This window comes from Haemaphysalis longicornis, unplaced genomic scaffold (assembly GCF_048455015.1).
Source record: "Haemaphysalis longicornis isolate Haplotype H1 unplaced genomic scaffold, Haemaphysalis longicornis Haplotype H1 scaffold_1, whole genome shotgun sequence".
Classification (NCBI taxonomy): domain Eukaryota; kingdom Metazoa; phylum Arthropoda; class Arachnida; order Ixodida; family Ixodidae; genus Haemaphysalis; species Haemaphysalis longicornis.
The window spans coordinates 838,280-944,061 of NW_027526203.1; the positions used below are offsets into that span (position 1 = coordinate 838,280).

A 105,782-nucleotide genomic window follows, 5' to 3' on the forward strand; every position below is an offset into this window, starting at 1 on the left:
AAACTGTAACTTGCTTAACGCACATGTGTAGAATAGATTGCCATATCTTTGAGGCTATCGCTCAACGTAATAACGTGTTAATCCTAAAAATATGACTAGTGCTTCCACCCAACAGGCATTAATTCGAAGGCCAGATAAGAGCGCAGCCACTTGTCGTGCGTATGGCGCGATCGCGCCCCGCGCTCTACTGAACTGCATTGACCATGCAGATTATATAAAGTACACTCTATGATAAAGTACGTAAGCCTGGATAAGAAATACCTTAAAAATAATCACCTTTTAGCGAGCCGAACGTTATTTAAGCACCAGAAATTTTCCATTGGTAGTAGGGAATATTGACCGTGTGTCGAAGGCGTCATGCGGCACATGTTAAAGAAGTCGCATAGCTGCAATAGTAGGTAAAATAAATTCATTATTATCGGGTTCTATGAGTCGCTTTGCATCCATAACATCAGCTATGCTTTTTTTTTATTGCGATACGAAGCGCGACAGTTGACGAAACGCCATTTCGAGAAGCGTTGCAGCATACCCGGCTTTCGTTTCTACCATCGTCTCCGCGCGCCGCGGTGCGGCGGAAAACGGCGAAACGGCCTCTTCGGAATTACGCTGTCTCCGGGCGAGTGGGACGGCCGGAGCAACGGCGCGCCGCCGGCAGCCGATCGCGGAGGCCATGAGCTGCCGGACCAATCACAATCCCGCGGAAGTCGTAGTAGGTTTTTTGCGCGGGCGAACAGACGAACGTTAGTTGGTTTGGGGATAGCAACATAGTGATTCTGGAGATATCGCGTTCTAGCTACTGTGGCGGCACTGTGTTCTCGCGTGTGCCTGTGTAAGCTTGTTCGCACGGCCTATCATAGTACTTGTCAGAAGTTTTTTTGCTGTGGCCTCATCAGAGTTTGTTGTAGGTAAGTTCCAGTTTTCTTCGCTTGCTTTCCCGACCATACTTTCCCGCTCGTGCGATAGACCGCCATGCTCTTTTGTTTGCACACGCTGTCCGGCATCAATGCTCGCAACTAAACAACCTCATCTCGCCGTTAGTGAAACTGTGTAATCTAGCTACTCCACTTATCCAAAGCATTAAGTTTGCTTTGTCTGAAGGCGCGAAAGCAGTTAACTATTCGGCGCGGCTGACGTTGGGAATAGACTGCTGCGGGCACGTCACTAACGCCAAATAGTGCGTTAAATTTAAACTCCGCTACTTGGCAGTTGGCATGGCGGCGTCCGTAAGAAAGTGCTAGCTCGGGTCAATGCGACTTTATGCGCTACGAATTCAGTAACCACCTCAGCTAGTTCGAGTAGCGCACTGCAAAGGTTCTTGTGTCAGAGAAATTAAAGCGACGGTTTTCCCTGTTTGGGCGGCGTCCGTAAGAAAGTGCTAGCTCGGGTCAATGCGACTTTATGCGCTACGAATTCAGTAACCACCTCAGCTAGTTCGAGTAGCGCACTGCAAAGGTTCTTTTGTCAGAGAAATTAAAGCGACGGTTTTCCCTGTTTTACCAAACTCTTCGCGCTTTCTTTGTGTTTTGCGACGTGCTCCAGGATCGGAAAGAGCCATAATACACGATTCACTTGTGAACCGTGGAACGTTATTGCGACGGTGGAGTTCGGGCATGAAGGTGCCGCACTTGGTGGTGAAGGACGTTGAGCAACACCAAAGTAACTAACGTTCACGAGTCGGTGCTATTGCATCGCACGGCGATTTGTAGACAGAGGTACCCATGGCTCCTCTGACACTGAGGGGAAGAGTGGGGAATGAAAAACAACGTGGCGAATGAGTCGCTCGAGGACAGGGCCATTACGAGTTGGGGCCAATACCTGACAGCATGGGAGGCTCCGGCGGTTGAGCGGGCAGCATGGTGGACAAGGTCGCTCGGCGAGCAGTTTCCGCTTGACGGATGTTCGTGGCTAAATGGCGTGCCGCGAGAGGGTTCGGATCTCTTTCGGCTGTTCTCGTCCCTCGAGCCGTAATCCTCCGGCCAAGGAACAGTGTTGCTTGGTGAACTGTCGCGACTCGCGAGCAAGAACATGAGCCATTTGAAGCGCATTGTGCTCTATACCTGTTGGCCGTGGACCGAGTCTAGGACATTGCGCCGGGGGTTTAGCGCGCAGGTAGTTACTACTACATAGAGTTGCAACTACATGTAGTTTCAAGCAGTCCCTGAATGTGCATTGGTAGGGCATTGGCAATGTCGCGGGGCGCAACCCCTGGCTGCCCGTCCGCACTGCAGTTGTGTTCGTCTTGTGAGAAGCGAAAATCACGTGGTTGGGAGTTCTGAAAAAGCAAAGGAGGCCAGTCGTATATAGTGCCGCGGGTGCTGCCGGAGCGAAGATTAGGCACGTTAGGTCGGCATTCGAATCCCACCGCTGGTGCTACGTCACTCTGAAACCACCAGTAACACTGAAAAAAAAAGTATTCCTCTGGCATTATCAGGAAATTCCTAGTTTGCGCCGAAACTTTATTCACACGCGTAGCAGCGTTACTAAGGTGTGGTGAATGTATCGTGAGGTTGTGTGCAATTAACCTTGTATTTTGTACCTGTTCGATACAGCTGCTTCCGCTTCCATCCCGAAAGTCGTCGCCACTATGGCCGAAAACCTGGCGTCTTTCTTCGATCACGTCATGGGGCTATTGGGCGCTCAGTTGCCACCAGCCGCTTACTACCGCAGCGACTGGAGCGACGTCATCGCCATCAAGGCCGCCCGGGAAGTCTTGAGGGGCGTCGAGTTCCCGCGCGACCGGGTCCGCAGATCGCTGTACGCACAGTGGCTGAGGGTGTTCGCCTCGAACCAGTGGGATGAATGCTTCGACAGGCTCATGCTGGAGTGCGTAGTGGCCACGCCGTCCCCCACTGTGCCAGGAACTTCGCTCTTCGCCAACATCTTCGAAGCGCACGACCCCTTCGACACGCTGCCGCCCACGTCATCCGTGTTGAATCCCCGGGACATTCCCACACTCTTCGCGCGCAAGCCGGAGAAGATCGAGCCGCTGCCGTGTTCGGCCGGGTTCGTCAATTTCATGTCTAACCTGATTCTGAAGAGCCGCACCTCTCGAGCGGCTCTCGACGAGGCTGGCCTGGTCGTCAGCTTTCTGAGCCTCGCGTTGGCCGTAGTCGCCGCCAAGCCGTGTGTCGACGTGCTAGACTTCTTTCGCATCCGGATGAAGACGGCGCTGGCCGCCGCATCAGTGCCGCTGTCGTTTGACGGGGACATCCCGTGGCCAAGCCCGATAGCCCTGGCCGAGCTCTTCCGGAAGGTATACGTTCGCAAGGAGTGCGTAATCAAGCCTTACCTCGTTGTGCTCGTCCTCGGCCAGTACGCCTACCACTTGAATGCCGACCACGTGTTCTGCAGGTAGGGAGAACTTTCGCATTTATCATGATAATTTTAATCAGAACCGTTATTCACGACTTCACAATTTCACGCTGGTTCTAACCGTTTCCCTTAAAGGGGCCATGCAGACAAAACGCAAGTTTGGTTCATTCGAAAGATTGCCTCGTTAGGATCATACTGACACCACATTTAACGTAAAGTTCACTCAAATAAGCAATATAATTCGGAAAAAAAAGAATGTCCATGCGACCCAATAGCTCATTTCCCGCAACAGAACCTATGGTGTCATATGCCCAGCTGTGCGATTGGCTGAGGCCGGTAAAAGCAAACGCAAATTAGGCAGGGCTTATACGCCTCGAGCGCGGCCTGTAGGGGCGCTGCGCCACTGAAATCCCCCTAACGGCACGTTTCGAAAGCAGCCGCGGGAGTCTCCGGCCCGCTCCCCAGTGTCACCGCTGCTTTCGGGGCCCGTTCACGACTGAGATTTGCCGTTTGAAGGCGCTGGAAATACATATTTATGTCGAGCAGACACTCTGTTCGCAAATGGGGCCCCATTTGCGCAACACACTCTCGTTAACACACGTGTGTGTGCGAGAGTGTAAATGCTTCTGACGCGATCTTAGTGTGGTATATTCGGTCTGTATAAGCGCCAGGTGTGTGTCACAGGCCAGCGTCGCGGAACCAGCGTATGATGGAGCCGATTGTAGTTACACTGCCCTAAATTGACTAGCAGCGTCTCCGTAACCACCGGTTCCTCAGATGTTCATGCAACGGCTATACACTACGATGTAAATCAGTTTTGTGCTCCTACATAATCAGCGGAGCACGTATACCTGACAGCACGCCAGTTACGTTTGCCAATATTATACCTCAGATATTGATCACCACCATTTACAAGCCAGTCTGTGTTAATTTCTAGAATATTCACCAAAAGTACGATGGACAATGCATAATTATACTCGGGGATCAGCACACGACAGAGTCGTCTTGTCGTGAGGTGAGCGCCCGCAAACATTTATCTGCTACATATATCCTCTGCGAGCAGCGCGGAGACGGGCTTAGAATATAATCCGCGTCCGCGACTAAATGCTTCTTCGAAATATCGTCATATGACACAGGGAGCCTGCAGAATAAAGCAGAAACGGAAATCAGAGGGCCTATCACATGCCACACTATTCTAACGACACCTTTCATCGCTTGTTGAACTGGCTACCCTGTATACTTCCAAAAAATGCGTCCGCCGTACGATCAGCTGTTCGTTGAAGTCGAAAAACAAAAGGAAAGTGAACGCGATATTTGTGTGTGTGATTACTGAAACGTTCATTGCTTCATTGCTTGATGACGCTCCGCATTTCTACACAGCCTCCTCCTCCTCATCCTCCTCCTCCTCCTCCTCCTCCTCTCTCTCTCTCTCTCTCTCTCTCTCTCTCTCCCCCCCCCCCCCCGATGTCTCGCGAAATAGCAAAGCATTTCGCGTATAGTTGGTCTTTAGCATGGCAGAAGCTGCACTTTTTTTTTTCATTTCCGTTAGAGCTATTATGTTTCTTCCGCACTTGCACAGCATTTATTTTTCCGTGGATTCATTAACTTGCCTTGGTTCTTGCTATAAGGTGTGTGTGGGCACATATTTAACGACGCACAGGCTTGAAATATATTTAACATTTTCGCATGGCTTATATTATTTAAAGGCACAAGTTATTGTCCGGGAATGGGTAATCACATCCCCGAAACGTATTTTTCTGCGACGTATATATTCGAAACGAAGCCGCATTCGTTCTCCAGGCTGCAAAATGAAGCCAACCTCTCACTGTGCCAGTATCAGGCGTAAACGAGGTGACAGTAGAATTCATTTGTGCCTGACGTATTTGGAGGTGACAGAGGTGATATGCTGCTGCCGTCGCCGACGCCCGGAAGAGCGGCGACGATGCGCGCAGAACCGCGTCCCCGGGTAGCTCTTGCAGGCGATCGCGTACTCTACGAAGACGCAGCTTCTCTTTAAGTGACCTAAACGTACTCTTTGCTATAGTCGTCACCATAATATGTCTTTTTTTGGGGCGCGGAAAAGCCGAACAGAAGCAAAACAGAACCAGAACACTGCACGAGCCCCTATCAGCCACGCAGCGCAAATCCCGTCAACGGCAGGCGGAGCAGCGATCGCGAAGCTCGAGGCGTATAAGCTTGTTGAACGAGCTATATGCGCTTAAATTTAGGGCACATTCTTTTTATAGCAGTAAGAATGGTGGGGTAAACAGTGGAAGTTACGAAAGTACACATAAACATAGAAGTACCGATGCGTGCTGCTGTTGATACTGCGCACAATAAATTGTTTTAGCTGCGCAGCAGTGCGGCGCTTTGGGGTTGTCTCATACGACACTGACCGATTGGCGTAAGAGGCGGTGTCTTACGTGACAGTATTTGTCGAACGAAGCCCATGTTTCACGAAACGACTATTTTCTACCTTAAATAAGCACTGAGAAAAATTTTGCATCTTGCTTTTTGTTGCGATAAGTGACTAATGACCTATTTATCACGCGTGGAAACCTCACTTGCTTCAGCGCGCTACGGTTGTTTAATTAGATACTTTTTTAATGCGGCCAGCAGTTTCAGTTTCAGCGGGTGCCGCCAAAGGCTGGATTTGGTGTAAGCAAAGCTGCCCACGTGACTGTCGGACGGATATCGCAGAGCAGAGCCTCCGTAGCACCGTCAATTCCGTGTCGGCGGCAGTTTCTGCAATGCCCCTGCGTACTGGTCTCGTCAGCCGCTTAATTAAACATAGAAATTAAATCCGTTCCACTCAACGCGAACGCTGACGGAAGTGCAGAGCAGTGATCCGCCGTAATAGGCTGCAAAGCCGTTATCCGCTCACCGCTACCACCCGAAGCAATTCAAATTTCAAGCCTTCGCCGTGCTCGCGCGTCCCCTGCCTGAAACAGCGCCAAGGGGAGTTCTGCTCTTGTTGTGCTTGCTTTTCCTTAATTCTACTTTTCCTACTATACTTAACTACTACTCTTCCTTAACTCTACTTTTCCTCCCGCACGTGCCGGTGTTGCACTGCCACTTTTTTTCGCTTACCCAGGGAGCGTTCCGAACTAAATGAACGCAGGCGGTGCGGGTTATTTACACAGATTTTGCCTCAAATGTACTTACCTGCCGTTTTCTTTGCGCTAAACAACGGGGAGATGTATGACAAGCGCCAGCGGTTCACGAGTTTCGAACGGTTATGACTATTTAAACCGCTTGGTTTTCGAAGCCTCTGGAAGTCGCCCTACGACAGTACGCCGGGCTCTACTTGGGCCCGTTATCTTAATGTGCCGCCTGATTCCGGCAGTCGCTTGATATCGAGCGTTACGGCGAGCTACGGCGAGAAGGCGGGCACCTAAAGCTCTGCATTTAAAAGCGACCGTGGACGTGATACAGGTGCCGTGAGTGCGAATTGCTGCCGCGGCTAGAGACGACGCGCTACGCTCGAGACAGTGGGTGTCGTTACCTCTGATCGGACCGGCGAGCCGCCGAGAAACGCCGGCAGTGCGGAAACGGCCAACAAAAACTCGAGACGTGTTTGGATGTTTACTCCGCATCCAGGGAATGTCGATTGCACGAGGTCCTCCGCTGGCTGGGCGGTTACGTTTCGCGCACTTTAAAATTGATTTTAAATACGTTCGAGGCTGTACTTGCTGCTGATATTAAATGCACAGCATTTCAGTAACTCACGATGTCACCCGCGTTGACGTCCGTAGTCGTAGTCCGCACCCCTCCCCCTACACTATATAAAAAAATACTATCCGGCGCCTGGTTTCGATCCCTCGACCCTGCGGGCGGAACGCAATGTGCATGGTGCTCTACCCACTGCGCCACAAAGCCGACACAGAATGGGAGGCTACGAACGCGCCTTATATCCTTGACTCATTCAAACTACGTCAAGAAGCTGCTGATACAACGCATTCACTACCACCAACTCCCCAAACACTAAACGTTAACGCAATACACCCACCCCCTATGCGACGCATTTACTCGAGTCCCCCTCGCGGGAGATGGGCCCAATTACGATGGCAGTGCAACGCCGGCACGTGCGAGGAGAAAAGAACAAAGAGAACAGAACTCCCGCTGGCCCAATTTCAGGCAGGGGGCGCGCGAGCACAGCGAAGGCGGGAAATTTGAAGTGCATGGTGTGGTAGCAGTAAGCGGATAACGGCGGAACAGGCCACTATGGCGAATCACTGCTCTGCATTTCCGACAGCTTTCACATTGAGTGGAACGGCTTCTAATTTTTTTGCAGATGTATGTGTGTTCACACCAATATATATCCGAAGTTATCTTGCGTTCAAAATTTTGTGTCAATACCCCTTTAACAAAAACAAGCCAGGTGTAAATACGGTCAAAAGCAAAGCAAAGGCAGAAAACGGCCCGGCGCAGTATGGTAGCGCCATCTAGGAGGACTGGCGGTTAACAAGGCTCCGCAGTCGGCTGCAGAGCAGCGAATTTGAGGGTGGTGTAGTGTTATGTAAAGTGAATGGGCGAATATTGTAAGACATTGAAGTAGTGTTGGACTTTTAGGAGTATTTTTCGTGAAGAGACCGGTGTTATGGTTCAGAGAAATCTTGGTAGATGATGTTGATAGAAGGTAGATGAAAAATGTAGGAGTTCGGAACTCTTTGTTAGTGAAAGGTCGAACTTTACTTTTGTTTTGAATTGTTGAGTAGATTTGTATGTCTATGTGGGCTATAAGCCATAGTGTATTCGGGTGAGACGTGATGTGAGAGTTATAGTGTAGTGCATTTCTAATTATCTCTATTTTAGTTGTGGCTTGTGTGCATCTTGTGTTTCGGGTTAAGAAGGTGGCCCTCTATGATGTGGAAGTGTGGTCGTGCTATTGGTGACGGAGGGTGCAGTGCATGTTTGCGAACGAACCGTTCACATCAAGCACCGCTAACACCAAAGGAACGGCTCACCGGAAGTATTTCCCCCACAAAAACACTTATTTCGATAACGGGAATTGTGAGGAGGCGCTTGGCAAGGCGACGACTATCGGCGCATAGAAGTGAAAAAGACGAAGCGTTTGTGCCGAAGCCCTGTTTTTGTGACTTCATTGCAGACGTCACGAAAACACGATTTGTCAGGGGATTCGAAATTTTATCTTAAATTGATTAATTTTTCGGTGAATAAAGCATCGTTTGCTTCCGGACAAGCGCTGGGGGCACTATTAAGCACGATATCTTTCGAATAAAACAAACTTGAGTTTTGTCTGTGCGTGGCCCCTTTAAAGGGGCCATGCAGACAAAACACAGGTTTGGTTTATTCGAAGGATTGCCTCTTTAGAATCGTACTAACACCACTTTTAATATAAACTTCGCTCAAATAAGCTACATAATTAAGAAAAAGAGAATGGCCTTGCAACCCACTAGCTCATTTCCCACAACATAACCTATGATGTCATATGTGACAGCTCTGCGATTGGCTGAGGCCGGCAAAAGCAAACGCAATTTAGGCAGCGCTTATAAGCTTGCCGTGCGAGCTATTTGCGCTTAAATTTAGGGCACATTCTTTTTATAGCAGTAAGAATGGTGGGGAAAACAGTGAAAGTTACGAAAGTACACGTAAACATAGAAGTACCGATGCGTACAGCTGTTGGTACTGCGCGCACTATGCTGTTTTAGATGCACTCCACTGCGGCGCTTTAGGATTGTCTCATACGACACTGGCCGATTGGCGTAAGCGACGGTGGCTTGCAAAATCACGAAAACGGTTCAAAAATTGGCCTAGCTATAGTTCATCTCACAAGCTAGCTGCAGCACTGTGGAGGCTACATTGTTGTCCCCCTCAGGTCGCCTAACTCATCGCGAAGGAAGCGACAAAAGGCGCCGGGACCGTGCGGTGCCACTTGCCGAGAGGGGAGAAGGGAGTGTCCTTTCAGGACCCCCTTCACGGCGGATTAGGCGCCCTCAGTGGGCGCACTATTGATAACAATGTAGCCTCCACAGTGCTGCAGCTAGCTTGTGAGATGAACTATAGTAATGGTGCCAAGCCGGAGAACCAGCAGAGCTGGCGGCTCCTCGCCCTTCGTCGGAGACCCGGCTGTTGCACCTCACATGGATTTACGAACTGGCCGCTGAACGTTCTCCATGACTGGCAGCCCCGGATCGTTTTGTCCGCAGCCTTTCACATCTCTCCCTAAGGGGACCGTGTTAGCACGCGCTATAACCCGCGGCAACCGGCTTCGCAAACTCGGCGTCTGCAGCGCCAACTCGGCGTCTACATGTGCTTCCCACTTCAGGCGCGAACACACGTGAACTGGGGAGTAGAAGAGCGCACGAGAGATCCCGCCATGAACGCTTGGCAGAGTGTACTCGAAAGTCGAGCTGACCGACGCCGGGCGCTCCTCACGAGGCCCATGCTCACGTGCGCTTGGTCCTTTTCCTTTGTATTTTTTTCTGGTAACGCTATACGGCGGAACTAAAAGCTTAAACAGCTCTGCTCTTAAAAAGTAATATGGCTACATGACAAGCGCTATCCCTTTAGCTTTCGCAGTACGCCTTATTGAGCTCTTAAACGATCTTGCAGGGAACAGCCCCCAATGCTAACTCATTTCCTTTGACCACCAGCACCAGGGTTGCTAGCTCGGACCGGCGGTTCCTGGAGGAAGCGTTCCTGACGCCCTCGAAGTACGGCCACCTGGAGGTCGTCCAGCTCCTGTACAACGCTCAAGAGAAACTGAGCGTCGGCATGTCGACGCTTAACCGCCACCTCCGGGATTCGGGCGACGAGGCCGTGTCGCAGTCGAGCGAGCGCGTCGAAACCTTCCTGGAGGGAATGGAGGGCCCGCTCCAGCAGACAAGGCCGTGGTGTCGCGTTTCCAACCTCTGCTTCTTCAACAACCTGGACCTCGCCGAGAACGTGGACTATGCCCTTAGACTTACGGCTCTCGTGGCGCCGGATCCAAACGACTTTCTCTGGCATAGGGACGAGTTCGCTAACATTCCAGGACCACGCAGGAGGGCGGCTCGGATCTGGGCCAGGGACTTCAGGAGTGCTCTGGTCAAAGAGAAGCATGGTGGTTCTCCGAGTAAGAAGCCGTAGAGGCGCTGGTTCTCATTGGCGTACCAGGTACACCATCGAGAAGGTCCGCCTGACGAAGAAACTTGAGCTGCTTCGCGCTCTTTTTTGGGTGCCCGGAAGCCACGTCATCTGTAACCAACGAAATCGTCTGGCTATTCACTACAGAAACATGACATACTGTCTTTAGTCCTTAAACTTCGCAGAAAAGACCTGCACCTGGTTCAGAAGTGGTTACAGAATTGTTGGTTTGTAACGGTGGGTGTGATACGACGTGGTTATAAGGCGCCATAATCAAGTTTAAGTTTCAAGGCACCTAATCAGTATATGCGGCCGTGTGGTGTATAATGATAATCAATTGTTCATTTAAACTGTTCGCGTGCTATGCCTCAAAAACCGAGTAATTTTTGGTGCAGCCGCAAAGTAGCCAGGCAAACTGATGTACGCAAAAATTCTCGAAAACCAATTTATGGTGAGGAAGGATGCTTACTCCTTATAGAGTGATCGTTACGTGAATATTCGGTAAATTAGAGTGCGGGTGACTGTGCTCAAGAACCAAACATGTTTCCATAATTTCTTTTTCACTTGTCGGGCCTGAGCGTCGTGTGATTCTAGAACATGTGCACAACCCCCTGGGTACATTGCAGAAGTTTTCAGGTCCGCCATAAGGCGCCACTAATAAATGTTTTTGAGGCCAGGCCGGTTTTCTAAAATTCATAATTGCTTTTGAAGCTGTGAAATACGACAAAGCTTTTGAAGGCGATCACTGTGTGTGTTGAGTTAATCAGCATTTAAGGGACCATGAGTAATAGGTCCAACTATTTTTATTCGAAATTTTTGCAGCTGATACCGTGAATAAATGTTGTTCAAATGGAAACGCTGCTGTCATCACTCACGAATTTGTTTAAAGGCGTCCGTTTCAAGTTACACGCGCACGGTGCCATTGTAAGACAGTACAAGAGCCCTGTGACATACGTGGATGAGCAGACGAAAACGGGAAGTCAGTAAAACCAGGACTCTGGTAAAACTGACTCGGCGCCGTCGTGAAGAAACCCGAGGTTTCAAACCGCTGAATTAGCCTAGCAGAGTATAGTAGGGCGTTCCAGCGTGAAATAACCCCATGCCGCGTAATGACGCCGCTATGGACTCTGTTTTTGTTTAGGGCGGTGGAAGTGACTAGAACTTGACGTCTTGAGCTCCCCTGTATTATCAGGGCCGCGTAAGGAAACATGTGAAAGAAAACATGATTCAGTGTACGACTCAAGGGCCACTTTCTCGCCACGAGCACTTGTATACGTGCGATTGGTGGCCGCCAACCAAAGCAAACGCGAGAGAAGGTGACTGCCACTGTAGTGGCGCCTCCGGTTACGGTATCTGGGTCCACTCGAGTCTGAAGTGCACTGAACGCGTTACTGCTGACGCTGTGTAGCGCAAAATGCGAAAGCTATTGAACATTTCATTCATTTTGCTTTCTGCTAAAAACGTCTTTTGTTGCTGAGATGTAGTTGAGTGAGTTACCGAAGGTTAGTTCTGGGAAATTGAACAAAGCTGTTTTGTGTTCATGACCACTTTAAACTAAGGACGACGCAATAGACTGGAACTTCCGATAATAAGGTGAACCTGTGGAAACCCTATAGAAATCCTGCACCAATCCTCCATCGACAAAAAATTAGCGACCTTCCACTCTGAATAAGGATTACCTGCAAAGCTGGACGCAGTCCACGGACTGCACGAAACAAAACACGTTTATCGTATTTTGCGATGGAGCATACTTCCCAGCCAATTACCTGAATTAATTTCTGAAGGATCCAAGCTTGGTTCTTGAAGATAACCATGGAACTGCCTGTGTCCCTCCCGCGTCGCATCTTACTGTTTGTGTAAGGCTGGGTTTAGGCTGTTATCGTAACTGTCTATCTTTAAATGGCGTCATTTGGCGTCTCATCCAACCGAACTGCGTGAAACGCTGTGCTGTTTTTAGCGTCCATAGCGCACAATATGGCTGTTACGTCGGTAGTCTAAACATAGCCTAAGGCTGGGTTCAGACTGTTGCCGCAACTGTCGTAATAACTTTAAGTAATGACGTCATTTTACGTCTCAGCCAACCGAACGGCGTGACATAGCATCTTTTACGTCCATAGATCACGATACGGCTTTTGCGTCGGGAGTCTGAATATAGCCTAACACACAAACCCATAACCTAACACGCAAACCCAATCCGCTTTACCACTAAGGATTCCGGACAGGTCCCATCGGGCCGTTTAATGTCCGAGTTTAAACCTCACACCAGCACAACCAGGCGCGTAGACAGGATTTTTGTTCGGGGGGGGGGGGGGGGGGGGGGGCTAAGGTTGTTCGCCGCCCCCCCCCCCCCTCCCCGAAGAAGAAAAAAAAATCGCAGTAGTTTGCAAGCGCCCTTAAAGGCTATGAAGATAAAATACATCTTTGGTTCATTAAAAAATCTCCATTGTCCCGATAAAAATGATACCAGTCTTATCGCAAACTTCAAAGGAATATTCGATATATTAAAGGGGCACTGACACAAAAATTTTGCATCTTGTTTTTTTTTTTTTTTTTTTGCGACAAGTAGCTAGTGACCTACTTATAACCTGTAGAAACCTCATTTGCTTCAGCGTGCGACGGTTGTTTAATTAGAGGCATTTTCAATGGGCAAGTCGCAGTTTCGGTTTCAGCGAGTGCCGCGAAACGATGGATTTTGATGATTTTGTGTGAACAAAGCTTACCACGTGACCGTCGGAGGGATATCACAGAGCAGAGCAGCCGTAGCACTGTCGAATCCGCATCGACGGCAGTTTCTGCGAATGCCCCCGTGCACGTACTGATCTCGTGAGGCGCTTAATTAAATAGCGACCGTGGATGTGACGCAGGCGCTGCGAGTGCAAATGCTACCGCGGCTAAAGAACGACGCGCGAAGCTCGAGACGGTGGGTGGCAAGACGCACGCGCGCTGGGAGCAGCCGGCCGGTCTGCCTACAGGTCCGCCTACAGATGTGTTCGGCTTAGCACTGCGGCGGATATTCGAGTGCCGCTCTCGTAAGCGGTGCAGATTACAATTTTTAATGCAACCCGCCATCGCATCATTAACTCCTTTCTCATCTAAGCCACCATGGTAGGGACTTGGGGACAATTTCGTGCAGCGGTAACAAGCTATCACCTGTGCTATCACTCGAGCTACCTGCGCCGGCCTGGGCCACTTCGCGGCCGTGGCCGCCGCCTGCACAGCGACCGTGCGGCTAGCTCAGTGGGCTTTTCGTGCCTCCGGCGCGTTTTCGCATCCAATGGTAATAAACAGTAATAGAAACAGAGTGCCTGGAATCGATGTAGAACTTTGGTCGCGGCCAGCTGCCCGATGAGCTGACGAAATCACGGCGCCTCCGCCGCCAACGATCGGGTCGTTCGTTCTCGAGAGCAGAAGCTCCGCCCTCCGGCCCTCCGATTGGAGCGGCGAGCCGGCGAAAAACGCCGGCAGTACGGAAGCGGCAAACACAAACTCGTGACGTGTTTGGATGTGGTTTATTTACACAATATCCTCGGGATGTCGATTGCGCCTGGTCCTCTGCTGGCTGCTCGGTTGCGTTTCGCACACTTTAAAATTGATTTTAAATATGCTCTAGGCTGTATTCGCCGCTGATGTTTTGCAGATGATGTATATGTGTTCCCACCAATCTATCTCCGAAGTTATCTCGCCTTCAAAATTTTGTGTCAGTGCCCATTTAAATAAAGATTGAAGCAATGGCGAATCCCCACCCACTTTCCGGCGGCGATTTCACTATGACAGTTCAGGATCTTGTTTGTACGATTGGCGCTCAACGAAAGTCACCGCCAAGGAACATGATTGCGCGATTGTTTATCTTATCGTTTCAATTCTAACGTGCAGGTAACACACTCAACTACGTTTTAGTGCTAGCCTATATATATACCACTCCTGCCGATATCACTTCACTGCAGCGCTAAATTTGAAAATTTTTGACATTTGTTGCGTTGCTTCGGTTGAAAAAACGCCTGTGATTGGAATGGAGCTGTGCGAGTTACCAAAGGTTAGTTGCTATTCAAATGAACAAGGTTGTAATTTGTTTTTAAAGACCCTTTAAGGTTCTCTCATGATATTGGGGTTGATTATGATTGTATTTGTGCCAGCTGAAGTTGTAAACTGGGCTGAAATCCGCAGACCGCGTGGTACAAATCTCTGCCCGTGATACGGGACGTACATTGCACGCACGGGAACCTTGTGCAGGCATTGCATTAAACGGCCATAGTTTTATGCAATTACTCGCTTTATTTCAACGTGTGTATGATGAGTGTAGCATTCGCAATAAAATGACGTAGGCCGTAAGAATTAGATTTTTTTTATTTAGTTGTCCTTGTCCAAAATGCAAAATAAAATGTTTTGCATTCAACGCCCGTACATTAGCTGCCAGTGTAAAGCCAATGGAGCTCATTCTGTGCAGTATACATCGATTCTCTGCACTTGCGTTATGTGTAGCGCAGGTGTTATCTCCAAAAAACGAGAGGCCATGAATTATGCATGCAAGAAGAGTTATATCACTAGCAATAATTTCAACAAATATCAACCCTAAACACACAGACATCACGCGCAATAACAGCGCTGTTAAGGGCGAAAATTACACGAACATGGCAGAATTAGTCCACATGCAAAGCAGAATAATTCATCCATCGGTATTTGTTAAGTCATGCCAGTTTAAATTTGCGCTTCTGTTTTGAGTCTCAACGCAGTCCATTTCGTAGCTTCTATCAGGTCTCCGGGCGGACATGAGAAGCTTGTGCTTTGTAACATAATGGATCTGGTATACATTTCGGGCGCAGCCCGAATGTAGGGTCTGCTATAATGAGCTTGGTGTTCAAATAGTTGCATTATTTCAATCAAGTTTTCAATGCTTCGTGCATAAATGCCCTATAGTCTGCCTGAAGGCGTGTACTTTCCAGTAACTTTTCTGGAGGAGCCACCCCATTTAGTTACCACTCCCAGATGAGGTAGAGCAAGTCACTGCAAAGTTCACTATTCGATGCTGTATCGAACTTTATATTTAGCAAGAAAAAATAGTAACGCGCGCAAAGACGACGATGTATGACCATACTCTTGCGGTTAGGCATGTTCTGTGCAATCTGAGCAAGATATTGCTGTTTTGAATTTTGTCGTGAGATCTGAGGAAAGAGTTATAATGCGGTCCTATCATTTTGGTTTCACACCTTCATGAAAGGACATACTTTTTTTTAGCTGACGCGTGCACTGCCATTTTCAGCCGAGTACACACTGCCGGTTTTAAAGCTAAACGATAAAAAAACTATCAGTGCATGAGCATGGGCGGCTCTGGAATGTATAGGGCGCACAGGAGTTTTGTAGTTTTTGTTAGAGACGCGGGAAATGGAAATTATGTTGGGAAGCTCCTTGGTCCACCAGAAAATGGAGGATTGGGCAGCTGTGCAGAGCCAGCATGACTTTCGGGCATGGTGCGATGCCCGAAACAAGTCAGCATTTCGTTTTCCGAAGTGCGCCAAGAAAACATGCGTATTGGCATTGCCCGCATACAAAAAGACCAAACACTACCATGCTTCAGCATGAAGCGGACAGTAATGACACAGTTAAACTATTCCTTGGTTGACAGCGACCGTGATGTTGAAACAAGCATGGTTTCAGGCTACGACAGGATAGATTGGCTAAAAATTGCAAAGTTGTTTACCGTGATAATTCCTCGGTCATTTCCGTTACTTAAAGGGGGCCTGAGATGGATATCGAAGTGTTTTTGTTTGTGTCAGAAAACTACTTTATAGTTCTTGTAGAAACAAGTCCAAAAATAGTAAGCATATTCGCTCACGCTAACAAAAGTTATTACCCCGACGAGACAGAACTATTTGTTGGCTCGGCGGCTTGCGATGACGACATAGTCCGACCTCGTCCGAGGCGAAGCACTCATTTCATGGTTGGCCGCCGGAATGTCCGCGATTTTTGACGGCGGCGGTTTGGTTTAGAGCGTCGTCGTTACTATGGTTACTTCAGCGAGTGGGTCGCACATGAGACGATGAAGTCCTTTTTTTTTTAAGCTACCTTTTCAGTCCTTACGGACTTTGAGCAGGAGATACTGGTGATTGCGGAAGTCGACCTTGCATGCGCGAGAGTTTCCGTGAACGGTAACTTATTTTTACCGATACATAGCGATACAGAGGCTATAGAATTTCTACCGACTGTATAGTAGCGAGCCCCCTGCGCCGGCGAAATGTACGCTCGCGTTTTGATTAGATTACCGGAAAGTTCCGAGTGAACGCCCTCCCCCGAAACATCGCCCACCCCCTTTTACGGGTGAAATATTCAATTTACTGAAAGACGCGCGCCCACCCCGTAAAATCCATGGCTTTAGCGCCGCGCGATGAGTGAACAAAACAAACCCGAAAAATCTCTTCATGTGTAGATGCGGTCACTTATTCGTCCTTTCCGCGCTTGACCCGAAATTTCGCCCATCTCGTATTTTTCACTTGATATCGCTGTACTTAAATTTGGGTGGGCGTTCTTCCGGAACTTTACGGCACAGCAAATGCGCTGTGCTCGGCGCTTCATGCAAGCAATCTTAGTTGATGTAGTTTACTACATTCTTGCTAAATGATGATCAGGAGCACGATAAATGACAATTTTTTTTAGAATGAGCGAGCAAAATTTCCGCCCTTACTCCAGCTTCCCACGCTTCCAATGGTTCAGAGGTTCAGATGCCTTTATGAACCAGCAGAGCTCTTTTATGCTTTCAAAATCGTCTTGGGCAAGGTAATATAGGTAACTGCGGAATCATTACAATATATCTTACTCATTTTATATCGAAATATCTAGCGTTGGCGTGAATTCTGGTTAATGCTATACTTGGTCCTAATTGTTCCCACTAGATGGCGGCGTCAACGTCATGTTATCGATTTTTTAAGCTCTACAGTAGAAGTATACGGCTCTTTAAAAAAAAATATTGGATTGTGAGAGTTCAATCTAAGACGTCCAAGATTCAAGCCATTTCAAGCGTAAGCGAACAGTTCTGGGCAACAAACGTTTGTGTCATTTGCTTTGAGACAAATACGCCAGATGTCGCTACTCGGCAGAGCCGGTAAACCGGAATGCAGAAACCGCAGAGTGCAATCCTTTCGTTTTCAGCGGCAAAAGGCTACTCTTGCTTCATTTAACACGGTAAACGGTAAAGAGCGCTAAGGACACTAGGCAACAGGTTCATTCAGAAGGCCGGTGCAGCAAACCACACTTTCCTGCGATCATGACTTGATGGGAAGCAATGAAATGAAACTCTTTGGCAGTTGTTGTTACGGGATGAGCATGCTGTTGCCCTTGTCGCGACCGCCGCAGAGAGAGAGAGAGAGAGAAAAGACTTTATAGAAAACATCCGGCGTGCGGGAGGTCCCCGGCCACGCAGGGCGCGGATACTCCCTATCTATAGACTATGGTAATGCTCCATTAGTCTTAGGCCTAGATCTCGAAGATTCGTGCCCCGGCTAGGCTGCTGATACTCGGATCCCTCCGCTCCCATCACTGCCTCTGGCATCTCTGCCGTTGGCGGTCGGGGCGACCGCCGCAGAGAATCAGCTGCGACAGCGTTTGGGCTTGAACTGATTTATTCAGCCCGCGTGAGCGCACTTGAGCGTGCGCCTCGTGATCACGAGCAGTGCCCGGCGTCGTCGTTTCAGGCGCTTCAGGCGCTTCGTTTTGTCACGGCCGTACTCGACTCCCTTTCCGCAGCGTGGAGAAAGAGCCGAGTCCGGCCGTGGTTTTGTGTAAACACCCTTGGGTAGGGCAGACATTGAGTCGTGAATGCTTATATTAGAGGCACTTTCGAAGGATATGCAGCTTTGTTCACAGGCGACGTACCAGGCATACAGGCAGCCCGGCGACGGCCGGAAAAATTTCGGGGGGTAGGGGGCTGAAGCCCGGTCAGCCCCCCCCCCCCCCCCCCCCCTGGCTACGCCACTGAGCACAACGGACATGCCATCCATCAGTACGGGCGTGAAACCTGTAGTTGCGCGCGCACCCCTCCCCCCCACACACGTCCCTGCCACTATTCTCCACTAATACTGAAAGGCGGGCTAGTTGGTGACAATTCTTCACTACAAACCTGTACACGCATTAACCGGCAACCGGTCATGTGCGCGTTGTAAAGTTACAGAATTCCCGTCTGCTGCAAATGCATGGGCATCTACGGGAGGAGTTTGCTTACAGAAAATGGCTGTAAGTCTTCTTTTATCGAACCTTTCATAACAAATATTATACGGCAATCGGACACCGAGGTAACTCTATCCTCACGCCTAGCTTCATTTACTTATAGTTCATAGTATAGTTGTAAACGGTACAGAATTCCCGTGTTCTGTCGATGCACGTGCTTCCAGGGCAAAGAAACGGACAGCCCCGTCAGCAATTATGAAATTCTGGCCCTTCCAACTTTCATTAGGTAATGAGAACGCTATAGTAACTGCCATTACCAAGTGAAGAAAAAAGAGTAGACACGTCTACATTCTGCAGCCATGTGTATGATGTGTATTTTATACAGCTTGTGTTGACTGGTCATTCGCCTTCACAAAGCGAAGTGGTCCCTGATTTTTTTTCCCCTCTACCGGCAAGTGATATGCGTACTGGGGTGAGGCGTGCCCTGAAAATTGAGAGAGAGAGAGAGAGAGAGAGAGAGAGAGAGAGAGAGAGAGAGAGAGAGAGAGAGAGAGAGGGCAAAGGTTTATTGCAGCAAACAATGGCGGTTGAGACTCCACTCGGTTGGGTGGGATGGCCTCAGTTCAGGCACTTTTGGACCTTGGCTGCACCCCTGGCACGGTTAACCAGCAGGCGCTCCCACCGCTCCGGAGAAGGGTTGGGAGTGGGGGCGAGATATGGGCTGGGGGAGTTGGCGATCATTCACCATTCGATAGCTGACGTCGTTTGGAGAGGGCCAGAAGTGACACTTGACGGGTTGTCAGGAAGGGGAGATAGAAGATGGCTGCATTGCAGCAGGTGTCCAACCCCAAGGAGTAGCGAAGGGGTGGTCCGAGTAGGGGTGACGTCGGGATCCACGAGTGGCTACGTCCGGGCGCAGTGTACACACTGTGTCTGTTGCAGGCATTCAACAGTCTTCCTTCCTCCCTTCCGTAAGCGACGTAAGATGAACGCTTGCTGCTTTGTCAGAGGAAGATGGGGTTTAGGCAAGGTAAGACGAATGTTGCAATGGTGGGAATGGATTTCGGCATAACGTGATAGAACGGCTGGAGGTAGGAGACTGAGCCGTGGGTTCTGACCCGGAAGGGAATTATTGGTGTGGGAGAGCAGTCCCAGTTAAATTTCGCCTCTCCATCTTCTTGGCGAACTGATGGAGACGAAATAGTGATGTTCTTTTGATGCGCGAGCCGAGAGGACGATCTCGACTCGCTCCGATGACCGACGACCGATGCTTGGAACGGGTGAGGGATGAGGACTGCCTTCCTTACTGGATATTAGGTTTATTTACAATATTTACATTACTCCAAGTTTACATCAGGTCAGAGTGACGGTTACATTGTCACTCTGACAGCAGCAGCCTGTTCGGCCGAGATCTATACTCAACTAGATCCCCTCTCGACCGACCCCCGACAAAACCCAACACTCCGGTTTTGATAGCAAAAACCCCGCCTCCAAAAAGGGGGCGTTCAAGAAAGAGAGAAAAACCTTTCAAAACAATTATTACAAACCATTGATTGGCCACAGGAACCAGCCAATCACACACATGTCCCCACCTGCGGTCACGTGACCTAACACTCTCTCTTACACACTCACAGTGCGTTTCCCACGAACGCCATAGCACCCGACAAGCAAATACAGGACATCTGTGGCCTAAGTGGCCACGCATTACGTTCAGCGGGCGGCATCTGCACAAAAGCCAAGCCGAGGGCCCGGAGCGGTCCTCGCGCGGCTGACCTCCCTCCGCGCGGCGCCTCCTGCGACGCCATGCGTCTGCGTGCGCGGCGGGACAATAGAGAGTTTTAGTATTGGCGGTGAGATCTTTGAGTGGCGCCCCCTGGCTCTGACGTCGGCTTAGGGATTCGCGCCGCTGTCGTCTGCTACACTCCGCTTGCGAGGGGCAACAGTGCCTGGGCTAGAAATCGCCTGCTTCGTTGCTGTAGTGCGTTAAAAAGCGTATTTCTAGCGACTCAGTTATTTTTCCAGCTTCTGACGCACCTGAATGATTTGAAGCTGTATCCCCCGCAAGTTTGCAACACACGAAGAGATAGAGAACAACTTCCTTCAGAGTATCGGTCAGAAGATCGTGTGTAACTCGTCCTTTCTTGCTTATTCGCGAGGATCAGCGATCAGAGCTTCTCGATAAGTATTCAAAATGCGTAGGCTTCCCTGCAGTATTTTTGAGATGCTCCTATGAAGACTCAACAGTCTAATACTACGTAACAAGCAGCGGCCTCTACACGCTCATCGCACAGCAGGAAATAAAGCGGCTTTCTTCTGTTTCTTTCGTTGTTGTCTTGTATCGGGTTAATGTTTCTTGCTTTTTTTTTTCTGCCCAACGCATTAATTTTTTTGCGCCGTCACCAACTTCTTATTAGGAGGTTTCGGGATGTTTGGGAGCCTCACAAAGGTCGTGTGGATATTTCCTTCGTTTTGTATGGCATACATTCCCTTCTTCACAAATTGGCTTTCATTACGGCTGCGTGCAAGAAGGTGCATATCCGCAGCGTGCTTTGTTTATTCACATGCAAATGCAATGAGAAGGTTTGTGCTACGCCACCGCGATCGCGCCCTAAACAACGTGGTCCACAGTACTCGAAGGCGGCTTTTGTGCTCCGAATTTCTATCGTAATTAAATCGTTATCATAACGAACTGACTCTCAACTCGTACAATGATGACATGATTGCGGTGTTGAAGGCATGATATACTCGCTAAAAAACGTAATAAATAGCATACCTGCATATATTACAAGACTCGAAACCGAAGAAGAATTCCAAGTAGCTCTTTATTGCTTTTCAACCCTTCCAGGCACGAAGAACAAATCCTATTCCACTCGGGATGGCGTTCTATGATTTGAAGAAAATTACTTTTACTCTCTTGTCCTGGACTGAGGACCCGGCCCACTAACCAGATCGATTTAATTGTCATACAAAGTTTTCCCCTCCTCCCCTTACTCCTCCTCCTCCTCTTGAGTGCAGTTTTCCTATAACGCATATCCGAATATCGGGAAGATATGGCTGTGCAAAATGTTCCAAAATATCCCTCCAGGTCTTAACAAACATATATGTGTTACCATAAATTTAACGAAGACGTGACTCGTTTTGCTCAATAAACCTCCATACTAGTTAGATGCCTGGTATAGAATCAGCACGCGCGTATATACACACTGGGTTATTTGGAACTCATCCTACAGTTTTTGCAGTCTATAGTGCATGTCGGCAAACTTTCATGCCTTGACAACGTAAAGTGATGTGACAAAACGCGTTCGAGCGCTCGGCAAGGAAAACTGTTTTACCTTACATATGATTACCGGGAATCGTGATGCCTTCTGCCAAAGCCGACAGCCCTGAAGGCCTAGAATTTGTTTTGGTCTTCTATATTCGCTGTTGTCGGTTGTTAGCAGCTCACTGTTCCTTTTGTTCGAATGATTACATGAGAAGCTGACGCCTAGCTCCGACTCTTCGCGCTCCGCACAGGACCGGCTTCGCAAGGAATGGGGTGGCGCCAGCAATGTTTCTCCCGTAGCGGTATTCAAAACTATACTTTAATTGACACCATGAGCTAGTGTATGAGATTTTAAGCCTATTATTATGATAAAAAGTTACCCACACGCCAATTCTGGTGCGGACAAGCATCAGACATTGACCGAGCGCAAAGAAACAGCAGGGAGAGCGATCCTGAGTGAAGCAGACGACAAATGCGAGAATCCCTAAGCTGACGTCACGGAGGCGCGCTTCGCAGCGCCGCCTGTGTTCGCGCTCACCGCCAATAGCGGGAGCTAGCGTTTAGCGCGCGCTATTTCTTGCGCGCGCCCTAGTGCGCATGCGCAGTCCGCAAAAGGAGGGTTTGCGCTTTGCGGACGCACGCTATTTCCCAGAGTTTGCGGGCGGTACTTTGCGGCGTTGCGGGCCGCGCGCGGCTGGTGCTGGTCTCGGGAAACCTGTTTGCTCGAGACGGCCTGCCCCCGCTGGCCGCTGCCGGCCGGAATGGTTCTGTGCTCGCGCGCCTCGCCTTCAGCGATCTCGCGTTGCTGACAGTGACAGGTGCCTGCGGTCGCAAACAATACTAGACTGTACTTCACTGTGTCACAAGCCGTACCGAACACCGTCGGTGTGGACGATAACGCCGTTTACCTTGGGTCGCGTTTGTATGGGCTGGTTGGCTTGCGAAATTATAGTTATTCGTTCATATCCTAGATGGCGCTAGCGACGACACTGAGCCTTCTCGCTGGTGGGGATGGTGCAGTGACTTTGGGCATTCAGCCGTTTTTTTTTTCCTTTGTTATATGTACTTTGTAAACTTTTTCAGCTGGCTCGGACATTTCGGTGTCCACCCAATACAAAGGGTTTCTGGTCACAACGATCATCATCAGCAGCAGAACCACGCTATTAGCGGAGCGTTGCTCGCGCAGTACTAAAAGCGGGGTTTGTAGAAAACGTTTGCGGAGCGCAAACGCAATATTTTGCGCGCGCTAAACGCTAGCTCCCGCTATACTAAAACTCTCTAATGAGGGTTGCTAATTCCCTCCCAGACGAAGCGCGCCGCCGCCTGCCGCCAGTCCCACCGGAAGAATTCAGGCCCACTCGGTGGTCTCCGAGGCGATTGACCCGTCCACGACCAACGCCGCCGCCGGAGTCGAAGATTTTCCAAACTTACACCGCGCGCCCGTTCGACACTAAGATACGCACCATCATTCAGGTTCCCGTCAGCTTGCCATGCCGAATGACCTTGCCACCTTCGACGCGACAGAGGTACTCAGGCTAATCGCCCCCGTCCTTTGACACACAAAAGGACGGGCACAAAACACGCTCTCGCGGCTCCGAACTTGGCGTCCGTGCGGCTACATGAAAGGGACACAGGATCGTAGCTACCAGCGGAGGCGACGCCAATACATGGGCCACCGGCGGCCTTCATTAATTGCATGCGGAGCCCGAACTTAACAGTCCCCCCAGGGCCCATGTTACTCGAGGGACGAGGGCCGGGAGTCTCGACGGTATGGAGGTGGAGGACGGGGTTGATTGATGTGAATATCCGTAACGTTGGCAATGAGATGCGTCACCCTATAGAACAGATTTGCGGCAGGCTTGCTTGGAGTCCGTAATGCTATGATGAAGATGTTGGATGCGTAATGATGATCGTAAAGTATTCACTGCCGGGGGTAGCAGCGAGGGATTTTTCTTCAGTTGTCGAAGTAGGCGTAGATAACGTGATGATGGAGGTGAGGTCTTGCGAATTTAGAACCGCCAGTGCCCGAGCTTGGAGTAACCGGGGGCATGGGGCGGCATCCCTGTAGCGAGTGCCGGGCCAGGAGTGGTTTACGCGAAGATGTTTAACCCGGGAGAGTCTTCTGCCTTGGCTGAATGTTTGGTGCATATTATTGGGAACTGGTGATATGGTGATGCCGACCCGGATTGAAGACGGAATGAGGATGACAGGACGGAATGGGGCCGAATAGAGGCCGCGCCGAGTTAGCTGTTGTGAAAGCTTTTTTGCGGACCTTAGCAAGGTGTCCGCTTAGGTAACGCTTGCGCATTTAAATAAAAACGCTGGCTTGTCGAGATTTAGGGGCACGCGTGTAGGGTCCCCAGGTAATCAGAAGTCGATAATGTGGCATTATTACCCCTGGGGTAGCTGCAGTGCCCATAACCCTAATTGGAATTGGGATCCGTCATTTGCTACAACCGTGCGTGCAGGCTTTTCGAGGACTAAAATTAATTGAAAGTAGCGCCTATTTGGGGTCCCATAAACTTATTCGTTATGTGCCTTTCATTGCGTAAAACCTTTCAATTTTAACGAAGTAAGGAATGTGTTAGCTGAGGCCTTATTAAACTGTACCGTATCGTCACCACCAAAAGCGTCAGATATTTATGTTTTTTTCCCACTTAATACAGTTAAAACCCGATATAACGAATTCACCGAGAACCGCGAATTATTTCATTAAAACGAGAACTTCGTGAAATCGGGACTCATTTTACAAGCAGTTGATTCCATAAATTCGATGTCTAAAGGAAGGCGCATCCCGCGGTGCTCGCCTGCCGATAATTTAGCAATGCGCTAAAAGTTTGAAGTGAAAAAAATAAGCCAGCCGGGACTTGCCCTGAAGTAGTCGCACGCCATCAGATGACCGAAACGGCGCTTTTTGTTGCACCACTTCCCCGCTAGGCGGAACAATTTTGGCTTCATATCGGGGTAGTCCTGAGGGTATTTTTCTTCGACGCAATTCCAGTCGAAGTGGCATGGATGATGGCGTCCTTTCCCTTCAAGATTGTGGAAACCCTGCTGGCAGGTATACGCCGTGGTCTGCGGCCACGAGACGGCTGAGTTTATCTCGTAGAGCTCCGTAAAAACGAAACTAGATGCCTCGTTTCTTTTTTTTTTTTGTACGTGTGCATGACGTGGCGCAATAGTCTTCGTGGCGTTCTGACGAAACACATTCGAAATTGCTCTTTTTTAACTGCGTCTGTTTCTCGAAATACTTCTAAATCGGGAATGCCACTGTATCCGTTTCGTCACTTCGAGTTCACAGAAGCATTGAGTCGTATGGGCACTTCGGGGGAATCCGAATTTGTTCGTTAGATGGGGAAATTCGTAGCACACCCTACAAAAGGAAGCAAAAGAACGACGACACGCGGAAGAATAAATGAGTCTACATCGTAACTCCTTGCACGGTGCTCCCGCGGGTGCGTTTGCGTGTATTCATGGTGCCGCCGCACATATTTGACATTGAACAAAAAATTTATTCACCGGTACATATCAACGTGAGCTGGGATTATTGCCTGCTATTCCTGCCCATATTGGCATTTTGAAAAGGACTAAACAATAGCGGCCACTTCAAGTGCTGGCTCCAGTCGAAGGTGAGGCTTTAACGCCAAAATTAGGACTATAGTTTCGATCACGTCAGAGGAACTTGTCTCCCCACGGCACCCAGGCATTTTCATGAAGTCCCGGGTCTGACACGGGATCGTGGGGAACGTTGGCGGGCGGCGCGGAGGCTTCACTGTAAAGTCTGACCTTCTCAGTGAGTTTTTCCACCACCTGTTATGAAGGAAGCAAGCAGAGAAAGAAAAGAAAGCAGAGGTTAGCGGTTTGCGTGTCTCAGTAGTGGCCTATCAAGTCTATCATTTTAATGCATATCATCCGAGCACCAAGTCGTGTCTCATGCACAGCCATTCGTTTAAAGGGACCCTGCAACGCCTTCGATAAACGCTTTCGCTCTTTCCTTCGAGTCTGGAACCACTTCGAAAGCTACAGTTATCGCCAGCGCGGAGCGGCGCTGCGTGATTTGCTTGTCGCAGCAGATACGCCTTCCGTTTCTGCTTTGTTTTCGTGGCTTTATTTTTTAACTTGCTATCGAACGCGTTCATTGCTGCAACCACATAAAAACTGCCTAACAGCCGCTACACGGCCTTAATGACGTAATTCGAGCGGTGAAAGAACGCCAAGACCGAAAAAGAGAGAAAAACCTTTTGAGCGAGTTTCCAAGTTATCTGATGGGCATCGAGCAGTAATTTTGGGCTGAGGTACTTTGCGACCCGCTAATCTAAGTACTGGGTGTGTTGGGTGACCACGTTCTGCAAGCATTTAGGATTCAAAAAAGTTGAAAAAAGTGTTGCAGGGCCCCTTTAAAGGCATTTACTTTCAATCGCGCTTGCAGAAGCTCCTTGAAAGCTAACAGATATGGGCAATAGAAGACATGGCAAACAGAAAGCGCCACTCCGTGACTGCTTCCTGGCAACAGGTAAATACGTATGTACGTAGCGTCCTTGCTTTATAGCGTGCAGGGTTTTTGTTTACACTGTAGCCTGCTAGCAAACCTTTATTGCCGTGCCTTGAACGCAGTCGAGCTTCGAAATGGCACATTTGTGACGACAAAACGACGTTACGAACTCGACCCAGGAAAGGGAGAGCGATATTTAGATAATGTCTCAGCACCGCTTAATCGGAGAGCTGTTCTATACTGAATTCAAATATCTCTCTGCGTTTCATGTGACCCCGCCACTACAAATGAAATTAACCGCTCATACGGAAAAGTGTATCGCTAGTGCAGGTGTGATTGCCCCGCGTGGGGAACTGCGACAGATCGGCGGCAGTGGTGTAGCCATGGGGGGGCTGACCGGGCTTCAGACCCCCCCCCCACCGAATTTTTTCCGGCCGGCGCCGTGCTGCCTGTATGCGTGCTACGTCGCCTGTGAACAAAGCTGCATATCCTTCGAAAGTGCCACTAATAGGCGCCGTGCAGTGAACAGAGGGCGACACTGAGCCGCGACACCCAGCGCCGCCATCGGGGAATAAGAAAAACACTGGGTCGGCCACCGCTCGCCAGCGTGCTCGGGTTTCGCTTGCGCTCCTGCTTGGCGGCACGGGATCAAATGTAGTATGCGCAATTTTTAAGTTTTATATTAATTAAAACATACTACAGTAATTCCACCGCACCGGGCTAGGAATAGACTGAAGGACTGAACTGTTGACTACGCGTACGGAGGAGGGCAAGCGACATTGACTTTGCCATGCATAGCCAGAACGCAGGTGAAGCCTTTTGTGCGCACGTTTTCACGTTTCCTCATAGTTTTTTCAGTGAATTTGTGTTTTCACTTGAAAGAACAAATTAATTAGCTGTTCACAGCATTGGGAAGAAGCCGTTTTGTTCGCATACTTGAAATCGGACAGCCGTGGTTTCGCGAGTACGGTGCCCGTCTCACAGGATCGATTGTTTGGGTGTAGTGCGGTGTGTACGCTGCGCTACGTGCTAGTAGCATTCAGTTCAAAGCAAGTATAATTACCTTAAATACGCGGGCTCCAGTGTGGATCATGCGGGTGGGAATCATAGAGAACTGAGCACCAAATGGCGGAGATTTTCGATTGATTGTGCGGTCAACTCGCCGACACCAGACAGGCGATGAGGCGCGCCGTAGTAGAGGGATCAGGATTAATTTTGACCACCTGGGCATCTTTCACGTGGCCAGAATCTCGAACACGCGGGAGTTTTCGCTTTTCGCCTCTATCGGAAAAGCGGCCGCTGCGGCCGGGAAATGAACCTGACGACGATTTTCAATTTCACGGCTTGAATTATTGCCAAACATTCCCAGAATGCGTCTTGCTCCTCGCCCCTGACAGTTCGTTTCAACTGGTGCCAGTTCGTCCCACCCAGAGAACACGGAGCGAGCACGTATCCTTGCTCCGTGCACGAAGTCAATTATCGCCTCAGGAGCGAAACCCTACAACCTCTGTGCCTTCCGTCTCCTTTTCCGTGAATACATTCACAATGTACAGGGGTTTCGCTGCAAGACTACCTCTTCCTTTTGGCTGGGTAAGCAGGGCGTCCAAATATTAGAATCATCATATATTCCGTTTATTTTTTATTGCTCTCTGAAGTTGCTGTTGTGAGCCTCGTTAAAACGAAACAAAGCTGCATATCCTTCGAAAGTGCCTCTAATATAAGCATTCACGACTCAATGTCTCCCCTACGGGCCCTACCCAAGGGTGTTTACACAAAACCACGGCCGGACTCGACTCTTCCGCGCTGCGGAAAGGGAGTCGAGTCCGGCCGTGACAAAACGATGCGCCTGAGGGGTGCAAACCGCTGAGGGATGATCGCGGAGGGGGCAGCCCCGAAAGCCACGGCGCCTTCCGGTAAGCTCAGCGCACGGGACGCCAAAGACATGCGTTGTGTCCCTTTGTGCGAGACATGTGGCAACACAGAGAATAATTGGCCGGCTGAGTCGTTCTCAGCAGAGGAGATTGACGCCGGCCATTGATGGTTGCAGAGGGTCTAGGTCTTTTCGGTACAGGGCGGTTCGGTACAGGGCATTTCGGTACGGTCTTTTCGGTACACGGACGTTTCGGGACACGGGCGTTTCGGGACACGGGCGTTTCGGTACAGGGCGGTTCGGTACAGGTCGTTTCGATACGAAAACGAATTCGAGAGGCGTTTGAGGCGGCCAAATTCGCGTGCGTTGTTAACATGGGAGTTGCAAGCACGAAATTGAACCTGTTTGTTACAACTGTTGTTGCTTGTATTTCTGCGTTATTTTAGGCCAGTAGAAATTTATGCGGCCTTGCCAAAAAAATGCCTATTTGCGTAACCGTAGCCATAAAATGTACAGCTTGTTCATTTTCGTTTGTTTAGCGACAATATCATCATGTATTTTCTACCCGCCGCGGTGGCTCAGTGGCTAAGGCGTTGCGCTGCTGAGCATGAGGTCGCGGGTTCGATTCGCGGCCACGGCGGCCGCTTTTCTGATGGAGGCGAAAAGCAAAAACGCCCGTGTGTAGAGATTTCGGCGCACGTTAAAGATCCCCAGGTGGTCAATATTAATCCAGAGCCCTCCATGGACTACGGCGCGCCTCATCGCCTGCGTTGCGTCGGCGCGTTAAACACTGCAATAAAAAAAAAACTGAATATTCGTCCTCTGGCGGAACTGAATTTTTTATTTGCGCCCTCGCGTTTCCCACCCCGTCCTCGCCCACGTGATCGCTTGCGCTTCGGCGCATTCTGCGAAAAAAACCATGCCTTGGTACCCCGAATGGTTAGCGGCGCGCAGCGGGAGCCCGATCTTAGGGCGAGCGTTTTAGGCAAGCTCCGCCGCAAGCCATGCACGCTCCTCCACCACTCCCCGTGCGTCCAGAGAAATTCTGAGAAGACAGGTGACTGACCCCACGGGGAACCTCCATTGGGATTCCGCAGCCCCTTCAGTCCAAAATTTTGGTCCAGAATAAAAAAATTACGGGTTTAAGGAGTTTTCGCTGCATGAACATATCAGTTAGTTCTTTATTTTGTTTTTGTTTTGATTTGATTTTGCACAGGATCTCTAGGATCTATTTTTTTTAAGACGGCTTCTGAGCTCATACTGTGATTACTTAACGTGTACTTACGAATCCGCATACTTTTCCAGCGATTTCTCCTGTAAATATTTGAGGATAGTTCGTCGATCCTGTTTCATTTGTTTACTTTTCGCATAAATATTCTTTGAATCGATTATTCAATTACTTAGACATTTTTAAAAATTTTGTTCTGAGTAGCGAAGTTCTTTGTCACAAAAGTACCGTATTTAAACTTCAGAGGTATCAATGAGCCGCGATCCAACGTGGCTCCTATTCGGGGACGCTGCTTTGACGTGCATGTTTGCTGCGGGAAATATTTCTTACGCACTTCGCACTAAGCGCTCTTCCGCGCTGTTAAACTAAGTAAGCACCTATCTTATAAATAAGAATGATATGGTTTAACAGTACAGTTAGAAACATTATCCGTTGGAATAGTAGCGCTAAAGTGTTACACTAGGTTTTTCACTTACATCATCCCACGCGATTTGAGTTGCAGCGGCTCATTTTAACCTGCAGCATGCCTGTTGCAGTCGGCACTTGTTTTTTTTTATATATATGAGATGTATAATGTCGTGCCGACACCTGCTTCTGCGAAGATAATTTTAACAGTGTGCGGCTCAAAAAAGTACTGATTATGGGGGGCAGCAGGTGACATTGGTCTCAGGTCACGACCATATTAGCAAAACGCCAAGAATTACAGATTAGCAGTCCTTGCGAAGATGAATAACTGTATGTATGCTGCATAAAACATTACAGAGTGCTTTCAACGTCATTACACAGCATTTCCAAATTTCATTCACAAACGCAATAAACCCGCCGCAGTTCCTGCTAACTACGAATAAGTCGGGACGGAAGCGTGCGGCAAGGTACAATAGGTGGCTTCCGTAATGCATTGCTAATAACACCTCAAGTACTTGCGTTATCAGAAGAAAGCAACGCACACAAATGCAGAAACACAAGAAATTGCAACTTCTTCGTCATTACGTTATAAAGGGACAGGTTCCTTCCCCGTGCGGTGGGACTCATTCCCGCAGCCGTTGTCGAAGGGTCTCCGCAAAGTACAAAAAGAAAATATTTACCTCACTGATTTCCGAAAAAATAAACAGGGGATAATAAGTCGTCAAAAAAAAAACGAGTGAAAAAAGACGATGATACTGTCACTGATTTGTTATATAGCATTGTGGTGATAATAGGTCGCTAAGAAATAAAATAATGAACACTTATAGGTTGTCTGAATGCTACAAATATCGCAGCTAATATTTAACAAATCAGCAGAGGTATTTTTTTTTTTTAGAAGGCCGCATAACCAACTGCTGGCCTAAAATAACGCAGAATTTCGAACAAGAACATCTGTAATAAATAGGTACAAATTCCGTGCAATTGTAACCACCCCGTAAACAACGCCCGCAGCCTAAAGCGCTCGCTGAAATGAAACGACCTGTACCAAACCGCCCTGTACCGAAATGTCCTGTACCGAAATGTCCTGTACCGAAACGCCCGTGTCCCGAAACGCCCGTGTCCCGAAACGCCCGTGTACCGAAACGTCCGTGCACCGAAAAGACCGTACCGAAACGCCCTGTACCGAAACGTCCTGTACCGAAAAGACCGGAGCCGGGTTGCAGACTGGTAGGATGCAGGCCCGAAAGGGAACAGTCGATCTTTGTATGTTAAGCAGAACAACGTGCAAGCGGCGGTGGCTGACCACGGCTGCTCCATTTCCTAGAAAGGGGGAGATCAAGCAGCAGTGGGCACACATTCAAGACTCGTGCAAGGTAACTGAAGAATGCTATTCAGCTAAGTAATGGATGAAACACGCAGTTCAGCTGGATGAATGTCGTGCGCGGGCAGAGGGCCTTTGCGAATGAGACACAAAGCAAGGTATGCCCCTCTTCCTCGCGTCAGCCCTTCATTCTTCCTTTTTCACGTTTCTGTGGAGCCAGGGAGGGTATTGTTGGAGTGGGCTCAGATAGCGGGCACTGAGTGTCCCCTTCCCGCGGCGATGTTGCGACAATCAATTTCACCCCTGCGGTTAGGCAGCTTTGTTCGGCGGTATTCTCCCCTAAAACTGGAGAACAGCGGGTCAACAAAAAAGGCGCGCTGCGGCTCCCCGAGCTAGTCCCAGACTTCATCCTAAATCATATGCGAAGGCAGACGGTCACCAGCCCTGCCACAGGCAGACGGCGTCGCGACAGTAACAACAATCAGATGGCCATATTCTACCTGATCACACCTAAAGCCCCTCCATTGCGTCCACGGCCGCTTTTTCCCTGAACGACGGCTGCCCAGCGCAGTGTATATTCAGGGGCCTGAAACACAACGGCAATATACCGCGAGGATAGAAGCGCCCCTGGTTTTGAGAAGCTCATGTTCCAAGTGCAAACACCCGAAAGAGGCCTCGAATTGTAAGTCATTTTCTTCCAGTGATTAATCAGTGCATGATCACTGATGTCTTTTGGCGATGGAGGTTGCATATGTACGTTAAGTTGTGCAGTTGCAGATCAGTTACGCATTCTTTGATATTTAAATAATCATTTCCTTATGTTTACACGATGCCGCACCACCTTGCGTCTGGGGGCTAGAAATGTGTATCTCGTTTTATTTTGAATGCAGTATTTGCGTTTGAATCGGTCGTTGAAAGCGCCCACGGTGGAGCGGATAGGTGATTTTTAATGAGGGAAAACGTAAATTCACCTCCTGTAAACATCTAAATATTTTATTATGCACGAAGTTGGAGAGGGTTACTGAGAGTGTATCGGGACAGCGTTAGTATGAGTACATGAAGAGTGAAAAATATATTTGTTTTGGCTGCAGTTTTAATAGTTTGCTTTTACTAGGACGAAACTCCATGTGAGGTAGCCGCTGTCGCATTGTGTGCGCGTTATCGGGACTTTTGTTACCGCGTTTCATATCTACGCGTGCATCCACTGCTACAACCAATTTTAAACCCATAGCAGCGTGCACAGCGCAAGTAAAGGACCTTCGTACTGGTGGCGAAGAAACGAACGTGCCTTTCTGGTAGAATTTTCCTTTAACTCTTCCTGGCCTTCTTTGAAGTTCTGTGGACGCAGGAGTATCGTTCTTTCAACGCTCAATCGGTCGTGCAAGACAACAGAATTTCCTAATTAAATAAACGGGCTACAGACCGCAGGCCCTCTCAAAAGCAGTAGCACACCTCCGCCCTCCTCCTCCCCTCCACCCCCCCCCCACATACGGGTGCGCGCTGTTGTCTTTCTCCCTGAATCCACAACTGCTACTTATATATTCTAAAATGTTGCATGAAGGACATTTTGAGCAATCGTCAGCATTTCTTAAGTAACCGAAATGACAGAGGAATTATCACGGTAAACAACTTTGCAATTTTTAGCCAATCTATCCTGTCGTAGCCTGAAACCATGCTTGTTTCAACATCACGGTCGCTGTCAACCAAGGAATAGTTTAACTGTGTCATTACTGTCCGCTTCATGCTGAAGCATGGTAGCCTTTGGGCTTTCTGTATTCGGGGCCATGCCAATACGCATGTTTTCTTGGTGCACTCCGGAAAACAAAATGCTGACTTTTTTCGGGCACCGCACCATGCCTGAATGTCACGCTGGCTACAGCTGCCCAATCCTCCATTTTCTGGTGGACCAAGGAGCTTCCCAACATAATTTCCATTTCCCGCGTCTCTAACGAAAACTACAAAACTCCTGTGCGCCCTATACATTCCAGAGCCGCCCATGCTCATGCACTGATAGTTTTTTATCGTTTAGCTTTATAACCGGCAGTGTGTACTCGGCTGAAAATGGCAGTGCACGCGTCAGCTACAAAAGTATGTTCTTTCATTAAAGTTTGAAACCAAAATGGTAGGACCGCATTATAACTCTTTCCTCAGATCTCACGACAAAATTCAAAACAGCAATATTTTGCTCAGATTGCACAGAACATACCTAACCGCAAAGTATGGTCATACATCGTCGTCTTTGCGCGCGTTACTATTTTTTCTTGCTAAATATAAAGTTCGATACAGCATCGAATAGTGAACTTTGCAGTGACTTGCTCTACCTCATCTGGGAGTGGTAACTAAATGGGGTGGCTGCTCCAGAAAAGTTACTGGATAGTACGCGCCTTCAGACAGACTATAGGGCATTTAAACACGCAGCATTGAAAACTTGACAGGTAATAATGCAACTATTTGAGAACACCAAACTCATTACAGCTGACTCTACATTTGGGCTGTGCCGAACTGTAAACCAGAGCCATTATGTTACAAAGCACAAGCTTCTCATGTCCGCCCGGAGACCCGATAGAAGCTACGAAATGGACTGCGTTGAGACTCAAAACAGAAGCGCAAATTTAAACTGGCATGACTTAACAAAAAGCGATGGCTAATTATTCTGCTTTGCGTGTGGACTAATCCTGTCATGTTAGTGTAATGTTCGCCCTTAACAGCGCTGTTATATCGCGTGATGTCTGTGTGTTTAAGGTTGATAATTGTTGAAATTATTGCTAGATATATAACGCTTCTTGTATGCATAATTCATAGCCTCTCGTTTTTTTAAAGATGACACCTGCGCTACACATAACGCAAGCGCATATATTCGATGTATACTGCACAGAATGAGCTCCATTGGCCTTACACTGGCCGCTACTGTACGGGCGTTGAATGCAAAACATTTTATTTTGCATTGTGAACAAAAACAAATAAATAAAAAATCTAATTCTTACGGCCTACGTCATTTTATTGCGAATGTTACACTCATTATACTCTACTCATTGAAATAAAGCGAGTAATTGCATAAAACTATGGCCGTTTAATGCAATGCCTGCACAAGGTTCCCGTGCGTGCAATGTACGTCCCGTATCACGGGCAGAGATTTGTACCACGCGGTCTGCGGATTTCCGCCCAGTTTACAACTTCAGCTGGCACAAATACAATCATAATCAACCCCAATACCATGAGAGAACCTTAAAGGACATTTTAAAAACAAAATACAACCTTGTTCAATTGAATAGCAACTAGCCTTTGGTAACTCGCACAGCTCCATTCCAATCACAGGCGTTTTTTCAACCGAAGCAATGCAACAAATGTCAAAAATCTTCAAATTTAGCGCTGCAGTGAAGTGATATCGGCAGGAGTGGTATATAAATAGGCTGGCACTAAAACGTAGTTATGAGTGTGTTAACTGCACGTAAGAATTCAAATGATAAGATCAATGGAGGCCCGTATACAATCGCGCAATCATGTTCCTTGGCGGTGGCTTAAGTCGTTGGGCGCCAATTGTTGTATTATTGTAAGGAGCTGCAGACAACGCGGGGGACGAGACCGAGGAGGCGTCGGCGCCACACGCAGACGAAGATCACACAGGCTTGCCTGCCTCCAGCGGGTCACGTAAAGCGCCTGGGCCCCGTCACTCGACACCTCGTGCGATCGCCGCAGACGCTCTTCGGGGCGGCCACCGGAATTCGGGGAGACCCCTTCGAGGGACGTCTGTTTCCCCGAGGACGCCGGCGCACGAGAGTTATGTCTGGGAATAGAGTTTCTTAGTAAGTAAGAAAATCTATGATGTCTGGGCTGCGACCTGCTAGGTTGGTTTGTGTGTGTGTGTGTTGTGCGCGCAGTGAGTGAGCGCTGTGAAATGAAGACGACTCTCCCATGCCGCCCGCTCCGAAAAGAACTCTTGCGTGGCGGCGGATGCCTGCAGCCACCCTCCCCATTCTTTTCTATATGTAAACTTCTTTTCCTTCTCTCTCGATTCTGCCAATAAAGTCAGTCTGGAAACGGAACCCAACGAGGAAGCATCTTCTGTTTTTAGGCTCCTGCACGCGTGGCTTCGCCACCCCGAAACGATACGTGCAGAAGAGCGGTAACTTGTTTTCGTATAGATTATGCTGCTAAGCAAGTTATCTGCAAGCTCGTAAAAGAGAAGAAGAACTGCAACCATATTTTCTGGTGCCGAAACCCGGGAGGAGGGACTTCAAAAAAGATGGACGTCAGCCGCCTCAAACGCAAGCGGACCGTGGTACGAGGGTCGACTACAAAGCTAATCAACGACATCGCCGACAAGAAGGACTCCGCATCAATCGGTGAGCTGGAATCCAATTTGGACCTTCTCTCTCTTAAAGAAAGATCTCTTAAAGGGGCCCTAAATAGGCTGCCAAATGTTACGATTTTGCGTGCGCAGTCACTGGAGTACTATCCAAGGAACGTCATCCCGCAAAAATTGTTTAAATGCGTTAAGTATTAGCCGAGTTATCGCTCATTAAAAGGGGCCACCCATAAGGCCTGGGGCTCTCCTCCTCTAGTAGCTCCTCCGAAGCACTGTGGAAGCCGCGACGTCATCGACCCGGCGCAAGACCACCGAGAGAAACAGGGCAATCCATCACCCTCCTTGATGTACGTGCAGTCATTGGCTGCGCCAAGCCCTGCGCGCGCTTTTTTTTTTTAGCACTCGACGCGCATGCTCCGCCCACCAGATTCCGGTTGCACGGTGAGCGCTGTCGCTGTGGTTCGCGTTCGCGGCGCCGCACTGGGCAGTGTCTCGTGCGTCATAGAGGCGCGTCAGAGCCGGAAAGAACTGCGTCAGAGCGCGCAAGTGTGGCGGCAAGGTATGGTTGGTGAGCCAGGGGAGGAAGTGAAATCTTTTTTTCGTGTTTGTGCGGCCCCTGCTTTACGCAGAGGTGTAATATTTGGTACACGTTGTCGTGAAGGGGTACTCTAGCGATTGCGTGATTGAAATGGCGACATTCGGAAGCCTATTTAGGGCCCCTTTAAAGAACTGGATGAAGAAATCCATACAGGCATTGAAGTGGAAGAGCTAGAAGACGATGTAAGCAGCTCTGAATCCTACGCTGAGAAAATCATCGTAGCCAAAATCGAAGTCAGAAGCTGGATAAAAGATCTGAAGTTCGCCAATGAAAAGGCAGCAGCTACTGCAGCAACGCGGCAGACAGATCCCACGCAGCAGGCAGAAGCGAGCATGACTCCGGTTCCCCCCGTTCAAGTCGTGAGGCTTCCAAAGTTGGAAATTTCTAAATTTGGAGGAGAACTGAGAAAGTGGCAAGGATTTTGGAGCCAATTCAACTCTACTATCCACAGCAACCCCACTTTGTCAAAGATTGACAAGTTTAAATATCTGAACAGCTACATGACAGCAAAGGCAGCGGCGGCCATCGCAGGGCTTGACCTATCAGAGACAAATTATGACGTAGCCCTTACCATCCTTCAGGAAAGATTCGGCCCATGATTCGGCCTGTAGCGTAGCGTGGTGCCATCTATGTTAGTATAACGAAAATGTATTGAAGTGTGGTGCCACCAATGTTCCGACATAGAAAATAAAGGAGAGCAGTCGCACTAGGGTCCGGCAGAGAGCGCAGCATATCGTTCGAGGGTTCCAGGAAAAGCTACCGTTACCCCGCACCTCCACCACTTTGTCGCGTATAGAAAAAGCAGACTGAGATGCTTCGATCTTCGAACGCAGTACGCGACTAGGTGCGGCAGAGGACGAGCGTCCGAGCTAACGAGGACAGCGGGGGAGCTGCCTCAGGCGCTAGCATTCGGCGACGGCGGTTAACTGCGAGCCTCCGTGCATAACGAGGGCAGCGGGGAGCTGCCACAAGCGTCAGCCTTTTGGCGGCGCGAAGCGTGGGCGGAAGCGAAGAAAGGACAGGGTCCAGCCAAGTCTCGGTTCTCGCTCCTGCTCACGACCGACCGCTGTGGATCACCGCGCCCTTTTTAAATGCAGAGCATTTTAGTAACTCACGATGTCACCCGCGTTGGCGTCCGTAGTCCGCGTCCGCATCGCTCCCCCTACACTATATAAATACTTGCCGGCGCCAGGTTACGATCCTACGACTCTGCGGGCGGAACGCAAGGTGCACGGTACTCTACCAACTGAGCCACAAAGCCGACACAGAACGGAAGGTTATGAACGTGCCTTAACTCATTCAACCGTCGGCCAGAGGTGCGCCCTCTCCCCCCGCGTCCTCCTCGCCTTCTCTCCGCTCGCAACGCCCTCTCTCGCCGCGTTCGGTTCGGGCGCACAACAGGTGGGGACGTGCGCAACACCCTCTCTCGCCGCGTTAGGTTCGCGCGCAAGAACAGGTGGGGCGCTCGCATCGCGCTCTCTCGCCACGGTCGGTTCGCGCTTAAACCACGTATGTCGTTCGCGCGCGCTGCGGTCGCTAACATCTGTGGCGTGATCGTGACGTCAGCATCACGCGTTCGCGTGGTGGCGATTTCGGCGCTATAACACTCTCTCGCGAGGGGCATTGGATTGGATTCGATTGGATTGGCTTGGATTTGGATTGGATTGGATTAAAGTGGATTGTGTTGGATTGTGTTGCGTCATAGCCGCGCCACGTTGCGTCATAGCCGCTCCACGTTGCGTCATAGCCGCGGCAGGGGGTTCACGGCACGTTTCACCATCGACTTCATCGACAATGTCTACGCTGGAAGACAACAATTACAACAACAACCAATACGTAATCCATACGACTTGCAGGCGCGCCCCCCCGCAGAAATGATCTGCATTTGATCGTGCCCCTCGCGAGGGGGATGTTTTTTATACCCTCCCGTGAGTGCCCGAATGGGGAACGCACGGGGGAACGGTAGCTTTTCCTGGAACCCTCGAACGATATGCTGCGCTCTCTGCCCGACCCTAGTGCGACTGCTCTCCTTTATTTTCTATGTCAGAACATAGGTGGCACCACACTTCAATACATTTTCCTTATACTAACATCATAGTATGAAACTCTATGACTAACATAGATGGCGATTGTAGCGTAGCGTGGTGCCATCTATGTTAGTATAACGAAAATGTATTGAAGTGTGGTGCCACCTATGTTCTGACATAGAAAATAAAGGAGAGCAGTCGCACTAGGGTCCGGCAGAGAGCGCAGCATATCGTTCGAGGGTAAGGTCCCTAAAATTACTTATTCGAGGGTTCCAGGAAAAGCTACCGTTCCCCCGTGCGTTCCCCATTCGGGCACTCACGGGAGGGTATAAAAAAGGGCGCGGTGATCCACAGCGGTCGGTCGTGAGCAGGAGCGAGAACCGAGACTTGGCTGGACCCTGTCCTTTCTTCGCTTCCGCCCACGCTTCGCGCCGCCAAAAGGCTGACGCTTGTGGCAGCTCCCCGCTGCCCTCGTTATGCACGGAGGCTCGCAGTTAACCGCCGTCGCCGAATGCTAGCGCCTGAGGCAGCTCCCCCGCTGTCCTCGTTAGCTCGGACGCTCGTCCTCTGCCGCACCTAGTCGCGTACTGCGTTCGAAGATCGAAGCATCTCAGTCTGCTTTTTCTATACGCGACAGGCCGAAAGGAAATGATAATCGAGGAGCACATGTCGCGCTTGCTTCATGTGAAGCCGGTTCAGGATGTACGAAACCTCGACAAACTGCGTGGCCTCGTCGACGAAGTGCAGACGGAAGTCCGGAGTTTAGCCGCATTGGGAGTGAATGCTAGCACATACGGCGTGCTGTTGCTGACCGTACCAAGAAGGCTGTGCCAGCTGATCTCTGCCTCGAACAGGGGCGGATCCAGGTTTTTAAGTGCGAATGCACTTTATAAGCGACCCCGAACCTTCCGCCGTCCGCATAGCAACAGCTGCGGGTGCGCGCGCTTTTCGTCTTCCTTAGCAACGGGGGGAGATGGGTGCGCGCTGCCTGGCCGCTGACATGGCACATACCCACGTGGGAGATTGGCCAGGAATAAGTGCGCTGCCTGGCCGCTGACATGGCACATACCCACGTGGGAGATTGGCCAGGAATAAGTGCGAATGCACTTCTTAAGCGAGCCTGAATCGTCCGCCGCCGTAGTCCGCCTAGCAACAGCTGCGGGTGCGCGCGCTCCTCGTCTTCCTTAGCAACGGGGGGAGATTTCCGACGCGTGAGGGCGCTCCCATAGCGCCTCCTCTCCCCCCTCGCCTACTCTCCTAAAGCCCCTTTACTATTCGCCCCGAGCGCGAACACAGTCGGCCCCTGGCGGCGGCGGGACGAACCGCTCCTAGTGTGGATGGCGCGCTCGCGTCGTCTGCTTTTTCACGTTGCGTGCGGCGCAAGACGCGTGCTGCACACGACAAAACAACCAATATGTGTGCTCGTTTGGCAGTAAGCAATGACATGGTTATCTCTGCTTGCGCATTTCCTCTAGAAACGCAATAATCAGCGGCCGTTGAGGGTTAATGCGCTGGTTTAATTCCGCGAAACATCTTCGCCCTGGTCACCGCTTGAGTGTTTGCTTCAACACATTGCACTTTTTTTTTTTGTTGAGTGCAGTCGTCTGCCGTTGCGGGAACGTCGAAGGGTGCTTTTTGAAGGTGGCGTGGTGATTATTTAAAGGATAAAAGTTTATTACGCGAAACGGGTAAGAAGCGACAAGACCTGTGCATATGCGTGCTTATAGAAAGAAGAAACAAACAATAACATTTACACTGAACACGACCCGTGCGCTATCGCCCATACATTACCGGACACGTATTTTACACCCGCAAGCGCCTGTGTGATCGTGTCTTTCCGCAGCTTTTCTAAAATAAACACCATTTTTGGACAGTCGTTGTTTATACTGAGGAGGAGGAATAAACATTTATTCAACTGTATCGAGTTGCTAATTTGACGTATTATTTAAAATACGTTTCTGTAGATGCGCAAGAGTATTTAGGGGGGATTTTTCGGTAAAATTCAGCAGTTGTGAGTTTGCGTCTGTCATGTGGCATTTCGTGTGTCATTTTCGTATATATCATTTTCAAATCTGACATCAATTACCTTGTCGAGAAACGTGTCTCACTCAGCATAACCAAATGCCTAATATTTTTACGTCTTAACCTCTTGAGGAGGAACTAAGTTTAAAGAAAAAGGAGAAAACACGTAATATAATGCACGTTGTTGTCCACATGTGTGAGAAGTGGGTGCCATGACTCGCTGATTTTTTTTTAATTTTTTCCCACAATGCTTGCTTTCAATACAATTTTGAAAAAGGCGAGCCACAATTCCTGGACAATCCGGGACCAAAGGGGGGTTAATCAGTTTTGAAAATACGTACTGCTTTTTCACCACTACAGAACACGGCGCCTAGTGTAGTTTTGATTGTAATACTTATAACCATAGTTTGGCTTTTCGCGTTACATGCGTTCTCTTCTCGCTGCTCTTGCAAGACCCCCCCTTCCCGAAAAAAAAAACTACATGCACAGAATTTCATTTTTAAACCAATCCTCAAGAATTAAATGCCAAGACAAAGGCGATATACAGTTTATAAAACAAAGTAGTTACCGGGAACCCGTTGCGCTGATTCGCAACGAGAAATAAAAAGGAAATGTTTTACTACATCTGCAACAGCGCAACTTCATTTATTACCATCTTTTCAATTCAATTCAATTCGCAATTCGATTCAATTCAATTCGTAAGTTCACTTGCGACGAAAGCCGTAAATAATTGATCCGACACCGTTATTCATCAAACCTTCCTTCAGAGTCGTTAAAATTTCATTTAAAAGTCCCGTAAGAGCGGTTACATTTATATCTCTGCGCTGATCAAAATTTAGTAATTTTATGTTGCCTTTTGAACACACAAAAATATCGTAAGCTCTTAGAATTTCGGGGCAGTTAAGTAGTGATAATATTTTAGGGCATCCCACAAACGCAAGAATGCGTCATGCTACCAGTGAAAGCGATTGAGATTGCCGTTTAAACTGAATTTCAGAGATCGAGGCTTCCTGATTTGTTTCTATTTATGCTTTTATTGAAGGCTCAAAGCCATAGTCTGGAAAGATCGAGCTTGCTACGAGCCACAGCGTACAAGTTCATCGTCACAATTACGGCCATTCTGAGATTCCCGATGAGTCGTTGCTTTTTTTGGCGTAGTAATGAAAACTGACTGCCGCTTCCATGCTATACAGTAAACGTTGAGGAACCGAACTACAGCATACCACTCTTGTTTGCACCTTTCGTGCGCACATACGGCGGGAAAAAGGCGCGAAGAGCGCCCACAGTGTGCATTCTTACGGGCCGCTCAGCGGAGCGTCCACACTAGCAGCGCGACGCTGTCGCCACCTACATGTCGAGCTCGCGGCGAATATACTGGCTAGTGTGCTGAGGGCGGGCGCGGACATAGAGTTTCTCACAAACTCTATGGGCGCGGAGGTGGCCCCGACAGAGGCCTCCGCGATTTGCTGCCGGCGGGACGGCGCGCCGCCGGTAGCCGATCGCGGAGGCCACGCCCCGACCGTGATGACTGGCGGCGGCGCCCGCTTGGGGCGCTGCTGTGCGAGAGGGTGCATCTGCGCGCCGTCCGCGCAGCGTTCCGTGCGCTCCCCAAGAGCTGCGAAGCTTGTTACCAGATAGCTCAGTGTGATGTTAACATGGAGGAAGAAAAGTTAGGAGACGGCGCCGCCGGAGAAACGTGAAGCCTATACATAAAAAGTAAAATCGAAGTCGGCCCAGGCGTCACTGCACCACGTGACCCCACCGCACCGCCTCTGTATGGGCCGCCGCGCTCTTCAATTTCGTCTGCTCGAAACTGCTCTGCGGCCCGTTGTCGCGAAGCCTGCTATATGTTGGTTTTTTTTTCCCACGGCTTTTGTCTTCCGCACGTACGCGGCACTCCTGCCCGTACACGGGCATGAGATCGCCGAGCAGACAAATGCAGGAAGGACGGGGAACAGCTACCGCCAACGAAACACGAGAGATGCCCCGGAGTCGGAGACCGCCGCCGCCGCCGGCCCACCCGACCTTGGAGGGCCGACTGCGGCGGCTTGAGAAAGGGAAACGGCGGAGGGAGCGGCTTCAACGGACCTGGGCTTGCGAAGGCTAGCTGCGTGACGTCATGCCGTCTCCTAACTTTTTTTTCCTCCATGGATGTTAAGAACCGACCTTCGGGCGGCCTCTTTAAAGCGCGGCCAAACTATTCCCCTCTTAAAAATACTGTTCCGCCTTTGTCAACACGGCGCGTGCATTATAAAAGGAGCTGTCAGTACCTCGTCACATATCCGTCGCCTTGGCGACACTCAAGGCCCATAACGACTGTGAACTTCACTGCGTGTTCTCTAACTTCTCCGAACGCGGCGGCGCCCCTTTCATTCATCTTTGGGCCAACGAATGACGTCGCAGCGACCGTAAACACCGCTGACCAGGACGCACCCGCGATGTGCTTATACCCGCGCTTTGCAAGCTCTAATGCGGTAATTACCCCCGGAAACTAGAAAGACTACCGCCGAAGCCACGGCACCTTCGCCGTCACTTCGACCTAAGTTAACAAAGGTGCGGCGAGCCGCAACGTGACATTGACAACCTTTGTCTGCATGTCTAGGATTATCTCTATCGGCTAGACGGGAGTCCCCGGCCAACACGATGAAAAGCGGATTATCCATGGTGGGGGTTCAAATGAAACGGGCCTTTCGTGCTTAGGGAGCCCGGTTGGCAGACAGTGTTTCAAAAAAAATTTAGGCCTCCTGCTGATTTTCCTATTAAAACAGAGATTATCTATTACAAAATGAATGCTTCGAAAGTGCTGTTTGTTGCACAGTGTACTATAAGTCAGGTCACAGTTCATCAGTCTGAGAGAAAAACGTTGCAATAGCCCAGAACCATGCATCGTGTAACGCGAAGAAGCTAGTTTAGCTGATGGACACCGATTTGAGCAGCTGCGGTTCAACAATTTCGGAACGCGCATAGCGCACAGAGAGCAGTTTCTGTTTGAAACCTGTTTCAATACGCTGAAAAAAAAAAAAAAAAAAAAAAAAACCTTGAAATAAGGTAACGCAGAGGTTTCTATGCTATATTATGTTTTCATGATAGCGTAAACAACGCCCAATTAAATACTCATACGGTATGGAATTCTCTGATTATGGAAGGACTCCGAAGTGGTGGTGGTTTGATTTTTCGTTCGGATTCAGAGTGTGGGTCGGGATGTCCTGCACCCCCCCCCCCCCCCCCTCTTAATTTTTGGATTTATTTTCCCAAGTAGACGACCCCTGAGGTCGTAGAAAAAGTGTATTTGATTTTTTTCTATTGTGGCCGGTGTATTTTGGTTTCTTGAAATTTTGTCTGTACAAAAATTATTGACTCCAATATAACAATTAAATGTGTTGATTCTACCAATTATGCATTTTTGTGGAAATGCAAGGCATAACTTTTGGGTCATTCTCGCTATTTTTAATGCGTATTCGCATCGTCCTTTTTCGAGCTTTTCTAGTTCAGGCCAGAGTTCAGATGCATATTTCTCATCTGTAAATTTTTGTAAAATTTTAATTTTTTAATTTTTTGGTTTCTCAGTATTTTGTCTGTGCAATTATCTCTGTTCATGCTAAATAGCGATTTAGTGTGTTAGTGCCGCCAATTACGTATTTTTGTGCAAATGCAGGGCGTTACACGGTCCCCTGTAGGGGTGGGGAGAGGGGGGTACTCGTCAGTGCTGTGTTGTGCAGTGAGTGAGTGCCTTGTTTCACGGCCAATCGGGCGGGAAGCTTTTCGAGGACTTCTCAAGTCTTCTGGCGGCGTTCTTATTGATGTAACGCATCCAGGCCCGCCTTCACTTGCTAGTTGCGTGTACACGTCTTATGTGTGTGTGTGTGTATACATTACTTCAATCATTGTAGCAATTTCGTTCAATGGTCGTACACCGAAGTATCCTCGCAGTTTGCTGTTATTAAAGATTGGAACTGCTTTTCACCAGTTCCGAGGAGCCTGCAGGCACTGGACATTGCGAAAAGTATCCGTCCGAGTCTGGCTGGCACATATTTTCCGATAAGCTTGGGCAATTTATTTCATATGCGAGCAACGAAGGCTGCTCTTCTGTGACAGACATGGCGAAACTTCTAATCCGTGAAAAATTTGAAGGTTCATTCCCAGATGTTTATGTTGCTGCTACATTTTTTTTTTTGTGCTTGTCGGTAACGAATTTCACTGGCGAAGGTCATTCAGCCAGCTGAAATCGATCAAAAACCGCTTTGATCAGTGGTGACTGACAGCTGCCTCAGCGATTTGTCACTGCTCAGCGCGGGGACGGAGATCGATCCTTAAAAGCGTCAATGATGAGGATATCATCAAAAAACCAGCGAGTGAAACGGAAACGCTTGTAGAAACATGCAGAACTTTTTATCTATTCTTAAAACACGAATAAAAACAGAAAGCATGAATACGTACACATGCCAAGGTTGGATTTCAGCGAAACGCGCGTAACGTATAGAAAATTTTGTTTATTTATTTAGTAATTTAAGAGCAAAAGAGCCGCATGCAATAGGAATGTGTTTTTTCTGTTATAAATATGTATATTGCCTGCAAAAATGTAAATCTGTTACCTGTTTACCAGTGAACTATGTTTTATTATTAAAATATTTTTGCGATGTTCGGTATCCATCTCATTTGCTGTAAGCGCCACTTTTTCTAAAAAATTTAGCTCCCCGCAGGTTCAGAATATTTGATTAATAAACCATTCAAATTTAAATTCCGCGCTCAGTCGGCATATACAATATACTGCCTTAGGAGAGCTTAAATTTGGGTTTCTGGATGAAATCGCAAGATAGCCAGGCGATTGTTAGCTTATTTACTGTAAGGATGGGCGAACAGTTTCTGAAAAAGGACTACCTGTTTACTTCGGCAGTGCTCACACGCCGCCGACCAAAGCGTGGGATGCCGAATACGCCGCCGCGACAGAGGAGCTTGGCGGCTTTCATGCACCCTCTCGCCGAGCAGCGCCCCTTGCGGCCTCTGCGCGCAGTCATCGCCGGCGGGGCCACCCTCTCCCGTAGAGAATGCGCGCGCTCCGCACACTAGCCAGTATTAAGGTGGTTAGAATGGGCCGCATTCTAGCCACCTTACCAGTATATTCTAGGGCCGCACCGGATAGTGGGCGCCTATGGGAAGCTGTGAAACTAGAGTGAAACTGCACCTCATGTAGTGTATCACTCCGCCAGAGCGCCGGACACGTGACGTCAGTGCGCGCGCGTTTTGAAAGGGGTTTGCTATCAATGCATGATATCGTCTGCCTTGTCTCACGCAGTTTATTTGTCGTCACTGGAGTCGTTTATAAGTATTTTAAGTCCAAAAAATTACGGGAACGGCTCACGTCATATTCAAAATATTCCCAGTAACGCCCTACTTGCGCCGCGCGGAGAAACATTCGGCTACGGTGATAAGGCACAGAGGCAACTTCCGGTGCCGTGCTTAAGTTGTCAGCAAGCAAGTAGTAATTTTTCTCGGGTGGTCTGGTAAGTTTTCGCGAACTTTCGGTTCGTAATATTGCGTATGTATTTCTCGCTGGCTCAGGGGAGGGATTTTAACCCTACCAGGTCCTTGTAAGCAAGAATGTATCGCTCCCCGTTAGGGAGTTTTTGCGCACTTTGAGCACCAGGCCAGACGCAATGTGCTGCTCCGCAAGAGTTCAGGCAGCGCGAGCCTGTTTCCACATGCAGCTTCAATTTTCGACTTTTCCCCCCCTGCAAAAATAATGTGTTTTCAACTCTAGCTGGCTCTCACTCTTGTTTTGTCGTAGCATCTTGTCATTTATTGTGTGTTTCATGTCCCTGCGATGCTCTGTAGAGAAAGTCGCACACAAACGTTGTTGCGTTGTTCACTTAAGGCTGTATTGCGTCATTCCTAAATATTCTCTTCAGTTTAAGCTTTCAAGACTTGCCCTGAGAGAAGCGTGTCCAGTTACTGTTGCAGTGGTTTCTGACGTTGTTGCGAAATTTGAAAAGACTGTCTGTGCTCCTTTGTTAAAACCGTAACGTGCGGCAGAGCTTGTTCGATATTTCTCAGTACGGCGCCATACAAAGGGATGTCTCCCGAAAATTCTTTACAGGCTGTCCAAAGGGTATTTAGAAGCTTGACAGGGAGAAGTCGCAGGTACGCGAGTAAATAAGGGAACGCAGTGTCTAGAGTGCCGTCCGACGGCTCTCTTGGGGGGCCTTGCAGTGCTGTCCGACGGCGCTGCAAGCGTATGCTCCCGTGCCGTCCGGCCGGCCGGCCAGTCCGGCGCTTGAGCGGCGGAGCTTTGAACACGCGGTCAGCACCGCGCCTTCGAAAGAAGTTCCTTATGACGCACTAGCCAGCTCAAGATCGGACACTCGCGGATATGGTATGGTTATATAAGACGTGTTAATGTATCCCTGTGAGCAAGCAAGCCGAAACCAAGGTGCAATGTGTGCTCACCCAGTGACTCGGGCACGTCGGGAGCGCGACGCGTGTCGCGTGATGAGGCGGTGTGCACTTGCGACGAGAGATGATGTGACTTCATTTATACAGTGTGATTTAGCGGAGCTGTTACCAGACCTGTACGACTTCCTTGGTGCTTCAACCATTTGCAGTCGAAGACATGGACGCGCGACAGACATTGTGGGTTGCGGGAAGAGTCGAAAATAACAAACTCAAGCAGACACTTTTTAACATCTTATATTGCAGGAACAAATATACACGTTTGCTTTCACGCCACAGCACCTCTATCCCAGACCGTAACCAGAAGTTCTGGCACCTTCGAACTCCATGTTGAAACTCTATGGGTGTTTACCATGTTTACTACTCGCTGATAGAGGTACAAGGCTGCAAGTCAGCCTACCGTCCCACTATGCATCCAGCTATTACTTGCTTTGACAAGTCAAAGTAGTTTCTGCGCACTGATGAGGCCCACGCTGTTCGTCGATTGGTACATGTGTACCCTGAAGCCACTGACGAAAGAGCTGGTGAGCACAGGACGCTGCTTGCCGGCCCAGCGAGCCCGCCTTGGCGGGCCGGGCCAACTTTGACCGGGAGGCGGCTTGCCACCGTTTGGCATTGCAGATGTAAACAAACATTTCGTAACCAGCTACGTCAGGTGACTCTGCGGCCGTGATTAACTATCCGGTTTTGCGATGTGGTCGCGCGACGAGAGACGAGCAATCGGCGCCGCCATGGCAAAGCGACAAAAAGCGAAGGCCGCCTCATTGCTTTGCGACGTGGTGCGGTGTGCTAAGTCGCCAACATTGCACCTTGGTTTCGGCTCACTTGCTCACAGGGATACATTAACGCAACGGCTAAGCACTCGCGAGCGTCCGATGTTGAGCTGGCTGATGCGTCATAAGGAACTTCTTTTCTTTCGTGCTGGCCGTGTGCTGAAAGCTCCGTACAGGAGCTGCTGAAGCGCCGGACGGCACGGGAGCATACGCTTGCAGCGCCGTCGGATGGCACTGCAAGGCCCAGGTAAAGAGCCGTTGGACGGCACTCTAGACACTGCGATTAGGGAATGGTAGAGTCGCTTTAAATTTGCGCACAACATTGTCTTGTCCTCTGAGTCTGAAAATGCCACCAAAGAACGCTTCAGGAACTGTGCTCAAAAATCTCCGTCGTAGGGTTAGAGGTAATAGAAGTAATATTGCACAAATGCAGAGCCCAACAGGAAAATTTAACTGGTCCCAGCTGGTTATGGTTAAATTCCCAGCTAGGCCAGCTGAAACCAGTTAGTTCCAGCTTGGAATTTAACCATAAACCTACTGGGACCAGCTGCCATTTTTTGTTGAGAAGTCCAATCTAGGTAATGAAATACTTGAATAGGTGGGTAAACGTATGTTGTACTACAAGTTCCTAGAGCTGATCCAAACCACAAGAAATAAATCAGGCGTGGGATTACTGTGGGCTTTGGTGCATTCAGCAAGCACTCTCAAGTAATGAGTGGCAATCTCGATGATTCATCATCACCAACCTATCTACGCCCACTGCTGGGCAAAGGCCTCTCCCATTAACCTCCAATTACCCCGGTCCTGTGCTAACTGCGACCACTGCATCCCCGCAAACTTCTTGATTTCATCTGCCCATCTAACTTTCTGTCGCCCTCTGCCCCGCTTGCCTTCTCTAGGGATCCACCCTGTTACCCTTAATGACCAACGGTTATCCCGCCTTCGCATTACATGCCCTGCCCATGTCCATTTCTTCTTAATTTCTACTAATATGTCCTTAACACGCATTCGTTCCCTGACCCACTCTGCTCTCTTCTTGTCCCTTAATGTTTCACCTATCATCTTCCATTCCATTGCTCACTGAGTCGTCCTCAATTTAAGTTGAACCCTCTTAGTGAGCCTCCAAGTTTCTGCCCCATAGGTGAGTACCGATAGATGCAGCTGTCATGCACTTTGTCATACTCGTACACTCATAAATACAGTGTCATTCATTCGATGATTCAAGGTGGTCTAAATCAGTGCATACTGCCCGTGATGGCTTCCGGGGGCAGAAACTGGGGGCTTACTAAAAACCTGGAGAGAAAACTGGTCTACCCAATAAGCCTTGGAAATATGGAGGGATAGAACAGAAGCATCGAAAGTTAGGGAACAAACTCAAGTAAAAGACATCCCTATATAAGCTCTAAGAGAGAGAGAAGTTTTCTTGGGCTGGGTGTGCAATGTGGAAAACTGTTAACGGGAGCCGTTGGGGTAATGGAGAGGCTTCTAAGACATGGGACTAAAAGTAGGGGAAGGCATGTCGATGGTTGGATAAAATCAGATTTTGAGGCAAGAAGTGGGTTCGGTCATTGCTGGATAGTAGATAGTAGTGGTTGTGCACCTATAGGAGAGGCTTTCATCCTGCAATGGGCATAAATATGGTGGTGATGAGAGCAGTATTCCAGAAAGGAGTGCAAGAAATTGAAGGTTAGCTGAATGTCGTGATCATGTATTTACAAGCCTTTCATAAGTTTTCTCTTCTGATTGCAGGGTGCAGACTTTCAAGAGCAATTTTTCCTAGAAAACTAAGTGTGAGGCATTTGGTGCCAACATGTTCTGGCCTGTTCGCATATTCTTTGCCTTACACTGAGACTTTTGGCACAAAATCTGATTTCTGTGTGGTATTTTGCCAAAAGTTAGAAGTAACATTCTTTCCCCGTAATAAAAATGTTTGTATAATGCATCAGCAATCTCAGACAGCATGCTGTTTGATGGGTACATTTAACTGCGCAGGCTGGTGTTTGATCAAGGAGGGGTGCGTGGCTGCTCCTATAATTTGGTTTGGGGTAAATGAGTCCCATTTCATTTGACAGGAAAGCGAAACAGCATATACGGAATCTTGTTTATTTCTTGCTTTAAAATTTATTTTGCTTTGCGCAAATATGGTGTTTCAATAAAACATGCTGTTGGGCTAGTTGGTATATACTGAATTGGAGGCTTAGCACAAAGAAGACTAGGACGGTGGCAGACAAGACAGGCGCTCGTCTCGTCTGCCATTGTCCTTGTCTTTGCATTAAGCCTCCCATTCAAATATGGTGTGGCTGTGGCTTCTTCCAGTTGTAGGTGCAGACATGTATTTGAAAGTTTCCTCAACTTCAAGTTAAAATTAAAGTTTATTGTACTAGAAAGAAATATGTGTGCATGGAAGTATACAGGCGGGACCCCAGAACTCGGGAATGGGTTGTAAAAGGGGTCCTTACGGTATATGAGGTATTAATATTTATGAGCATTTTTAAACATGCATAACAACACAACAAAGGACAGTCGCTTTGAAAGAAAAAAAAAAATTCATTAGCTCTTTGTCTAGTACCATGGAGGGCTGCTTACTTAGTAATGCACGAGTGCACTTATCCTGTTACACCTAAACAATGCTACTGTGTGGCCCCCTGCCATGCTTACCCTGGTGCAATCTCAAAACAACCATTGCTTTTCTCAAAGTGCTCGGCCTGGTGTAAAGTGGACACTGTGCAGTGCTCCACATAGCGTTTCCTTTTCCAAGTGCAAGCTGTGCCTAGGCTTTCATCATGTGTGGGTGTTTTCCTCTAGTATTGAGGGAAAGGAGGTTAGTCTTGGAGCATGCGTTGCCTCTTCCTTTGCCTGTTTCAGAGGAACATCAGGGAGCCAGCATGCTGGTTGTGTGGAAATGCTGCCTCTCACCGGCAGCAGCCCGAGCGTCAGTGAAGGCCTTTGCGGCAGGCCCGGCCCCTCTGCGATGGCAGGCATTGACACAGAAGACGGTGGGCATGTCGACACGGGCACGGTCCTCTCGCTTCCAGGCAGCCGCGGCCAAGCGCCGCACCCTTCGCGAAATCATCATGGCCCCCGCTGGTGACTCAGGTGAGCAACACTATTTGCCCAAGGCGGCTCTGCCTGCTAGCCTTGGCTGAGTATGAAGGACGAGCTGAAGCAGAGGATTGGGTCGACTAGGCATGGTGCCTCGGGCTACTTGGGTCATTTAGTTCGTTGATTGACCCAGCGCGGTGGCCCAGTGGCTAACGTGTTGTGGGGCTGAGCATGAAGTCGCGGGTTCGATTTTTGGCCGCGGCGGCTACTTTTCTGATGGAGGCGAAAAGCAGAGACGCCCGTGTGTATGAGATTTCGGCGCAATTTAAAGATCCTCAGGGGGTCAAAATGAATCCGGAGCCCTCCACTACGGCGCGCCTCATCGCCTGCATTGCATCGGCGCGTTAAACCCTACAATCAATCATTAGTTGCTTGGACGTAAAACAGGCCACCATAGTTGTAGCCATTAATGGTGATAGCATTTCTTTTCACTAGCATCGCCATGAAAAAATTCATATCATCTTGCAAAATCCACACAGGTTGCAAGTGAAACTACACCTTTACTGTGCCATTTTCTGCATGATCTGGCTTCACAACCTGTAGCAAGGGGGGTCAGAAAACTCAAGCTCTTTTTCTGCTGCTGTGCCAGCATTGTGAGAAGTAAAGACAAAAAAAAAAACTGCAGTAAGTAAAGTTGTGTACAAATCCAACTTGAACAGGAAAATGTGCACAGGAACACACAAACGGAGCTATATCTTTCAGGTTAAGCTTAAATTCTCATGCTTCTGTTGCATTAATGAAGTCCAGTGAGGGCACTTCTAAAAATACTCTTAAGTGCATCATCTGCCTCCAAGTGTAGCATTTTATTTTGCGTGTCCTGATTTATGTTTTACTGTTTGCACTTCATTTGTTCATGGCTGTATACACAACACATCTTGCAGTGCATCTGGAGTCTTGATTAGCTAATGAGAGTTGTACAGCGTATTGCAAGGGGGCAAGAAAGACGGCAATAACTAATGTGGAAACACATTTCTAACTTTCGTTATTTGCACTCCTTCTGGGGTTTGAATACCACCTTCAGTGATTCCATTTGTGTTTGTCTGTAGTTTCAGAGTACAGTAATCCCTCGTTATAATGAAACTGCTTTACTCGAAATATCGCTTTATTTGAAATTTCTCCTGGTCACAACTCAAACGCGTGCATTTTAGGCCACGTTTGAAGTGCACGGAGAGCTTGACCCGCTTAGAGCAAAGTGGCGAGCGAAGGCGTCGCTGACTGGCGGCGACCCAGCGGCGAGTCAGGCTGCCAACATGGCGGGTTAGTGCAAGCTGGTGTTTCCCCGGTGATTTTCTTGAGCCGGTCAAGCTCGATTTGTGCCACCCGACTTTAGACAAACGGTTCAAATGCGTGCTAGGGTCATTGAATTTTGTTCCTAGACATTGGTCAATGGCGTGGACGCACAATACCGACACTCGACTCGTGGAATCAAATGTGGCGTCGGCAACTGGGCGCCGAAAATCTTTCGCTTTGAAAACTTTACGGCTGATTGTGTGTTATTCGGAGTGCTTCGTTAGCCGTGACTCTGAAGCAGAAAGTTGTGCTGATGAAAGAAGTGGAAAAAGGCGCCCGGAAGAAAACTGACATCGCGAAGGAATTCTGCATGCTGCGGTCTACCTTGTCACCTCACTGCCTTTTTTGCCCCAGAATGAAATTTTACTTCCCTGAATGCATTTTGTTTTGATTCCTTGCAGTTGCATCGCAATTAAAGCTGAACTGCTTTAGCTTTTCTCGAGTGGTCGCTTATATCGAAATACCGCTTATAAGGAAATTTTTCTCAGTCCCGCTGACTTTGTTATAACGAGCGATTACTGTATTTAGATACGATTGATACGAGTGCGCCAGATGAATACACAGCAGTATACTACACCTAACAGAGCACGAGAGGCTTGTCAGCGGGAGTTATATTAGTTTGAAGCTGCTAACGCACAGCACCTCTAGTGGCTGAGAACTTAGCTTAGAACTGGCCTGACTGCTCATTTTTCTTTATTTAAGGGGGCAGTTGGGTCTTTGGGGCCAAAAAAGTAAAAAAAAGTGTTTTCTGAAAAATACCATTTTGGGCCTTCACGGCCATTTTTCTATCAGTCTGTAAATTTCCTCATGAAAAGGAACCATATTTTGTTGTTATTACATTATAATAGCATTTTAAAGTGTACTCCACAGCTCAGTTGGTGCAGAATTCGATGGTGAAACGGCACTTTTCTTGCTAGCATTTCATCCTCAGATATCTTGGCACCCAGAGCAGGCGCAACTGCACTTCTTTTTACTTCTGATATCGAAATGTGTGGGGAGAATACAATGTTGGAAACAAATTTTTCAAATGGAGGCTTTGGAAAATTATTATTGTGTTTAATTGGCACCACCTGTGAGCCATTTCTGGCAGAGTGCGGGAGAAGCAAAGTTCACTGTGTTGTAAAACGACCAAAAATAGCTGAATCAAAAAAGTTCTTCCTACGTTGTATTCTTCAGTCATTTGGCTGCCTAGCCACATGGTAATTTCTATTCTGTGTGGAGTGGTTATTTTGTAACTGTGACCCAAAATAATGGCAATTAATCATTCATTAACTCAAAATATAAACAACTCACAAAAAATCTAATGGCAGATTTGAAATCAGCACAAAAAGCTCTATAATGCAGTGCAGTTTCATTAAAATTGGTTGGTAAATAAAAAAAATAGCTCTAAGACCAGCCTGCCCCCTTAAGCTGGATTGTTCTCCTGGGTTAGCTTATAGTTTGCTTGTTAGCTTGTCGTATCAGGTTGGCTTGTTAGCTTCTTGTAGCAGACAATCGTATCTATTGTTCTAATGCAAATGAGTGAACAAGTCATGTGTTTGGCCGCTATCATGAATCTATAAATATGCGCAGTTTTATCAAACTGGGTATATTTGTAAGTGGCTGTAACCATTTCTGGCAAGGTATTTTTTTGTAGTCTGAGCTGTTCCAGTTAGCCTTATTGTGTTCTATGAAGACATGATCAAGAGAAGGGTTTGCTATGTGAATGTTTCCAAACTTGTTTTACACTATCTGGAATGTAAAGGGCCACTCTTAATTCCTGCCTGTGCAAATCTTGCTGCAGAAGAAAACTTTTTCTCTCTTTTGTTTTCTGATCACTGCACACGACACATCATTATTTGCTGCCATGGCTCTCTCAGTTTTTCAAGGGGAGTCTGATGAAATGGTCTGCAAACTTCCTTTTCTTTCTACCATACCTTGATCGGGCAGTGCAGTTTGCTTTGGTGCAGTGCGTAGTCACTCTTCTGATTTCTTTCCATAGTGCTTAGCTAACAAAGTGCCCCTCTTGCTCAACACCAAAGCACTGCAAGGGGGACCCCACACACGTAAAATATGTTAATCAAACTGGTGTACCAAAAACTTCAAGCAAAAGAGCTAATTTCTTTGACACTGTGTTGTATGCTGGCAGCCGGCATCTCCTTTCCTCATCTGGGGAAGGGCATGTCTAGAAAGGCTCCATGAAAGTTTTATGTGTGGCCCTTGATGTTAAAGGTAGTGTAAAACAGGCCCGGAAGAATTGCAGTTTCAGTGGGGTTCAATATCACATACCCAAAAGGCTATGATTTATTCCACAGTAAGGAGCTGTCATTCAGCGAAAGAAAACATTATTTATGAAGCTGTTCATAGAATTCACTGTAGGTGGCAAAACAATTGAAGCAAAGGAAATTATCTGAATGTCTTGTTGGGCAATGATTATCCACTGATCAGTTCAGCTAATATGGACAAATGACCAGAACGGTTACGGTTTCGTTGCAGTTTGAAAATGGTGTTAATTTCTTGTTTTTTATTGCTTTCTGGCATGTGGTGTTGTACGGTGGCAGAAAAGGGGTGCGACTCATTCTAATTCACCCATTTTAATATGCATCAAATTGCATTTGGCTATTAATGGCAAATGTGCAAAAGTCCTCTAGGCTGGGTGTATAGAAATGCTTCTAACTGCAGTTTTGAAGTAAGGTTTGTATTGTGTTGGACAATTGGGGGGATGTGACCGGTGCCATTCTATAGACATGCCCGCACAGAACGGTGGTATGTGAGGGGGCTAGGGAAATTTGCTAGGGACACTGTAGGGAAGCTTGTTTAAAACGAGGGGTGAATACCTTGACAGGCCACAGGAGAGTGAGGCAATCCATCCTCATCGGAATTCTTTGTTCCAATTGTTGTGGCCTTTTCTCTCCTTCTCCACACCCCATGCAGCATTCAATGTGGGCAAGGGTGTGCTGGCAGGGGCCTCGGCCTTTGGCGTGGGAGCCCTGTGCTACTATGGACTCGGCATGTCCAGTGAGGCAGGAGCCTTTGAGAGGTCGATGTGAGTACTCACTGGAGCAGCTGGTATGACCACCCATCCTGCAAGAGCTTGGGAACCGTCGTGTGTTTAGCTTTCATAACTTGATAAAATCCACTACAGTTGAACCTCATTATAACGAACACTGGTTTAGCGAATTATCTGCTATAGTGAGATCTTTGGTTGGTCATGCTTTATTTCAATGACACTTATTCTTTTACAACGAAACGGAAACCGTGTGAGCCACGCGCGATATCGGATATAACAAAGAAATATTGGACCAGGAGGCTGAGAAGCTACTTGGAAAACCCCCTCGTAGTCTGAAGCTGCAGACGTATAAAGGTCCTTTCGTTTGTGGGCACTGTGGAAAACTTCATGCTGCTCAGTGCTGTGAGTAGCCACGAGACGAAGATCACACCCTTCATAAAATAGATAACGACGCAGTCCTGTTTTGTTAAGTGAACTTGGTTCTGTTGTAATTTCGTGTACTCATGTTCCGGTTAATAGAACTCGAAATGCAACAAGGAGAAAGATAAGTTTTACCTTGTGTGTAGTGGGTTCAAAGCCTCAAAAAATGCATTTTTGTATCAAGTATATTTGTGCGAGCCAGATTGACAATTTGTTATAGCCGATTTTTACCTCTGCTGTTATAATGAATATTGGTTATAACAAACTAATTTGTTTTTCTGATAATACTTCGTTATAACGAGGTTCGACTGTATTTCAGAACTAGACCTTCCGTATTTTCGGACACAGAAATTTGCGAATTTTGTGTTGAAAAATTGCGACGATTCATTGAGGCAAGGGGCAGGCAGAGCGACAAGTGAGGCTTGGAAAAACTGAACCAGCAATTGCACGAAGTTAGCGGGAGAAACAAGACGGTTGGATTGTGTTGAGCATTAATTCTGTTCTCCAGCTGTGTTAGGTTTTGCCTCACCCTAACTGTACTGCATTTTCCATGGCCATGACACAGTGCTCTGCTAATCCTTTAGTCGTTCTTGCAGATGCTCTGACAGTTTGTGAGCATCTTCGTCTCTTGGTTGCTGTAGCAATTATATGACTCGTTATTCAGAGAAGCTTCAATGAAGTAGAAAGCCTTTAGCAGTATTACTATTTCCAGGAAAGTTTGCTGTCAACTTTTTCATTTAATTGGTTTTTTTACATAGAGGTGAACTGCAATCAGCCTTCTGAGGATTATTTACTTATCGAATTCTTGTGCATGTTCCGCTTGTGTCCAATTTTTCTGTTTTCATCTTGTTGTATCTGATGTCATACAGTAACTAATAAATGTGGAATAACTTATTATTTTTGAATGGAGGAAATTATTGTTCAGTAAACTCCCATTAAAACGAACTCGGTTAAGCCGTGTCGCGTAAGATGGACATAGTGGGAAGGTTTGTTTGGCTTTTCTTAACTTTATGTGGAAACAATCTGCATAACCCTTTAACTCTTTCGGGACCGCCGGAAAGAGTGATGAAAAAGGGAGGTCTCGGTACAAATTTTTTATAACATAAAGCAAAGGCACCATCCTGCCTTAGCATATACCAAAATGCAGCTAATTATATGTTCTTTGACATACAACACCAAGTTTTACTTCAACACTGACGATAGAACCATGAAAAAATCTTAAAGTAAGAACTTCGTAAAAAAAAACTAAAGAAAAAGATAAAAAAAAGCGTAAATATAAAAATATTAAAAAAGAACAAAATTATTTCAGGATATACAAAATCTAACACAATGCTTTCTTTCTTCATTGCGAACGTTTGATGCGGCTTGGTGTAACTGGTTTTTTGTTTTGTGTGTGATCTCTTTGGCACTAGGGCCATGGCTACGTCGCTGCCCAGGTACATGCCGGGCTCTCGTCTCGGCAAAAACTTGATCCGTTTCTGCGCTGGTGGCAGTAGATCACCACCATAGGTAGTTAATATCCTAGCGAACAAATATAAACCAGCCAGAACATATTTCGAGTGCACATACCTACTCCAGAGCCAATTGAAACCGAAACCAACACCCACCTTCAAGTGTGATTTGATGTTCCAGGCTGATCGACACCCGAATCCTCACTCGAGCTGAAATCCGATCTCTAAACTTTAGAGCTGAAATCCGATCTCTAAACGGATTTCAGCTCGAGTGAGGATGCGGCTTTAGTAAAGCCGCATTCCGACTCTTCACTGCCACTCTCATCGTTAAAATCCACAGTAGAAAGCGAAGATATGCGAGACGAGACAAGGCGGATTTCTTATCACGCTCACGCGAGTATGACGCCATGTTTGTTTACATTCGAAACCACTGCCCGTCAGAATAAAATATCTCATGCGTTGCCGCCTGGCGATAAAAAACGAAACTTCACAAAAGAGAAAACTCCAGTTTTCAAACTATCTCCTAGATGTCGCTAGGTGTTCCATCGAGCGAAAATTTGTATTCTGCAGGCTCGCGAAACCATCGATCATATGTGATCGATGGCCTATGGAGCGGTCCCGAAAGAGTTAAGCCCTGGATTTTTTTATTTTGAACAAACAAAAAAGAAACCTTAACGGCAGGGCTGTTTAGGCCAAGCTTTGTCCCTTCCATTGCACTGAAGACTTGGAAGCCTTAAGGAAAAAATGTGGTTCCTTTGCACCATGAAACCGGCAACCTAACCACTGTCCCACCCCAAAGACCTGAGGGGTACGGGGTTAGCAGTGGCAGGGAACAATAACATGTGGAGCCTGTTGGACAGGAAAAAACGCTTCCCGTAGTCGAAATCGAACCTGGGTCCCTCGCGTTATGAAACTGGCGTCTATTTGATTGAGCTATCATTGCATTCCGGGCGCTGAGCATGTCCTTTGGTTTTGAAGCGCGGGCGTTGGCTTTGGACTTGACCGCAGGTTCCAGCGCGTGCTAACACAGTCCCATTAAAGAGAGATGTGAAAGTCTGCTGACAAAACGATGCAAGCCTGCCGTTCATAGAGAACTTTCAGGGGCAATTGTTTACCGGTCCCCCTTTGATATGTGAAGTTAAGGTAAATACATGGAAAACTAAACAAATGTTCTCATGGTTTGGTAGATGCGACAATTCAGCCAGCGTTTGTCTAATGGGGGTTTAGTGTACAACTCATTGTTCCATTTTCTAGCTGGTTTTCCCTCCATGGTGTGTACAATTAAGAATAAATTACAACACAATTTTGCAGTCAAACTTAATTTGAGCAAATGAGAAGTGTGTGTAAACTTTGCTTGGCCAACTTTCACATCAGCAGTTATTCAATGGATGGTTTTATTCTGTGCTCACCTTCTTCCCTTGGGAGCATTTGCAGCATTCCAGTGGAAAGAAGGTGGTCACCCTAAGAGCAATCGTGGCAATTTTCTCCCTCTTGCTTTTTTTCCCGTAGCTTGTTTTGCTGTACGTGTGCATGTGCTCGCTTTGAAAACTACTGCCACCACCCAGCATCACTGAGGCGTTGCTTAAAATTCAGTCCCCTACACATTGCACCAAAAAAAGGCATTGTGCAAGTAGGCTTCCAAAACTTGTCCCCCTCCCCCCTTCCCTTTTTTGTCATTCCCCGCAGGGGGCACCTTGTGTACTCAAGGTGTTTTGGTGAGTAGCGCCACCACGGTCCCGAGCTCCGCAGGGGTGCCTACTGTCGTAGGCATTTGGTGTCTCGCAACACCACAGACCCGAGCACATGTGGGTTGGACCCACCCACGTCCCGGCTGTGCGTGGCTTTGCCGTGTCCGGGGAAAAGGGCATCCTGGTGGTTGAGCCAAAGCCAGGGTTGTTTCGGACCCTCATGGCCCCCTGGCAGAGGCAACACACCACTTCGGCCCCCGCTTCCCGTAGATGGTGCCCCCAGTCTGACCCGACCTGGGGGGAATCAGCCAGTCGCCTTCTCCTGTCCTCTTCTTCATTCTTTTGCTTTCCTATCGTCTTTCCTAACCCTGTCCTGTCATCTTCTCTCTTCCTTATTTCTCCGTTTTTTTCTCCAGGCGGCGAGGGTTAACCCTGTGCAAAGGCTTCACACCCTAGACCCCGAGCATAGGGTTATAGTGGCGAGGTACAGTTAACGTGCGCTTCAAAGCCACGTTCCCTTGTTGGGCTCGGTGGTGGGCGACTGGCCTTGCCACCGAATTGATTCCATTTTCTATGGCTATTTTCTCAGCTCCCTCAAAACACCCTGATCGACCTCCTAAAAGGGGTCGCACCGAAGCACTCCGCACTCAACCACCTCAGGCAGCTTTCAGCAAATACCTTGTTGTACACTCGACCGACGAAAAACCTATCACCGACCTGTCAGTCTTCTTGATTGCCAAGTGTATTGAAAACATTGTTGGAAAAGACTACAATGCCAAAAAGATGCCCTCTGGAGACCTTCTTGTTGAAGTTATGCGAAAAAACCAAAGTGAGAACCTCCTGAAGCAAGAAAAAATTGCCAACTTGACTGTCACAGTTACGCCACACCGCACGCTAAACACTGTCCAAGGTGTTATCTCTGACAAAGAATTCCTCCATGAGACAGATGATGATCTCCTTGAGGGACTGCATGACCAAGGTGTTGTTGGTGTCCGTAGAATTATTATGAGAAGAGATGGAGCAGAGATCAAGACCCGACACATCATCCTAACATTTGCTAGCTCTACCCTGCCAGAGACAGTGAAGGCAGCTTTCCTTAGCTGTCGTGTACGCGTCTACATTCCAAACCCGAGGCGATGCTTTCAATGTCACCACTACGGTCATGGAACTCTAGCTTGCCGTGGCAAGCTCACCTGTGCGAAATGTGGCGAGAATGATCACTCTTCTGATGACTGCAAAAACCTAATCATGAAATGTCCGAACTGCAGTGGTTCACACGCTGCATACTCACAATCTTGCCCATCTTTCAAGAAAGAAAAAGAGATCATTCAGATCAAAGTAACCGAAAATATCAGTTTCCCTGAAGCACGACAAAAGCACAAGATGTTTTCGGCTGCATCCTATGCAGACGCCGCCCGCCGGGGGTTGGGGCGACGTTTGGTTAGTACTGCGACACAATGCAGCTTAGCTGATGTGTCGCTGTCGTTAACCCCCTCCGAGCAACCACCAGCTCCTGCCTCTACAGCAGAGGCCCTGATGGTTCCTCCTCCTGCTGGGCTGCCGTCCACAGCCGAGCACCCCGCCACTACGTCTGCAGAGCCCATGGAGAATGTGGTGACGGGCGCTGTTGGGACTGGTCTGGCCTCTTCCAGTCCAGCTCCATTGGCCCGCACGACACCCGAGGGCATTGAGAGCATGAAATCAGGTGGCCCCACACGTACTCCTTCCCTTCCCGCACCGCAGGTTCCAACCAAGAAGCCTGCGGCCACCTCAGTAACCAATCCGCGAGGTGGATGTCGGATGGACACCATGTCGGTGCCGCCTGATTTGTCAGACGAGGACATGGACACCTCGGCATCTCAACCTGCCCAGCAGGCGCAAAATGAATGCCGCAGCACTTTTGGCCGTGGGAAAAAAACCACCTCATCGTACAACAGGCCCTAAACAAGACTCACTGACATAACCTAAATAGGCAACTTCTCAACTACATCTTTATTATCTTTAATCCATAATAGCTGTTGAAAACATAGTTCAATGGAACTGTAGGGGTCTCATAAAAAACTTGGATGATGTATATGAACTCCTTTATAAACATCAATCCAGTATTGTTTGCCTCCAAGAAACACACCTGAATCCCAAGCAAAGTAACTTTCTTAAACAATGCACTGTCTTCAGGAAAGATAGAGATGCCTTTGCTCATTCATCTGGTGGGGTTGCCATTGTGACGCGAAAATCCATTCCATCCCAGTCCATTAGACTACTCACCAGCCTTGAGGCAGTTGCTGTCCGCGTGATCATTTTTGGTCGGCTAATTACAATATGTTCCTTATACATTCCCCCAGATCATCAATTGTCTACCTCAGAATTTGAGTCGTTGGTAAATGAGCTTCCTGAACCATTTATCTTAGTTGGAGACCTTAATGCACACAACAAACTCTGGGGTTCTGGGCGAACTAACGCTCGCGGCCGCTTGATTGAATATTTCCTAGTATCATCTGGTGCGTGTTTGTTCAACAAAAAACAGCCCACATATTATAACATTACACACAACACGTACTCACACATAGACTTGGCAATCGGTTCTGCTGTTCTTTTTCCACTCGTTGAGTGGCAGGTGGAGAAAAACCTGCTTGGAAGTGACCATTTCCCAGTATTCCTGAGATGCCTAGACAGAGACCCTTACACTCCCACCTCAACTAAAAGGTTTAAAGAAACCGCTGCAGACTGGGAGAAATTTAAGCAGAAATCTCAACTCACATACAGTTCCATAGAACACTTGGGTATTGATGAGGCTTGTAGCCTTGTCACGGCACATATCCTTGACGCTGCACAGAACTTCATTCCCCAGACTTCTGGTAACACAAGTAACTTAAGGCGGCCCTGGTGGAATGAAGAGTGTCGACAAGCACGCCAGGCACAGAACAAGGCGTGGGGCATTCTTTGCGGACAACCTTGTAGCGTTCAAGCGCACCAAAGCCATGGGAAGGCGCATTCGCCGTCAGGTTAAAAACAATAGCTGGAGGTCCTTCCTAACTTCAGTAAATTCTTTCACCGATACAAGAAAGGTTTGGAACAGGATAAGAAAACTAAATGGACAAAGCACACATGGCTTACCCCTTGTTGACACCACTGGTGGCACCCTAGAGGACCAGGCAAACGCGTTGGCACAATACTTCAAACACGTCTCAAGCTCTTCACATTACACAAGCACATTTATACACTACAAAAAGTCAGCTGAGCGAAAGTCCATACGTGACCACAAGCAATCAAACAACTCCTATAACTCTCCATTCTCCCTTCACGAGCTCATGACTGCGTTGGCTGGGTGCAAGCCTTCTGCGCCAGGTGCAGATAACATTACGTACGGCATGATCAAACACCTTCATTCAGACACAATCAATACTCTCCTGTTTTTATTTGCTGGGCACTTTCCTAAGGCATGGAAGCAGGCTATTGTTGTTTCACTGCTGAAAGAGGGAAAGGATGCATCCTGTGTTTCAAGTTATCGTCCAATTGCCCTGACCAGCTGCTTGTGCAAGCTGTTCGAAAAAATGATCAACAGAAGGTTACTATACTTCCTGGAATACAATGGTATTCTGGACAGCTGCCAGGCAGGTTTTCGGTCGGGCAGATCAACAGACCAACTTGTCGCTTTTGAATCCTATGTGAAAAATGCGTTTGTTAACAAACAGTTTTGCATGTCCATATTTTTTGATCTAGAAAAAGCATATGACACTGCCTGGTGCTACGGCATCCTGCGAGACCTGAAATCTTTTGGAATTTGTGGGAATATGCTTAAAGGAGCCATGAAGACAAAATACAAGTTGGGTTTATTAGAAAGACTACTTAGTCCTGATAACAATGATACTAATATCAACGCAATCTTTGAACAAATAACAGAGATATTGAAGAAAACGTGTGAAGCAGTCGCGACCCCCTAGGGAATTTCCCGCAACTTTTCTATGACGTCACGGAACCTTGTTTGTGCGATTGGCGGCCGCCTAACTGACCTATCGCGACGACACATGACTGGACGTCTGTAATGGGGCCTCTAATTCCATTTGACCGCATCCCTTGAATGCTAACGTGAAGTTAACGCACTGAAAATTATGTTTTATTGTTGGCCCGTATGACGTCATTCTTGCTCATAACACGTCACTGTGGCGCAAAATTTGAAAGTTTTTAAGTACTTCTTGCTTTTTTTCCCGTAAAAAACATCTTTTGTGGCTGTAATGGAGCGGAGTGAGATGCTGAATCCTAGTTCTTTCAAATTAAACGAAGTTGTATTTTCTCTTCATGGCTTCTTTAATGCCCTTGAAAGCTATTTGTCTGAACGAACATTCAGAGTGATGGCACATTCCCACTGGCGATTTGTCTCGTCGCGCGACGGCACGCGTCGCGCGATGAGGCCTTGAGGTGGTGTTCGCACTTGCTATGAGCAATGATGCGACTGCGTTCAGCGCAGCTGCTTCCCGACTTGTACGACCTCGTTGGTGCGTCAACCATTCGCAGTCAAAGAAAATGATGTTACGCGACAAAAGCAGGTAGAAATCAAACTAAAACACATGCTACTAACCTGGAGGAATACCCGCCGCGGTGGCTCAGTGGCTAAGGCGTTGCGCTGCTGAGCACGAGGTCGCGGGTTCGATTCCCGGTCGCGGCGGCCGCTTTTCTGATGGAGGCGAAAAGCAAAAACGCCCGTGTGTACGAGATTCCGGCGCACGATAAAGATCCCCAGGTGGTCAAAATTAATCCGGAGCCCTCCACTACGGCGTGCCTCATCGCCGGCGTTGCGTCGGCGCGTTAAACACCCCTAATCAATCAATAACCTGGAGGAATGCCGAAAACATTTGCGGGTTGCGGGAGGAGCAGAAAATAACAAACTCAAGAAGGCTCTTTTCAACATATTATTGCACGAAGAAATGCACACGCTTGCTTTCACGCCACAACACCCGCATCACGGCCCACAAATGTCGCTTCTTTTCACAGGCGCAAAGTTCTGACGCCACCGAACTCTACGCGTGTTTACCAGTCGCCGATAGAACGATGAGGCTGCAAGTCAACCTACCGTCTCGCTGTCCACCTAGCTCTATACGATGATTACTTGCTTTTACAATCCATACACGCTTCTCCACACTGATGAGTTCCACGCTATTCGTTGATTAGTGCACGCGTACGCTGAAGCCACTGACCAAAGAACCGATGCACACGGGAAGTTGCTTTCCGGCCCGACCCGCCGGGTACAGCGATAGCGGGCCAAGCGCCTGGCCGAGCGAGCCAGCGGCGGTGGAGGCGGCAGCTCGTCCTCGCCCGCCCGCCCGCAACGTTTGCATACCGGATGTAAAGAAACGTTTCGTTTCCGGCTACGTCAGCCTACTCTGCGGCCATGATTGGCTTACCGGTTTTGCGGGGCCGTCGCGTGATGAGGAAATTCGGACCGAGAGCGATCGGCTCCGCCGTCGCAAAATGCCGAAAAGCGACGGCCGGCTCGTCGCTTTGCGATGTTGCTTTTCGTCGCGCGACGAGGCGCATCGCCAGTGGGAATGTGCCTTGAGGGTCGGGGATGCAGTATCCGTGCTGTATATGCAAGAAAATGGCGTCCCTCAGGGTGGAGTACTTAGTTGCACACTTTTTATAGCTAAGATGAACACACTTGGAAAAGCTCTGCCCCGTACCATTTTTTACTCCATTTACGTGGATGATGTTCATATCAGTTTCCGGTCCTGTAACCTGTCTATCTGTGAACGGCAGTTACAACTTGCCACAAACAGGCTTGTAAAATGGGCCGACGAAACTGGCTTTAAGCTAAATCCTCAAAAGAGCACATGTGTATTATTTTCCAAGAGGCGTGGTATTCACCCTGAGCCCACCGTCCAGCTCAGTGGAGTGGCTGTGCCTGTGAAGAAGGAACACAAGTTTTTAGGGATTGTGCTAGATGAAAAGCTGTCATTTATTCCACATATAAAGCTACTCAAAATAAAATGTATAAAGGCAATGAATATCCTAAAAGTCCTATCCCACCACTCCTACGGCGCAGATAGGATGTGCCTGCTGCGTCTCTACAACAGTTTAGTGAAGTCGCGGTTGGACTATGGGAGCGTAGTATACGGGTCAGCTTCGAAAACCGCTTTAAAAATGCTTGACCCTGTTCTGCACCTTGGGCTTCGCCTTTCGTCAGGAGCCTTCCGAACGAGTCCTGCACAAAGCCTATATGTGGAATGTGACGAGTGGTGCCTGGAAGACCAGCGCTTGTACACAGATCTACTGTATGCCATGAAGGCAACAGCCATAAAAAATCACCCTTCTCGTTTATTGTCAATGACACCTCTGCCATGCACTCGTTTCTCAGTCGGCCCTCTATATCTATGCCTTTTTCGTTGAGAGTGAAAGTGCACGCTGAAGAGCTTGGGGTTTCTTTTAGCGAGACTTACAAAACTTCGATCACAGGCCTTGTTGCTCCCTGAGAAATGTCCCCGATTTCTTCTGATTTATCTTTTAGAGCCATTAACAAAAGAACTGCACCAAGAGAACTCATCTTGCAGCACTTCCTACATCTACGACACAAATATCCCTACACAACGTTTTACACAGATGCCTCCAAGTCCGCCCATTCTGTGTCATGCGCTGCACATGGCCCAAACTTTGCTATCACAAAGACAATGAACAAAAATACCAGTATTTTTACAGCTGAAGCACACGGCATTTTAACCACTGTGGAACACATTACAGATACCAGAATACACAGTTCTATTATTTTTACAGACTCCCTGAGTGTAGTATTAGCTCTCCATTCAGGAAAACCAACGAGAAACATTATTTTAAACCGTCTTATCAAATCCATAATGTCTGCTTACGCTCTGAAATTGACTGTAGTAGTGTGCTGGGTACCTGGGCACAGCGGAATTTCGGGCAATGAAATTGCTGACGAGAATGCTGCTGTGGCGGCTTTCCGCAGTGTTGTAGATATCCCACATGTGCCCTACCTAGACATGAAACCACTAGTTCAGAGTATGCTTCGGAGGCGCTGGCAAGTACAGTGGGACACACAAATCGAAAACAAACTAATCATTATAAAACCACACATAGGGAAATACAACACAGAGAAACGGAACAGGTTCACAGAAATATCAATATGCAGATTAAGAATAGGTCACACACACGCTACACACTCATATCTTTTAAACGGAACCCCACCACCATCTTGTGAGAAATGCGGACGAAGACTTACAGTCCTCCATGTATTGATTGAATGCTTGGCATACCATGACGCAAGGAAACGACACTTCCCAGAACTATACACCTACACGATACCCTTACACCCATCCTTGTTTTTATCTGATCAACCCCCGATTAGAAGTGAACGCCTTTTAGCCTATCTCGCTGACATTGGATTTTTAGCACTCATCTCATACCATGTGGGACATCAGGGCCACCCAATGAGGGTGTTTCTGAGCGTTTTCATAACGTGCCAGGGACGTCACCGCCATCCCTGTTATGTTATGGCGCTCCCAGCACACACATAAGCATCGTCACTGTTACCTCTCATCTTATTCATCTTCGCTTCTTAGAATAAGGGCCCTTTACACCCATATATACACTATTTTTATCAAGTACATCACAATCATCGCCATGGCATTTTAACAAATGTGACAAAACAAACATTGTCTTGGCGCTCTTTGGCCTCAGACGCCCCTGCGCCAATAAAATATACATAATAATAAAAAAATTTTTTGTCATTTCTTATAAGGTTGCAGATGAAGGCTTTCCACCTCTAGAATATGTTTTTGCTTGCTGCCTGTGTGATCAGAATGCACAAATGGCTGAACTGCCTTGCTCTTGTGTGTTTGCTCCACTGTGACCCATTGCTCCACTGTGACCCATTAAAGTTTGAGGTTTCGCTATGCCATTTGTGCGAGTTGCGCGTGCATGCTGCCTCAGCTTGCCGGTCGTGTTCGTGTGGGTGGGTAACTTGGGGCCATGCGCAGGATGTGGCCCGAGTATGTGCGGCAGAGGGTGCGCGACACCTACACCTACTTTGGAGGCAGCATTGTGATCACGGCAGCGTCAGCCCTGGCCGTCAGCCGAAACCCGGCCATGCTCAACCTGGTCATGCGCAACTCGTGGCTGGTAAGCACACCTGCCGGGAGGCCCTGCTGCCAAGCCCCAGGCTGTGGGTGTGGTTTCTGGCTTTTCTGATGAGGCAGTGTATGAGATATCTTCACACGTTGGAGCACACCAGGGGGTCCACATTATTGTGACACACTACTGCACCTTCCACGAATTAGTTTAATGTTGTGTATAAAGGGGCCAGCAATCGTGTGTGTCGAGCTTGGTGGTGTGCGCAGCCGTTGCAACAGAGCCATTGCACCGGGTGTTTGCGCACAATGTCAGGGGTGCTGCTTGACTGCTGGGTGATCTCCTAAACTACAAGTGCAGTTGTGTATGATTGTGTGATGCTATCATGGGCCATCTGCAAGCTCCGTGCAGCTACGTCTGCCTTAGTGGCAAGAGCATTGAACCTTCTTTTGTAATCTAAGCCAGTGCATGGAACGAACAAATCGAGTGTGCATTATTGCTGAAAAGTTGACTACTGTATGTGCTTGCATCATGAACTCCCCCCCCGGTTTTTCTTTCTGTAGGAATTGAAGCATATTTGGTGACTTTTGTTAAGAGAAGCAGCTCTTTGCTGACTTTTTTTTTTTTTGTATGATGGATATGGACTTTGTTCTTCCTTGTGTTCTACATGCAAAGTTTCTGTTCTGTCACTGTGTGGAACTAACATTGTCGGGAAAGGAGGACGGAACATTTTTGCATGAGAACTTTATTAGAGCGAACAACTCTGGAAAAAGAAACAATAAAGAAAAAAGCTAGGTTTTTTTTTTTTTGTTATTCTGAACCTTCTACTTGGAGTCATACATGGGGATCTACTTTACAGTGCCTAAAGTCTCCTATGTGCTGAGTTATTCAGTGCACAGCGAGCCTGCCCTTAAAGGGACCATGCAGACAAAAGACAAGTTTGGTTCATTCGAAAGATTGCTTCGTTAAAATGATACTGACACCACTTTTAATGTAAACGTTGCTCAAATAAGCTATGTAATTAGGAAAAAAGGGAATGGCCATGTTATTCACTAGCTCATTTTCCACACTAGAAGATATGACGTCATATGCACAGCCGTGCAATTGGCTGAGACCGGCAAAAGCAAACGCTAGTTAGGCAGGGCTTATAAGCTTGGAGAACGAGCTGTTTTTGCCTTAATGTAATGCATATTGATTTTATGGCAGTAAGAATGGTGGGGTAAACAGTGGAAAAAATTATGAAGTAAACATAGAAGCACCAGTGCGTACTGCTGTTTGTACTGTGCACACTATGCTTGTTATAGTTGCACAGCAGCGTGGAGCTTTGGTGTTGTCTCAGAAAACAGTGGCCAATTAGTGTAAGCGGCATTGTCTTACGTGACCCTATTTGTCGAACACACCCCGTGTTTCACGAAACAATTACTACCTACTACACAAAAACAAGCCAGGTGCAAATCCGGTCAAAAATGAAGCAGAGGCGGACAGCAGTGCGAAGCAGTATGGTGGCGCCATCTACAAGAATTGATGGCAAACAATGCTTCGCTGTGTGCTGCAGATTGAACAGCACACTTGAAATTACTTGAGCACCCGACCTTGTGAAGTCATGGCAGACGTCACGAAACACAAATTTGGCGGGAGAATAAAAATTTTAACTTAAATTGATTAATTTCTCAGTGAATAAAGCATCACTTTCTGCTGGACAAGCGCTGAGGGCACTGTAAAACAGCAGATCTTTCGACTAAAACAAACTTGTATTTTGTCTGCATGGCCCCTCTAAGGGCATCACCTTGAAAGGGGAAGTGTTGTGGGGGCTGCGTACTCAGGGAAAGTTGAATGGAAGTTCTTTGGCCCCCAGCAATGGTCGGCAAGCAGTCTGCAGTCAGCCAAACAGGGCAAAACAACCGAGCCCCAGGTCTTGCACGTCCCCCCATTTAACCCTTTGAGAGAGAGAGAGAGAGAGAGATGACTTTATTTGATGCCCTAGATGGGTTCTGAAGGGTAGACGACTTGGACGGTCTCCCTCCCTCATCCGTCAGCCAGGATTCCTTGGATCCTCGCGGCGGCTTCGGCCATCCGGACTGCTGTCAGTTGTGCCTCCGGTGTGGAGCTGAGCAGAACAGTCTCCCATTGTTCTGCAGTCTTAATTTTGTAGCTTCTAAGTGTATCTACATCGGATTTGCTGTTATAGCCATTCGTATTTTTTTGGAGCTTATGGCAGGACCATATCATGTGGTGTAGGTCGGCTCTGCTGTTGCATAAAGTGCAGAGGTTTGAGTAAAGGTCTGGGTAGCAGCGGTTGAGGTAAACAGGGCTCGGGAAAGAGTTCGTCTGCAACCGTCGCCACGTGACTGCCTCTTTCCTGGAAAGAGTGGGGTGGGCCGGTGGATATTTGCATCTGGATAACCTGTAGTGATTTATTATATCCCTGTATGTGACTAGCCTGTCTGTGAGATCTCGTAACGTGTGCTTGTTCTTGGCTTTCCTGCGACGTCTTGTGTGGGGATGATGGTGGTTGTGGGGGCGTCGTAGGCAACACAGCTCGGTTGACCAGAGCTCGAGCGGTTGCGAGGGCCAGTTCATTCCCCTGTAGGCCGCAGTGGGCCGGAGTCCATATCAAAAGAATTTTTCTTTGGTTAGGGGTCTTCTCTAACAACGAGGCTGCTGCAGGGGAGATCCTGCCTTTCGAGAAGTTAAAGGGGTCCTGAAATACCTTCCGCCGATGCATGGATGTACATGTAACCAAATAAGACAATGTATTAGCAATCTCCTCCCGCAAGAATTTTGTTAAAGCGATGAGTATTAGCTGAGAAATCGTAAATCAAAAACCGCGCATTATCGTCGCGCCGCGTTTCCTCCTCTTTTCAACTGTTGACGGCGCGCGAGCACTCCCTCCCATGATGCTGCGCTAGTCAGCGGTGACGTACTTCCGCATTACGCTCCTCCGACTGCCGTCTGCTACGGGCAAGTTTTGTTGACACCATGAATTCCGCACTCCGCTCAAGGATGGATAAGCGAACGAAAAATCTGGCCGCATGTGTGCGGTGGCCTGGCCTTGCCCTTTCGCGGTGTGCGTTGCTGCAGTGCAGCACGTGACTTTTAATCGGCGGCGAACTCGCAGCCGCTGGGGAGGATCTTGCGCTCGGTCCCTTTCATGCACCGCGCACTGTTTATCCAAAAAGCGCCGTATCAGATGTGGCCCCGCTGGTGCCGGGTCTTATTTTGCGGTGGTGGTAATTCCTGTCGGCGCCATGTGAAAAAGACATTTTAAACTGATACAGAACCCGTGCACAAAACGCTTCAATCATGTGACCAGTTCAGCTTGGGGCGACGCGTGGTGGAGAGCGGCAACGTTGGCAAAACATGCTCCGGCGCGGCTCTGAGCTTTCTAGCGCTGGAGCGAGCGCCTTTCTTTGACGATCTCAAACATCGGTTGCCTTGGCAACAAGGCACAAACCGCTCAGAGGTCAGTTACGGTTGCGTGATCCCGGTTCAGCTCGGGGCCCCACCTCGCGACATGTGGGCACTCTCATTAGGAAGTGTGAGATGCGTTTGGTATTACAGGAGGCGATGGTGTGTGTGTTGTGGACGCCTTTGTTTCGTGATGAAATGCGACGTTGTGCTTCTGCGGGTGGATAGTGCTTCCCATGGTCTGGATTATATTTTTCGAGCGACGTACGACTCAACCTCGCATGGGGTATGTGCAGTGTGCGTGGCTAAAAGCCATCTCGGCTTGCGCACCAGAGTTAAGTGACTTGCTGTTCGTCCCCGCAAACCGCGCGCGAGGTGAGTGCCGAATTTACGACGGGCAGAAGGAGGCAACCCATCGTCTGTCAATCGCGGTTCAGACTTGCAACGCATGTTGTGACGTTGTGTTCGTTCGAAACGCATCTCTGGATTGTTTTGAAGTGGAAAAAAATGTATCCGTCAAACCCTGGCATTCGGCTCAGGGCGGTCTCTGCGATTGCACGAAAGAAGTGCCACGGGGCTTCAACGCTTTCTTTATGGGACGTACTCCGGTAAGAGAATATCCATGTCGTGTTATGGCCGTGTTGCATTCAATACGAACGGTTAAGCGTTTGTTTACACTTGTGTCGTTTGTCGTAAAATGTCCAAGCACTCCGGCACTACGCTGGCAGATCAGCCGGCGTGTCGACGCTGAGCAGACGACTCATCTCTTTGCCGGAAGTGCGTGAAAAAGCCGCCCAATAGCAGGATGTCTAGCTCATGACGAACATCGGGGAATCGATGATGTAGACATGTGAAGATGGCGGCGTCCAAAAACACGAAGGAAAGGGTGAGAAAAAAGCGACAAACTTTGCAACAAAAGTGTGAGCTTTCCGCTGCGCGTAAAAGAGTAATACTTGGCCCAGATGACCTTGACGACCCAATCTAACGATTGCGCTACTTCATTTAGTGTGCTCAAAATGCCTTTCAGGGCCCCTTTAAGAATGGCGGACTTCAAGTCGCTTATGATTGTGGTTGCGTGGGTAGAATTCATAGCAAGGGCTATGGCCATTTCCTCTCCCTGAGTGGGATGTTTGGCCGGCGTGGATGCTGACGTCACCGTGACGCCGTCATTGCTGACGACTGCAATTGCCATGGCGTTGAGACAAGAGCCGCCGTTGTAGTAGTCGGCTGCGTCAACGTAGACAATCTCTCGTGGCTCACGATGGGTTCGGAAACGTTTGTCAAGGGCTCGTACTCTAGCTTGTCTTCTTTCCACATTTAGCTCTGGATGCATATTCCTTGGTAGTGGCGGGATGCGAATGTATTTTCGCCATTCGTGTGGGAGGTCAACTTCATTTGGGAGGGAACTTCCACTTCGGATTCCTAGTGGCTGCAGAATGTGTCTTCCCGTTTTGCTTTTAGATAGCCATTCTACTTGGGCTGTTTGTTGCGCTTCAATTAGTTCTTCAATCGAGTTACTGATGCCTAGTGCTTCGAAGCGTTCGTTGGGTGTGGTAACAGGTAATCCCGTTGCTTGTTTATAAACTTTCTTAATTAAGCCATTAATTTTTACTTTCTCGTCATTTTTGAGCTGTAGGAAAGGAATGCTGTAGGTGATTTTACTAATTACGAAGGTCTGTACGAGCCGTATGAGCGTGTCTTCCTTCATACCTCTATTCTTGTTTGCCACTCTGGAGATGAGTCGCATGGTGAGCTGAGTGCTCTTCTCGAGATGAAGGATTGTCTCTTTGTTGTGACCATTCGATTGCAGTCGTAGGCCGAGGATTCTAATGGTGTTGACAACTGGGATCTTTTGGTTGTTGGCGTAGACGCAGATGTCGGGATTCGATGGGTCTCTCTTCTGTCCCCTACTGGTAGGCCGGCAGATGAGCAACTCGGATTTTTGAGGAGAACAGTCCAGTCCTCGTTCTCGAACATAATTTTGCACTATGTCTACTGCCGTTTGTAGGGTGTCTTGAATGTGGCCATCGCTGCTGCCGCCAATCCACAGAGTAATGTCGTCGGCGTACAGACTGTGGTGAAGGCCTTTGATGTTGCTTAATCTCTCAGGCAGGCCTAAGAGTGAGACATTGAAAAGAAATGGGGAGAGCACAGATCCTTGAGGTGTACCCCTACCACCCAGGGCAAAGTCACCCGACTCAAGGTTGCCGATGGAAAGGGAAGCAGTCCTGTTTGTAAGGAGCTCTCGGATGTAATTGTATACTCGCTTCCCCGGGGCTATCTTGGCTAGCCCGTCTAGTATCGCTTCGTGTCTGACGCTATCGAAAGCCTTGGTGAGGTCAAGACCTAAGATTGCCCTTGTGTCCAAAGGAGAAAGTTTGTCGCCGTCGATTATTTGATGTTTGATTTGTAGCATAATATCCTGGGTAGAAAGCTTCGCTCTGAACCCTATTATAGTGTGCGGATATAGGTCATTGTCGTCCATGTAGTTGCTGATACCGTTAAGAACGACGTGTTGGAGGAGCTTACCAATACAAGATGTTAAAGAGATTGGTCTTAAGTTGTCAATGTGAAGCTTTTTCCCAGGTTTAGGTATCATGACTATTTTTGCAGTCTTCCAGATTTTTGGAAGGCTGCCTCTCAACCAGCACTCGTTCATGAATTTAGCTAGCGCAGTGAGGGAAGGCTCGTCAAGGTTTCTAAGCGTCTTGTTGGATATGCCATCGGGTCCCGGTGTCGACTTCGTCCGCAGCTTTTGAACAACCGCACGGAGTTCCTCGACGGTGATTGGTCGGTCAAGTAAGGTGTCTCTGGTCCGGAGCAGTCCGGGAGCTTTACGGGGGGATTGGAGCCGATGTACTTGTCTTCGATTATTTGTATGAGCTCGGCATTTGTCCCGTTGTGCACATGGAGAATTCTGTTTAAATTTAATTGCTGCACAGTTTTACCCGACTCAGGATTCATAAGGTATCGCAGGATGTTCCATGTTTTGGGGAGCCCGATCTGGATGTCCATGCATTCACACGTTTCGTGCCATTGCTGGCGCGAGAGTAGATTAGCGTGTTCTTGAATTTCGCAGTTTAATCTAGCTATTCGTCTTCTCAGGGTGCGGTTGTGTTTTTGCTTCTTAAGCCGTTTCTCTAATCCCTGTTTGGCTTCCCACATGTGAAGTAGGCGGGAATCAGCTGTCGCAAAACCCGCCTCCTCTGGTATGCTTTTCGTAGATTTCTCGACGTGCGCCTTCAGCTGTGCTGACCATGTGTCGATGTCGGTTATGTCCGGCATACCACCGTCGTGGTCACACTCAGCAAGTCTCAGGGTTCTGAAGTCGTCCCATTCGACAACCTTGATTTTGTGCCCTTTGGGTTTAGCTGGGCCAGCACTTATTTGGATAGATATAATGAGGTGGTCGCTCCCCAGATTTTTCTGGGTGTTATTCCAGGCGACCTGAGATGCGTACTTGGTAAAAGCGAGATCCGGAGTGGTGTCCATGCTGATGCTGTTGCCGTACCGCGTGGGGTGAGCGGGATCAGTTATGAGAGAGTCTTTCTTGCTGAGTGGTTTCCCAGAGTTGTTTGCCCTTGGGTGTGTCTCTGGCGTATCCTTTTTTATTTATCATGTAGACTTTTATCATGTACAAAAACTGCAGTATGGGCGCGTGATGCAACCACGACACTAGAGATAGCCATGATTGCGAGTCGAGCGGAGTACACCCGGACCGACTGTGTGTAGCAGCGCTTACGTGCTCCGCTAAAGCGGAAAGCTTACATTAAATATCTTCCGGCCAAATTCGATTAAGCAATTACGTTTATGCCCACTGAGCCTTAAAAAAACTGATTTCTCCGCATCACAGCTGTCTAATGAACACGGGTGCAACAAAGATGACCACGTTCAAAGAGAGCATCTTATTGCCACCAGCACTCAATATTTGAGCCGTAGTGAAGAAGTTCGTAAGCAGTGCTTCGCGTTTCTTGACCTCGTATGCTGACAGCGCTAACAAGGCTTGCTCTTAAACATTCGCGTGCGCCTGCGTGCCTCCGCAGAACGTCGATGGCATTCATCACTTCGGTGGCCGTCGGTCTACCGTCGATTTCACCGACACTTCCTCGGGCTCTTGTTTGCAACACTTTTCTTTCCCTTGGAGTGCTCATGCTGCTTACAAGACTTACCTAATGATGCACGAACAAAGTGTTAATGTGGTTATCAGCGAGCACAACATAGAGCAGCAGCACCGTGAGGAAGGAGGCATAGAAAAGAAGCTTGAAGTAGGCTTCGGCAGCCTAAGCATAAAGGGCGCTGGCATAGGCAATGATGGAGACGTCAAAATGGTGGCTGCACTATTCAACCATCTATGACCACCGCTAGCGGTTTGAGCAGCTTCTTTCATCACTTTTAATTGTTGCCAACCACAGATTTCACCGCTTTTCTTTCATTTTAGCCGTTTAAGAGTTAATGCATCTACTGAATATTTTCAATGTAGGCTCTGAGAGGCAAAATAAAACGTCCCTCGACAGGAATTTCGTTCTTCCTTTGTTGTCGTGACTTCGTTAAATCGGAAGTGCCGCACGAAATTACTTTGTAAATTCGAGATAAAAATACATGCATTTTGCAAAATTTTGATAGAAAACTTGAAAAAATTCGTTATATCGCGAATTTCGTTAAATTGAGGTTAGTTATATCGAGGTTCAACTGTATATGTATGTCCGTGACCCTGAAAGGCTTAAGCTCCTCCATGTCGTGTCATGCAGGCCATCGGGGCCAGCTTTGCGGCCATGATTGGGACGGGCATGGTTGCCCGCTCGCTGCCTTACAAGGAGGGCCTGGGTGCCAAGCAGGCGGCCTGGGCGGTGCACTGTGGTGTCATGGGTGCCCTGGTGGCCCCCCTTTGCCTGCTGGGTGGGCCCATCATGGTGCGCGCCGCCTGCTACACGGCCGGCGTGGTGTCGGGCCTGTCTGCCGTGGCAGCCTGCGCTCCCAGTGAGAAATTCCTCAGCATGGGTGGACCCCTTGCCATCGGACTGGGATTCGTCTTTGCCTCCTCGCTCGGTACGTGGCCTTCCCTGAGCTGTGGGGTGCTGCCCCCGGTGGGCTCGTTTCGGGGGGGCCTGAGAAAGCTGTGGTTGAGCGGAGAGGATGGCCTTCACTTCACACCTACGGAAGGCAATGTTGATGTTGGTCAAAAGAGCACACCGACAGATTCTAGCTGCACGGAAGAGGACCCCGTTGTGCTCCAGCCCATTGGTGGCAAAGGCACAAATGGATTCTCTTTTTGCCAACAGTAAAGTTGGCAAAATGTTCACGTGCTGAGAAATTTCATTGCTTTGCATCCCTGGTCAGTACCCTTTACAGAAAGACAGTAAGGCCAAATCAGATTATTGAGACTATTAGGCATGGTAAATGTCAGTGATGAAGAGAATTTTAATTCTGGAAGAAAGAAAAAACTAGACTGCTGGCAAAAACAAACCTCTTCCTAGTGAATGCCTGCCCAGTGCTCCTCCTTTTAAAGGGACACTGAAGTGATTTGTAAACATTGCGGGATTACTAGTGCAAATTGTAGTCCGGAGTCCATAGGCCATGTTTCGACCACTCTGAGCGCGTTTAACACGAATTTATTTAGTAGAACAATCAATTCAAAAATGCTGTCCACCTCTCTGCACCCTCGCCCATTTTCTGTGGCGTTTTCGTGTGACGTCAGGAGGAGGTGACTTGGCAATTGGCTGCGCTACTGCACGGCTCGCCGGCCTTCCGACAGAGTCAGTCGGCCCAGCGTTTAGTCTGCCGGCCGCCAACGGGTCGTCGCAATTCGTTCGCTCATTTGAAACTAAGCCACAACACGTTTGTGAATGGAAGAATGTGCCTTTCTTTACTTTGTTAGTTTGTACACCGTATCAAGCTCCGAGTGCGGGTCGCTCCACACAAGCGCTGCACAAGTGCACATGCGACGCTTCACTGACTTTACGCTAGTGGGAAAATCCAAGGCCACTTGAAGGCGGGAGATGAGTCAGCGAAGTCAATAAAGGTACTAAGGAAATAAAATCAACTGAAACTTTTACTGTACAGCGCAAAACTAGGGAGCACGAAGCACTTTTTTGCGCTGGGTGATCAAGCCAGAGGTCGGCGAACTCACTCATGAGTCCACTCACTCAAATTCATTTGGACTCAAACTCACGCGTGAGTTTGAGTTTGAGTGAGCGCGAGGCTAGTGTGGCATGGTGAGTTTGAGCTTGAGTGAGTTTGAGCCGAGTGATCACGACTGAGTTTGAGTCCGATTGACTTTGAGTCCATTTTGAGTTCTGAGTACATTTTGAGTTCTGAGTCCATTTTGAGTTCTGAGTACATTTTGAGTTTGAGTCCATTTTGAGTTCTGAGTACAATTTGAGTTTGAGTCCATTTTGAGTTCTGAGTACATTTTGAGTTTGAGTCCATTTTGAGTTCTGAGTACATTTTGAGTTTGAGTCCATTTTGAGTTTGATTACATTTTGAGTTTGAGCCCATTTTGAGTTCTGAGTCCATTTTGAGTTTGAATCCATTTTGAGTTCTGAGTCCATTTTGAGTTCGGAGTACATTTTGAGTTTGAGTACATTTTGAGTTTGATTACATATTGAGTTTTGAGTACATTTTGAGTTCTGAGTACATAGGAGTTTTAACTCCATTTGAGTACATATGAGTAGCCTAGCAGGCAGCTATGGTTGGCTGTTAAGTTTTATGCGTCACTGTGGGCTCGGAATTCAGGTTACCTGCGGGTATGGCACCAATCGCGATCTGCATGATCGGTTGGGAGGGAGGTGGTGTCTGATTTTTTTTAGTTTCTTGTTGAATTTTCATGGCCATAAGCACTTGCTGTATACCTAATTTTCGCGGCTGGGCGCGTGAGTGATAATTGACTGGTGAGGTCATAAAAAAGGGTTGTCTTAACTTTTCCTCCTGACGGATCCACTAAGAGCGTGGGAAAGGGTGGTGGGAAAGCACACGGCGGCGCTGGCGTGCTGGTTGTTCGCCTGCTACTGTTAATGGCTTGATATAGTAGGGGTCACAAAGGAAGAGGTGAGAGCCGGGGGGAAAAGGGGGCGGGGGCTGTCCTTTCTACTGTTTCAAATGAATTAGCTGAATTGACTGGGCAGCGCCCCTTAAGACAGAATAATGACCACATTAGATTGGGTGAAAAGTGAAACTGATGAGGCTAAGGCGTGTAAGGTATCAAATGAAAGGTCCGGATTAACGGAATCACGCGGGGTAAATAAAAAAAATGCTTTCTGATTGTAGTCATCAGGCAGTCATAATGAGTCATAGATTGGGTTAAAATTCAAAATGACGCTGCGAGGCCATGTGGGGAATCAAATTCAAGGTCTAGATGTGGGGAATCATTCGGGACGAACATGAGATATGGATATATCATGACGTAGTCATGGTAAGTCAAAGATTCGGTTAAAATTCAGGTTCATGACGCTAGGGCGTATCAAATTAAAGGTCTCGTTGAGGGTAATCACGTGCTTCCTGATTATTATCACGACATAGTCAAAATGGGTCATAAATTAGGTTAAAATTCACAATGATGCCACTGGGTGTCCGGGGCATCAAATTGAAGGTTCCGATAAGGAAAATCACGTGGGACAAAAATGTGGTAGGGCTATATCGTGAGATAGTCATGGTTAGTCATTGATTGGTTTAACGTTCAAATTGATTCCGCTAGGATGTGATGGGTATCAAATTAATGGTCTTGATGAGCAGAATCATGTGGGAGAAATACAAAAATGCTTCCTGATTATAAGCATTAGATTGTCATGGCGAGTCTTATATTGGGGTAAAATTCGAAGTGACCCCAATAGGGCGTGTAGGTATCACATTTACGGTCTTGACGAGGGGAATCACGTGGTACAAATAAAAAAAGGCTTCGTAGTTCGAATCATGAGATGGTCATTATGAGTCATAGATGGGGTTAAATTCAAGGTGAGGCTGCTGAAGCATGTGGGGCGTCAAATTGAAGGTTCCAGTTAGGGGAATCATGTCGGACACCTAAATAATGCGTCCTGGTTACAGTCATGAGAGGCATCGTTAGTTTGACTGGTATGAATTTTGTATGACCCTCCTAAGGTGTGTGGGGTATCAAATTAAAGGTCTTGTCGAGGGAGATCACGTGGGACAAATATAAAAATGCTTTCTGGTTATAATTATGAGGATATAGCAAAAGGTATATAGCAAAAGGTACACACACTCACACACACACACACACACACACTCTCACTCACACTCTCACACTCACTCACACTCACTCACACACTCTCACTCACACACTTACACTCACACACTCACTCACACTCTCACTCACACTGTCACTCTCACTCACACTCACACACTCACTCTCACAGTCTCACTCACACTCTCAATCTCACTCACACTCTCACTCACACACCCTCACTCACAAACTCTCACTCACACACTCCCACTCACACACTCACACTCACTCACAATCTCACTCTCACTCACACTCTCACTCACACTCACTCACTCTCACACTCTCACTCACACTCAATCTCACTCACACCCTCACTCACAAACTCTCACTCACACACTCACACTCACTCACAATCTCACTCTTACTCACTCTCACTCACACTCTCACTCACACTCTCACTCACACTCACACACACACTCTCAGTCTCACTCTCATTCACACTCTCACTCTCATTCACACTCTCACTCTCACTCACACTCTCACTCAGTCACACTCTCTCACTCACACTCTCACTCTTACTCTCACTCTCACACTATCACTGTCACTCACACTCTCGTCTCTCACACTCTCAATCTCACACTCTCAAACTCTCACTCTCTGACTGTCTCAATCTCTGTGAGGCCATGTGAGTTCTGAATTCATTTTGAGTTCTCAGCCCATTTTGAGTTCTGAGTTCATTTTGAGTTTTGAGTACATTTTGAGTTTTGAGTACATTTTGAGTTTTGAGTCCATTTTGAGTGAGTACATTTTGAGTTTTGAGTACATTTTGAGTTTTGAGTTCATTTTGAGTTTGAGTACATTTTGAGTTTTGAGTCCATTTGGAGTTTGAGTTAACTTTGAGTTTGAGTACATTTTGACTTTTGAGTCCATTTTGAGTTTTGAGTACATTTTGAGTTTTGAGTCCATTTTGAGTTTGAATACACTTTGAGTTTGAGTACATTTTGAGTTTTGAGTACATTTTGAGTTTGAGTACATTTTGAGTTTGAGTCCATTTTGAGGTTGAGTACATTTTGAGTTTTGAGTACATTTTGAGTTTTGAGTTCATTTTGAGTTTGAGTACATTTTGAGTTTTGAGTCCATTTGGAGTTTGAGTTAACTTTGAGTTTGAGTACATTTTGAGTTTTGAGTCCATTTTGAGTTTTGAGTACATTTTGAGTTTTGAGTCCATTTTGAGTTTGAATACACTTTGAGTTTGAGTACATTTTGAGTTTTGAGTACATTTTGAGTTTTGAGTCCAAATTGAGTTTGAGTACATTTTGAGTTTGAGTACATTTTGAGGTTTAAGTACATTTTGAGTTCTGAGTACATTTTGAGTTTTGAGTCCGAGTGAGTTCTGAGTTTTGAGCTCAATGTGAGTTTGCATTTGAGTGAGCGCAGATGTGCTGCTCAGCATTGAGTCTGAGTTTGAGTGAGTGGTGATTCGAAAAAAAAAATTGTGAGTGAGTTTGAGTGAGCCGCGCCAACTTTGCCGAGGTATGGATCAAGCACAGCGGTCAGCAGCACGACCACACATCTGCGAACGCTTTTCCGTCCAAGAAATGCAATTGCTAGACGTGAGATATTGTGGAAATTGGGGGGACGCTTACTGCACGAGTGCGATGCAACAAATAGTCGCCTAATCTGCTTGAAATGCTAAAACTAAATAAAAGTGTAAACTGGTTATACATTATACAGTTAAACCTCGATGTAACGAAGTAGGTAAAATTCGTAATTTACTTCGTTACATTGAAATTTCGCTACACTGAAATTCGCGGTTATAATGAAGTGTTCATCCCATAAAGCATTCCCTGCAAAAGAAAACGTGGCGCACATACACGGCTGGTGCACTGTTTCTATTTCTATCGGAGCTTAATTGTCTACGCGGGTGTCAGCGTGAACCGCATGGAGTGTTTTCTCCCCGCAAAAACGCGTCCGCAAGCCGCAGGCGCGCTGACACAGCCGCGGAGACCACCCGCACGATGCGGGTAGCTCCAGCGACCGCTTCTAACCGCTCGCTGAAACGCAACTCGAGGGGCAAACGAGAGGGGCATGCGAGAAAAAAAGCGGATAACGTGGGCGAAATCTTCACTGCAAAACGTCATACGCTGAGCTTACGAAAGCGTCTATCAAAAATCCTCCGCGGCGGTAAGCCTAATCGTCTGGCAAGCCGGCATGCCCGAGCGCTTCGAAGCTCCCGCCATAGGGCACGCGCCTCCCCATTGGCAAAACTGGTCAGGCCCCTCCCACTACCGCGCCCAGCACGAGTCGCTTCCTGGTGGCTGAGGCAAAAGCCGCCGCCGGCGTGCAATCGCGGACGCGGGTGTGAAAAAAAATGCGCACGCAAGGCTCATAGCGATTTACAAATGCTTGCTGGAACGATGAAACCCAACAAGCATGAGAGATTCAGGGCGAACTCGAACAGCATGCAGCGGCGGCGGCGGCCCCCTTACCACCGCGAAGGATATTTGATAGGCACTTTCGTAAGCGGTGCGTATGACGTTTTACTGTGAATATTTCGCCCACTGTATCCACTTTGTTTTTCGCGTGTCCCTCTCGTTTGCCCCTGAAGTTGCGTTTCAGTGAGCGGTTAGTAGCGGTCGCTGGAGCTACCCACATCGTGCGGGTGGTCTCCGCGGCTGCGTCAGCACGCGTATGGCTTGCGGGGTGCGTTTTGCGTTTTTTCGGGGAGAAAACGCTCCATGCGGTTTATGCTGATGACGACGTAGACAATTAAGCTCCGATAGAAACAGTGCGCCAGCCGTGTATGGACGTCATGCAGTTTGTAGGCAAGGGGTTCGCTCACAGTCTCCGTGCCTCGCTGTATCCGCAACATTGGGCGGCCCGTTTTGCCATTCTCGTTTTATTGAGACCCCATTTCGGCACTTGCATCTCTCTTAATATACCTCTACAACTTAAAGGAGTACTGACACGAGATTTCAACGCTGAGATAACTATGTAAAACGCTTCCTTTTTATCAGGAGATATCTCCCAGCAAGTTTCAACAGCAACCGTTCAGCGAAACATATTTAAAATCCATTTTAATCTTCGCCCGCACGAGAAAGCCCAGAGCGGTCCGACGTGACATCATCTGCTACGTGCCCCAAACTGCCGACGTCGGGGCTCCCGTGACGAAGCCGACGCGCTGGCTGTGGTTGGCGCGCGCTGCTCGGGCGTGTGTACACGTCATGGTTTTGGGACTGACATCATGCTGCCCGGGCTTGTGGGGGCGGCGAAGACCTCGGCCGGTCTGGGCGCGCGCGTGCGCTCGCTCGCTCGCGCGCACTTCCAGAGAGGCAGCGATACGGCAAGAATGGTGACGCCATGTCATACATGCTGTCATGGCGGCCGCTCGGCGTTTTTTTTGTCGAAACCGAAACTGGCACGAATAAACGACACCGTAAATGTATGTTTACGCTGCGCTCGACCGTCTAATTTGTAATTGTATGATTAGTGGGCTGGTAGGCACGCATAGCAGCGAAAAAAACGTAACATAAAAATTTCGTGTTAGTACTCCTTTAAGTTCCGTGCCTAGTTCTCCATGAAACTTTGTCACATTGAAATTCTGGCAAACGGGACTTCGTTACACAAAGGGTGAAAATACATGTTGTGCATACACTTGAAGTTACGGAAAATTCCGTGGTTCGTTACATCGAGATTTAACTGTATACCTTATATTTCCAAGGTCAGCAGCGCTCGCCCGTGGCCGAGTGGTCTGGAGCGCTACGTATGCTATTGCAAGTGTTTTGCAAGTCACGAGTTCGAATCCCCGAGGGTACATTCTTTTTTATTTTTATAAGTTGACTTTTTCATTTTCGGCCGATGTTTTCTATACTGAGTTCACCATTTTTGGGCCGTAACGTAAACTGCTACACGAACTAGTTCACAGAACGCGCGCAGGCTGACACTGGCGCGCTAGCGAGTTCTCGTTGGCGTGCTGTTGCCATAAGCACCGACTGCTTGCAGGCAGTGGGCACAAGCCAGAATCAACAGACCCTTGGCCTGGTGTGAACACGCTTTTTAGGATACAGGCATGAGTGAGGCAAGCTCCAAATATGGGGTAAAAGCGCATAGCATTTGAGCGTCGGCAGGGACGCGGAGGGCGTTCATCTACTGCGTAGGCCTCGGCTAGTGATTGCTACGATTCCAAGCCGTCCTGGGAGGCTTATCTTATGCATTTTACAGCCGACAACATGGCAGAAGCGCGGTACGACGATTACTGAGATATCGAGAATGCCCATCCAACGATGCCGTTGGATGTCAAGCATGTTGTTTTACAGAACTGAAACTGAAACTTGTTTGAATGTTAACCTTGTACATCGTCCAATCACGGTGCGTCTCCTCCCGTCGTCACAGCCTTTAGTTGGTGCGGCCGCCGCAAACCGCGCATGGTATTTTTTCTTCTTTCGTGCTTTGTAAAATAATTACTGACTTATCAACCGGATAAACGATGAAAAGTGTGTTAATTGGAGCCAGTCTATGCCATGCAAGCAAAAATGGAAGCTTGAGAAATTCACTTCAGTGTCCCTTTAAAAGCCAACTGCACTGAAATTTCATCTCGCCCAAATTTATTTTTTAATGTGCAGTAAGTACCTCCAAATCAGCTGGAACACGAGTGATAGCCCCGTGAAAGGCCTCGTTAATCATTCAGAAGCGTTTAAAAAAGCTCCGCTGCAGACCACGCTGCACCTGCCGGCGGATCGCGTAAACAACCATGATGCGCCTGTGACGTTCCAGCCGACGGGTGCTTCTTCCTCTGCCCAGCCACGCAGCCGGAGAAAAGTTCGAGCTATGCTGCTCATGCTTCACCCATTTGCTGCCCCGTGCACGCGTAGAGCTTGCCCGCAGACTTTCTCCCGAGCTGGTGATCGTCCGGCCGCTCGCTGGAAGGCTGTAACGTCACTGCAATGGCCGCGCTCTCCTCGGTTTCGGTTTCAAAATCTCCGATTTTTGCTGACCGCTTGCGGCGTCCACGGGCTTATTTCAGCTGTTGTATTTTGCATTTCGCTTTCTTTTTAAGCAGACTATACGAAAATAGGGTTTTCAAGAGGTTTAAATTTTGAGTGCAGTTGGCCTTTAAGCAGGTGCATGCACGAGAGAGAGAGAAAAACTCAAAATACATTTGTCAGGGGTGGAACAGCTGTGCCATTGAGCACCAAACGTGTTTACCTGCGCCATCCTGCGCTGAAGCACTGCGGTTGCGCCAAACTCGCCTGAATTAAGGCGGACGCGGGTCTTACAATGGTCGAAAATCGCAAAAAAAAAATGCATTTCGGGAAAAACACATTTTTAAAGTCTTCATACCTTCAAGCACCTGCTCTAAAAGTTTCACCGCTGAATTTGGTCATGAAAAATCTCAAAATCGACTTTGCAAACGCAGTGGGAGCCGCAAAACGCCGAGAATCAGGCTTAGAAAGCTTGAACTTCGTGCGCGGGCCAAACTCAAAGCATACTACCGGCGGCCACCATCTTCGGCTAGCCTTGTAGCTGCTTTCTTTGTGGGTATTTTGCGCTATCTCAAAATGGCATCGCATGAGGAGAACGAGCGTTACCGCCAATTTCGCGAAGATTGTTTGCGAGCCGCTGGTTGGCAGGAGCACGCGCGCTCGAGTCAAGCCTCCCGATCCAAGTCTGTGATTGGCCAGTGTGCCAATCAGAGCCGTTTTTTTTTTTAATATTTATTTTGTTTTTGCAGGCACGTGTTCGCCGCTGCAGTATTTTCGATTCGGGTGCGTTTTCTCTGCCATTAGTTACTGCGATTCTGTCACAACGTCTTCTTGTCTCGTGCCGCAATGCTTGGAGACCTTTACCTCAACGAATTACGCGCTGCAAGCGTACGATAAAACGACGGAACATGCTGTAAACGGCGGTGCTGGGATCGCCTGTCACTTACGAATCTGGTCCAAGAAGCGCCACGTGGAAACGTGATTTGATTGATTGATTGTAGGGTTTAACGCGCCGACGCAACGCAGGCGATGAGGCGCGCCGTAGTGGAGGGCTCCGGATTAATTTTGACCACCTGGGGATCTTTATCGTGCGCCGAAATCTCGTACACACGGGCGTTTTTGCTTTTCGCCTCCATCAGAAAAGCGGCCGCCGCGGCCGGGAATCGAACCCGCGACCTCGTGCTCAGCAGCGCAACGCCTTAGCCACTGAGCCACCGCGGCGGGCGCGTAGAAACGTCCAGATTTAGTTAGCTGTCGTGCTTTGGTCTTATTTGTGAAAAAAGTTAGCTGCACAATATGTTTGTGCTTTTCTTTAGTTTGCATAGACGTTGAAGGAAGTTCAAAGTAGCGACTACCGTTTGTGAAGTTCAGCAAAAAGTAGTTTTCCAGCGATGTTTACCAAGGTTTTTCATTACTGGCATAAAGCTTTTCTGGTTATTTTTGTGGTACGGTCGCTTACTTGTTTTTTTTTTGTTTTTTTTTTTTTGTTTTTGTTTCCCTTGTGGAACACAGTGACACGGTGTTTTTTATATTGTGGCTATGCTGTAGCAAATGAGTTAGAAACTAGGAATGCATTTTTCTCTGTCTTATTTTGCGACATCATGCTCTGCCTTACGGAGTGTTTCATTATCTGGCTTTTGGCCTAGGATTATAAGACTGGTACCATTTTATTTGCAATCAATAGATCTAGCAGGTGAGGCTGTTTGTATCACTCTGGCATTGATGGCCAAATTAAAGTCCACCTGCAGCTCTGCAGTTTCTTCTTTTGTGAGACCACCCTCTCTCTTACGGGATGTTTCTAAAGAAACATCTGGTAAGAGTAAGATAAGCCTACTCTTGAGCTAGGATAACAAGACTGATAATTTCATTCGTATTGAATTGGTCTAGCAGGTGGTGCTATTTGTATCACTCAAGCGTTGATCACCAAAGTGCAGGCACCTACAACCTCCTGTTGGTTTCAGATGCATTGCGGGACAATCTCTAGTTCTGTGTGGCTGCTGTGCTTTAGTCTCATTGGTAGCACAAAAGTAACAACAACACATGGTTTGTGTGCCTTTCTGTGTTCTGTAAAGACACTGAGATAAAAGGGTAAAGAGGATGTACAGTTTCTGAAGTTTAGCAGTAGAAAATTTAATTTACCCTCACAATTGGTACGGTATTTGTGTAAATTTACGTCAGTCTTTCCAGAGTTATCCTTGTGTTAGTCGCATACTTGATCTGCTTTTCGTCGGGAAGAACAGAGCTACGAAATGATGCTAATTATATTGTTGTAGCTATGCCATAGCAAAAGTTACCTTGACCTGAAACTTCAAATGCATTTTTCGCAGTTTCTTTTTTTGTACGACTATGCCCTGCCTTACGGGGGGCTTTGTAATGTTGCTCTTGGGCTAGGATGACAAGTCTGGTACCGTTGCATTCGTATTGAATTGATCTAGCCCGTGATGCTATTTTTATTACTCTGTCATTGCTCACCTAATTGCGAAAATGAGTAAAGATGAGACAATTTTGTACGAATTGTTCATATTAAGTGTTTGTCTTCTTCATGCATTTCAAAAGTCTTCAAAATGAACAAAAATAGCAGAGCCTGGCAGAGCAGATCTTTGGAATTATATCCATATAAATCATTATTGAGTTTGATCAAGCGAAATTGCTCTAAACCCCCGTAAGAAATGCCTCAATAAACAAATTTTAAAGCACTGTATTTCATGAACAAATAAACCTATGTTCAATTACGTTTTTGAAATCGGTGTAAAAACCTATCCATATTGCCATTTTTCATCTGGCTGGCACTAAAAAAAAAAAAAAAATGACAGACTTCCATGATGCCCAGCGGCCGACAGCTTAGCTGAAACGTCGTGATTTTGGTTTCATCAGTGTGTTTACGGTTTTGGTTTCATCAAGGCTATGAGCAGCTATCGAACCTGGGTTTGGCTTAGTCATAAGGCAGCAGGCTCTACGCGCCACCTGTTTGAAATTCTGTGTTGCAGTGTCGGCTGCTGCGCCAGAATCAATGAGAACTGATCAAAAGTAAAATGTTTTGTGTCTCATAGCAAATAGAATAATATCCGCATGAAAGGTTATACAGTCGAACACGGGTATATCGAATTATTGTCTATATGGAACTATATGGAAATATTGTCTATATGGAACTCATAAATTATCCCCTTGGAAATTCTGTGTAAAAGTATAGGAATTCGTACGTTTATATCGAACGCTGCGCGAGCTGGAAGGTGCTCTTTGGCGGTCGCTGCACCCCCGATTGAGGTTGGGGAGGATGTGCAGGAATGCGCGGGCATGGCGAAGACCGGCTCGCGGAACTAAACCCCCCTACCGGAACGAATTTGCGCTTGCCCAGTCGGGCCCCGCTACCAGCCGCCGTAGGGTTAGCGGACGGAGCCCGGTATGCTAAATCTCTATAGGCACACAAGCCCGAACGCTCGGAAAATGTGACAGTGCGAGATAGGAGTGCCCCGACTGCGCACGTCTTCTTCTCTCTCTCTCTTTTCCCCCCGGCTGCGAACGTTTCCCGGCTTGCGGAAAAAGTTTTTTTCCTCTCTCTCTCTTTGGGTCTGTCTTCCCCCGATGTCGTCTCGGGAAAGAGAAGAGGGAACGAAGGCAGTGGCGGCCTCCTCCTCCTTTTGTATTTTGCTGCTGTTGCTGCTGTTTGGAGAGTTGTCGAGCACCTTTCGGCGATCACTGTTTCTCTCGGAGATGACCATCGCGAGCGCTTTGTTGGAGTCCGTTCAGAGAGCCTTGGAATTGTTAGCTTCAAAGTTCTTGTGGTATGTGCGCGCTGTTCTTCTTTTGCGTGCGTGTTTTGCATGGTGTGCGTAGGCGCAGCGTACTGCTGGCATTTCCTAGTTGTACAGCCTCGAGAAGATCGAGACCAGCGTCTTTAATTTCATTTCCAGGACGAAGAAGCAGGCCAAGATCAGCGATTTTTTTTTTCGCGGAAATAAAGCGTCCTGTTGCGTCGTGAGTGCGGAATTAGTTGTCATTCTTGAATGCGACGATCGGTAAGTGATCGTCCGCCATAGGTTAGGTCTCAGAGCCCATATTTTTTATATCGAATTTTTCATATATCGAACTATTTCGCGATCCCCTTGGAGTTCGATATATCCGTGTTCGACTGTAGTTTATTGGAGGTGAACATCAATTTAATCGGCCATTTTTGGTGATCCTTGCTTTGCTGCCCACACCTTTGCGTTGCTGCATGATTGAACAAACAGAGTCTTGGACGCCTTGCCCTCGCTTGTCAATTTGGTGCACTTTTGTTTTGAGCTAATTACTCATATTTGCCTGTGAACTAGAAACGGAAAGGAATCTTGTGGGGAGCAGCGTTCTGACGGCGGCCTAGCTTGATCCTCGAGATCCGGCCGCAAGGCTAGCTCCTCTGAACACCGCCACGGATCACCAACTTGGCGTATCGGCAACGAACAGCAAGGAACACAGGACACAGAATTCGCCCACTCCGACGTTTATTGCAATGCAATTAAGGAGACGTCGGGCGTGTCGTTCTACACCGCCAAGACCACCTTAGCCAAGGCGGGAGAGACAGGCGCGAGGGCGGACAAAGGCAGGCCAAAAAGGAGCGAGTCGTACTTACGGCCGCTCCCGACGATGGTTTGTGTCCAAAGAGGCCCTACCTCCGTCGTCCGCCTCGGACCAGGCCGTCGGAACTTCCGGGCAAACCTGTCACGTGAGGGGTTCGGCCGCTCCCCCTCGCTCTCACGGGCATCCTCCCGGAGGGGGAAGCGCGCGACCGCGGAGAGAGAGGTACCACCCCTCCCGCCTCCGCGGCGGGCCGAGAGGGATAGGAAAGATGGCGGAGCTCCGCATTCCCACAATCTGAAACTTGACATGAACTCCCTGTGAAACGCAGGGATGCTGGTTGACTTTTGCCTTCCCCACCCCCCCCATTTTTCTGTATTCACAAAGGAACAAATAAACTTCAATTCAATTCAACTTTGGGGTTAGCTTTGCTTAGCGAAGGATGGTGTAATATTAATTGGGCCTTCTGACATGCTCTAGTTACGTTGTCTGCGGCAAAGTTCGTTGACTATTGCATCCCTGTGATGGGTGAAGAAATAGCTATGTTCAGCGTGGCGTGCACTGAAACCGCTGTTCGATAGAAAAAAATGCAAGCAAACATCTTGTTTTACGGAATACCGCATAAACAGTGCTGTTTACTGGACACGAAGGGAGGCCTGTTATCTGATCTCTTTATACTCCGCGTGAGGTTTGGCCTTCGAACGGTAAAAATTCAACGCACTCACTGGGGCCGAAGGTAGAGGACTTCGCGTTTTATAAACCTCCAGATATAGTACAAGAACTGTGTTCGTTGTTTTAGAGTAGGTTCTAGTGCATTGTAGAACGCCTGAGAATAATAGAGAGATTAGGTACTTGGCAAAGGACTTGCACAGTGGCCTGTACGGTGGTTAGGGAGGCACCATATTGCCGTGAAATGGTGTTACATCTCCTCCAAATGGCATTTGTGGCTGCTCCAAGCCTGCTCCAAAAACGCCTTTCTGGCTGCTCCAAGCCTGCTACAAAAGGCACTTTTGCCTGCCTGCTCCCAGGATGCTCCAAACCCATGGATCCTGTTCCACCCCTGATTTGGGGTAGAGTGAACCTAGGCTGAATGACATCTTTTATGCAACGACCAATTTTTCTGACAGTTTGGTGAGCATGCACGCACGCACGCACACCACAGGGGGTATGGGTCTATTACTTTTTTAGGCTTTCCTTGAAAAGGGTGTGATCAGGTGGTGAATTTGAGGTCATGACAAATTATGTTTGGCACCTTGCACTACTTGCTCTTCCTCTCTATTATTTTTACTGTTGGTTTATAAGCCATGCAAATTGTTAGCTTGCAGTTTAAAATACAGTGTGGACCATTTATAACCATGTATAGTGCAGGACCGGATATGACGTGGGTTTTTGTGACCACCAGTGCCCCCCATAGAACTCAGTGCATAAGCATACCGCTTAAAACGTGGTCTCGCGAAGTACAATACTGTTTATAGTAGAGTGTTGAACCGGAGCTTAACCGAACAGAAAACTGGAACTGACCAATATTTTTGCCGGAACCGAACCTGAACCGTTTTTTGAGCACACTGAACCCGAACTGGAACTGAACGGAAAAAAATAACGGTTACCAGTTCACGGTGAAGCGGTTCGAGCCTCGGCTGCTGATGGTTATGCGTGGTTACCGCCATTCAGGGCTTCACTCTTTCGCGCACTATTAATTTCGTAACTTCTCACGCACTTTCCCCTTCAGATCAGTCACTACACTATCAGCGCTTTTTTTGTTGTTACAACATGAGGTAAGGTATACGCACCATTGTTGCAATGGTATGCTACTGCTAACAGCATGAGCAGAGTGCAAGGCTGAGCAAACGAAATGTCACACTTTTGGCAGCCTGCAGGCAATATCAAACATAGACTTTGCCCTTCCCTTGGTGCGACTGTGGAGGAACAATTGGCCGCAAGGTTGCTGCATTGCTCAGTGGTGAAGGCCCCATTCCGAAAATGTACATACTTGTTGCATTTCATCATTTTCTTTAAAAAGGGCACACACCTGGAAAGGGCAAATACAGGCAAGACCCTCAAGAGCTACTCAGCAGCTGAGCCGTTATAATCAAAACACCAAAAGATAGATTTTGCCCTTGGCATCTCTTTCCTTGTCTGAGCTTTCACAACCAAACATGTCATCCCTGCGAAGGCAGCGAGCTCTGTGGTGCCTGTATAATTCAGTGTTTCAGGACGCGTGGAGTGAACAAGTTAGTGTTTTTTTTTTTTTTTTTAGTGGATCCAACAATGGTAATAGATATAGCAAAGAAAACGGTACACACTTTATCCCTTTGCAAGAAACTGTATCCTTGCAGCCCCCCCCCCCCCCCCTTCCCCCTCCCTTTTATTTTTTTATTTTTTGAACATACACTTTCACCGACTTGCCTAGCTTGTTAATATGCTGCTCCTTCTACTCGTTCCGGGGGGGGAGTATGCTGTCGAAAAATGAAAAAGCGTGCGTATTCCGAAAGGAGCTCTAGCTTGTGCTTCATGGTCGAATTACCCTTTCAGTTTTTAACCGCATAATCTGTTATAGGATTCCGCAATGTAGTGAATAGAATGGGGGCGGTGGTCAGACGGAGCGGAGATTTATTCATGGGGATGCACACATGTGTAGTAGCTATCTCAAAATGCACCCCAGTGATCAGAGCAATTACTAAAGCTCACTTTTAACAAAATTTTGGCTCACACCCTCAAGGAAGTGACTGCTAACAAATTATCCTAGCTGGCCGAACAATTGAATTTATAGATAGCATTTGTGTGGCTGCTGTAGGATTTTTTTATGCTACAACTGATCAAAAAAAGTACACTGCTGGTATTTAAACACCTGCCCTGCTAATGTACGAAGGTGACTTGCTACAGTAAAATCTCGATACGAATCTCACGGGATCGCGAAAAATATTCATATCATCCGAAATTCGTATGAACCAATACAGACCAAAAAATGTAGCGCTGAAAAAAGTTTTCGTGTATTTCTTTTCTTACTTTCGCCTGAAGAAATTCGTGATTTTCTTCTGCATTTTTTTACCCCCATGTCGCAAAGCAGTCCTTTCTGGAGCGCGAATGCTTCGCGCTCGTCACCTCACTCGCGGTGCCCAAGCTCGCTACACGCCGCAAGTCAAGCGTGAACCGCATGGTGTGATTTTGCACACGATTCGCGCACCTCGGCTTTGCACGCACTGTATTTTCACGCCTGTATCGACGATTTTGCGCCCGCGGTAGCTCCTACCTCAACCAGAAAATGACACACGACGCGCGCGGCAGGATGGAGCAGCCTGACAACTTGCAAAGCGCTCGAGACAGTCGGCTTGGCTCCGCCGGAGATGGTTAGGCTTAGCCCCCCGGCAGATATTTCATGGGCACTTTCACTAGCGCCGTGGATGATGTTTTACAGTACCGTTTTCGCATGCATAATCAGCTCCTTTACCGCACAAGCAACTTAGCGTCTGCCTTGAGCGGCATTTTAAAGAGCGGTTAGGAGCGGTCGCTCGGGCGGCCACGCCACTGTGCGGCCGCAGCCGGCCAGCCGCGAGAAGCGTGCGGGGTTTCGCGGCGGTGTCAGCAAGCAGAAAACAACAGCCCGGCCGTTTCTAGAGAAAGAGCGACAAAGAGGGGAGAGAGAGCCGTCACTTGCTCGTTCGGCAGTCGGGCCCCTCGCCGGCTCGTTCGTATCATCCGCCGGGCTGCGCAGGTCCGTTTGGAACACCCGAAATTTTTCCCATTGCTACCAATGCAATTTCACCGGGACTTTTCAGAAATTCGTATCATCCCGAAATTCGCATCACCCAGAATCGTATCATCGAGATTCCACTGTAGTATGCAGGCCTAACTCTAGTGGTTTAACGTTCAGGGTGATGGGTGATTCCAGAGAGAAAATTGCGATTTCAACAAAAAAAGAACGCTCGAGAAAGTATAGTCCACAGATAGCATAGCCTTTTCCACAGGAAAACATAAGGAATGGGTGGGAAAGTAGCTTGTAAATCGTGACACTACTTCATCTGTTTTCCTTAATGTCTGGCCTAATTGCTTACTGTGTCTTTAAATTTGCATCACTTTTATTGGAAAAAACAGTATTTTGGATGCACCAAAATTGTGTTTAGTTTTTCTGGTCTGTTTAAGCTACAAAACATTTTTTTGCACTTCGGTAATAATTTAACTCACCGAACCAGTTCAAGCTTGCAAAATGGTTTGCGAACCAGTTCGGATTGTTATTTAGTCGAGCTGGAAGTGAACTAGAACGAAATGAATTTACCCGAACTTGAACCGAACGGGTATTTTTTTTTCTTTTCTTTTTTCTCTCTCTCTCTCTCTGTTGGCTCGACACGCTGGTTTATAGTGGGGTTTTTTTGGCAGGTAGGCTGATCGGCCGGTGCAGCTGGAGCAATCATTTTAAAAACGGAATCGGCCATACTACACAGCAGTCACTCCCTGCTCTCCTGTAATTTGGACACAGAAAAAAAAAAATAGGCACCGTTTAGTTCACGGGTTACCTTCGCACTCGCGTGATAACCACCCTTGCTCTTGGGGCACCTTTGATGATAGCGAACCCTTGCGCAGCCATTTGAACTTTGTTCTACAGCCCTTTTCCCTTTCGAACACCTGAAGATAGCAAGCTGCAACGCCAAAGGTTTCCACTGTACGTTATGCTGACGCACCAGGGTTCGGCATCACGAACAGGCTGAAAAAAAGTCTGGCTTGTGTTATTACCACATTGTTTGGCCGGCATAAGCCGAGATTTTTCCCTCCCTGCGGCATCTGTTGTAGACGCTATGAAACGCTGACATGCTTCCTGAAAACATAAACACAATGTAAGTTGAAGTCGTGCTCCCCGTTCGCAAGACCGTGCAGCAGCGTCCAATGTGGAAAAAAAAAAAGATGAAATAAAGACCATGCCTTTGTTTGTAAGTGGTGTTTGTTGGAGTGATGATCAACAAAGGATAATGAAAGGTAGTTTGGGATGTGGTCGGATTCCTGCATGTTTTGCTTAGAGTGCGGTACCACTTATAGTCCAGATTTTTGGGGCTCCCACAACGTACGTTATAAGGGGTCTACTTTGTAGTTTAAATTGAAGTTCTTCACTACCCTGTTATGCCAGACTGTGTATGCTATCGGTGCGATTCGTGTTGATCAGGTTGCACATCAGTGTGGCTGTACTGTGTGAGTTTGAGGCAATCGTTCCACTGCAGTCGCGAGTGGTGCATTCCAGTCAGGTATTGCTTGGCTCCCTGCATGCAGCAAAAAGGAGCCTTGTGGTCGAGCAGTGGTGCTGTAGCGTACCACTGCAGGCTCACCTGACTGCCCTCATGGAGGCAAGGCAGACTGGAGCGTACTCTCCTTGAATGTCTTTTGCCACCACCATGCAGGCACGATGTTCCTGCCCCCCACCACCGCCCTGGGTGCTGGCCTCTACTCCCTGAGCATGTACGGTGGTTTGGTGCTGTTTGGCGGCTTCCTGCTCTACGACACGCAGCGCATCGTGAAGATGGCCGAGACCTACCCGCTGTATGCCGCCCGGCCCTATGACCCCATCAATGCGTGAGTGCCGGCTGACATTCCGCCCTGAGGTGACATGCGGAAGGAGGGGCACCAAGCCACGAGGGAGGCACCTCAAACGGATACCGACATGCCGACCTTGTTTAATGTTTCGTAGGGAGAGCTCTTCTGCTGCAAATATGCTATCGCAAAGTGTGCAGGCAATTGAGAAATAGTGTCTGTGGTGGCGTTTGGGGCAGCCAAAGAGTAGTCTGTCAACGTGAGACCTGGTGAAGCCTTGCGTAGTGTGCAACAATGTTTGAAAAAAAGTGTGTGCAATCTTCTTTGTTTGGTGTGTGTTCAAAGTTTGCTTCTGACAGCTTGCCTGTGCCATGCACAGGACGTGTACCACGTATGTTAGGCTGCACTGTGCGCACATGACAGCTAGGCTGCACATTCCAGGCGTCGGCTCTGCTGCACTTTGCTTATGTTAGGCCCAGGTTATGCCTCTATCTGGAATGTGGCAGTGGTCATCCAAGAGGGGTTTTCATGTCAGTGACGTGGCTGAAAAGGCAAAAAATGCCATCTATAAACACTTAATAAATGCCACCTATAAACACCTAATAAAGGTGATCTCTAAAGAAGCCACTTGCACCAGCTGCAGTGCTATGCTTCAAGTGCCTTTGAGCACGACCCCACTTGCCAACCATCAGCAAACACCATGAGAGTGGGAAATGAAAAAAGCCTTGAGAGTGCTTATAAAAAGCAAGTTTCAGCAGCCAAAGGAACTGCCATTGCTCCCGAGGGCCGAAAATTGCTTGCATACTGGCACTCAGTTAAAGCCGCATGTCTTCGTTGAAAGTCGAGGGATCGATGAACTAGTGCACGAAGCAAAGCTCCTGTACAAAATACTCTCCCGTACAGCATTTTGCAGAACAGTTACAGTTGAGTCCCGTTGCAACGAAATTGATGGTGTGCGAAAAAAATTTGTTGAAGCGAAAATTTCATTGATGTGAGATTGAAAAAGGAAAACACAGCTCACCTGAACTTTTAGGCCAGAAAACATTTATTTCCAAAGCTGAAGCAGTGTACGCTGCTTTGTTTTCCTTCCGAGGAATGCCATCACGCGGTTCTCGCACTCCATGAACAGTTGCATGGTGTCGTCGCCGTCATTCGTAGCCATGCAGTTTCTCACGACGTCAAACGCATCGAGTAAGCGTGCTGTGGCCGGTGGAGGCGGTAGGTCCGGCACTTCATCTTCTTCTGAGTCCTTCTCAGTGCGGACACTCTTTGATTTCCTCATCACTTAGTTCTTCGTGCATGATCATATCAGCGTCAGCGTCGATGAAGTCGTCAAGCTCAACACCGCACGGCACACTTCTCGCATCCTGAAGGGCTGCCCAGAATGCAAGTGCCTCTGCCGGCGGACGCACTGCTTTATTGCAGTCGGCAGGATCCTCAGGAAAGTTGGTGTCCGCGTCTCCGAGCTTGAATCCAGCCTGCAAGAAACAGTTGGTGACGATTTCACGTCCGGTTGCAGCCCATGCGGTGGCCATCATCTCCAGTGCTATGCACAAGTTTAACTTCGAGTTGCGACCGTTGTCCAGGTTGACTAGGAGACGCTGCATCACCCACTGGCGGTAGGCGCACTTCAATTAAGACCCCTTGGTCCAGTGGCTGTATCACAGAAGTGCAGTTAGGTGGGAAGAACTTGAGCTTCACATTTGTCAGCTGCACATCTGGAACGTGATGAGCGGAGCAGTTGTCCAGCAACAGGCAAACACGGCGGCCCTGCCTCTTCACATCGCCACCAAATGTTGCCACCCAGTCTGAAAAAATGGTGCGCGTCATACATGATCGGCTGTTGGCGACATGTTTCACGGAAGGGCCTCGAGTGCCTTTAAAGGGACCCTGCAACACTCTTTGAGCAGTGCAAGTAAACCTGCGCGACGTTTAGACTACACTGCCAGGAATACCTGAGCCAAATATTACACGTGCACGTGAAGCGGTGAGCGCGCAAATCGATGTGAAAGACGCGGAAAAACAAACCGCTCTCTCTTCAGTTGTCCTCATTATGCATGGCCTAAGGGACGTCACATAGGCCATGGCTGCCCGATCGGCTGTCACTGGTCAACTTCGCGGCTAGATTCTCCCATTTCCGTCGTCGTCATCGCTGTGTACGAACCTCTTCTATGCCTGAACCTGTAGGCACAGTTTTGCCGTTTATTTTGTGTTTTGAGTGCGCGCGGAGTTTGAGTGATGAGCTCAATACTTCCCTTTCAACGGGACCACTCGACTACAAACGTTTATTGCTTCAAAAACGCCCTACCAGCCCGAGCGCGCACTTGCGAGCAGGCACCCATGCCTGCTTTTTTGTGGCACCAGACCGGAAATAGGCCCCTCCGCGTTGCGGAGAAAAGGAGAAAACTACCCGGCATGTGATATATCGAAGGCCACCGAAGAGAACGCCGCGAGCCGCCCCCTCTCCGGGAGAGAGCGCGCAGCTTTCGTCGCCTTGCCCGCGCTCAAGTTGAGAGGGAACGATTATGCGCGATTTCTCATCGCGCGTAGTTTCGTTAATTGTGAACGGATTTTCATAATTCTTGCGGGAGGAGATTTCTGGGACAATAGACTTTATCCCAAAATACAGTACTAGTAGTCGATGGCAAGTGTTGCAGGGTCCCTTTAAAGCAATGGGGCCTTGTACTTTTTCCGACAACTAGTGGCGGGCACTTGTCGGTCCCGTCTGCGTTCGCACACAGCAGCACAGTCACACGCTTCTTGCTGTGTTTATTCTTGCTTCTTGCTTTATGTAAAGCTTGCTTTATGTTCTTCCTTTATGTAAAGGGTTTTACATGGTAGCATCTCATAAAAGAGACCAGTTTTGTCGGCGTTGTAAATGTCGCACATGGCGTACTCTTCCAACAACGCCGGAATGTTCTCCGACAATATCGTGGCGGGTTTTGAATCGGCTCAGCCAGCCGGTGCTTGCTTTGAAGTATTCAATCCCCAAAATGCAAGCAAAATTCAGTGCCTTCTGCTACACTGCGGGTCCACTGATTGGGTTTTTTTTTCGCCCTCGTTTCCACAAACCACTTGCACACCGCCTTTTCGAGCTGTTCATGTGCCGACGGTGTCAACTTCTTCCTCTTGGCTGATGTTCCCGATGCAAGCGCTTTCTCTAGCACGTCTTTCGACTTCAGAATGGTGGAAAGTGAACTCGGAGAAATTAAAAACTTCGCTGCAACATCACTTTCTTCTGTTCACTTGCAACTTCCGTCAAAATACGGGCTTTATTCTCTAATGATAAAAACTTTCGCTTCTTGCATGGCGTGGCCATGTCGAAAAGCACGCAACATACACAACAGAAATGCGTTGCCGAAATCGAGCATCCATCGCCCCACGTGCACAGCAAGAACTGTGCAGTTGCACACTGTTAACACTAATGCAATGATAACGCCGGCCAGACAACGCAGAGGTGCCACATGGACCAAGGAGGGTTTAAGCATCTTTACTAGTCAGTAGATGGCGCTAGCTCTCACAGTGCACTTGGAAAGTGCCAAATTCGAATAGGAAAATGTCAAAATTTGAACTTGTTTTGATAGTATACTATTGATCTGAATAGGCGTGGAAAGGAAGGTGTTGAATGCTTCATCTGTGTACATCGATTCACTGTAGCAGAAGCATTGTACTGCATTTTTTTAATGTGTGCGCCTGTGTTTTACTCTTTTGTTATGATGAACTTCTTATCTCGTTCTATATGCCTTGAGTGCTGCCTGTAGGGGCGCCACTGAAATCCCCCTAGCGGCCCGTTTCGAAAGCAGTCGCTAGAGTTGCCGGCCCACTCACCACTGTTGCCGTTGCTTTTGCGGCACGTTCGCGAATGATATCCGTTTGTATGCGTTGGAAATAGATATTTATGTGGAGCAGTCACTCTGTTCGCAAATGTGGCGTATTTACGAGAGTGTAAATGCTTCTGACGCGATCTCACTGCGGTACATTCGGTCCGTAGTAGCGCCAGGTGTGTGTCACAGGCCGGCGTCACAAAACCAGCATATATGCATGGAGCTGATTGTAATTACACTGCCCTGAAATTTACTAACGGTACCTCTGTAAGCAGCGTTCGTTCAGATGCTCATGCTACGGCTATACACTGCGATGTAAATCGGTTTCGTGTGCTTTCATAATCTAGCGGAGCACTCATACCTGACAGCCCACCAGTTATGCTTCATATCTTGGATATTGATCCCTACCCTGAACAAGCCAATGCGGCATAAATTTCACGGACGTTCTACGCAATAAGTACGGTGGATAATGCAAAATTACATGCGGAAGTCAGCACAAAGAATTTACGGCTGGGTCGTCTTGTCGCGAGGTGAGCTTTCCCAAACAGTCATCGGTTACATATATCCTCCAGTTATATCCGCGGCCGTGACTAAACGCTTCTTCGAAACATCATCATATGACACAGGGAGCCTGCAGAATTTAGCACAAAAGTGATATCAGAGGGCCTTATCAGATACCACACTCTTCCAACGGCACCTTTTATCGCTTGTGAACTTACTTACTGTATACTTCAAAAAATGTGTCCACCGAGTGACAGCTGTTAAAGTCGAAAAACAAAATAAATGTGCACGCGCAGCTTGTGTGTGATTACTAAAACGGTCATTCCTTGATTTCGCTCTGCATTTGTACACAACGATAGTTATGCGCCTCCCTCCGCCTCCTCCCTGTCTTGGAAAATATCAGTGCATTTCGCATCTAGTTGGCCTAGTGAGCTCAACCTTGCTTGTAAGACGTACGTATCAAGGATTTCCGAAACTGCACTGGGTTTTTTTCGTTCCCGCATGAGCTATTACATTGCTTCCGGACTTGGCAGACCATTTATTTTTCCGTGGTTTCATTATTCTCCTTGGTTCATGCTATCAGGCGGGAGGGGGAACATATTTAATGACCCACACACTTGGAATATACTTAACATGTTCGCGTGGCCTCTATTTTTATAAAAGGCACACGTTATTGTCAGTTCTTAGGTAATCACCTCCACGAATGATATTTTTCTACGACGTGTACATTCAAAACAAGGCCGAATTCGTTGTCCGCGCGGCAAAACGAAACCAACCTCTCACTGTGCCAGTGTCAGGCCTAAACGAGGCGTCAATAGAATTCACTTGCGCCTGAGATATTCTGAGGTGACAGCGGTGATATGCCGCTGCCGTCGCCGACACCCTTAAGAGCGGCAAAGAAGCGCGCAGTACCGCTTCCCCGGTTAGCTCCTGTTGGTGTTCAAGCACTCTAATCCGGACGCAGCTGTTTTTTGAAGGGCCCTAAATTTATTATTTGCTTACAGACATCACCATAACCAGATGTTTAGGGCGCATAAAGGCTAAAAGAAGCGAAAGAGAACCAAAACACTGCATGAGCCGCTATCAGCTGCGCAGCGGACATCCCGTGAGCGCCGCGGAGAAGTGGGCGGCAGGCGGCGCAGCGATCGCAAAGCTCGAGGCGTATACCCAGCTAGCTGTTTGAATCTACAGTGGAATCTCGGTGATATGAATTCGGTTGATACAAATTTTCGCAATTCCCCTGCAAAAATGCATTGTATTCAATGTAAAAAAATTCGGATGATCTGTACGCATTTATCACTCCGGTGCGGGTGATACGAACATGTGAGCCGTGAGCGACGACTGCGGCATGGACGGGAGTGTTGGTGTTGCCGTGTGGCCTTGGTTGCGCGCGGGCACAAAAGCATTAGTCCTCCCCCGCTGACGGTAATCCTCCTAGTGGGGTGTTTACAATTGCGGCAGGAGAGGTGCTGCTCCGAACGAACAGAACGGCGAGTTTCGCCCTCTCGACGCCTGGTCTTTCTCCCTCCCGTCTTTTAGCTCACGCTACAATCTCTTCTCTCTGTACTTTTCGTTTCCGCTGGCTGCAGCTCAGGTGCCTCTAGCTTCCTTTCTTGTATTACACTTTTTGAATAAACCACGGCTATCAAGTGTGTGGGGACCAGGGGTTCTTACGACGACCAAGCTCGACCCTCGAGATTCGGCCGCAGGGCTAGCTCCACTGAACGCCGCCACAGACCGCCAACTTGGCGCAGCGGCAGCGAACAGCAAGGAACACACACAAGACACGGCAATTGCCAACTCTGACGTTTATTGCACTGCAATAAGAGGGACTTCGGGCGCGTCGCTCTACCACCACCAAGACCACCTTGGCCAGGACGGGAAAAACAGGCGCGAGGGCGGACAAAGGCCAAAAAAATCCCGCCATCTCCACGAAGTGATTGATGATGAGAGGGGCGAAGCTAAAATGCTTTTTGGTAAAACCGTAGAGCATTTGCCCGCACATATAAAGACTCGACACGTCAAGCTTTCCACCGCCCCGCTGACAAGCCCGTCGACGACGTCGATGTTTGTGGTGGTTATGTAGGGGTTGTTTTGGACGATGAGAATCTCCATGGGGAAGTTGGCGAATTCGGTATGTGACATTTTAGCCACCTTGGCCGTCGCCTTCTGCAGAGCGTCTTGTGTCGCATACCCCCGGTACGTGTCTTGAGCTCGCAGGCGACGAACGACAACCTCTTCTTCTTCCTCTCCTCCTTGTTGGGTAACAACGAACACATTGAACGTTTTGACCTCTTCGGCCAATCTTTGGTTGGCCAATCCCTAGCGGGATCCTGCCACAATCATCATTATTGTGCCGGATACAGCAGCAACGAGGGACGGGACAGGGCCCGAGCAAGAGGAGCTTCGCCCCAAAAAGGAGCAACACTTACTTACGGCCGCTCCCGATCATGGCTGGTATCCAAAGAGGTCCTTCCTTCGTTGTCGGCCCCGGACCAGCCCGCCCAGACCTTCCGGACAAACCAGTCACGTGAGGGGTTCCGCAGCACCCCCCGCCGTCATCCTCCCGCAACAGGGAAACGCGCGGGCTGCAGGGAGAGAAAGGGACCTCCCCCTTCCACGGCGAGCCGAGAGAGATAGGGAAAATGGTGGACCTTCGTAATTCCCACAAGCAATCCCTCATTTTTGACGGTGAATACCTTCGCCATTTTGCCTTCTCCGCATTCCTTGCTTCCGAGGTACATGCTGCGCGCTCCAGTTACCCTTTTGTCACCTCGCCATGTTGCCTGCGCCACTTGTGCGTCAATTATGTTGAAGTGTGAGCTGAATGGAGCGTTTTCGGCTCACGAAGACGCGGCACCGCAAATACCACCCGCATGCAGCACGCGGGGCGCGGCAAGCGGCGGCAACATGGCGGCGTCACCAACTGCGAAGTGGTGCGAGTAGATCGACCGACCGCTTCTGACAGCCACTTAAGGAACAAATGAAGTTGCTTGTACAGTAAAGGAGCTGATAATGTGGGCGAAAACGACACTATAAAGCATCGTCCGCGCGGCTAGGAAAAGTGCCAATCAAATATCCGCAACCGTGGTAAGCCTAAACATTTCGGGCGGGGCCAGCGGGCTGTCCGGAGCATTTTCAAACTTCCACCATGAAGAACGCGCCTCGCCATTGGTGCAAGTTGGCAGGCTCCTCCCACTGCCGCACGCGTTGGGCGGCATTTTCCGAGCGAGGTAGAATCTGTCGCGGGGGCAAAATGTCAACATGGGCGTGAAAATAACACACGCAACACCGACGCGCATGAATCGCATGCGGTTCATGTGCGCACGTCGCGTCGACGATGAGCGCGAGTTCTTTTGACTCCCACGTTGATGATTCAGGCCGGCACCCCGGCGCCAGCCTCTGCCTCGGTTGGCGCAAAAGGCAGTGGGAGGAGCCTCGCGACTTGCCCCAATGGGGAGACGTATGCCTCACAGAGGCAATTTCGAAGCGCTTACAGCAGCTGGCTGGGCCACCTCCGGTGGTATTTGGCGCGGATGCATTTTATATAGAGCAGTTTCCTCCCACACTGTGAGCTTCTTTCCCGCATGAGCAGTTTAAGTTTACACCTTGAGCTGCGTTTTAACAAAAGGTTACAAACGGTATCTGAAGCTACTTGCACCTCTTCACAGCAAGAGCAGACGCCATGTTGCCGCCGCCTGTCACATGCGCGGCACTATTCTATTTTTTCTTGTTTTCTGATGATACGAATTTTCGGGTGATACGAGTATTTTTGCTGCCCCTTGAGATTCGTATCAAATGACCGAGAATCTACTGTATGTCCTTTATGTGAGACTGGAACCTGTAAGGGGGCCGGGACCCTGTCAGGCAATGTCAGTCTACTCTTTGTCCCTCCCCCCTGCAAATTCCCCAAACTAGAGGGAGAGGCTTGCATCACAAGGGACACGCTAGCTCAGTGGCCATTTTTCCCTGACGTTCCATTGCCCAAAGATTCTGTGAATAATTCAACGCGCTGCAGTGTAAATTCACAATGCTAGCGGTGCAGACAGTATGGTAGCAGAGTGACATTACAAGGTTTGCAAATGAAAACATTAAAAGGAAGCGTGTGGGATTAAAGGGTGCACCACAAAATGCCCCAAGGAGTTCGCAGTGTCCCCAAGGGAGGTGCCGCAAAGGGTTCGACTTACCGTCAAGGCAACAGCAGGCTCCAAAGGGCCAGTACGAACCAGGAGATTTATTGGCTGAGTGGTTTAGTGCATATTGATCGCCACGACAGGGCTTAAAGGAGCCATGAAGAGAAAACACAAGTTTGGTTCATTCAAAAGATTGTCTCATTAGAATCATACTGACACCACTTTTAACGTAAACTTCGCTCAAATAAGCTACATAATTAGGAAAAACGGGAAGGGTCATGCGACCCACCAGCTCATTTCTCGCAACAGAACCTATGATGTCACATGAGCTAAGCTCTGCGATTGGCGGAGGCTGGCAGAAGCAGACGCAAATTAGGTAGAGCTTACAAGCTAGACGAACGAGCGATTTGCGCTTAAATTTAGGGCACATTCTTTACAAAGCAATAAGAATGATGGGACAAACAGTGGAAGTTACTAAAGCACATGTGAACATAGAAGTACTGATGCGTTCTGCTGTTCGTGCTGCGCACAGCATGCTTGGTTTAGCTGCACAGCACTACGGGGCTTGGGGTTGTCTCAGACGACACTGGCCGATTGACGCAAGCAGCGGTGTCTTACGTGACCCCATTTGTCGAGCGAGCACTGTTTCAGGGAACGAATATTTTCTCCCAGAACAAAAACAAGCCAGGTTTAAATGCGGGCAAAAACAAACCAAACGTTTGCCACGGTATGGTGGCGCCATCTAGGTTACGGAACGTAAAGAAACGCGGGAACAAACCAACACCGCTGTACAGGGTGGAGACAACCTTTGAACGGTCCCGTGCCGCCGCAGTTGGGCCAACGGGCTCAACGCGTTATTCTTTTCGTTTCCCACGAGACCTAGCAACGCGAAACCGACAATATTATTCAAACTTCTTCAGTAAACCGCGTTGCGGCGATAATTTTAGCGCGGTTTGACACAATGACTTGCTTCGGCGGCGAGCGAGCAACCGAAAATGGCGGCGCCAGCGTATACGTGTCTCTACCCTGTACGGCGGATGCGTGAATGAAGGTACTCTAGGCTGCAGAGCAGTCGGTTCCTGTGATGTCATTTGGGACCACGAAAACGCACGATTGAGCAGGAAAATCAAAATTTTAAAGGAGCACTGACACCAATTTTCGGCGTTAAAGGGGCCCTAAATAGGCTGCCAAATGTTACGATTTTGCGTGCGCAGTCACTGGAGTACTATCCAAGGAACGTCATCCCGCAAAAATTGTTTAAATGCGTTAAGTATTAGCCGAGTTATCGCTCATTAAAAGGGGCCACCCATAAGGCCTGGGGCTCTCCTCCTCTGGTAGCTCCTCCGAAGCACTGTGGAAGCCGCGACGTCATCGACCCGGCGCAAGACCACCGAGAGAAACAGGGCAATCCATCACCCTCCTTGATGTACGTGCAGTCATTGGCTGCGCCAAGCCCCGCGCGCGCTTTTTTTTTTTAGCACTCGACGCGCATGCTCCGCCCACCAGATTCCGGTTGCACGGTGAGCGCTGTCGCTGTGGTTCGCGTTCGCGGCGCCGCACTGGGCAGTGTCTCGTGCGTCATAGAGGCGCGTCAGAGCCGGAAAGAACTGCGTCAGAGCGCGCAAGTGTGGCGGCAAGGTATGGTTGGTGAGCCAGGGGAGAAAGTGAAATCTTTTTTTCGTGTTTGTGCGGCCCCTGCTTTACGCAGAGGTGTAATATTTGGTACACGTTGTCGTGAAGGGGTACTCTAGTGATTGCGCGATTGAAATGGCGACCTTCGGAAGCCTATTTAGGGCCCCTTTAATATTATTGCACAGTTCGCTTCCTTCACTCAACAGAATACCCTGGCTGAAATATGAGCGGCCTGCGACGCGAAGAACATAGTTCAATTTGATCGCATTTATCGCGCCGACGGAGCAGCGCGCGGAGCGGCACTCAGCAAATGGACATCAGCGTGACATCACTCCAGGAGAGGAAAAAGAAGTGACGCGACAGCGCTCGCCAAAAACTCGTGACGTCACTTCACGCGTGCGGCCCCACGAGCGGCGAGGGGGCGCAACACCCTCTCAAGCGGGCGCCGGTGACGTCCGCACAAAGCGGTGAGGTCAAACCGGGAGGCTGTCATATGCGCCGTTCGGGATGAAAGCGCGGGAATTTGAAACAAACGATTTTCAGGCCGTTTAATGTAATTAACTATCGCGCGCTGAAGTATTTGAAGTGCTGTTTCAGGTTCGCCAGACCATTAAGCATCGATAAAAGCAATAAAAGTGTAACATAAAATTTTCGTGTCAGTGCTCCTTTAACCTAAATTGTTTAATTTCTCAGTGAATAAAGCACCGTTTGTATTCGGGCAAGCGCTGGGGGCACTATAAAACACGAAATCTTTCGAATAAAACCAACTTGCATTTTCTCTTCATGGCTCCTTTAAGAACTTGGTCCCAGGTGTTAGGCTGACCAAGAACTTGGTCTTGGTCCGAGGTGTTAGGCTGATGATGGCTGAGGCTGCACACGGGCTGCTCGCAAGGTAGAAATAGACCTACCTTGCACGTCCAACTCGGAGTCAAAGGCAGGCCCCGACCTGGACCGAGTGGTGAAGAGGGGACGTGCCGCGTCCCCCTTCTCCACCTCCTATCTCCTCCATTCCTCATCGCCCCCACAAAGTGCGCGTGCCCCGCTTAAAAGGAGCGGGGCAAGAGGAAGGCTCTTGGGTGAGGAGCGACGGTGGGGGTGATGCAGTTTTTGCCTGCCAGTGTGTCAGCCCAGGAGGCGATAAGCAAGGTGCGTAGCTCGCGGGCAAACGCACAGGCCGCGCGCGGCTAAGGGCCGTGCTTGCGAGAAGAGAAAGGGGGTCATCCAATGGATTCCCACAAGTGGGAAAGAGAAAGATGAAAGTACATTGTCTGTGTGTGCACACGTGCTTAAAGAGATTAATTAACTGAGTATGGCATGTGGTCACTCTAGCGGACTCCCAAGCCAGATCTTCAAGTTTTTGCAGCATAGAGTTCCCATAGACAAAACATGCCAATGCTTCTTCCATCTCACCCAGCAGCTGAATGAAAACGGCCTTAATGTTTGCTTCCAGGAGCTCTTTTCATGCGTGGCAGTGCAGGGAAACGAAGCTACTGACAGGTTGCCCCAACAAGTGCTGCCAGGCAAATGATGATTTTAGAGTATACCATTGCCAAACATTTTAGATCCCTTTGGGCTCCACATTTCCACCTTGCATAACTCGTCACCTCTGACCCACATGGGGTGTAGCAGGTGGCATCAGACATTTGTTTGTGGACTGGCCAGGGCATGCAATGACTCCATTGCATGTTCTGGGCAGTCAGCACTGTTGAAAGAACTTTGAAGTAGCATTCCTCCTTTGTGGGACGTGCTCATTCAATAACCCAAACGGGCCCTGGATTCTTAGGCGAGACATCTTGTGCCTAGTCCACCAGTTTTTGGAGCACGCAAACTTTTGACTTTTGATTTGCCGACAGTAGTTTTAAAAAGGTGCTGCCCAGGTGGTGCAGTTGCAGCCCATCTTCCACCACTACTCCGCCTGCTATGGTGTACAAGTCTCGTGGGCAAGGGGCAGGCTGCAATAGGTTACTGGCATGATGAAAATGCCTATACATAGATGTGTCGGTTTTATTTTGGGGAGTTTCTACTGTGTGCACCCATGTGTTCTTTGAGTGTGTGCTCACAATCTCCATGCCTCATTTTTGCAGGTCCATCTCGATCTACCTGGACACCCTGAACATCTTCATAAGGATTGCCATGCTGCTGGCCGGTGGTGGTTCACGAAGGAAGTGAAAAAACGGGCACGATTTGGGATGCGCAGGCAGCAGCCGCCAGCTCGACAAAATTCTGCACAGTTTGAAGAAGAGTCTGGCGTGGGAACTGCAGCATGTAGGTATAGAAAGCTGCAAATAAAGGATGTGTTCCCATGAAATAGGCCTGGCCTGTTTGGCTCAGACCTTATAGCACCCTGAAAGTGTACCGTGGCCTAGGGTATGTCATTAATTTTACATTTTGGGTAGTGAAGGTTTTCACCAGTGACTGGGTAAAATGCAAATCTAGCTGAAGGTTTTGTGTAACTGAAGGCTTGGTGAGAAATAAAAATAGCACATCTCCACGCCATGAACGATGCCGAGGGTGCGAAGCACTGGGATGCAAGTTATGTATTGCCTGTGTGATGAGCGTCATCATCCATGCGTGCTGATGCACTACGAGTTTTAAATGATTTTGAGGTGCAGTAAATGCACTGTAAATGAAAAACGCCACACGAAAGACAATTCGCACCCTAGTACTTCGCACCCTCGGCATCGCTCACCAAGTGGGTGTTCCCCCCCGCTTTGTACTCTTTTAGCTGGCTTGACTCTCATA

At 48.3% G+C, this 105,782-nt stretch overlaps 1 protein-coding gene across 1 annotated transcript; it reads left to right on the forward strand.

Moving 5' to 3' along the window:
- Window positions 1-45,429: 45,429 nt before the first annotated feature.
- On the forward strand, window positions 45,430-105,348 carry LOC144174860 (growth hormone-inducible transmembrane protein-like). The gene is made up of 7 exons (XM_077703810.1): window positions 45,430-45,587; window positions 50,172-50,402; window positions 54,612-54,723; window positions 66,232-66,373; window positions 74,479-74,776; window positions 92,821-92,992; window positions 105,125-105,348. The coding sequence occupies exons 2-7, from the start codon at window positions 50,192-50,194 to the stop codon at window positions 105,207-105,209; spliced, it is 1,020 nt and encodes a 339-aa protein (XP_077559936.1). The 5' UTR covers window positions 45,430-45,587; window positions 50,172-50,191; the 3' UTR covers window positions 105,210-105,348.
- Window positions 105,349-105,782: the final 434 nt, after the last annotated feature.

Coding starts and splice junctions, on each gene's coding strand:
- LOC144174860 (XM_077703810.1), top strand. CDS start 50,192: ATGCTGGTTGTGTGGAAATGCTGCCTCTCACCGGCAGCAGCCCGAGCG. Junction 50,403..54,611: donor GGCCCCCGCTGGTGACTCAG/GTGAGCAACACT, acceptor CACCCCATGCAG/CATTCAATGTGGGCAAGGGT. Junction 92,993..105,124: donor CCCTATGACCCCATCAATGC/GTGAGTGCCGGC, acceptor TCATTTTTGCAG/GTCCATCTCGATCTACCTGG.